Here is a 144,179-nt window from a genome sequence, read left to right as displayed (position 1 = left end):
ACACACACACACACACACACACACACAAACAACACCTACCCCCAGTCTTCCCTGTTGGAGGCCAGTCCTAGTATGGCCCTGGCCTGCCTCTTGGAACAAAAAACAGTCCAAACCCTGGGGGTTTGCTGTCGATCAAAGACTCCTTCATGTTTGTAAACCTTCACACTCTGTCTGGGGTAGAGAGGGTTAGGGGATGGTCTGGAACCTAGAGTTAGTTGCAGTTCCAGGAGAGGGGAGTTTAGGGCCTGCCCCACCCCAGAATTAGGATAGGCCCTGCAAGGCCAAGCTGCTGGACTCCTCACTCCAGTCATCTAAAGGGGGACACTAATTCCAATACCAGCTGGAAATCCACCTGCTGGGGCCTGTTTCCAAGCCAATATTGCTCTTGGAACTGTAGAGGCTTTGACAGAAATGTCACACTGAAAGATGCTGACAATGGAACAAAGTTCAGCAAGAAGTAAGTGTGTGAATTCCTTCTATGGCAGGGAAGAGAAGACTGCTAATATCCCACAAACTCTCCTCTCTGCACTTTATCTTCCTTCACAGAATGGACCTTAAAGTTCCGTTGTTGTATGTTTCACACATTTTTATGTTTTGTTTGCTTCTTTTTGTTTTGTGAGAGACCAGAGTACTACTCTATCACTTATGATGTACTAGTGTCTTTTCCTTGCTTTTAAAACTATCAGGATCAGACCCAGAGTCTCATGCACTCCGCCTCTAAGTCGCCTCACTTACCCTCATTTATCTTATTAGAGTACAAAAGGCCCTGCCACTACTGCATTTTGTTCATTGTAGTTTTGTTATAACATAGATGAAGAAAAATACCAAGTCCCAGTGGGGGCTATTGTTTGTATGGAGTTTTCACAGTGTCCACATGAGCCAACAAAGATGTGCACATTCACTGGTGTGTCTGGCCCAATCACTGTGTGCATGTGTGTGTGTGTGTGTGTGTGTGTGATGGGCCTGTGATGGAAAGGTATTTGTTGGGTGCTGGCTTTGTACCCTGAAGTGTCAAGATAGGGTTTAGCCACTTAGCCACTTGCAACTCTGACTGGAATAAACAATTTGGACAATGAATGAACATATGTACATTATTGCTGAGTTTAAGATCTTTAGAAATTTGCTGATGTTTTGTCATCAGAATATGTCATATGAATCAGATGCATCTTTATCAATTAACATGGTAAAATTTGTTTTCTTATATGTTGTTTTGCTAAGGTCACAGTTCCCAGAAACTATCATCACAGTAAGTGATTTACTCTACTGAAATGGACACTATGAAGGCCTGGATAGTGGCTCAGGGTAGAGAACCTACTTTTTATACTTGAGGCTCTGGGTTCAGTTCTCAGCATTGCATAAGACGGAGTGGAACTATGCAGCCCCCCTTCAATAAAAGGAACACTTGCAATCAAAGGCCTACTGTCTTATTTGACCACTATGATAGCTACAGCATGCAAAGTGTTGATTGGTACATAGGTGCTCTTTAAGTATTCATAATCCTGATTGATATTCCTAATAATAAAATATACCCAATTTCTTAGTTTTGATCCAATTGCTGAGTTCTAGGAGGAATGGGACAGGGAACAATCTGGATTCCTTGTTCTCATGCAGTTTAATTTAGTGGGCAATAAAACAAATATTTATTGATCGAGGGGGTGACTCAGTGGGTAGATCACAAGACTTGCATGCATGGAACTCCCAAGTTTTGAGTCCTAGCTCCATGTATGCCAGAGCAGGTACTCTGATCCTCATTTCAACAGAAGAGAGATAGATGATAGATAGGTAGATAGATAGATAGGTAGATAGATAGATAGATAGATAGATAGATAGGCATATACATACATACATAAGATAGATAACCTAGTGGGGAACAATTTCCAGTGATGGATCACATTGTGAAGAAAACAAGTAGGACAGTTTACAGGGAGTAAGTGACACAGAGTAGAGGAAGACCATGTTTTCTTAGAGTAGGTGGCCATGGAAGTCCTTCAAACTATGTAATGTTTGAGCTGAGACTCGAATGAAGAGAAGGAACCAGTCACTAATATGGGACGGTGAAAGGGGGGTAAGTGAGAGAAAACACAATCAATGCAAAGAACTTAGTGTGTTCAAGGAGCAAAAGGAAGGTCACAAAGAGACTGACACACAATGATTGAGAGAAAAACAGGTGTGATGTGAGGTTGAAAAACTATACAGGCTGGGATCACTGATGGAAGTGCTCAGCACAGAGTTAGAAAAATAGTAACTGGGCCAAAATTATAATTGCATTATTTTACATTGATTGTTATTTGCCTGCTAAAAATGGGGAGTGAAAATAACTGTGTACCATTATCACCATTGTTGATTGTGGACACTATTTTTTTAAAAATATTTACTTATTTATTCCCTTTTTGTTGCCTTTGCTGTTTTATTGTTGTAATTATTATTGTTGTTGTTATTGATGTTGTCCTTGTTGGATAGGACAGAGAGAAATGGAGAGAGGAGTGGAAGACGGGGAGAGAAATAGAGACACCTGTAAACCTGCTTCACCACCTGTGAAATGACTCCCCTACAGGTGGAGAGCTGGGGGCTCGAACTGGGATCCTTAGGCCGATCCTTGCATTTTGCGCCACCTGTGCTTAACCCACTGCACTACTGCCCAACGCCCAAAATAGGTGAATTTTATCAACTTTTGCTTCAGAAATTTTGAAAGGGAAGGCAGCATAATGGTGATACAAATGACTTTCATGCCTGAGGCTCCGAGGTCCCAGGTTCATTCCCTAGCACCACCATAAACCAGATCTGAGCAAAGCCCTGGTTTCTTTCTGCATCTTTCTTTCTGTATCCCTTTCATTAAAATAAATAAATAAATAAATAAATAAATAAATAAAATGCCAAAAAAAAACCTTCGATTTTTAAAAAACAAACAATAAACTTTTGAAAATCTGTTATTAAATGCAAAAAGTCCCAACAGATGCTGACACAGCAACCAAAGGACTGGCCAACCAAGGAAAGAAAGTACCTCTTAGACAAAAAAAGAAGAAGAAGGAGAAGAAGGAGAAGGAGAAGGAGGAGGAGGAGGGGGAGGGGGAGGGGGAGGGGGAGGGGGAGGAGGAGGAGGAGGAGGAGGAGGAGGAGGAGGAGGAGGAGAAGAAGAAGAAGAAGAAGAAGGAGAAGGAGAAGGAGGAGGAGGAGGAGGAGGAGGAGGAGGAGGAGGAGAAGGAGAAGGAGAAGGAGAAGGAGAAGGAGAAGGAGAAGGAGAAGGAGAAGAAGAAGAAGAAGAATGGAAATTATTCCAGGGCAGGGGTAGATAAAATAATGGTTATGTAAACTGACTCTCATGTCTGAGGCTCCAAAGTACCAGGTTCAATCCCCTGTACCACTATAAACCAAAGCTGAGCAGTGCTCTGGTGTTTCTCTGTCTCTCTTTCTCTCTCTCTGCATCTCTCTCAAAAATAAAATTAATATATATACATATTTATAAAGAAAATATTCCAAATACTATGAACAAAAAATATGATTCCAACTCATCAGCACAGACTGAGAGTGAGGAATTCATATTTCTTTTTTTAACTTTATTAGTGATTTAATATTGATTTACAAAATTACAAGATAGCAGGGGTACAGCTCTGTGCTGTTCCCACCACCAGAGTTCTGGATCTCCAATCCCTCTATTGTAAGCTACAGCAGTTCTCCCAAGGTTGCAGATATTGTTTAACTATTATTTCTACAACTATCTATTGATATTTGTATATAATTGCCCATTTTGTTCCTATGATTCCAGCTCCTCTTCCTTTTCAAGTCACACATACACCTATTGCTACTGATAGGAAATTTCCAAAAATGTTAGCCTTACACTATGCTTAAAGTATGTGCTTATACTATGATTGTGATGCATTTGTAAGAAGTCTTCAACACAGAACAGAATAACTGAGAATAAAGGATTAACAATGTGAAGAAAGACAGAGTACATGCCGTAACTGAGACAGTGCAGGTGGTTGTATAAAAGTGAAAGGTTGAAGTAAGTGAAGATAAAAATTTGAGACAAAGTCAGACTGAACTTCTGTAAACTGAACAGTAGATAAGTAGAGCAGAAGGCCAGATCTAACTATATCTATTGTAACCAAGGTTACTGCCATAGTTTGTCTTTAAATGTTTGTCACATCAGCTTCTATAACCCTGGCTGACTTCTACCCTCCTAAAAGGTACCTCCCCCCAACCCCACCTCAGCCCAGTGGTGTACCTTATGATGAAGCTAATCTTTCCCAGACACAGCTATGCAGAAAAGATAAGTAACCATAACAGTAACTAAGGCAACCAGAACCTGATGAGTGGGTACAAGTCCCACCTCTTTAACCTTGCAGCCTCTGCTTCTGTAATGATGCTTTATGCTCTCTAGCCTGCACCTCCTATATAAGCTTGTGCCATCCCTTTATTTGAGGTCAGAGATTCTCAGAGCAATCTGAACTCTTGGCCCACATGTAAATAAACTTCCTGTCTTCCTTTACCCATCTCAGCTCCAGTCTTCTTGATTTACAGAAGAGTTCCTTAACACTGCATCCAAATACCCCTCATTTTTTCCTCTTCTCTCTCCAGGCCCTGATGGAGTTGGAATTCAGAGCCCTCTGGTCATCCTCCTCCTATCATTTCCCCCTAACTGGGAGTATGAACCAATAAGGGAAGATACATTCCCCAATATTCAGTTGGCTAAGGCACCAAACCTCTTTTTCTATAAAAAATTCATATTAGATGCCCTGCTAACCACGGGAAGCAGATTGTTTTTGTTTATTTCACAGGAATCCCGGGAAAACCATCTGGACCCATGCACACTCTGACATCGCCCATTAGATGGCACGACTACAGTGGCACACTCCCCGAAACCCGAGATGTCACCTGACACAATCTGAAGAACCTGATTCACAGACACCAAGGACAGAACTTTCTTACTGCCTGTCTGCCCTTCCTGCTTCTGCTTTGTCTGTCACATTTTGGCGGTTCGAGCTCACTCTCTACAGAAAAGCGGAATTCCAGTGGCTGACCTTCCTCATGCAGTGTTTCATCCCCTGCCATTTCTCCCCCTAGTCGCCTACTTTGGACTGACACTTCTATTGGACTTGCTGGTTTACCCTTTGGACACACTTTACACAATTTTACAGCAGCTTCCTTCCCTTCACGCTGCTGGCTTTTCAAAGACTGACCCTGAGTAGTTCATAGACTTTGCAGACTGTTGCCTTGAGGACTACACAATGCCAAATAGCCCCTCTGCTTGGCGGGTCCTGCCCTTTGAGGCAGGAAATGCCCCCTCACTACGAACCCTTGCCTCCCCCCCAGAGACAGGGAACGTTCCTTTGCACACCAAGCCTTCCCTTGACATTACACTGGCTCTTACTGCTTCTCTACTTGTCCCTTCCTGTTTTGTTATATCATTCAAGTCTATGCCCAAAAGGTTTCTACTCACCCCTACACTACTATTCCTCTGTCACAGATGGAGTCTTTTACAGACATTGATTGACCCATCCTAATGCGATGACTAGATAGAAAGATAGGGAAAGATGTAGAAATATTGTGAGGAGATGGTGGAGCCTGGCAGAGCTTAACCTATGAGATTAGTCACTCCAGGTAAGTTTCTCTCTCTACAGAGGGGTTGAGCACAGGGGGGGACACATAAATCTCACAAGGTTGGCGGCCATGTAAGTCTTCCCTCCCCGACAAAAACATCCTCCATCTTCCCACCTGAGCATGGCATTCCTTAAAAACATTTAAGCCTGCTCCACTCTAAATTTCCTATACTGTAGCCATTAGATATAAGGAAAGGGGGAGATGCTGGGAAATCATGCAGATGCAGTCACATCTGCCATGTTGTCACCTCAGGCTATTGCTAGTTCCTGTGAGAATTGGGACATTCTCCGGAGTGCCTGTTCTGCCATGTTGTGCCCTCAGGGCATTGTCTATTCCCTGCGATAGTCGGAGTGCTTTGATTACTCCTCCCCCTTCCCATTCCCACGAAAGTTATTATCCTACCCTGGAGTGCTGTGGTTACTCCTCCCCCTTCTCATTCTCACGAGAGCTATTCCCATAAAATCCCTTATTCTTCCGCCCCTCACTCTCTTGCCCACTTTTCACCTCAGTGATGGAAGGGTGCGGCGCATAGCAGGAGGCAGCCATTTTGGCTGGCTCCACGTGGCCAGAACCACCCGTCTGACCCAACAATAAAGGATTGTGTTCCCTTTCCAAACCTCCTTTTTCGGTGTCCCACCACCACAGCAAGCAACAAACCAAAATTCTTTTTGGGGTACAGAAGGTGGTGATTCTGGCTTCTGTAATTGCTTCTCCATTGGACATGGGTGTTAACAGGTCAATCCATATCCCCGGCCTGTTTCTATCTTCCCTTAATGGGGTAGGGCTCTGGAAAGGTGAGGCTCCAGGATACATTGGTGAGGTCATCTGCCCAGGGACGTCAGGATGGAATCATATCACCTGAAACTTGGTGTCTGAAATGTGGTAAAATATAAAGCAGGACGAAATAATGAACTACAATCAAAAAGTAGGAATGAAGGAGATGAGAATGGGATCTTTGGGTAGAAACAGTGTGGAAGTTTATTTCAGGTATGTTTCTTTTTTTATTATTATCAATATTTATTGATTGGATAGAGACAGTCAGAAATCAAGAGGGAAGGGAGGGATAGAGAGGGTGAGAGACAGAGAGACACCTGCAGCATTGCTTCACCACTTGTGAAGCTTTCCCCCTGCAGGTGGGGACTGGGGGCTTGATCCCAGGTCCTTGCACATTGTAACATGTGTGCTCAACCAGGTACGCCACCACCTGGCCCAATTCAGGTATGTTCCTAAGGGTCTATGACTATCATAGTTTTTGTTTGAGTTTGATAGCTAACATATAGTTGGACAAAAATATTGTCTGAGAAGATGGTGTCAATTGAAAAAAGGGCTAGAAAGTTGGATTGGGGCAGAGAGTAGTTCCCAATCTTGAAGAAAATCTATGAATAAAACTAAATTTTTGCTTCTTCCACCTGACCCAGGGCCCATATTTATATTTAGCACAAAGCCTGTGCAATTATGAGTCCCTATTGATCTGAGTTCATGGTTCATGGTGATACCTGGGAACATCCTAGGCTGCACTCATCTCAGGACCAGTCTTCCTTGAGTGGCAGGGTAGGATGACTGTTGCTGAGAAGTTATTCTGATGCAGTCTCCGCCCCCAGGTTTTTCTATGCCCCGCTAAATCCTAGAGTGCCCCCTTTCAACCAATCCTGGCTCCACCTCCAGGTTTTTCTATGCCCCGCTAAATCCTAGAGTGCCCCCTTTCAACCAATCCTGGCTCTGCCCCCAGGTTTTTCTATGCCCCGCTAAATCCTAGAGTGCCCCCTTTCAACCAATCCTGGCCCTACACGTCACCCCTGGTTGTCGCCCAATAAAAAGCCCCCTCACCCCTCCCTTCTCTCTCTCTGGGCTCTTGGCTCTCCCTCTCTGAGGTCTCGCTCCCTGCTCTCCCCTCCCCCCGTGGTCGGCCATTGCCGGTTGGCTCCACGTGGTCTGAACCAAACCTCCAACTCCATCCTATAATAAAGATTTGTGTACCCCTTTGCTCTGGACGTCCGCTCTCTTCTCCGCGGTGCAGCCCGACACCAGACCGCCGCAACAACATCTGGCGCCCAACGTGTTCCGTGCCCACACCACGCCTGGCCTGAGGTCTCCGAAACCGCCCAGACACAGGTAAGTGGCATCCGCCCACTTCTGTGGCCCCGCGTTTCCCTCCACCATGGGATTTTTTTCTATTTTATGAGGAGGTGTCCCAGACATTCTATCCTTCTCTCCTGGGACAGGCTTTCGATCTCAGAGACGCTTTAATTTTTGCTACACCATGGGTTCTCATGGCTATATTTACTATTTTCAGGATATGTACAAGGCCTCCTGCCAAAAGGTTAAGTGACCTTGAGGATGAGATACAGAAGTTAAAGGATATTTGCTTAGGACTTAAACACCCTAAGCAATCTGCAGTCAGCCCCAAAACCGCTGCCTCCGGAGACACGTGTTCGGTTTCTCCTGCGGCAGCTTCCGCTTCCACGAACCCTCCCCCCACTGCCCCTGAAGACACGTGTTTGGCCACTCCTTTGACCCCTCCCCCAGCTGTCCCCACAGACACGTGTTCAGTTCCTTCTGCTTCTCTGGCCCCGCCCCCTGCTTCCCCTGAGGCTTCCGGTTCTCTAGCCCCTCCTCCTACTTTCCCGGTTTCAGCTCCGCCTGAGGCTTCTGCGTTTCTGAACCCCGCCCCTGCCCTGCCATTCCGGTTTCAGCTCCGCCTGCAGCTTCCGTTTTCCTGACCCCGCCCCCGGTCCCTGCTGCCGCGGTTTCAGCTCCGCCTGAGGCTTCCTCGTCCCTGACCCCGCCCCTTGCTGATACGTCACCATTAAGGGACCTAGTGGCTGAGATACGAGAGCTAAAGGATATTTTTTCAGCATTTAAGGATTTTAAACCATGTGCAGTCCACCCTGGGAGCTCCGTCCCCGTAGATATGCATTTAGTCTCCCCTGCAGCCACTACAGCAGTTTCTACTGAACTTTCCACTTCTATAGCTCCCTCTCCCGTGCCATCAGACCAAATCCACACATTCCCGGTAAACTTGGCCCCTTCTAAACAAAACCCTCAGCCGTGGCAGCCATATTCCTCTAAGGAACTTGGAACACTCAGACAAGCAGTCAGGGAGGACGGGATGCATTCTCCATGGACCATGTCCGTCTTGAGAAGCTTTTACCAGCATTTAAATACACCACAAGACTGGAAAGAACTGGCTCGTGTTGCACTCCCAGACCCACTCTATCTTCAGTGGCAGGCATGTTTCCGCGATGAGTGCTCTAGGCAATCGCAGGAAAATAGTAACAAACAGGTAGAATGGAATTCTGATGCTTTGTTTGGAGCAGGAGCTTATGAATCTGGAGCTCAGCAGGCAGAAGCCAGGTTTCCAACCGGTTATTTTGAACAGGTACGCATCTGTGCAACACAAGCATGGGAAAGGGTGACCACACCCGATGTAGATCCATCAGCTCCCATTAACTCTTTTCACCAAGGCTCTGATGAGTCATTGGCGAGCTTCATCTCAAGGGTGAAGAGAAGCTTAGAGAGAAAGGTTTATAATCCTGATGTCTGCAAACTACTCCTGCGCTCTATTGTCTGGGAAGGCATGACACCACAATTCCGTCAGGTATGCCTTAATCTTAAACACCTACACCCAGATAATTGGATTCTAGTGACACAGGAACTTACATCAGGCAATTATGGGGCACCCGCTACGACGCAGGCCTATGCAGTTGCCCCACGTAAGCAAAACGGGGCCTGCTTTCAGTGTGGTCGCCAAGGACATTGGCGTAATCAATGTCCTGATAAGTTGCGACCATGCCTCCAGTCAGAGAAACCACGCCTCCAGCCAGAGCAACACCGCTTTCAGTCAGGGAGCCAGAGACCACGTACTGTTTGTCCAAAATGTCGTAAGGGGTTTCATTGGAAGAGAGATTGTTGGTCCCAATTTCATAAAGATGGTTCGCCCCTGAATGGTACAAATTCGGGGCCTGAGATTTTGTGGACCACTCCTGTTTTAGAACAAGGTCACCCTTCTATGACAGTAAAGATTGGCAATATTCCTTTTAAATTTTTGATTGACACGGGGGCAGCAAAGACGATTTTAAGGCAAGATTGGGAACTCATCCCCGGACCCAGTTTACATGGAATAGGAGGGATGACGAGAGCATTTTGCAGACGAGACTCACTTATGTGGGAAGACCCAGAAGGTTCTACCGGACACTTCCGCCCTTTGGTAGCTAATATTAGCACCAACTTACTGGGCAGGGATCTTCTGGAATGTCTTAATGTTAGGATATCCACAGACGCCTCTGCAGAGTGTAAAACTCATTCCCGTGATACCAGGTCTATTCAGCACCCCCAATACTAAATGCCACTGTTCGTAGCCAAACACCCCGCTTAAGCTGGCTTTCTAATGAGCCTGTCTGGGTGGAACAGTGGCCTTTACCTAGGGATAAGCTAAAAATTTTAAAAGAGCTCGTCCGAGAGCAGTTGTCCTTGGGACACATTCGTCATTCTCGAAGCACATGGAATACTCCTGTCTTTGTGATTAAAAAGCGCTCGGGAAAATGGCACCTCCTTCAAGATCTCCGTGCAGTAAATAAAACCATGCAGGTCTGGGGCTCCTCCCAAAGGGGTTTGCCTCTTGCTTCTGCAATCCCCACGGGAATTCCCATCATAGCTATTGATATACAAGATTGTTTTTTCTCTATCCCCTTGCATCCACGAGATTGTAAACGTTTTGCCTTCTCTGTTCCGTCTATTAATAATGCCAGCCCTGCTGATAGATTTGAATGGGTGGTGCTGCCCTAGGGTATGGCCAATAGTCCTACAATTTGTCAGGAGGCTGTTAAATCTGCCCTTGTCCCATATATTCATAAGGGCCTTAATATTTTTCATTATACAGATGATATTTTAATATGGGGAAAATCAGATACAGATCTCTATGCCTTACGTGATTTTCTCATTCCTGCATTAAAGAAAAGCAGCCTTAATGTAGCCCCTGAGAAGATACAGCTAATCCCTCCAATATCCTTCCTAGGTTCAGAGATTTCTCTAACGCAAATTCGTCCCTTAAAACCTAATGTTACCTTCCCTTCTAACCTTACTCTTGCTTCTTTACAAAGTTTTCTAGGAAATTTAAATTGGCTTAGGCAGTATCTCTATCTGCCCACAAGCTGCCTCCAACCACTGTTTGACCTGTTGAAAGGAAACAAACAGCCCTCTTCAAAACGTAAGTTAACTCCTGAGGCCTCCTTGGCACTGGAAAGGGTTAACCAGGCCCTCCAGGACATGCACCTTGTTCGATTCTCCCCCTCCTCTCCGGTAAACATTCTAATCTTCAACTCCACCCCCACAGTAGTAGGGGCACTGTGGCAAGACCATGGGGTTCTCGAATGGCTTCACACGCCAGTAGGAGGAGCTCCAAGACTCCTCACTGAGATAGATGCGTTAGCATTCATGGTTCGCCAAGGGAGAAATAGGCCTGTGCAGGTGTTAGGGAAAGAACCGGATTTAATCATTCTGCCCTTTTCTCTCACAGATACAGAGTGGCTTATACACCATCATTCCTGCTTTGCCATAAGCTTCGTGGGGTTTCCAGGACAAATAGATAACCATTTTCCTTCTAATAAATTGATAGCTTCTTTACCTCTTCTGCCTCTACTAGCACCTAAACTTTTCTCTCGGGATCCCATTCCCTCTGCTCCTACAATCTTTACTGATGGCGGAAAAAGGGGAGCTGCTGCCCTTATATATTACCCAGACAAACAATCTCCTAAACCTCTCTTTACTGAGCTTCCTGATAATTCCCCTCAGTACAAAGAACTTTATGCTGTTTTTCTTGCACTAAAAGCTGTACCAGAATCCTTCAACCTTTTTTCTGACAGTGTGTATACTGTTAACTTACTTCCATGGCTTGCTCGTTCTTATGTGAAAATTGATGACAATCCACTTTCCCCTCTCTTGATTCAAATCACCTCTATGCTCTGTTCTCGAACCCAACCACTGTATATTCAACACCTTCGTTCCCACAGCCCTCTTCCTGGTTCCCTGTCCGAAGGGAATGCCGCAGTTGACCGCCTTGCCTCCACAGGAACTTTCCCAGTCTCTGTCTCTAATCCTGCTAATTTTCACTCTCTAACCCATGTTAATCTTAAAGGCCTTCAAGCTCGATTCCCTGATGTTCCTGTACCACAGTTAAAACATATCCTTGCTACATGCTCTTCTTGTGCAAGTCTCATAAAGACACCTGCTATCCAGACCCTTGGGGTTAACCCCCGAGGTTTAAAAGCTAATGCTATTTGGCAAATTGATGTCACCCACATACCAAACATAGGCAAACAAAAATATGTGTTTGTCTCAATTGATACCTTTTCTAAATTTATGTGGGCTACAGCTCAGACAGGAGAAAGTGCTAAAAAGCTTGTAAGCCATATGCTCTCTTGTTTTGCCGTTATGGGGGTCCCATTATTTTTGAAAACAGACAATACACCTATGTTTACAAACAAACAATTTAAAGATTTTTGTTCCCTCTGGAATATACCACGGGCATTCCCTACAATCCACAGGGACAAGGCATTGTCGAGAGGGCCCATCAAACTCTGAAGGCTCAACTAAATAAAGATAAAGGAGGAACATATCCCCCCAATATCCAGCTAGCAAAAGCCTTAACTACGTTAAATCTCTTTAATATTTACAATAACTCGGCCTTACCCCCTATTATTCTTCACTGGCAAACACCATCTACCCTCCCATCTATTAAGGTCAAATGGAGAGACCCACTCGATAAAGTTTGGAAAGGGCCTGACCCATTATTGACCATGGGAAGGGGTTTTGCATGCATTTTTCCTCAAAAATTCTCTAAACCTGTCTGGGTTCCTGCCCGCCATGTCCGACAATACCCGCAGGATGGCGCTGTTATTCCTGAAGAACAAGAAATACTACAAGAGGACCAGATGCAGGATACATCCCAGGACCTGTAATACGACATGGCAGAACCTGCAAAATCTGGCTCACAGAGACCTCTCTCCTACCCTTTCCCTGTATGTCTTATGTTATAACTGGCCAGTTGTTTTTGTGAGTGAGTGTGTTAAATGACAAAAATTTTTTTTGCATGACCCATCTGCTTGGAGTACTCTAAAAGGTAATTGGCTTTATATAAAAATGCTGGACGCAGGCAAAGTTTCTGGAGACGTCCAGAAACATTCCAAATTTTTTTTCTTTCTCCCTCTTATGAATTTTATATATAGTTTTGGTATATATGTAAGTGTTTAGTCTTAAACTGTGTGACTAATGACAGATTTAAATTTGTTTTTAAATAATGTGTTTTTATAACAAAAGTTCTTTTTCCTCCAGTTTGTTATAACTAAATGTTTATGGGTATGTCTCAAGTTTGGTAACACTAACTTAACGGTCAGAAGTGTAACCCTACAGCTACACTTTTACCAGACAAGGTAAAAATTAATTGTTAAGGTAACTTACTATTTAGGTAAAAGTCTAAATGTTCAACGTGACTATTCATTCCCAAAACTAAACTATGTAAATTTTATATACAGGACACCTTTGAAGGGCCCCCAAAGGTGCCCTGTAAACTATCTTGTGGAAATTAATCCACAACAGATCTGGCATCAATCTGGCACTGTAAACGTTAAAATCATTGTCACGAATATGCATTAACTCTCTAAGCAATTTGAGTCTGTTTAAAATACATATTTTAGCTAAAATTGGTCTCAAGATCCTGCGGTAGAGGCTGCTACAGGAGGTCACATTAGATGACCTTTAAATAAAATCATAAAAAGATTCTAAACCAATTATAATCATCGAGGTATAAACTATAACAAACTATAAACAAAATTGTTACAAGTTCAAATTAACCACTAGAAGCAGATTGTTTGTGTTTCTTTCACAGGAATCCCGGAAAAACCATCTGAACCCCTGCACACCCTGATGTCACTCACTAGATGGCACGACTACCGTGGCACACCCCCCGAAACCCTAGATGTCACTCAACGTGATCTGAAGAACCTGATACACAAACTCCAAGGACAGAACTTTCTTCATGCCTGGTTACCGTTCCTGCTTCTGACCTGCTTGTTACGTGTTGGCAGTTCCAGCTAGCTATCTACAAAAGAGCAACATTCCAGAGGCTGACCTCCCTCATGCAGCGTTGCATCCCCTGCCAATTCTTCCCCTGGCCATCTACTTCGGACTGAGACTTGTATCGGACTTTCTGACATACCCTATATACATTTTACACAATTTTAAAGCAGCTTATTTCCCTTCACGCTGCTGGTTTTTCATAGACTGATCCTGAGTAATTCATAGACTTTACAGACTGTTGCCTTGAGGACTATACAATGCCAAATAGCCCCTCTGTTTGGTGGGTCATGCCTCCCGCCTCCCCCTCATTATGTATCCTTGCCCCTTTCCCCACCCAAACAGGGAATGCTCCTTTACACACCAATCCTTCCCTTCACACCACACTGGCTTTTACTTCTCCCCTACTTGTCCCTTCCTATTTTGTTATATCATTTAGGCTTATGCCCAAAAGGTTTCTGCCCCATGATAGTCTTTTATAGACTTTGTACATCTTATGCAATTACTAGATAGAAAGATAGAAAAGATGTAGAGATATTGTGAAGAGATGGTTGAGCAGGCTGCGCTTAAACCTATGAGATGAGTCTCTCCAGGTAAGTCTCTCTCTCTAAAGAGGGGCTGAGCACAGGAGGACGCATAAATCTCACAAGGTTGGCAGCCATTTAAGCCTTCCCTCCTCCACAGAAAGTCCTACATCTTCCCACCTGAGCATGGAATTCCTCTAAAACATTTAAGCCTGCTCCATTCCATTTTTCTTTACTGTGTCCATTTAGATATAAAGGGATAGGAGGAGATGTTGCTGAGAAGTTATTCTGATGCAGTCTCCGCCCCCAGGTTTTTCTATGCCCCGCTAAATCCTAGAGTGCCCCCTTTCAACCAATCCTGGCTCTGCCCCCAGGTTTTTCTATGCCCCGCTAAATCCTAGAGTGCCCCCTTTCAACCAATCCTGGCCCTACACGTCACCCCTGGTTGTCGCCCAATAAAAAGCCCCCTCACCCCTCCCCTCTCTCTCTCTGGGCTCTCGGCTCTCCCTCTCTGAGGTCTCGCTCCCTGCTCTCCCCTCCCCCCGTGGTCGGCCATTGCCGGTTGGCTCCACGTGGTCTGAACCAAACCTCCCCCCCCATCCTATAATAAAGATTAGTGTATCCCTTTGCTCTGGACGTCTGCTCTCTTCTCCGCGGTGCAGCCCGACACCAGACTGCCGCAACAACAGATGACTCAACCTCCCTTCAGAAAGCGGGGAAGAACCTGACTTCCCTGAGCAGACTACCTCAGCAATGTACCCTGGAACCCCACCTCTCCAGAGCCCTGTCCCTCTAGGCAAAGATAGAAACAGGCTGGGGGTATGGAATGACCCACCAATGTCCATGTCCAGTACATAAGTAATTACAGAAGCCAGACCTTCTTAACTTCTGCACCCCATAATGATCCTGGGTACATACTCCCAGAGTGGTAAAGAACAGGAAAGCCTCCAATGGAGGGGATGGGATACAGAACTCTGGTAGTGGAAATTGTGTGGAATTGTACTCCTCTTATCCTACGGTCTTATCAATCATTATTAAACCAATACGTAAAAAAAAAATAATAAAACAAAAGTGTTAACATTGGAGTAATATTAATAAAAAAAGGGGGGAGTAGTCCTTACCATTGCTACTTTATAGTGAGGGCAAGGTCCTGGAGATGCCAACAAGAGGGTTTAATATGATGTTCCTGATGGAAGTGACCAATGCCAGTCATATTTGTATGGGAATACAAGGATTCCCTAACTAGGGTCCCAGATTTTTTTGGTATTGGCCTAAGAAAAAGACCATTATTAAGTAGGTCAGTCTCTTGTCCTTATCTAGCTTTTGTAGTCCTTTCATTATCTGATGAGTTTAGACTTTCTCCCAGTTGTTAAAGCAATAAGTGCCATTTGTTGTACCCAACCAGAATTAGGTTTATGGGGTCTGTCTTCTTTGGGCCTTTCTGCTAGATTGTAAAGCTAATTTGGTCAAAGTTTGATTGATTAGAGAATTTATGACACCTTCTTTAGGCACTTCCACTAGTATCCCAGGCCTGTGAGGTTTAAATATAATTACAGAGAGCTATTAAGAACTTTTACTTTGAGTTATATAATTGCCCCTTGCTTATAGATGCATGTATACCTGTATCCAGTACCCTACGCCCTAGCCTGTATCTAGTATCTGTAACTTTTTTAGATAATGTGCCATCTGAAGTAGAACTAGGTAGTCAAATGTGTTAGGAAAGATCTCCCCAGATGAGAGGAGCTAGGCAGTTGACACCTCAGGCTTTGTGTCTCTGACAACAATCTGCAGTAAGAATTTAGTAGCAAAATAATGTGGCATGGCAGTAGCATTGATTTAGTTGAGGTCAACAGAGACAGCATGATGATAATGAATCAGAAAGAAATGTCAAGAAATATTGGCATAGCCCTAGAGGTTCCAGTACTAGGAAAATGAGAATCTTAAAGAGAATGGGAAGGGTTCCTTGTAGTCTTAGAAAAAGTCTAAAGTAGCTATAGCTAATTATTATTATAACCAAGTGAATTTTGTGTTTGTTTTTCTATACAAATCCAATGGTTAGATTCTATAGTAATATTCTTTAACTCACTATGTTTTGTGCCCTTAAGGGATTTCTAGTAATCACTATATCTTAGATACTGACAGGGCCAAAAGGTTTTGATCTCTCTGGCCCAAGGTTGTAGGTAACTAAAATATTTGAAAAACTATATATACAAATATATATTTTAGAGCTCTTTGAAGAACTTAAGGCCAGTGTCAGAATTTTATCATCTTATAAATCTGAAATATTAAATACTTAGGCTAAAGCAAATATTTATACTCATAGCTATGGTCTAGGCAGTTAGAGAACTTGATGTATTAAATTTACCCCCTCTATCCCTGACATAGGAACACATATTTCCCTCCTCAAAACTTGTTTGTGAATCCTTTTTAATTTTTTCAGAACCAGGACCTCATGTGCTACTCTCTGGCCATTTTTTCATTCATATAGAGACAAGGATAGAGGAGAGACATCACAGCAGAGTAGCTTCTTCTGGTGCTGTGGCACTTCCACATGGTATCTGAGTCTAAACCTGGACCAAGTATATGACTAGACACATGCTCTACCCAGTGAGCTACCTTTCTAGCCTCTTGACTTTCAACATTTTGTTCTTTGGAAATAAAGTACACATTTTGCTCTCTCCAATCAACTAGGAAAAGCAAAGAAGTTCACCTGAAATTACAACAAGATAAGTGTAGGATCACTTCGGGAACCCACCAAGCAATGGGTGAGTGCAAACCATGTGGTTAATGGACAGAGATGGGCTGGAGGAAAGATTCCTGGGGCTTGAAGCCTGTACTCAGGAGTGGCTGGTACCAGTCCAGCATTTTGCCAGTTGATGCAGGACCTCCAGTCTGAATTTTCCCAACAAAAAGACAGTTGAAGGGAGGAGAAAATCACCTAAAACACCAGTTTACAACTGTGAGTCTCCATTGTCGTTTTCTTCAGAAGCTGAAACAACAGCAGGGAAACCCTATACTGACATTGGGGGCCAGAGAACTGGCTGGGAGACTCAGGATAAAATCTAAACTCCCGTTGGTCCAGAGGTGTGGCTACACAGTAGGAGCCTTTTCACATCATTGTCCTGATAAATTGAAAAGTGGTGAGTAATTGCCTCAGAGTACACCAAATACAAGTAGGATTTTTCAGAAACTCACAAGGCCACAGAGCACTGTTCAGCTGTGGCTGGTGGTGGAGCTGGGGATTGGGCTCAGGACATTGAACCATCAGACATGGGAGTATCTTTGCATAACCATTATGCTATCTATCTTCCACTTTTTTTATTGCTTGGTCATGAGCAAGTTATTAAGCTATATAAAAAAAATCTACCTACAGTTAAAAGCCCTCAGTCTTCCATAGCCTGTAGGGAAGATAAATAACATACAAATCACAAATAACATAAGAAGGTTTAACATCCACTATGCTTCACCTCAAGGACTGAGATAATATTGAAACAACAGTTAAGATTTACAACTGTGAACTCTTAAGTACCTTACATAGATAGAAGGCAATCCAGGCAAATGTGGTCAGTAGATTGAATAGTAGTGAAAGAGGGACTTCATAACAACCAAATAAAATGGTTAAACTGAGAAAAAAAATCACAGAAATAAATCAGGTCAAAAGCCCAGATAAAAATTCCATAAAGGTAGAAGCACATCAGAATGAGAACAATATCCAAACACTAATTAATGCAGTAATTACAGTAGTGAGGAAATCTTTTGAAATTAATCTCATCAGATACAGGGAAACAACAAATGAGACTCTGAAAGAAAACACTAATTATCTCAAGGTAATGAGAAAGTGGAAACCTGAAATGGCGGAGTTAAAAGCACAACTATCTGGACAAGCAAATACAGTATCTGACCAGGGTAACAAAATAGTTGAGCTATAGAAAACAGCTGATAGATAGGCAGGCAGTAGTGCAGCAGGCTAAGCACACATAGTGTGAAGTGCAAGGACTAGCGTAAAGATCCCAGTTTGATCCCCTGGCTCCCCACCTGCAGGGGAGTTGGTTCACAGGCAGTGAAGCAGGTCTGCAGGTGTCTATCTTTCTCTCTTCTAAATTTTATCCCCTCCTCTCTCCACTTATCTCTGTCCTATCTAACAATGACAACATAACAACAACAACAACAACAATAAAAAACAAGGGCAACAAAAGGGAAAATAAATATTTAAACAAAAGAAAACAGCTGAGGAAAGTGAGAACAGAATAACTGATGTTGGGGTCTGCTTGGCCCCAATCTAGGCCCAGCAGACATTCCGTAAGCCTGGCTTGAGTTTCGCTGATGGTCACTAACTTCCTCAGAGTGACACAGCATTTCCTGTAGGCCGTACCTAAATTCACCTCTGCCCTCCAGCTGATGATGTGTAAAGAGCATAGGCCCCACTGACGGTGACGCCACCTCACACCACCTCTAACGTCATCTCACCCTACCTTCCCATCCCTGCCTCTACCCCCTGCCTATAAAAAATAGTCTTTTTCTCAATAAAGCAAGTCACTGCCTTGACAGAACTCCCGACTTGATGTGGTGTCTTTTCTCAAGTCGTCGACACTCTCCCTCCCGCTCAGCCCCAGAAGGGGGGTCCAGCTGGTCCAGATCTCCCCTCTTCATGACTACCTGTCGGAGAACCTCGAAAGACTGGTGCCCCATGTGAGGCAGCTCAATGGAAGAATGCTGACGGGCCAATCGGTCTGCTGGTGAGTGTACCCCCATAAATTATGGGGCAGTCCTCTTCTCTTTCTTTCCCTTCTCACTTTGGCAATGCGTGAAAGAATTGAATTTGTCACGACAACTGACAGGGCTACTCTCTGGTGAGTCTTGAAAGTCTGACTTAGGATATTCCAGTAACAGTGGCTGGTCTGGTCGTTGCCCTGCCTTGACTGAGTGATTGTCTCTGTGTGATTGTGTGTGAGCATGTTGTGAGCCTCATGGCTTTCGTGGCTACAGGGCATGAGTGGGCTCTCTACCTGCATGTCCGTGGGGTCGTTTCAGCTCAGTGGAGATTCTTGGCCATGCCAAGACCAGGTCGGGGATTATACGACTACTCCTAAGCTAAGACCCCTTAAGGTCCCGCGAGGGGCCCGACCAGGCGAGCACAGTTGATTGTCATCCGTCGGATGCCGGTTCTTTTTCACCCCTTTTTTTATTTCTAATCCTATCATGGGTTCCACCTCATCCAGGGGGCAGCCAGATTCCTCCCTTGAATCCTTGCATATTTTACTTAAGATTCGATGCTTGACTCTTTCTGATAATCAAGCCCTTCAGGCCTGGGGGTGCCTACTTAAGTTTGCCCCTTGGCTTCCTGTTGCCAACCTCTTCGACTGGGACACCTGGGACCGAGTAGAACAATTGATCACTCGGGCCCAGGTTGACCAAGGAGAGATTCCGCCTCTTGGGGTACTCCTTACCATCTCAGCTCTAAAAAGCTGCTTTCCACCCAGGCCTCCTTAAGGAAACCAAAGAAAGATGGCCACAAAAGGAGACAGAGATTAAGATTGACCCAAAGATAGATGTACTGGATAAATTGCCCCTACCTTCCTCAGAGCCCCTGTACCCCTCTTTAGACCCCTTTGGTTGTGCTCCCTGGCCCAACATTAAGCCATGTTCCTCCAAGTCCCCGACTCTTGAGTCGCTCACTAACCCTTTCCGCACTCCTGGTCCCTTGCCTTCAGGGCCTCCTCCCTATACGGGAGGGGCCTTCGGCTTAGGAGAAACTCCCCACCTTTACCCTGTCAATCTTAATCCCGGGGGTAACAGACCAGCCACCTGGTATCCCTGGGACCCCAGAGAATTAAAAAGAACAAAAAAAGGCTGTGGCCGTAGATGGACCCAGCTCACCCTGGGCAGATACTATTCTTGAGGGCCTAGCCCACCAGGCCTGCACCACCCAGGATTAGAAAGAATTGGCTATGCATGTACAAACTATTGTATTTACTATTGAATGTAAAGCATTAATTCCCCAATAAAGAAATAAATTATTTAAAAAAAAAAGATAAATTACTTTTAGTTAAATTAATCTTAATAAAATTTGGCCAAAAAAAAAAAGAAAAAAAGAATTGGCTAAAGCCGTCCTGCCTGGGCCCACATTTCTTAAATTTCTGGCATATTTTAATGAAGAATGCTGAGCCCAGGGAGAAAGAAACCAAAACGCCCAACCCCCCATCCCTATCACCGTTGACATGCTCTCTGGCACCTCTGACCAATTTGCCATGGATGCCCAACAGGCAGCTTATTCCCCCCCCCCTTATCAAGATCAAATTAGAGCCATTGGCCTCACAGCCTGGCAAAAGCTTGATGAGGGACCCACTGAATTCCCCATAGCAGACATTAATCAAAAGGCCAGTGAGGACCTCCCCTCCATTATCAATAGGGTCCAGAAGATCTTGCAAAGAAAATTTCCGGCAGGTGAACTTAGGGACCACTTTGTCAGATCATTGGTTTGAGATGGCATAAACGTTGACCCTAAGCTTGCCTGTGCTGGGCTACGCCAGCAGAGTCTTGATCTTTAGATTATTGCCGCCAGAGATGTTGGCTCTTCCTCCCACCAGACTAGGGCCTTGGTGGCCGCCCTTAAAAAAACCCATAAAGAAGACATAGCTGTCCTAGTTAATACCCTCCAACAAACTTTAACTAGCAAAGGGTGCACTTGCTTTGGTTGCAGCAGAGAGGGCCACTTTAATTGAGGGTACCCTGACCAGACAAGAAACGTTTGAGTCCCTGTGATCTTTCTCTCCTCCCTATCCTTCACGCTCCAGAGAAGCTCGTAGAGTGGACACAGAAAAGGAACCTCAGCAGATCAGAACCCTGGCCAGGCTCTGAAAAACTGAGTGTCCTTCCCCTGTTTAATCTTAACGAGTCTGACCTAATTTTTCCTCTCCCACTTTTTGCTAAACTGTCACCTAATTTCTGAGTCAAACAGACATTAAAGTCGACCTAGACATTGTCTTAAAACTGCTATTTCCTACCTAAAGGAAAAAAAAAAAGCTTTTTTCCCTCTACTCTCAAAAATGCGTTAAACCAGTTCTGAGTGAGATCTTATCTGGCTAACAAGCTATTCTTTAAAGAAAAAAAATCAAACAAGACATTCTCTCTAATTTAAAAGTTATTAATCAGAGAACCAACACACACTTTTGATAGTAATTTAATGATTTGTTTCTTTAAAAATCTAAAATGTATCTTAGCCCAGAAAAGAACTCCCAAAGATTTTTCTCCGCACAGCGGTAAACTAAGCCCGCCTATTCCATCCGTGCAGCCAATCACATCATCGAACTCCTGCTCCACAGATTGGCAAAGATTTCAGTCAATCATTCCTCTAGCCACACCTGCCCCTCCTGGGGGTGGGGCGGGGGGGAGTGGCTGTGAGCCAAAAATCCAAAAACTGCTTTTCAAATGGAAAAATTTTCTTTTCACCAAGAATGTCTGTTTTAAGTCTGTGTGCCAACCTTGTTTTCACTAATGTGTGCTAACCCTCCAAAATAAATAGAGTTTGTTTTAAGTTTTAAATAAGATTTAGTTAAGCTAAATGTGATTTTAAAGATCCTGACTTGTAGAGTTGACACACCTTTACCAGACTAAAATATAAGACAGTTTCATCCTTCTGATAGCTAACATCAGCATCAGTTCATTAGTTACATCAGTTCATTAGTTAGAGATTTTCTGAGATCTCTAGGTGTGGTAAGATGCCTCTGCAGTCTCTCTCACTCTTGTAAAAATTCTAAATCTTACCAGCCCCCAATACCAACTGCCACTGTTTGTATCAAATTCCACGCTTAGACAGGCTTTATTATAACCCAGTCTGGGTAGAGCAGTGGCCTTGCCAGGAAAGAAGGGTTAAATATGATCTTCCTGGCCTGATAAAAAATTTTTATTTGACAAATGTGATTCAACAAAATTATTTAGTGTAAAATTGTCATAAAAAATGTAACAGTAAAAAATTTATTTTTAAACATGTAAGCTATGAGGTTTGTCTTAGCCTTTTAAGTTACCTATCCAAATCAAAGTAAAAGATCAATTAAATTGTGTACCCACCCTTGTTCATAGCTGCCCTAAGGGTGTGATAAGCTTTGTGATAAACAAAGATCCTAAAAAACTAAGTTTAAAATTGTTGAAGTGATTAAAAAAAAAAGTAAACATTTTATCATGTCAACACATTAGGTATTGACTTTCTATAACATATTGGTATATTTTAATAAAGAACCTTCTAAAATCATATAAAAAAACTCAAGCCAATTCTAACCATTAAACTTCTAACTTGGTACACCTTATTTTCTCTCTTAAGTAAATAGTACAACCTGCACATGAAGAACGACTGCTCATATGGTAAGATTTAAAACTAAACATTTTTCTTTTTTATTTATGGGTGTGTGATGACTCCTAAAGTCACTCATATCCTAAAATTTTTCTCTCATTTTTCACAAGCGTCTTAAAATTTTGGCGCTTGACCTGCCACAGTGAAAACACTTTACTGGCTCCTACATTGTTTAATTAAGATCCTGCTATTCAGACTTTTAAGACTGATCCCCATGATAGAGGCCAATGCTCTCTGACAGATTGATGCAACTCACCTGCCCATGTTTGGTAAACAAAAATATGTTTTTTGTTTTTTTTTCTTCTTAATTGGTACTTTTTCTAAATTTATGTGGGCTACAGCTCAAACAAGAAAAACTATAACCCTTAAGCTCAATTAAAAAAAAAAAGAAGGGAAATGCACCTCCCAATATTCAGTTGGCTAAAGTGTCAATGAAGTAACTATACTAAACTTTTTTAAATATTTACAAAAATTCGAATTGTCCATTTACTATATCTCATTGACAAAGCCACCCACTTTTCCAGTCATAGAGAAAAAAATTTTTTCTTTTTCTTTTAAACACTGGATATCCATGTTTTGTTTTCCTTTTATTATGGTGGACGCCATTATTGCTCTTGCAAAATCCACAGAGTCCCTGTTGACAAGTCCTTACCATAAAGGACACCATGCCAGTATATACCCAGCTAACCCAACCTACCTTCTCCCCCTGACCAGCTGCACTCTATTTCCACCAGTGGAGGTCCAGGTACTCCCCCTTGGTAATCCAGGGATCTGCCTTCACACGTCTTCCCAACCCAACATTTCCTGCATAGACGTGGGAGTGATCCACCCCTCTTTATGTCATGGCAAGATTACCTTAAATCCAGGTGATGGAGGATGCCCTCCAACAGGAATGGTCTTTACCTGTGGCAATAGACTTGCCCACAGTTTCTTACCAACCAACTGGGCAGGCTGTTGTGCTCTGGCCTTTCTCTTGCCAGACGTTGATATCATCCCTGGGGATGAGCCTCTTCCCATCCCCTCATTTGACCTCATTGGAGGGTGACATAAGAGAGCCATTGTCATGATACCCCTGTTAGTTGGTCTTGGTGTGACAGCTGGGGTGGCCACTGGGACTGCAGGTATTGGGATGGCATCCCATTTTTATAAAAAGCTCTCACTCCAGCTGGTAAACAACATGCAACTTGTCTCCAGTACCATTCTAGACCTCCAGAGACAGCTTGACTCCCTTGCTGAAGTGGTCCTGCAAAATCGTAGGGGATTAGATGTGCTTACAGCAGAAAAGGGAGGCTTTTGTTTGTTCTTACAGGAAAAGTGCTGTTTCTATGCCAACTGGTCTGGGATCGTCCAAGACAAGATAAAGAAGCTTCAAGAAGATCTTGAGAAGAGGAGGAGAGAGTTCCAAGACAACCCCCTGTGGACTGGCCTCCATGGCCTGCTACCCTATTTCCTCCCCTTTCTAGGCCCCCTCCTTCTCCTCCTCTTAACCGTGGGGCCTTGCTTGCTCAATAAAAGTGCACAGTTCATCCAGCAAAGGCTTGAGGAAATACGGCTTCACCAGGTTGAGGTCCACTATCACCGACTCAGGACTCTGGAGCCTGAAGGCTACGAACCCTCCCAGGCACTCCAGTAGACCAATGACGGGTAAGATCTCAGAGAGACTGGGACAACCTAAGACAGGTCATGGAGCCAATATCCAGAAGCCAGCAGAGGCATGATATCCAATGAAGGGTAAGATCACTGGTGTGGAAGACTGTTGTTAAAATTCGGACGGCTCTAGCTGGCCGGGCTAGCTTCACGGCGGGTAACAGAGACGCGGAGAAAACGGCTGGGCAGGGAAGCTGTATTTCTTTATTCAGGAACAACGATTCATAAACTAAGACAAACTAATCACCAAACAGAACTCTGCTGTCTCTTTGCGGCGGCGCAAGCACTCTCTCGAACTCTCGAACTCAGGAACCCTCTGAACTCTGTCACTCTGGAACTCTGGCGGGTTTCCTAGGGGCGGGGCCAAGTGGGCCCGCGAAATTAACAGGACTGATCCAATTCTCTTGGTGGGGGAGAACTAGAACCCAATGTAAAGCATACAACAGAAGACAGGAGCTATGCGACCTGGCATTACAAAAACAGAAGGGGGATATGTTGGGGTCTGCTTGGCCCCGATCTAGGCCCAGCAGACATTCCGTAAGCCTGGCTCGAGTTTCGCTGATGGTCACTAACTTCCTCAGAGTGACACAGCATTTCCTGTAGGCCGTACCTAAATTCACCTCTGCCCTCCAGCTGATGATGCGTAAAGAGCATAGGCCCCACTGACGGTGACGCCACCTCACACCACCTCTAACATCATCTCACCCTACCTTCCCATCCCTGCCTCTACCCCCTGCCTATAAAAAATAGTCTTTTTCTCAATAAAGCGAGTCACTGCCTTGACAGAACTCCCAACTTGATGTGGTGTCTTTTCTCAAGTCGTCGACACTCTCCCTCCCGCTCAGCCCCAGAAGGGGGATCCGGCTGGTCCAGATCTCCCCTCATCGCGACTACCTGTCGGGGAGAACCCTGACAAACTGAGGCAGAAAACAAAATAAACAAGATCAAGGATGAATTGGGAAAACTAAGAAAGAGGTAAGAGAACTAAAAAAGAAATTGAGATACTGAAAACAACAGACATATGGGATGACTTCAATAAAGTAATATTTGCATTATTAACTTACCAGAGGAAGGGGTTGAAAGCATTTTACAGGACATAACAGCTGCGAATTTCCTTACTCTAAACAACATAAAGGACATAAAGATTCAAGAAACCCAGAGAGTCGTGAACAGAATTAACCCAGGCCTAGAGACACATCATATTTAGAATGACACATCATATTTAGAATGACAAGGAGTTAAGGATGAAGAAAGTTTCCTGAAGGCTGTAAGAGAAAAAACATTGAGTCACTTACAGAGTGTTAATCTTAACACATAAGATTAACAGCAGATTTCTCCACACAAACTCTAAAGGACAGAAGAGGATGGCATGATAAATATCAAGCACTCAAAGAGAAAGGCTTTCAATCAAGACTATGGTATACTGCTAGACTGTCATTAAGATTAGATGGAAGCATAAAAACCTTCTCAGACAAGCAGCAGTTGAAGGAACCAACTATCACCAAGCCTGCCCTGCATGAGGTATACATAGGAAAACCTAAAGAATCCAGCAGAAAGCTTTTGAAAATTATCAGGCAATACAGTAAGATGTCAGACTACAAAATTAACATACAAAATTCAGAGTCATTCCTCTATGCAAACACTAAATTAGCAGAAGAAATCCAGAAGTCAAATGTTTTTACTATAGCAACAAAACCAATAAAATATCTAGGAATAAACCTAACAAAAGAAGTGAAAGGCTTGTATAATGAAAATCATGAGTCACTATTCATAGAAATAGAAAAAGACTAAAAGAAGTGGTTATTTCATATTCAATACTACTAATATTAAAAATGGTGAATTCACCTTCTTTATTCACCTTCTTTACCTTATCTTGGTTGGAGCTTGAAGGAATCATGTTGAGACAAGTCAGAAACAGAAGGATGAATATGGGATGATCTCACTCATAGACAAAGGTTGGAAAACAAGAACAGAAGGGAAAACACAAAGCAGAACTTGGACTGGAGTTGGTGTACTGCATCAAAGTAAAAGACTCTGGGTTGAGGGGTGGGGAGGTTCAGGTTCTGAAACATGATAGCAGAGGAGGACCTAGTGGGGTCTGAATTGTTATGTGAAAAACTGGGAAATGTTACATGTATACAAACCACTGTATTTTACTGTTAGCTATAAACCATTAATTCCCCAATAAAGAAATTTAAAAAAAGATATTCCATGTTCATGGATTAGAAGAATTAACATAATCAAAATGAATATACTATACAGGGCCATGTACAAATTTAATGAAATCCCCATCAAGATCCCACCCAATTTTTTAGGAGAATAGAACAAAAACTACAAATGTTTATATGGAACCAGAAAATACCTAGAATTGCCAAACCAATCTTGAGAAGAACATAACTGGAGGCATCAACTCCCAGATCTCAAACTGTAATAAAAACTGCTTGGTACTGGAACATAAATACACACTAACCAGTGGAATAGAATTGAGAGCCCAGAAATAATCCCCTACATCTGTGGATACCTAATCTTTGATAAAGGTGCCTAGACCATTAAATGTGGGAAGGAGTGTCTCTTCAACAAATGGTGTTGGAAAAATTGGCTTGAAACTCAACCACTATATTTCATCAAACTCAAAAGTAAATTCCAAATGGATCAAGGACTTGCATTTTAGACCAGAAACTATCAAATACTGAGAGGAAAATGTTGGGAGGACTCTTTGGTATAAAATTTAAAGGCATCTTCAATGATACAAATCCAATTACAAAGAAGATTAAAACAAAAATAAACCAATGGGACACCAAATTAAAAAGCTTCTGCACAGCAAAGAAACCACCACCCAAAGAGACTCCTCACAGAATGGAAGATGATCTTCATATGACATACATCAGACCAGAGGGAAATTAACAAAACATATGAAGAGCTCAGCAACAACAACTACAAAAAATGACCCCATCCAAAAATAGGGAGAGGATATGAACAGAATATTCACTACAGAAGAGATCCAAAAGGCCAACCAACATATGAAAAAATGCTCCAAGTCATTGATTGTCAGAGAAATGCAAATAAAGACAACAGTGAGATACCACTTCACTCCTGTGAGAATGTCATACATCAGAAAAGGTAGCAGCAACAAATGCTGGAGAGGTTGTGGGGTCAGAGGAACCCTCCTGCACTGTTGGTGGGAATGTAAATTAGTCCAACCCTTGTGGAGAGCATCTGGAGAACTCTCAGAAGGCTAGAAATGGACCTACTCTAAGACCAATAATTCCCCTCCTGGGGATATATCCTAAGGAACCCAATACACCTATCCAAAAAGATTTGTGTGTACCTATGTTCATAGCAGCACAATTTGTAATAGCCAAAACCTGGAAGCAACCCAGGTGTCCAACAACAGATATGTGGCTAAGTAAGTTGTGGTCTGTATACACAATGAAATACTACTCAGCTATTAAAATGGTGATTTCACTTTCTTCAGCTCATCTTAGATGAATCTTGAAGGAATCATGTTAAGGGAGATAAGTCAGAAAGAGAAGAATGAATATGTGATGATCTCACTCTTAGACAGAAGTTGAAAATACTACCATAATGCCAACTTGTCTTCCTTAGGCAGACACCTCACCAATGTGTCCTGGAACCCCACCTCCCCAGAGCTCTGCCTCACTAGGAAAAGGTAGTGACAAGCTGGGAGTGTGGATTGACCTGTCAACGTCCATATTCAGTGGAGAAGCAATTACAGAAGTCAGACCTCCCACTACCTGCAACCCACAGAGATCTTTAGTCCATACTCCCCAGAGGGATAAAACATAGAGAACCCTCCAGTGGAGAGGATGGGATATGGCATGCTGGTGGTGGGAACTGTATGAATTGTACCCTTCTTATCCCACAATCTTGTCAATCATTATTAAATCACTAATAATAAAAAAAGAAGTTGAAAAATAAGAAAACACAAAGCAGAACTTAGACTGGGTTTGATGTATTGCACCAAAGTAAATGATACGGGGGGGGGGGGGGCGGTTTCAGGTCCTGGAACATGATGGCATAGGAGGAACTATAAGGGTTGAATTGTTACATGGAAAACTGAGAAATGTTACACGTGTAGAGACTACTGTATTTTACTGTGGACTGAAAACCACTAATCCACCCAATAAAGAAAAAAAAAATACAATTGAGGGGGCTGGGCAGTGACTTACCTGGTTGAGTGCACACATTACCATGCTGAAGGACCCTGGGGGGAAATTTCACGAGTGATAGAGCAGGTTTTCAGGTGTCTCTCTCTTCCTCTCTATCTCCCCCTTCCCTCTCAATTTCTCTATATATCATAAGTAAACAAATTACACTTGTAATTTGTAAAATACAATGGATATCATTATTCAGGCAATCCAAGAAAACGGGAAAAATTGCTTCAGTTTCCTAACTACAGGTGACTTATCAAACATGGGATAAAATAGAATAGCAATATCAAGAATAATAATCACTCCCAATTGAGCTCTTGGTCTGAGCAAGACGTGTACTACTTAGCACAGGTACTACTTAACAAATGTTCATTATCTCATTTAAACTTCCCAACAGACCTCTAGTCTGGTAGAGACTACTATGATCACCCCACTTTCTGAATGAGTAAACTGAAGCCCAGAGGCCACTGCTTAAGGTCACGCAGTTAGCATGTGGCAGTTAGGATTTGTCACCAGGCAGTACTAGCAAAGCACTTTAATCCTCACATGGCCATTACCTCCTCTGTCCCTGGCGAGTAAATAGTGAGCAGAAAGGTTAAACCAGTTGCTTCAGAGCACAAAGTTGGAGAACCTCCAAGAGGTTTAACTCCAAGGCCACGCTGCCTTAGGGGCCGGGGTCCAGTTCCTTAGTTCTTCAGGCTTAACTTTTCCTAATTTCCCAGCCTTTCACGCAGCTTCTGGGAAGCAGGCACCTCCCTTATTCTTCCCGAGGAGCCTGGAGGGTGGGGGGCGGGTCCCCGAGCAGCTCCTCCTCCAGCCCGCCCCCGGTGTTTAAACCCGCGGGTCAGCGCGCAGTCCCGTGCTGGCCGGTTGTACCCGGCCCGCGGTCCGCACAGATGGCAGCGCTGGCGGCGGTGGCCAAGAAGGTGTGGAGTGTGCGGCGGCTGCTGGTGCTGCTGCTCACACCACTCGTGCTGCTGCCTGTGGTCTTCTCCCTCCCACCAAAGGTAACTGCCCTCTTTGCCTGTGTGAACATTGTGCATCCTGCAGGCAGGATGAGCTATCCCAAGGACCCTCTCCTCCCCAGCTTCAGAGAAGGAGGGAGATCCTTGAAGCCCCAGTCTAGACGGATTTCAGTAGACTGCCTTTGAACTTCTTACTTTCTCTTTCCCTTGGTTGCTGAGAACACCCTGGGCATGGGCCATACCACCCTGAACCCCCCCCTCTTGTCAGAGAACACCCCGGCCTCCTCCCTCTCCCAGCTGGCCCTTGGAACCTGAGTACCAGCTAGCTTTCTGGGTATTCTCACTTTTACAGGAATGATTTCTCATTTTTTAATGTGAGCCTGCCACGTATTTGGCGTTCTGTTGTGCAAAAGTGTGTCTTCTCTTGATCATCACAATAAGACGGGTACGTAATAAATGCCAAGCTGTGTAACCTGGAGCAAGTTACTTAGCCTTCTGAACTTCAGGTTCTACATATGAAGACATGGAGAATATGATTGTGATTGTGCCAACCTAAAGTGTTGTGCATATTAAGTAAATCATGTACAAGTGAGCCTAGTGCACAGCAAGAACCTAGTGATGTACTAGTGATGTACTGGCCGGTCTTCTTCCTTGCTTTCTTCTTCCTAGCTTTCCTTGCATGACAGAGACAAGCTTTAATGAATGCTTACTAGATGGATGGTGTGGTGCTAAACTTTGCCTTATAGGTGTTGTCTAATTTGATCCATTCATTGCCTCTCTGGAAGGACTGACTGCTCATTACACTTCCTAGAGACAGCAGATTGAAGCTCAGAGATATGAATGACTTATTCCGCAAACACATGGCAAGCAGTGGAATAGAGACTCAGTCCCTGGCTTGTCAGAATCGAGAATCTGAGCTATTTCTAGACTCTCAAAGTAATCCCTAGGAGATCAAAGGCTGAAGACTGAGGTCAGGAGGCACATGACAAAAGTCAACAGTAATAGGGGTTGAAAAAAATGGTACCAACAGGTCCCTGCTGGATCCCTCACCAGGGCCCAGCCCATCTAGGCCATCATGAGAGGCAACACATAGGACAAGGATTCTACCACCAGGACACTGTCTTACCACCCCGCAATGAGATATTCAATGTTCATGAAAATAAAAGCAAAGAGAGTGCACACTATAGTATTGTAAGACCAAGCAGAAGCCAGGAGAGCTGGGAGAGGTGTTCAAAGAGGAACCTGGAGGAAAAGTCCCTCATAGGTGGTTCCAAGGAGACCCAGGCTAACAAGCAAGCAAAATGCTTTTTTTGTTTTTCAGTGGTTAACAGTGATTTACAAAATTACAAGATAACAAGAGTATAACTCCATACCATTCCCACTACCAGTGTCCTGTATCCCCATTCCCTCCATTGGAAGTTATAGCAGTTCTCCTAAGGTTGCAGATACGGGTTAACTATTATTTCTACACCTATCTGTCTATATTTGTATATATTTGCCCATTTGTTTCCATGGTCCCATCTTCTCTTCCTTTCTAAGTCACACATACACCTATTCAAATGTCCCACCCTTTTTCCTCTCTCCAGGTCCTGATGTAGTTGGAGTTCAGCGCCCTCTGGTCATTTCCCCCTATTACTTCTCCCCCACTAGGAGTATGGACTAAAATCCTTTTTGGGGTGCAGAAGGCAGGAGTTCTGGACAAGCAAAATTATTTAGGGTGGAATTACTCAGACTACCAGACTTTCTTGACATGGATGAGAAAAATAATAAATGCTGGAATAAGGAATGGGTCATTTTAAAATAACCCAGACCTGTTTAGGGCCACTTGCTGACCTTAAGGTTCAATCTTGCTGACCTTATGGATCATTCTCCTTTCTTTTTTGAGTTCACCTTATTTTTCTTTTTCTGAGAACTGATGTGAGGAGTCGAGCAAGGGAACTGCCTCTCTTTGTGAAGATGGATGGGTGTGCAAATGACCAAGTGGAGCTTTAGTGAAGAAGCACCCATGGTTTCTCTGCTCAGCAGGAGGTTCTGTCCACTTCTTTGTTCTGCTTTTTAGTGAGATATTTGAATATGTGGGCAGAATTAAGTGCTATGAGACCTGAAGGACATACAGACATTCATCCCTCAGTGATATTTCAGGCAGTGATAACCCATATATGTGACATCTTAGGTCACCAGTGCTTAAAGTGATATATCTATCATCTATCTATTGTATTTGGATGATTTTTTATTCAGCCAGAGCACAACTCAGCTCTAGTTTATGGTGGTGTTGAGGAGTGAACCTAGAACCTCAGAGCCTCAAGTACAAAACTGTATAATCTTTATGCTATCTCCCTGATTTGAAGTAGCATTCTGGCAACATTTCATTTCATCTCTAAAGCCTAACTTCTAGAAGGTATAAGATGGGTCAGAGGTCAAACTTGATAACTTCTGTTTAGCTCATAATAGACCCTCAACAAAATATCGTAGTATTTATGTGTTCATTTATTTATTTTTTAAAAGGTCTATTTGCTAACACAAGAGAGAAGGAGAGAGAGCTCACATCATTCTGGCACGTCATGCTAGGGATCTAACTCAGGACCTCTTGCTTTTAAATCCAACACTCTAGCCACTGCACCACTTCCCAGATAGCAAGAACAGCTAATATTTATTGCTTATAAAAAAGTTCTGGTTCCCTCACGCATGCTGATCCAGTCACACTGATCTGTTTACTGTTCTTTGAATTTCGTAGCTTGCCGACCCCCCAGGTATGCACTTGCAGTACCTTCTATCTGCATGGCCAGTCCCCCAGCCATCTGCAGTGCTGGTCCCTTCATTTTACGCATCCTAATTCAAGATTAACCTCCAGTGAGGCCATTCTTGAACTTTCTTTCTTTCTTTCTCTTTTTTTTTTTTCCTCCAGAGGGAAATTGAGAGGGGAGGGAATAGATGTGAGAAGTGAGAATAGAGAAGGAGAATAGATGTGAAGCGACTTCACTGTAGGTGGGGAGTCGGGGACTCAAACCAGGATCCTTGCACAGGTCCTTACTCTTTGTACTATGTGTGCTCAACCCGATGCATCACCTCCCGGTCCCCCTGAACACTCTTCCTAAACTTGAAAGTGAAAAATCCTTTCTATTCTCTTCCCTACCATATCTTTCACTGTGGTCTTTACCACTCACAAGCACATGAGCAAAGAAAGGTAAGCAGAATCAGGATAGTTTGACTTCATCAGGATCTGGGGCATAAAGGCTCTCTCCCTGATCACCTGGCCCTCTCTCTGGGATGAATGGGGCAGGTGAGTGGTTGCCTGGTTTATAAAAGCTCACTAACAGAGGTAGGTATGTGGCTCTGAACTGGTTGGTTTACATTTGAAAACAATATTGCTAGTCTTGAGAGGGGCTAATCCTTTTGGGTCCGCCAGGCTCCAAGATGTTAGAGAATCAAATATGGACACTAGAAGCCATGTTGCTTCTAGTTGTGATCTCCCATACTCTCCTCTTCGGTAAATATGCCCCAGGCTTATAGGCTTTTTGCTGTTACTCTTCAAACCTCCAAAGCTTGCTGCTACCTCAGGGCCTTTGCACTTGTTTCTTCTGCCTAGAGTTCTCTCGCCCAGATCTCCCCCAGCTGGTGCCTCCTAGTAAATCAGGTTTTAGTGCCAGTGACACTCCTCTGAGGAGCCCTCCTTGATTATTTCTTTGTATGAACATTCTCTCTCTTCACTCCACAAAATACTCTCTACAACAGCTCCTGGTTTTATTTCCTTCACAGCATACCTTCTGATCTGAAATTACCGTTGAGTGTTCAGTCTCTCCCTCCTCAGGTAGCCTGTACGTGACACATGGGCAGGGCCTAGGATAGTCTTATTCTTGTAGCATACCCAGTGCCTGGCACAGTGTCCAACACATAACAGGTGATCACTGAAGAAGCTTTGGATGAATGACTTGATTTGAACCCAGATATCTCTGAATACTTGTGCTTCCTGAAAGCCCAGACTGCCACTAATGTATGTAAGTTTTGAGGTGCAATCAATGTTGCTAGTCCTTTTGCTTTGCAGCTGGAAAGATGGGGACCCAAAATGGGCACAGAGGATGTTTCCAGCCTCTCCCATCCACGTGGCCCCAGAGCCCTACTTAGTGCCCCTACATCCTCTCTCCACCAGTCTGACCTGTTGCCCCACATAGACCCCTCAGCCCTAGAACCATTCCTCTGAGGCCCAGCCAACTTTCCACTTTCCTGGAGCTCCTGCCAGGTGTGTAAACAGGCCTGAGTGATTCCTGGTGATATGGTGAGGGGGGTGTTGGGGGGGGCGAGATTGTATTTCCTGGCCTCACTCTGCAGGACAGTGCCCTGTGGACTGAGGAGCAGGACTTTCTGACACCCCCAGACCTCAAAGACACAAAGTCAGCACCTTAACTAGATCAGATCTGACCAGGGCCAGCCATAAGCCACAAACTTGCACCTGAGCTGCTCTTCGCAGCTGAGATGTGCCAGGGTGGAGACATTTAAGACTACACCCAACACCACCAAGTAGGCTGCTTTCCTTCCCTGAGCTTCCATTTACTTCTTTGCAAAGCTGGTGTTATAAAGCCTGCCAAGTGGGAAGACTTGACTGCCTTTTCTTTTTTGAGAAATTTCAATTCAATTTAAATTAAAAATGTATTTCCTAGCACTGGCCACTTAAATTATCTAAAAGCAATGGCATATTGATAGTGAGGAGCTCATATTTTGGTTGCTAGTACTTTTTATTGCTTTACTGGGGAATGGTTGATACATGTATACAATTTCTTTATTTTTATTCTTAAATATATGTTTTATTAGTGGTTTAATGGTGGTTTAAGATTATAAAATAATATGGATATAATTATTTATATTTTTTATAATCTTTATTTATAAAAAGGAAACACTGACAAAAACCATAGGATAAGGGGGGTACAACTCCACACAATTCCCACCACCAGAACTCTGTATCCCATCCCCTCCCCTGATAGCTTTCCTATTCTTTATCCCTCTGGGAGTATGGACCCAAGGTCATTATGGGGTGCAGAAGGTGGAAGGTCTGGCTTCTGTAATTGCTTCCCCACTGAACATGAGCGTTGACAGGTCAATCCATACTCCCAACCTGTCTCTCTCTTTCCCTGGTGGGGTGGGGCTCTGGGGAGCAGGGCTCCAGGACACACTGGTGGGGATGTCTACCCAGGGAAGTCCAGTTGGTATCATGGTAGCATCTGGAACCTGGTCCTTACGTACTTCCTATTACACTTCCCTCAGTCACTCCAAAGCTAACCTTATCAAAATAAGGACTACAAAAGCTGAATAAGGGCAAGAGAATGGCATACTTTAACAATGAATCTTTAGTCACTATCAGGCCACCCCATCAGCTGGGACCCTAGTTGGGGAGTCCTGAGATTCCCAAACAGACATGATGAGCCTAGATCTTGAATAGATCCCTCTCTCCATTGTTATTGGTCATTTCTATCAGGAACAAAACAATAAACCCCTCTGTGGGCCCCCATAGGACCTTCCCCTCAACTTGGATCAACAACAACAAAGAATGTTCCATCCTCCAAAGGGAGGCTGGACAACATACTCTCTCTTCCACCTGAAGAAGATGGGTCCTGAAATTGGGGCAGCTTGGAACATTCCTACTCGTGACCACAGAATGTGAGCTCGAAACTACAAGGATGCAAAGGTCACATAGGCTCCTAAGCTGAATATGGGCCCCAGATCACATCAAATCTATGAGGTTTACAGTCAACAATATTTATACACCTTCCCGTATTTGGAAGCTATTCTCTTCCCTGATCCAGCTTCTGGTCCTTTTTCAAGCCATGACATCATCTCTCCAGACAAAATCTTGGGTCTACCTGCATATCAGATTTCAGGCTCAGAAAAAAAACAAAAACACTAATATAGTCATGGGCCCTTTGGAATATAACTGAAATAGGCCTACTAACTATCTACAAAACAGAGACCCCCAAGTCTTCATCTGCACTATTTCAGCCTTTAGGTTCGTGATTGGTCAATAATTTGTTTGGCTTCATATGTATACAATTTCTTACCTCTCCATGACAGGTTTCTGCAAACCACTCTCTCCCCCAACTTAGGTCCTTTCCCACCATCATGCACCAAGACCTCAAATACCCACCAACCCTTTCCCTACACTGTTTCCCGAGAGTCTTTTGCTTTTGTGCAGTAACCACCCCGTCCAAAGTTTACTTTGTGTTTTCTCTTCCTATGAGTGAGAAATGTAGTAGGTGCTCATTAAGGAAATCCTGTTGTTGCTGCATTCTGTAGAGAGTGGTGTCAGGCTCTGTTTGCTGGTCGATGAGATTCCCATGGGAGAGGCAGCTAATGGAATGAACTTGTGCTAGAAAGCTGGCCCAGTCCACAGAACAGAACAATGACCCCTAACCAGACAAAGGCAGCAGCCTTTGCCTCATCTCCCAGCCCTCTTGGCTAGTCCCTTCTGCTCTACTCTCTTGTGGGGGGCTCCTCCCTAGTCTGAGTTAAGAGTTTTCATTTCAGCTATACTAATCTCTTCAATGGAAAAGTGCTATTCTCTCAGATGCTGGAGGAAGTGAATTCAGGATTTTTTTTCCACCAGGGTTATTGCTTGTGCTTGGTGCCAACACTATGAATCCATTGCTCCTGGTGGCCATTTTTTCCATTTCTCTTCTTATTTGATAGGACAGAGAGGAGGAGAAGATAGAGAGGGGGGAGAGAAAGACAGACACCTGCAGACCATCTTCACCATGTGAAGTAACCTCCCTGCAGGTGGAAAGTCAGGGCCTTAAATCTGGATCCTTGCACATTGTAATATATGCATTCAACCAGGTACACCACCACAGAGCCCCTTCTCTGTCTATCTTGTCCTTGTGTGGGTCCTTGTACTTTGTACTATGTGCGCTTAACCCAATGCACCACCACTTAGCCCCCCAAGTTCATGTTTGTTAAGGTCCTGGACCACAGTTTATTCCTGCCTTCTCCTCTGTCCCCAAGAGGGCCTCCTAAAAGCCAGAGCCAATACTTTCCTCTCTGGTGCTTAGTAAGTGTCAAGCATGGTTCAAAGCACTCGAGATATGCTTGCTCCATTATCACTCTGCAAAGCTGACACTATATTATCAACATTCACAGATAAGGAAACTGAGGCACAAAGTGGTGACTTTCCCACTTTCTTAAGTCTTAGAAGTAGCAGAAGTGGGATTCAAGCCCTGGCATTCCATCTCCACAGTCTCTGCTTTTAGCCACTCTGTATGATGCTGGGATTTATTTTAGAGACAGGAAGGTTGAGACTCAGAGCAGTGAAGCCTCATAACTATTAAATAAGTTTAGTCTACCTTGTAGAAAGCTCGTACTCCCTCATAATTCAGTGGGGGTAAAGGGAGAAGGGAGTGGTTGTGCCTATTAGGGAGGCTTCCCAGAAGAGAGCTATGCCATTATAGTGCTAGATGTCTCTCCTATGCCTTGGGGATTTCTCTGAAGACAGCTGAAGATAGGTTACATGAGTGGAAAAGTGTGGTGCATAGGAGCTTGTGTTGGGCTGCTTGGGTACAAATCCTGATTTTCTAACTAGCTGTGTGTACTTGAGTCACTTACTCAAACACCTCAGTTTCCTCATCTGTAAATGGGTAGGAGAACAACTGGTGATAAAAGGGCTAAAAAAATGTTTGTTACCATGACCCCGGAGGCAGTGCAATTTTTTGAGTGCCCAAATGGTATGCATGAGGTCCCAGATGTGATTCCCAGCACCAGATATGCCACAGTAGGCTCTGCTTCTTTCTCTCTCTTGTACAAATAAATAATTAAATAAATATTTTAAAAAACTCTTGGTGACTGGGCAGTGGCACACCTGATAGAGCACACACATTATAGTGTACAATGATTGAGGTTCAAACCCCTGATTCCCACCTGTAAGAGGAAGCTTCATGAGCAGTGAAGCAGTGCTGTAGGTATTTCTATCTATCTATCTATCTCTTTCTTTCTTTCTTATTTATTGATTTGGTAGAGACAGCTGAAACTGAGAGGAAGGAAGAAAGAGAGAGGCAGAGAGATACCTGCAGCCCTGCTTCACCACTTATGAAGCTTTCCCCCTGCAGGTAGGGACCTGGGGCTTGATATGGATCCTTGTGAGTTGTAACATATGCACTCAACCAGGTATGCCACCACCCAGCCCCCTCTCTATCTATCTCCATCTTCCCCTCTCATCTCAGTTTCCGTATCTTTCCAAGAAGTAAATAAACAAATTGGTGGTAGCACACCAGGATAATCTCATATAGTGTGAAACTCAAGGATCCCGGTTCAAGCCCCTGGGTCTCCACCTGCAGGAGGATCACTTCGCAAGGGGTAAAGCAGGTCTGCAGGTGTCTGTCTTTCTGTACCCTTCTCTATCTTCCCCTTCTCTCTCAATTTCTCTCTGTCCTATCCAACAACAACAATAACAATAACAGCAACAACAATGGGGGGAAAATATGGCTGCCAGAAGAGAGCAGGCACCCAGCCCCAGCAATAACACTGGAGGCAAAAGTAAATAAATAAATAAATACAAATAAATACATTTTAATAACTACTTTTTAAAAATTTTATTTTATTTATTCCCTTTTGTTGCCCTTGTTGTTTTATTGTTGTAGTTATTATTGTTGTCGTTGTTGGATAGGACAGAGAGAAATGGAGAGAGGAGGGGAAGACAGAGAGGGGGAGAGAAAGATAGACACCTGCAGACCTGCTTCACCACCTGTGAAGCGACTCCCCTGCAGGTGGGGAGCCGGGGTTCGAACCGGGATCCTTATGCCGGTCCTTGTGCTTTGTGCCACCTGCGCTTAACCCACTGCGCTACAGCCCGACTCCCTAAATAAATACATTTTAAACAACTGTTGATTACCTTCATGGAATAAGCACCAACTATGTTCTGAGCACTGGGAAGTACTTTAAACCAACGGGTCTCAAGAATTTTGCTCCACAGGAGATATGTGGCAATATCTGGAGACAGTTTTGATTGTCACAACTCATGGAGGCACTCCTGACACCTCATGACTAGAAGCCAGGGACAAATATCCCACAATGCACCTGACAGCCCCCAGGACAAAAACTAGGCTCCCAGTGTCAGAAGGTCAACATCCCCTCCTTGAAAGAAATCTGTTTCCAACATCCACCACAAGCCCACAGACAGATACAAGCAAGTCCCATTTTCAGTGATGGAATCAGAGGTCCCCAGAGGAAGCATTTGCCGGTGGGTACATAGCTAGCTGTATGAGGCCTTGCAGGATGGAGAACACTTAGAAATGGAGAGTATTCTAGAAAGGACACACCACCCCTGGGCCCTGCACCTGCCCAGAGACCAGCTCTTGCTCCACTGGGTGAGACTGACCATCCTCTATGCCCTCTGGGCCCTAAGAAGGGGGCAGGGGCATGCCTTCTCAGTTGAGAGCAACAAGAGAAACCCTGTTCCCTGTCACCCACAGCATGATTGTCCACTTGCTTTTACTTGCTGCAGAGCACCTTTCATGACCAACTGTGTCTACGGCCATACCACCCTGAACATGCCCGATCTCATCTGATCTCAGAAGCACGACCAACTGCTTCTCTACTCAGCTGACTCCAAGGCCTAGGGGTGAAGGAGAATAGGGTGAAGGAAAATTCCCCCTGTTTCTCTTAACCATTTCTTGCCCTCACTAGTGTCTCCTCTGAATTTCTTTGGAAGGGACTGAAACTTACCCTGCCTGACCAGGACATTTGGCAGCAGGGTCTAAAAACAGAAGTGTGTGTAGTTTACTGGGAAGGAGTCCTAAGGACATGGTCTCCTGCGATGATGCTGGGGACTGGGATCATGGGATATTTAGGCCTGGGACAACTTGGCAGAGGCCTGGTATGGTGCCCTGCCTGTAGTCCTGCCTGTCATCAGGAGTACGGGGAAACTGAGGCCTGTGCTGACAGAGCCTCCTCACGACCTTGTTTTTCTTATTCTGCCCACAATCACTGGACTGCTGTGTCCCTCTGAATAAGTTTCTAAAGAGGAAGTAACAACATTGTGATAATATAAACTCTAGCACCAGGCTTTTGGATTCTATTCTTACACTCTCACTTTCTGGCTGTGTGATTTTGGGCAGGTTGCTTAGTTTCTCTGTGCCTTCTTTTCCTTCTCTGTAAATTAAGGTGCCTGCTAGGGCATTGTGATGATTACTTCTTATACCTAAAATACTGAAGGCTATGCCTGGAATTTAAGAGGTATCAAGTAGTTGTTCACTGATATGTTATTGGCTGTGATAGTATTTCTATTTACATTACAAGTGAGTGGTGGATCCTGGAGTCTGGGATGGCTTTCTGCTTATTCCTGAGCCCTCTTAATCCCCACCTTTACTTACTACATGGGTTCTTGAGTTTTCTAAGCCTCTATCTCCTCCTCCATAAATTGGAATAAAGCTCATTTCCTAGGGGTTGCTGGGAACCTTAAATGAGGAAGTGCTTATTCAGAGAAATGCCTCAGGGTAAATTTCCTTGCCATTGTTGCTTTGGCCTGAAGCCTGGAGCCCCAGAAGTCTTAGAAGTGAGTGACTCTAGCTCACCTAGACAGTGCACTTGCTCTGTCATGTGCATGGCACAGGTTCCAGCCCAGGTCCCACCACATCTGAGCAAGCTTGGTGTTATAGTGTCTTTCCATTTCTCTTTCCTTTTCTGTCTCTTTCTCTGTTGATCTGAAAAAGTTAGCACAGAGTGGTGAAGCACAGTGACAACAACAAAAGGAAGTGAGGGTCATTGTCCAGAGGGGCTTACAGTGTGGCTGAGGAGCTAGTCCAGCAGACACAGGTCACATCATGAGTAGACTTCTTTTTCTGGATGATGTGTTTTGTCCTCCTCTGATCAGGTCCAGTGTCGCTCCCCTCTCCCCCACTGCCCCCAACTTGTCTGACTTATGAATGATTAGTGAGGTCTTGGCAGCTGTGGTGTGTGATTCACCCCATGAACACTTTTAATGAGGGACTGTGAGAACTTGAACTTGTTACCACATCTGCTAATGAGTTCAAGAGTCTAACACACTTCACTTCAGAGGAAGGATGGGGAAAGGGAAGGGAGAAGGATGGGAGAAAGGAAGTTTCTGCAGGCTCCTCGGAACAAGTCACCCTCAATGCTCTCTCTTCTTTCCCCCACTAAGTCTTGAACCCCAAGGGAGATAGGTGGTCCCTAACTTCTTTCTCAAACCACTTTCATATCTAGCAGAGGCTAGGAAGGAATCCTGCTTGGAGGTCAGAGTCTAGACTTCTGGGGCTACCCTGGGCTTGTTTCTGGCTGAATACTTCCTATCTCAGCTTCCCATTCTGGAGAGTGGGCACATGAAAATCAGCTCTTCTTTTTTATTGTTATTTATTTATTTGATAGGAGAGAAACAGATTGAGAGGGGAGATAGAGAAAGATGATAGATGATAGATAGATAGATAGATAGATAGATAGATAGATAGATAGATGATAGAGTTCTGCAACCCTGTTTCACCACTTATAAAGCTTCCCCCTGCAGGTTTGGACCAAGAGCTTGAATCTGGGTCCTTGCTCATTGTAATGTGTGCACTCAACTGGGTGTGCCACCATCCAGCCCCTAAAATCAGCCCCTCTTACCTTCAAGACTGAACAAATCCAGAGAGGATAAGAAAGAGCCTATATAAAGTTCTTTTCTGTTGAGTAACTATCTTCTCATTTTCTTGACTACAACATACTAGAGTGAGGAACAAAAGCTAGGAAAAGTGTAGAGATCTTAGTTAGCCAAGAAACCACACATAGTACATGCTCAGTAATTACTGGTGGGTTTTAAAAAAAATTATCTTTATTTAGTTATTGGATAGAGACAGAAATCAAGAGGAAGGGGTGATAGAGAGGGAGGAAAGGAGAGAGAGCGAAAAAGAGAGAGAGAGAAAAAAAAGACAGAGAGAAAGAGCAATGTCAACATTGCTTCACCACTCACAAAGTTTTCCCCCGACAGGTGGAGACCAGGGGCTCAAACCTGGGTCCTTGTGCACTGCAAAATGTGCGCTCAACCAGGTGTGCCACCACCTGGCCCCAGTAATTACTGGGTTTTGTCGCCAGTGTTATCCTCATCACTGAGTCTGGGACTGGATACCTGGACCCAAGACCACCACAGTGGTAATCAAGGCTTACTAAAAAAAGATGGCAGAATCACAAAACCTATTTACTTCAATTCCTCATTTCTAAATAGGGTTCTGTGAGGAACAGGTGAGCAAATGTACATCCTTACTTGGGAGTCTGGCCACAGTAAACCATGAATAAGTGGCAACTTTATTATTCTCACCTGCTGGTTGCCAGTGAGGCAGTGCTACAAACTTTGTTTGATCCATCTCAGAATGGTGTAACATGCATCTTAATTTAGAGACAAGGACATAGAACTCAACTTGTAAATAACAGAGTTGGATTTACACCCAGGACTGAGGCTCTTGGTAGCCTTGTCACCCTAAGCCTTATTGTTTCCTTCTTTCAAGGAGTAGCTTGGTGTTCTGGGACCTGTTAACCTTGGCACAGAAGGCTTTTCTCAGGTTTTCTGCTGTCCTGCTGGGCTGAGACCTTTTCCTGGGCCTGCTGTGTATATCCAAACTCCTATCCCTTTAGAATCTGTATCTGGGTGCCATTTAGAGCCATTGCCTCCCTCCTGTGTGCCTCATGTAGCACCAAGATGAAGGTTCTTTTTTTTGCCTCCAGGGTTATTGCTTGGGCTCAGGCTCAGTGCCTGCACCACGAATTCACGGCTCCTAGAGGCCATTTTTTCCCATTTTGTTGCCCTTGTTATTGTTGCCATTGATGTTGTTGTTAGATAGGACAGAAAGAAATGGAGAGAGGAGGGGAGATAGAGAAGGAGAGAGAAAGACAGACACCTGCAGACCTGCTTCACCACTTGTGAAGTGACTCCCCTGCAAGTTGGGAGCCTGGGGTTCAAACCGGGATCCCCATGCAGTCCCCGTGCTTGGTGCCATGTGCGCGCTTAACCCGCTATGCTACCGCCCAACCCCCAAGGTGAAAGTTCTAATGTAGATAAAACAAGAAATGTATTCAAAGAGAACCCATGGTGGGTCATGTTTATGTAAATAACTTTCTCTGCATGCCCCCAACCTATTTCTTATGTTATTTATTAATCTCAACAATAGCTCATGAGGTTGAAATTCTTTATATTTAAGATTTATTGATTATGAGAGACAGAACTAGAGAGGTTAGAGAGAGCACCAGAACATTGCTCAACTCTGGCATAAGGTGGTGCCTGCGCTTGAATCTGTAGCCTCTAGTATCTGTTCTCCCTGACCCTCAGGTTGAAATTCTTATTATCATTGTCATCACATTCATTTTGCAGATGAAGAAACTGAGGCACAAAATTAAGTTACTTATTCTAAGAAGTGGTCCAAGCAGGATTTGAACCCAGACACAAAGCCAAGTTTATAAGCTCCTCTGCTTCTAGGCATCAGGCCCAGATTTCAGTTCCCGTCTCCAGTTCCTTGATTATAGCTTTTTCCCATTGGTCTCCCAAGCTTCTGCTTCTTGGAGACTGGTCATGGTCCCAGCACAAAATATGGTGACTCTGATGCTGTCATCCCTCTGGTGTTTACAATCACACAATCAATCAAACAGACTCTAAGTGGAGACAGGACCCAAGGTCACTCCAGCCAGTAGGGAATGGCGATGACAAGGCCTCTTAAGCCCTGAGTTTGGAGGTTTGGAGCCCTACACGAGGCCTGTCCCAGGCTAGATGTAGGATGGTAAGGACATTCTGCTTCGTGCTTAATGTCTGGCTTTGCACTTGCTGGGATTCAAAGTTCAGGGCCTCCCACAACCTCCTTCTCTGGAATGGCCTCTGGTGGACAGCAGGAGGGGACCTCTTTAGGCAGCAGTCCCCATCATGCTCTCCAGGAGCTGGCCAGCCCAGTTATCTGTCTGGCACAGAGCCTTCATTGCCTGCTGAGAGCCTTGTCATAGCTCCGTGCCCTGGCAGAACCACCTACTGTAGCCCAGCAGGGAGATGGGGGTGGTGGTGGATATGGCTTCACATAGCTCCTGCCTGGCCTGGGACAACATTGTCTTTCTCTCTTTCTCTTTCCTTTCCTGAACAAAGTGGGCAAGCTAGGAGAAGCAATGGAGGCAAAGTTACTTTGTATCTGCCTGGTAATCATTGCCCAGCTCAAAAATTAACCTTCTGACATGGCATTTTCTTCTTTCTCCCCACTTTTGCCAGCGTGTTCTGCCTGCAGACTTTAATCCCTGTGGTAATGCATTGGCTAAACTGAGAAGCTGGGATTTCTGTGCCTGGGGATTATGAAATTTCTTGTAAGAAATGTCTGTGTGGGGATATCATGACTAGGGTGGTCAGGGATTGTGTGGACCCCCTCTCCTTATTCTGGCTCCTCCCAGAACCAGGGCTGGGTAAATCAAGTGAGCAGATTTTAACCATCATTTTTCTGTCAGCTCATCCACTACCTGGCTCTAGTCTTGCTCCTGGCCCCTGCTGCCTGGCAAAAGCTGCTCAGGACACAGTGGTCTTCCAGTGAAATAAGTTAAGCAAAACCCTGTCTCCAACTTGTTCTGTGACTTCAGGCAAGACATCTTCTTTCTTGGGCAGTTTATTTTCTTCATTAATACTTAGGGGTCAGCCTGGACCAGGATTTCTCATCCATCAACACTCCTGGGAAGAGATATAACTTTTCATGTAGGAGATTGTCCTGGGCAGCATGGAATGTTTAGCAATATCCATCTCTCCCACACACGATACAAATAGCACACTTCCTCCAACCCTCCAATCACAACAATCAAAAAATGACTCCAGGTGAATGTCTGTTAGGGGACAAATGACCACCTCCTGCACACCATTGGATTAAATAATCTTTGTGACCCATATACTTCAAGATTTATTATAATGGAATACAACAACTGTTCTATAATCTATTAATCCCCCCCAATAACAAGACTTTAAAAAGGTATTGACACTTGCACTATTTTTTTAAGCATTTATTTATTTATTCCCTTTTGTTGCCCTTGTTGTTTTTTTATTGTTGTAGTTATTGTTGTTATTTATGTCGTTGTTGGATAGGAAAGAGATAAATGGAAAGAGGAAGGGAAGACAGACAGGGGGAGAGAAAGACACCTCCAGATCTACTTCACCACTTGTGAAGTGTCTCCCCTGCAGGTGGGGAGCTGGGGGCTCGAACTGGGATCCTTACTCCAGTCCTTCAGCTTTGCGCTCTGTGTGCTTAACCCACTGTGCTACCACCCAATTCCTAACACTTGCACTATTAAGAATAAAGTAGTATTGACATATAATCATTAATAACAGCAATAGCTGTCACTTAACTCTCCGATACATTCTGAGAAATGTATCCTTAGGTAAGATTATCATTGTGCATACACCACAGAGTATAATTCCAACAACCTAGGTGATAGCCTACTGCACAGCCAGACTGCATGTTACAACTTATTTTATTGGTGATTAATACTGGTGTACAGAATTAAAAGATTACAGGGTATAGTTCCACAATGCACCTACCACCAAAGTTCTGCACCCCTACCCTCCCAACAATAACCACCATTGTTCTCACAGAGTCTTACAGGCAGTTCTTTTTCTTTCAAGTTTATATGTTTCAATTCTCTAGATTCTACATGAGTGAAACCATCCATTAGTTGTCTTTCACCTCTTTACTTATTTCAAAAGCATAATCACCTCTAGCTTCATCCATTTTGTCCCAAATGACACATTTTTTAAATATTTATTTATTTATTTATTCCCTTTTGTTGTCCTGATTGTCTTCTTGTTGTAATTATTATTATTGTCGTCATTGTTGGATAGGACAGAGAGAAATGGAGAGAGGAGGGGAAGACAGAGAGGGGGAGAGAAAGATAGACACCTGCAGACCTGCTTTACTGCCTGTGAAGCGACTCCCCTGCAGGTGGGGAGCCGAGGGCTCGAACCAGGATCCTTATGTCAGTCCTTGGGCTTTGCGCCATGTGCGCTTAACCCGCTGCACTACCGCCTGACTCCCGACACATATTTTTTTATTGCAGAGTAGTATTCCATGGAGTCTATAGTCCATAAAGCCTTTTTTTCAGTCATCTATTAATAGGTATTTAGGCTGCTTCTATTCTTTGGATATTACGAACAATTCAGCTATGAATTATAGGGGTGCATATGTCCCTTCAAATTAGTGTTTTCATATCTTATGGATATATGCCTAAAAGTGCTAGAGCTGGATCATAAGGTAGTTCCATCTTTATTTAGTTACGTGTTCTCCATACAGTTTTCCCAAAGGGGCTGCACCAGTTTGCTTTCCCACCAACAATGTAACAGAGTCTCTTTTTCTCCATAACCTTGCCAATAGCTGGGACATTGGAGACTCAGGTAAGAGAGTCTCTTTGCATAACCATTATGCTGTCTACCCACCACCCCCAATATCTATCATTTCCTGTTTTTCTTATGATGTCTTTAGTAAATGGATATTGCATCTTCTCAAATGTCTTTTCAGTGTCAGTTGATATGACCACAAGATTTTTATCTTTGTTTATTGATATGATAGATTATGTTGATTGATTTGTGAATGCTGAATCATCCCTGCTTCCCAAAGATGAACCCAGTTGGTCTTAGTGGATTATTCTCTTACTATGTTGTTAGATTTATTTTGTCAAGATTTTGTTGAAGATCTTTGCATCAGTGCTTATCAGGGATAAGGGATATCTATACTTTTCTTTGTTTACTAGAATCCTTTCCTGATTTAAGAATCAGAATTATGTTAGCACCCATGGTCAGCAGGGCAGCAATTACAGAAGCCAGACCTTCCACCTTCTGCAACCCACAATGACCTTGGGTCCATACTCCCAGAGAGTTAAAGAATAGGAAAGTTATCAGGGGAGGAAATGTGTGTGGAGCTCTGGTGGTGGGAATTGTGTGGAGTTGTACACCTCTTATCCTATGGTTTTGTCAATGTTTCCTTTTTATAAATAAATAAAAAAAGAAAAAAAAAAGAAGTGATTGCCTCCTCAATTTTCTGGAAGAGTTTGAGGAGAATCAGTATTAGTTCTTTGGAAGTCATACAGAACTCTTTAGTAAAGCCATCTGTACCTAAACTTTATCCTTTTAAAAAAATTAATTTATTTTTATTAGTGATTTACTATTGATTTACAATTTAAAAAAATTTATTTATTTATTCCCTTTCGTTGCCCTTGTTTTATTGTTGTAGTTATTATTGTTGTTGTTATTGATGTCATTGTTGTTGAATAGACAGAAATGGAGAGAGGAGAGGAAGACAGAGGGGGGCAAGAAAGATAGACACCTGCAGACCTGCTTCATCACTTGTGAAGCGACTCCCCTGCAGATGGGGAGCCAGAGGCTCGAACCGGGATCCTTACACCATTCCTTGTGCTTTGCACCACCTGTGCTTGATCTGCTGCACTACCGCCCAACTCCCTGATTTACAAATTTTTTGTTCCCCTCCAGGGTTATTGCTGGGTTCAGTGCCTGCACCATGAATCCACCACTCCTGGAGGCCATTTTTTTCCCCCTTTTGTTGCCCTTGTTGTTGTAGCCTCGTTGTGGTTATTATTATTGCCATTGTTGATGTTGTTCGTTGTTGGATAGGACAGAGAGAAATGGAGAGAGGAGGGGAAGACAAAGGGGGGAGAGAAAGATAGACACCTGCAGACCTGCTTCACCGCCTGTGAAGCGACTCCCCTGCAGGTGGGGAGCCGGGGGCTCGAACTGGGATCCTTACGCCAGTCCTTGCTCTTTGCGCCACATGCGCTTAACCCACTGCACCACCGCCTGACCCCCGATTTACAAATTTTTAAGATAATAAGTGTATAATTCCATACACTTGCTACCACCAGAGTTCTGTGTCCCATCCCCTCCATTGGAAACTGTAGTAGTTCTCCCAAGGTCACCAATATGGGCTGATTCTATAACTGTCTATATCTATGTATATATAGATTCCCCACCCCCCATTTTTTTTCAGTGGTCCTGCCTTCACTTCCTTTCTAAGTCACCTGTACACTTATTACTACTACTTTCAGGTGTCTCCTTTTTCCCTCTTCTCTCTCAGATAGAAGAAACAATGCTTGACTTCTTCTGGTGTTTTCCAGATTCACCCTTTCAATGATGGTTTAAAAGCAAGAATCCTGGAGACAAATGCTTTGGGTCCTGATGGAATGGAGGTGTGGAACCTCTGGTTTATTTCCTCTGTTGTTTACCCCTCTGGGAGCATGAACCAAAATTCTTTTTGGGGTGATGAAGGTAGAAGGTCTGTCTTCTGTAATTGCTTCTCTGCTAGACATGGGTGTTGGCAGGTTGATTCATATCCCCAGCCTGTTTCTAACTTTCCTTAGTAAAGTAGGGCTCTGTAGAAGTGAGGTTAAGGGAAGCATTGGGGAGATGGCCCAGGGAAGTCAGGATGGAATTATACTAGCATCTGGCACTTGGTAGCTGAAAGGCAGTAAGATGACTTGCAGGACAAAATGTTTAATAAACAGGAACTATAAAGTAGGAATAGAGCAGATGAAAGGAACATTAGAGTGGGAGGAATCTAGGAAGTCTATTTTAGGTATGTTCCTAGGAGCCCATGTCTTAGTAGTCTTTGCTTGAGTTTGATAGCTAACATGTGGTAGAATAGAAATATTGTCTGGGAAGATGATGTCTGAGCTAAGAGTGGAATTAGGAAGCTGGATTAGGGCAGAGAGTTGCTCACAAACTTGAAGAAAATGTATAAATGCAATGAACTTTTTTTTACCACTTCGACCTAACCTGGGACTCATATGTCTTTCTATTTAGCACTCTGCCTGTATAATCTCCAAGTCCCTCTCTATCTCTTCCCCCTCTCACCAGAGCACTGCTTAGCTCTGACTTATGGTGGTATCGGGGGTTGAACTTGGGACTTTAGAGCCTCAGTTATAAGAGTCTCTTTTTGTAACCATTGTGCTAGCTACATCCCCACCCCCATTCCTCTCTGTTTCTGTCTCTATAAAAGATAAATAAATAAAAAATAAAAATTCAAAATGCTCTCACATAAATTTACTTGATTACAAGATTGTTGTTCCCAGTGTACAGATGAACAAATGCAGGTACAGAGGATTTGAGACCATCCTCAAGAATTCAGTAGTGGGCTAGGAGCTAACATGCACACCTCATCATGTACAAGGCCCTACGTTTGGGCTCTAACACCACATGGGAGCACCATAAATGATACTGGGGGAACTCCATGGATGTTGTAGTGGTGCTGAGGTGTCTCTCTTTTTTCTCTTCCTCTTTCCCACTTTATACTTTCTCTCTGTTTTTCTAAATAAAAGTAATGAAAAAATTGGAAGACTATTCTCCAGTTTCACAGTATCATGCTGTGGACTTTGAGTTCATCCATGGTTGTGGCATTAACAGAAGAGAGAAAAAAAAACTCAGCAGCAATACCACAGTCTTTAGGCTACCTAACTCACAGACCTGAATTCTCCTCTCTCTCTTTTTTTCTTTCTTTCTTTCTTTCTTTCTTTCTTTCTTTCTTTCTTTCTTTCTTTTTTTAATTTATAAAAAGGAAACACTGACAGAAACCATAGGATAAGAGGGGTGCAACTCCACACAATTCCCACCATCAGAACTCTGTATCCCAACCCCTCCCTTGAAAGCTTTCCTATTCTTTATTCCTCTGGGAGTATGGACCCAGGGTCATTATGGGTTGCAGAAGGTGGAAGGTCTGGCTTCTGTAATTGCTTCCCCGCTGAACATGGGCATTGACAGGTTGATCCATACTCCCAGCCTGTCTCTCTCTTTCCCTAGTCAGGCAGGGCTCTGGGGCATCATGTTAGCATCTGTAACCTGCTGGCCTATCCAGAGAGTCCCAGGTTGTCAGCTGCTTCTTTTTTGGAGCTCATGCCAGCTGTTGTTTCTAAGTTGCCATCTTGGCTCTGCCCCCCCCATTCTTTTTTATTAGTGATTTAATATTGGTTTACAGAATTGCGTGATAACAGGGGTATAATTCCATGCCATTCTCACCACCAGAGTTCTGGACCCTAATCTCTCCATTGTAAGCTACAGCAATTCTTCCAAGGTTGCAGATATAGGTCAACTATTATTTCTACAACTGTCAAGTCTATATTTGCATATATTTGGCCTTTTATTTCCAGACCTGAATTCTCTAAAGCATCTCTGTCCAGCAGAGCTCTGCACTGATGGAGATATTCTATCTCTGCTTTGTCTAGAATGGTGGCTAGTCATCTCATGTGGCAATAGAGCACTGGACCTGTGACTGAGAAGCTGGAGCTCTATATTTCCTTTATTCTTAATGATGATCCTAAAGTAGATGCATGTGACTTGAAGCTAACCTGCTTCAGAGGTTTCTGTTACAAAGGGGAGAGGCTAGGGTACTGAGAGGCACTTCGCCTGGAATATCAACCCTGCCTATCCTGGCCACCTCAGCCAGAGTCCTGCTCCTGAAGTGGAACCTCAGGGCAGAAATAAAGTGGCAGTGAAGCCAAGTGCTGAAACTGAGATGACCCAGAAGGTGAACCTGTGAGATCAGATACCTCCCCAGATCATGTGTATGTTTTTTTTTATTAGTGATTTAATATTAATTTACAGAATTATGAGATAACTGGGGTATAATTCCACACTGCTCCCACCACAAGAGTTCTATGTCCCCATTCCCTCCCTTGGAAACTGTAGTAGTTCTCCTGAGGTCTCAAATATGGGTTGACTATTATTTCTATAACTATATTTTCATGTATTTTCCCACTTATTTCTATGGTCCTGCCTTCTCTTCCTTTCTAAGTCACACCTATATCTGTAACTTACTTTCAAATTTCCTTCCATTTTTTTTTTCCTCTTCTGTCTCTGGGTCCTGATGGAGTTGAAGTTCAGAGTCCTCTGGTAATCTTCCCCTAATATTTCTCCTCCTCTGGGATTATGGACCATAATTATTTATGAAGTGCAGAAGGTGGGAGTTCTGCTTTCTGTAATTGCTTCTTTGCAGGACATAGATGTTGGCAGATAGATCCGTATCCCCAGCCTGTTTCTATCTTTCCTTGGTGGTGTAAAACTTTGGAAAGGTGTGGTTCCAGGGCACATTTGGTAAGGTCTTCTACTTAGGGAGATCAGGATGAAATCATAGTAGATCTGCAACTTGGTGGCTGGAAGGCATTAAGATATAAGTCAGGACAAAATGTTAAATAAATAGGAACCAAAACGTAGGAATAAAGAAAATGAGAATAGGGATATTATGGTGGAGAAAAACTGAGAAGTCTATTTTAGGTTCCTGGGGGCCTGTGATTAGTAATTTTTACTTGAGCTTGATAGCTAACATGCAGGTGACCTACAAATATTGTCTGGAAAGATGGTATCAGAATTCAGAGTAAAACTAAGAAGCTGAGTAGCTCCCAAACTTGAAGAAAATATATAAATACAACTAATTGTTTACCCCATCGATCTGAACAAGGAGCCATATATATATTCATATTTAGCACAGGAGCCTATATAACTTCCAAGTCCCTGTCTAAGCTCACGGTTCAAGGTCACAGCTGGGAACATTATAGGCTGCACTCATTTCAGGACCACAGTAGGATGACCCAGCCTCCCTTCAGAGAGTGCTCCCCTGATCTTTGAACTCCCAAAGTTAAAATTCAAAGAAATAGGGCTTTGGGATCACATGACACTGTCCTTGTATTCTAATTGACCCTTGAGGGACCCAGAGGAGCCTAATTTTATGAAGCAGACTGAACTGCCGTGGAGCCAAATGGTAGGTCTCCAGATTCAGAAACAAGCCCCCAGGCAGAGGTGGGACAGTTGTGCTGGGATAAAATCTGGGGTTTACCTAGAACCCACTTCTTGACCCACTATGAGATCTGCTCTTCAGTTTTGTGTAATCCTGAAGGATCACTCCTCTTTTCCAGAACTTATTGTCTATAACCTGCAAATGAAAATTTTTGAGTGGAGAAGGGAATTTAAGTTTAGTGTCCTAAGGTTGGTAAATAACTCACCTGGGAAGGTGCCTGTTTTGCCATGCAAAAGGTTTTCACTTGGCCTCCACTGCACTGGGGAGTGGTAGGGAGGACAAATGATGAATTATATGCTGAATCACAATATATTGAACAGACCAATATTAAATGTAAAAGTCACTAAGAAGGAGTTTTCTGGGAGAGTGGGGTGAGGAACTATCTACTGGGCCTCTTTTGGCTTCTTCCCTCTCACCTGCTTTGGCAACACCAAAGGCCCCTTGACTAAAGAATCTAATGGAATACCGTTGAACTGTCACCAGCCCTTTAGTGTAGCCTCTGAAGACTGAAACAAGAGAGCAAGTATGTGTCAGAGTGTTTCTAGAACATCAGATTGGAGCTCCCCAGGTAGCTGAGGTCCCTCACTAGGTCTGTTTTAGTAACAGACCTATCCCAGGTTCTTGGAGCTAATGGGTGTCATGAATGAGTTTAAGGAAGCAGAGAGACAGACCTATCCCAGGTACTCTACAGCAAATAAAGATCTGGGAAAGTGGCATACAACACAATAAATAGCACCTTGTTTACAAAGCTCCTGGAATTCCCACGTCTGCCAGGGAAATTTCAGGACCACATGTAAGGCCAATTTATCTAAAAGTACAAACCACAACAAAGCATATTTGGCCAACTGGGCATTCTTGGGGCTGGGAACTTGTGAGTCTGCAGAGGGATTAAAATATTAACTGGAGGTAAAAATGACTTTTCCTGTAGACACAGAGTTTCTGCATGATAAAGTCAAGTTTGGCACAGAAGCTTGAATCTTGGCTTCTAATACAGCAGAGGCATGAGCAGAGTCACTGTGACCATGTACTTATATACTTCATCATATAACCAGTTGCCACCTGGATTAGTCAATGCTGTCTAGAGAAACTGAACCAAGAGAAGGTATACAAATACAGAGAAGAGAGAGAGAGAAAGAGAGAGAGAGAGAACAAGATTAGCTTATATAGTTATGAGGTTAAGACATTCCGTGACCTGCCACTTGCAGATGAAGAACCAAGAAATTTGGTGGTATATTTCAGTCTGAACCTGAAAAATATTAATATCAAGAGGCTAGAAGTGTAGGTGCCAGTTTGAGTCTGAAAGTCCATGGATCATGAGAAACAATATCAAAAGGCAGAAGATGAACATCTCTGACCAAACAGCAGCATCTGCCTTACCTCCAGCTTTTTGTTCTACCTAAACCTTAATCAAACGAGGCTATGCTATTCACCCTCAAGGTCAAGAAAGATCTTTACTCAGTCTATGATGTTAAAGTCTCCCAGAGGCACACCTAGAAATGTTTACCAGCTATTTGTAAAGATGACATACATTTTTTTTTTCTGGGACATAGAGTTGAAAGTTAACATAATCTAAGATTTCTCAACCCCACATAGGTAGAGATCTGCTGTGCAGAACTGAAACAGTAATGAGAACTCACAGTCAATTTTGTCTTTAAAGTGTGTAATCAATAACCTGGGTTCTTGGAATATTCACTTCAACTTGAGTCTATTGTATCCACAATTATTGTTTGCAGCTAAAAGGACAATTCATTGTGTTAACTCTGGACTTCTGTTTAATTTTTACCTTCAAAAGGATATATCTTAAGTCAATAGGAAAATAAGGTCTTCCCCTAACTTTTAGAATTGTGGTAAAATTCATAGGACTTACAATTCATCATCTTAACCATTTTAAAATGTGGTATTAAATGCACATTAACATTGTATAACCATTACTACTACTCATCTCTGTAGCTCTTCATCCTAAATTGAAACTCCATATTCATAAACACTGACTCCCCATTCTTCCCTTCTCAAGCCCCTGGAAATAACTTTCTACTTTCTGTCTCTGGGTTTGACTCCTCTATTTCATATAAGTGGGACTATACAGTATTTATCTTTCTGAGACTGAAGTTTACATACCATCCTGTCCTCAAGGTTCATCCCCTATGTAGCACTGTTAAAATTCTCTTCTTTTTCAAGGCTGAATGACATCCAACTGTACATATATACCACATTTTGCTTATCTATTCATTTACCAGAGGGCACTTGGACTCTCCTCCCATACTATTGTGAATAAAACTGCTATAAAGATGTGATACAAATACTTCTTTGAGGGGGGGTGGTGGTGGCACATCTGGTTGAGTGTACATGTTACAGTGCACAAGGGCCCAGCTTCAAGCTGCAGGGGAGAAACTTTGAAAGTGGTGAAGTAATGCTCTAGGTGTCTCTCTGTCTCTTTTTATCTCTGTGTCCCCCTTCTGACTGTCTCTATCCAATAAATAAAGATAATTTTAAAAAAAATATCTCTTTGAGACCTTGTTTTGATTCCTTTGATACCCAGAAGTGGAATTACTGGATCATATGATAGTTCTATTTTAATATTACTTATTTATTTATTTATTTATTTATTTATTTATTGAATAGAGACAGAGAAATTGAGAGGTAAGGGGGAGATACAGAGGAAGAGAGAGAGAGACCTGCAACCTGCAGCACTGCTTTACCATTCATGAAGCTCCCTGCCTCCTGCAGATGGGTGTTCTGGGCCTGAACCTGGGTCCTTGTGCTCTCAACCAAAGGTACCATCACCTGGCCCCATTTCTATTTAATTTTTTTTTTTGAGGAACCAGCTTTATATTTTGTATAGGGTCAGTACCAATTTACATTCTCTCAAATAGTGTACAGGGTTCAGGTTTATTACTTTACTTTTAAAGGTTTATTTTATTTATTACATATGAGTCACTTTGTGAGAGAGGGAGAGAGAGTGGGAGAGAGAGAGAGAGAGAGAGAAGCCACAGAAACACTCTAGTATATGTGGTGCCAGTGATTAAACAGAGGGACCTCAGGCATATAAGTCCAGTGCTTCTCTCTCTCCTCCTCCTCTCTGTCTCTCTTTCTCTATCCCTCTCCCTCTCCCTCTCCCTGTTCGCTCTGGGGACCAAGTGCCTTTCCTTGCTTAATCTTTGTCTTGATAGCAACCTTGCATCTCAGCTTCTTCATCCATAACATTGTACATATTTCAGTGGGATTCTTGTGACATGTAAATTCCAGTAACTATCATTCATTATTAATACTCTCTGTAGTGTGTACTCTTGTGTTAGAGATTGTGCTGTGCACAGATGTGGCAGTTGCTAGTGGTTCTCCCTCCACATTTCATTGACATTCATCATTTTGAACTTATGACATTCTGCGTGAGTATTTGCTCTGGTTGCCCATGCGTCAGGTAAGGGAGTTAGTACTCTTAGAAACAGCCTTTAACTAGTGGCAACTTAACAGTTGACAGTCTTGTTTTCTGACCTCCTAAGAGGAAAAACCTGAGGCTGAAACAGATTTTTTAATTAGTGATTTAATAATGATTAACAAGTTCATAAGATAACAGGGGTACAATTCCACACAGTTCCCACCACCAGAGTTCTGTGTCCCATCCCCTCCATTGGAAGCTTCCCTATTCTTTATCCCTCTCTGGGAGTATGGACCAAAATTCTTTTATATATATATATATATTTTTTATTTTATTATTTATTTATTTATTCCCTTTTGTTGCCCTTGTTGTTTTATTGTTGTAGTTATTATTGATGTCATTGTTGTTGGATAGGACAGAGAGAAATGGAGAGAGGAGGGGAAGACAGAGAGGGGGAGAGAAAGACAGACACCTGCAGACCTGCTTCACCACCTGTGAAGGGACCTGCCTGCAGGTGGGGAGCCGGGGGCTCAAACTGGGATCCTGACGCCGGTCCTTGAGCTTAGCGCCACCTGCGCTTAACCCGTTGTGCTACAGCCTGACTCCCACCAAAATTCTTTATAGGGTACAGAAGGTGGAAGGTTTGGCTTCTGTAATTGTGTCTCTGCTGAACATGTATGCTTGCAGGCCAAGCCTGTTTCTATCTTTCTCTAGTTGGGTAGAGCTCTAGACCAATGAGGTCATCTGCCAGGGGAGGTCAGGATGGCGTCATGTTAGCATCAGCAACTTGGTGGCTGAAATGTGGTAAGACATAAATAAAATTGTTCAATAAACAGAAACCTTATAAGTTAATAGGAGTATAGATTAACGTTATTCATACTGCCAAAGATCGGTGTCCCTACATCCACCCTACCCCATACAGTGGAACTGAAAATCTACCCTTCCCCTCCACCCCCAGAGTCTTTCACTTTGGTGTAATACTCCAAACCCAGCCCAAATTCTGCTCTGTATCATGAGCCACATGGAACATACCTAAAATAAACTTCCTAGCTTCTTCCCACATGAAGTCCCTAGTTTCTTTTGTTCTATTCCTACCTTTCCATTCTTGTTTATTGAACAAGTTGCTTTATATCTTAACATTTTTCAGTCACCAAGTTGCAGACACTACCATGATTCTATCCTGAATTCCCTAGGCAGATGACATCACCAGTGTGTCCTGTAACTAAACCTGTCCAGAACCCTACCCGACTAGAGAAAGACAGAAACAGGCTGGGGGTATGGATTGGCCTGCTAACATACATGTTCAGAGGAGAAGCAATTACAGAAGCCAGACTTTCCACCTTCTGCACCCTATAAAGAATTTTAGTCCATACTTCCAGAGAAGGATAAATAGGGAAGCTTCCAATGATAGGGAAAGGACATAGAACTCTGGTGGTGGGAAATGTGTGGAATTATATCCCTGTTATCTTACAATCTTGTTAATTATTATTAAAGCACTAACAAAAATGTAAAAAAATTAATAATAAACAAGAATCCAAAGGTAGGAATAGAGCAGATGAAACTAGGGGGTCTTTGTGTGAGAAGAAGCTTAGAAGTCTGTTTTAGGTATGTTCCAAGGGACCCATGACTTTAGTGATTTTTGCCTGAGCCCAACAATTAACATTCAGGTGGACTAAAAATATTGTCTGGAAAGATGGTGTCAGAGTTGAGAAGAGGACTAGAAAGTACTATTTTTTTTTAGTTATTATTATTTGTTTTGCATTATCTTTATTGGACAGAAACAGCCAGAAATCAAGAGGGAAGGGAGTGATAAGGAGAGAGATGGAGAGATACCTGCTTCACCATTTGTAAAGCTTTCCCCCTGCAGGTAGGGACCAGGGACTCAAACCTGGGTCTTTGAGCACTGTAACATGTACGCTCAACCAGGTACACCACTACCCAGCTCCTAGGAAGGACTCTTAACCCCATCAATTTGACCTAGGGCCCATAAATACTCATATTTAGCACAAGAACCTGTGTAATCTCTGAGTCTCTGTCAGACATAGCTCGCATTCCATGGTCACAGCTAGGAACATTCTAGGTTGTACTCATTTCAGGACATAGTAGGTTGACCCAGCCTCCTTTGAGTGGCATAGGAGGTTGACCCAGCCTCCCTTCAGAGAGTGGGGGTAGTTCCTACCATTGATGTTTTACAGTGAAGGCAAGGTCCTAGAGAGGCCAACAAGAGGGTTTATGATGATGTTTCTGATGAAGTGGCCAGTGATGGTGGAGAGAGGGATCTATTAGAGGTCTAGGCCCATCATATCTTTGTGGGAACACAAGGATTCCCTGACTAGAGCCCCAGAGTCTTTTACTTTGGTGCAATACTCCAAACCCAGTCCAAATATTGTGTTGTGTTTCCCTTTCTGTTTTTTCTCAATTTCTTTTAATGAGTAGTATCAGCTCATATTCATCTTTCTCTTTCCAGCTTATCTCACTTAAGATAATTCCCGGAAACTCCATCCAAGATGGGGTGAAGAAGGTCGATTCATTATTCTTAATAGCTAAGTAGTATTCCAGTGTGTGTGTGTGTGTGTGTGTGTGTGTGTGTGTGTGTGTGTGTCACAATTTTCTCAGCTATTGTTGGACACCTGAATTGCTTCCAAGTTTTGGCTATTACAAATTATTATTCTATGAACATAGGTATATACATCTTTTTGGATAGGTGTATTTGACCCCTTAGGATATATCTCTAGGAGAGTAATTGATGGTTAATAAGGAAGGTCTGTTTCTAGCCTTGTGAGGGTGCTCTGGACTGCTTTCTACAGGGATTAGATTTACATTCCCACCAGCAGTACAGAAGGGTTTGTTTTGTATCCACAACCTCTCTAGCAATTGTTGCTGTCATTTCTGATGTATGACATTCTTACAGGAGTGAAGTGATATCCCATTGTCATCTTTATTTGCATTTCTCTGATAATCAATGACTTGGAGCTTTTTTTTCATATTTCTATTGGCCTTCTGTGTCTCCTGAAGCAAAATTTATACCATTCCCCATCAAATCCTTCAAATGCACATAGTAGTGATACCTTCTCACTAACACTCTGTGTTGCTTTCCTTCTCATTTTCACTTCCAAAACTGCTCTATTAGAACTTTCCTGAATCTTCTATACACTATTTTCACTGTCATGATCATCTCTGGGTTTACTTTTAAGGTGTAGAGATTTCATTTAATCTTCAAATCAGCCTTTTAAAGTAGACAGGTATTCACAGTTGAATAAAAACAGGCTCAGATAGGTGATGGCACTTACTCAATAAAGCCTTGTACACTAACTCTTCCCATCACCTCCCCAAGAAACATACCTTGGACTCGTTCTTCCTTGGCCACCCAAGCTATGCTGAGCCTCCTGAGCCCACATCTCCCCCCACTGCAGGAAGGCCATTGCCTCTTCGTTGTCCTGCTCATGGCGGTGTACTGGTGCACGGAGGCCCTACCCCTCTCCGTGACGGCTCTACTACCCATCATCCTTTTCCCTTTATTGGGTGTCATGCCCTCCAAGAAGGTCTGCCCACAGTACTTCCTGGACACCAACTTCCTCTTCCTCAGTGGTCTGATCATGGCCTGTGGCATCGAAGAGTGGAACCTTCACCGTAGAATCGCCCTCAGAATTCTGATACTCACTGGGGTCCAGCCAGCCAGGTAAGGCCAGGTAACAGGTTTATCCAACAGGTAGGGAGGCAGAGGGACCATATTTCTTGAAGCCCAAACTCATTTTCCCTAGTCTGGTCACTCAGGCAGACAAACTCACGCTTCAACTTTCACTTACTTCTTTTATTTCTCAGTGTCTAGTGAGTCACCTTAGTGTGCCAGACAGAGTGTTAGACCTTCCTTCTTGGGAAGGTCTCCAAAGTGTGTAGGAGTCACCTGGGAAATTGGTTTAAATACTGATCCACCAGAATTACCTGCAGGTAGCTTTCTCTTCCTTTCTTTCTTCTTTCTTTCTTTCCTTTCCCATTTGGAAAACCTTAAGGAGCCTTTCCTAGAATAATGTATTTAAGTGTACAAAGCATATTGGATTGAAAACAATAGCCACATTACAGTGAAATTCAACTATATAGTTTTAAAAACACACATCTATAGGATAGTACCATAAGACAGTATTAAACAATTTAGTGGTGGCACTACTACCTGTTATTTGGAGGGAGTCTTAATGTCAGTGATATTCCAAGGTCTACAGCTTTTATGCAGTTGTACAGAAATATCTGTGATCTTAGTTGGCAATTAAGTCTAGGTGCCTTTAATACTGCTGAGTTATGTGGTCTGTGTTGATCACTAATAGAATCACTAAAATTCTTGATTCCTATTAGATGTTAGTAACGTTAAGATGCCACCCTTTCCATCCTGAATTATGTCCATGAACCACCTAATTGTGAATCTCTTTATAGAGTTCTGAGTAGAAAATGACATGTTCAGATCTGTTTTTTTAAAAAAATTCCTCTAAACAACAAGGGCAACAAAAAGAGGAAAAATAGCCTCCAGGAGCAGTGGATTCATAGTATAGGCACTGAGCCCCAGCGATAAGCCTGAAGGCAAAAAAAAAAAAAAAAAATTCCTCTAAGCTGCTGAAGAGAGAAAGAGGATGAAGCTGGGTATAGTCTCACTAGGTGACAGTGTGAACAGGGTGGAAACAGTAGAGGTGAATGGAATGATAAATAAGTTTGAGAACTGTTTTTCTGATGGGGAGGGGTGGTGGGGAGGAAGAAGGAAGTCCTGGGTAACTCCTGGGTTTCTAGCAGGTCCTCAGTGCCATACCTTCATCTAGAGTCAAAAAGTGTACCCTTATAGAGAAATGGTCTTGTTGTAGGAAGTCTGTCTGTAGAATTGATTCTGATGCAAAGTGGAATTTGATACCCAAGGGCCACATGTGATACTTCCTCTTCCACAGGAGAGGAAGTAGTTGGCTTCCAACTGCAGAAGGTCACATTTGACCTTGTTAAGTAGATAGGGCTTCTGTCAAACATACTATGAATGTAGAACAATGATATAGGTTCAGAAATAGGTTTTTGGGAGTCTGGCGGTAGCACAGTGGGTTAAGCACATGTGGCACAAAGTGCAAGACTGGCATAAGGATCCGGGTTCAAGCCCCGGCTCCCCACCTACAGGGGTGTCACTTCACAAGCGGTGAAGCAGGTCTGCAGGTGTCTATCTTTCTCTCCCCTTCTCTATCCTTCCCTCCTTTCTACATTTCTCTCCATCTTATCCGACAATGACGACATCAACAACAATAACTACAACAGTAAAACAACAAGGGCAACAAAAGGGAATAAATAAATAAATATTTTTAAAAAGAAATAAATGCAGAATGAGTGGTCTAGAAGAAATATAAATCATTGGTAAAGAGAAAGAGTATTCACTAAGTGGTGAGGGTTATCAAAATGATTTATTCTCTTTAAAAATACCTATTTAGATCTTACTTTATACCATTCATCTTTTGCTTTCTTTCTTTCTTTCTTTTCCCATTTGGAAAACCTTAAGCATCCTTTCAGATGAATTGAGAGTTCAGTAATAAGGAAAAAGACCATAACACTGGAATTCCTGTTGGTGGGTGGAGACAAGCAGTGTCGGACAGGCTACAGATCAGGGTATGCTTGGGCACTTTCAGTGAAGGTCCGTAGAGCCAGAAACAAATGCCCAACAGAAGTGATAAGGAGATGAAGGGGGAGACTTGGAAAGCCATTTGGGTTGAGGTGGTTGAGAGTTTTTTATTCTGCAGTGGGAGCTACTAAAGATTTGGGAAGAAGGAAGAGACAATTTCAAAGTTGGGGTATATTTGAAACTGTTTTATGTTGGGTACCTATGATCAGCTAATTTAAACACAATGTATCTGTTGCCTTAGATCTAAAATAACTATGGTCCTCACATAGTCTCTAGATTTTCCTTTTTGGGCCTGAATTTCCAACTGTAAATAGTGACCTGGATTCCTTAGGGGTGGCAAACTGGGACCAGAAGCCCTCTGAGGCCTGGTTCTAGATCTGCTTCTCACTATCTCTGTTCTCAGGCTCATTCTGGGCATGATGCTGACAACTGCCTTCCTGTCCATGTGGCTGAGCAACACTGCCACCACCGCCATGATGCTTCCCATTGCCAGTGCCATCCTGAAGAGTCTCTTTGGTCAGAAGGAGGAATGGAAGGACCCCAGCAGAGAGAGTGGAGAGAACTCAGGTGAGGTTGGGCAGGGATGCCCAAGGGGAGTAGTAGAAGGCAAAGGGAAAAAATGCATTTATTGAACACCCATGGCATGCCAAGTTTTTTAAAAATATTTTTTCATATTTCCCTATTTATTATTTTTTATAATTTTTATTAGTGATTTAATAATGGTTGGCAACATTGTGGTATAAGAGGGTTACAATTCCATGCAATTCCCACCACCAGAGTTCCATATCTCCTTTATTGAAAGTTTCCCTATTTTTTAAGCCCTCTGGGATCATGGACCAAAGCTCTTTATGGGCTGCAGAAGGTGGAAAGTCAGACTTCTGTAATTGCTTCTCTGCTGGACATGGGTGTTGACAGGTCGATCCATACATCTAGTCTCTTTCTATCTTTCCCTAGTGGAGTAGGGCTCTGAGGAGGTGGGGTTCCAGGGTACATTGGTGAGGTTGTCTGCCCGGGAAAGTCAGGTTGGTGTCATGGTAGCATCTGCAACTTTGTGAGTGAAAAGCATTAAGACATATCAAGGGTTTTAATAGTAATGATAACTGAAAGCTAAGTCAGACTATGGAATCTTTCTCTTAATTGCATTTACTATCTATTGTATAGTAAGCATTGAGTTATGGGCCCTACATACAATGCTTCTTTCACCTATCAAAATAGCCTGGTGATATGGATTCTATAATTAAAATTTGCTTAAAAATATTGGAAGAGATGCGCAAAATCACCAGTACCCAGAGAAATGCAAATTAAAATAACCTTGAGAATTACTCCAATGAGATCAGAAGAAATAATCAAGATAAATAATGTCCAGTGTTGGCAGGAATAAGGGACCGTTGAAGTTCTGGTGCATTGCTAGAGTATGGCCTGAACAGCCTTCTGAAGTGCATCTTGCAAATATTTAATTCAATTCATTGTGTATATACCTGTGACCTGGCAATTTTGCTCCTGTATGTAAATGCCAAAGGAATTCTAACACCAGTCTATAAGGGAACACTTGATCAGCAGTGAATCAAGGACGCAAAGGGTGATAGTTTTACACCATTATGCCTTGTGCTGCTTTTAATATATATATGAGCTCGTGCTGCATAGTTGTGATTGGAGATATAGAATGCCACAGAATCATGTAAATTAAAAATATATAAATGATCAGACATTCTTAAGAATCTAAACAAACAACATGTTACATATTAAACATCAGAATAGTTGCTGTGGAAAGGATGGGAGGAGGAAATGGAGATCAAAGGGACTAGATAAATCAATAAGAAAAACAAGAGAGATCTTGTGCAAGAAATAGATGCCCTGTGCTAAGAGACTTAATTGATTCAGGCCTCTAAAATCCTGTTCTGAACAAAACAAAGCACATGGAGCTGCTGTATTTTCATATAGTTAAATTCATGTTCAAATTTCTATTACACAAATGTGTGTGTGTGTGTGTGTGTGTGTGTGTGTGTGTGTGTGTGTATGTGTATGCACGTGCACGCAAGTATATCATTAAATCTTGGAGGAGCTCTTTTTAAAGATAATCTTTATTTATTTATTTATTTATTGGATAGACAAGCAGAAATTGAAAGGGGAGGGTGAGATAGAGAGAGACAGAGAGACACCTGCTGCACTACTTCACCACTTGCAAAGCTTTCCCCTGCAGGTAGAAATTGGAGGCTGGTCCTTGTGCACAGTAACATGTGCTCAGCCACCTGGCCACCACCTGGACCCTTTGGAGGAGGTCTTTGTACTCCTCTTCTTTTTATTGGGGGGGAGATGTTAATGGTTTACATCACAGCTATCTATACATGGGCACAATTTCCCACCTGTGCATGACAGATGTCAGCAAAATTCTCTCACCTCCAGTCTAGGACCTCAACCCCCCACATCGTCCCCTTCTAGTCCTTCCCCAGGATCTCTTGCTTTGATGTTGCACATCACTCTCAGTTCAAGATTCATCTTGTGTTCTTCCTTTCTGACCTTGTTTCCCTAGCCCCACCTACATGTGAAGTCATCCAGTATACATCCCTCTCTTCCTGACTCTTCCAACCCAACAGTTTTTCTTCAGGTTCCATCCTAGGTAAGGCAGAGATAGAGATTTTAGAATTTCTGGTCTAATATGTATTTCCATGATAGTTTGCCTTGGTTCACCAGAATTGGGTATATCTCTGCACATTTTGCTATCCCTTTTCCTTTTTCTTTTTCTTTATTTTTTAATTTTAAACTATCTTTATTTATTTATTTATTTATTTATTTTTAGGTAGAGACAGCCAGGAATTGAGAGGGTAGAGGGGGAAGGAGAAAGAGAGACATCTGTAGCACTGCTTCACCACTCACAAAGCTTTCCCCCTGTAGGTGGGGACCTGAGGCTCAAACCCAGGTCCTTGTGCATTGTAACATGTGCACTCAACCAGGTGAGCCACCACCTGGCCCCTCAGTACGTTTTTCTATGTATTTTCTTTCTTCTTTTCATGTAGGACTCATTTCAGTAATTCCTGCAAGGCAGGATCATTCTTAGTGAATTCCTTCAGTTTCTATATGTTTAGGAAGATGTTAGTTTCTCCTTTACATTTGAAGGATAACTTGGTAAAAAAATAGCATTAGTGGTTGATAAATTTTATCTTTTAATACTATGAATGTTATTCCACTCCCTTCTTGCCTTTCTTGTGATGAGAAATCTGATAACCAGATGGTTCTACTTCTCTATGTAAGTTTCCTCTTTTACTCAGCATCTTGCAAATATTTTCTTTTCCTTTTGTTTGCTTTTGGATAGATTAACTGTGATGTATTGTGGGGTGGGCCATTTTGGATCTAGGAACTTAAGTGTTCATTCAGCTGCCCAGATGTGGGAAATTTTCTGCTATGATTTCTTTGAATATGTTCCCTGCTCCTTCTCTTCAACTTCATGTATCCAAATAAATTACACATTCATTTTTCTGATGGGGTCTGCTGTCTCACACAGAACTGCTTCATTTTTCATGAACCTTTCTGACAGTGTTGCTTTCAGAGAGTGTGGTTGTTTTATCATCTAACCCTGATATTCTTTCCTCAAGCTGATTTATTCTACTTATCAGGCTTTATCTCCATCCAAACTGTTCTTCATATTATCTAGCTTTGGTCAGAATTTTCTCTATGTATCTTGTAGTTCTTTGGTGAAATGTCTGAGATCCTGAATCTGTATGTTATGCTTACAGTCTTGAATTGCCTTTATATTAAGCTTTCTAAATTCAAACCGTGACATTTTTTCCAAATCCTTGTGAGTTTGAGCAGTTGAATATTTCCCCATGTTTTCGTGAAGCATGGTTTCTGCAAAATAAAGCTTTAAATGAGTGCATATATGGGTGGAGATGGCTAGTTTATTCCCAGAATCAACTCTCTTCCTATATTTTTTAGTAAGGGAATGTTCACAGGGGGATGTGAGTAAGTAGAGAAAACACTGAATTTCCCAGCTTCCCTTGCAGTTAGATGTGGTTATGTGATTATATTTGACCAATGGGAGAGGTGTAGGAACTATGTAAAATTTCTATGTTCTGCCTTTCCTGCTCTCAGCTTCTGCTAACCAAAATCTGCATCTGGAAGTGAGAGAAGAAGATTCTACACTCCCAAGGAGTGAAGCTGTATGATGGGGGATGCATGGCAAACCTGCCCCCAGTAGCTTTCTAATGTGAAACCTGAATTTTGTGTGCTAATGATGTTTTTTTTTCTTGATTTAATAATGATTGACAAGATTGTAGGATAAGAAAGTTACAATTCCACACAATTCCCACCACCAGAGTTCCATATCCCCTCTTCTTCACTGGAAGCTTTCCTATTCTTTTTCTTTCTGGGAGTATGGACCCAGTATTATTATAGGATGCAAAAGGTGGAAGGTCTGGTTTCTGTAGTTGCTTCTCCACTGAACATAAGCATTGACAGGTTGATTAATACTCCCAGCCTGTTTCTGTCTTTCCCCAGTGGGGCAGGGCTCTGGAGAGGTGGAGGTCCAGGGTACATTGGTGAGGTCATCTGCCCAGGGAAGTCAGGTTAGCATCATGGTAGCATCTATACCTTGGTGACTGGAAAGCATTAAGATATAAAGCAGAACAAATAGTTTAATAATCAGGAACCTAAAGGTTAAAATGTAGCAGATAAAATTTGTGGTCTCCATTTTGGTACAAGATAGTAGGTTTGTCTATTTTGGGTATATTCCAAGGGACCCATAACTTTATTAGTTTTTTTGCCCAAGCCTGACAGCTAACATGCAGGTGTTGTCTGGAGAGATAGTGTCAGAGTTGGGAAGAGGACTAGCAAGCTGGATCAGAGTTGGGTGGTAGCGCAGTGGGTTAAGCACACATGGTGCGAAGTGCAAGGACCTGCATAAGGATCCTGGTTTGAGCCCCTGGCTCCCCACCTGCAGGGTAGTCACTTTGCAGGTGGTGAAGCAGGTCTGCAGGTGTCTATCTTTCTCTCTCCCCTCTGTCTTCCCCTCATCTCTCCATTTTTCTCTGCCCTATCCAACAATGATGACATCAATAACAACAATAATAACTACAACAACAATAAAAACAACAAGGGCAACAAAAGGGAAAATAAATAAATATTTTAAAAACTTTTTTAAAAAAGAAAGAAAGCTGGATCAGGACAGAGAGTATCTCCCAAATATGGGAAAAGTATATAATATAAATAAACCCCATAGATCTGATCTGGAACCCAAATGCACATCCTCACTTAGCATCATTAACAGGTTCTTGGAAACTGAAGCTTTAAGCAGAGCTATATACAGCAGAACCAGATCCTCAGTTAACATTTATTTCTTTCAAGGTTAAGTGGGGTTCTTTTGTTTTCTCCATCAACTTTATAGCAAAACGAAGTTCAGCAAAGTGACATCATCCAGGGACCTTCTGTATAATGATGACTTAAATTTTGATCCATGTGTCACCTAAATTAATCTTATGTAGAATGATATGCATATTTTCCCTTTATGCAATAAGATCTGGCTTATTTTATTTCTGTTCTATCCCTGAAAACTAGAAATATCTGTAAACACTCCACAGATGAAATTCAGGGAAATAAAGTGATGTATTCAGTGTTGATTGCAAGGTAAAAGCCAGTCTTTTTGATTATGCTGTAGTATATCAGAGGTTAGGAGACCCTGGGAGGCTGGGATAGATACCTACTAGAGCAGGCGGTGGGATCAGAGAACAGGAGTTGGTTAATGATCAACCCCAAAGCCTACAACAAGGATAATTCCAATGCAGAGAGAGATGTATCCTTCCACCCAGTTTCTGAGCTTTGTCTACGAGACTAGGAGGTGAATATAGGAGCAGACACTCAATGGGCCAGGACTGGGGAAAAGGAGACTGCTAGGTAATTTCAGTCCAAGTGGAAACATATAGTAACATTAACTAGGAAACTTGAGCTCTTATCATCTGAAGACCCACTATATACCAAGCACTGGGCTAAATATATCCATCCATCCTTCCTTCCTTCCTTCATTCCTTCCTTCCTTCCTCCCTCCCTCCCTCCCTCCCTCCCTCCCTCCCTCCCTCCTTCTCTCTCTCTTTCTTCCTTTCTCCCTTCCTTCCTTCCTTTCTGCTTCTCTCTCTCTCTTTTTTTTTTTTTTTTGCCACCCAGGGTTATTGCTGGTACTTGTTGATACTTGCACACAAAGACTCCTCTGTTCCTTCCTGGTGGCCACCCCCCCCCCCCCCAACTTTCTAATAGAGACAGAGAAATACAGAGATTTAAATCAGGTCCTTGTGCACTCTCCTCGGAGAGTCACCACCCAGCCTCAGGTTCATTGCATCATTATGACAGTACTATGAAGTGGATGACCCCCATTTTATAGATGAGCGACTAAGGTTCAGAGAGGCAGACTGACTGACTTGCCAAGAATAACAAGGTGAGTCAGTTGCTTTTTTCTGTCTGAACCTGAGCCGGCAACCAGACCCTACAACTTGATACATATAAAATCTATGCTCAGGGGAGTCTGGCGGTGGCACAGCAGGTTAAGCGCACGTGGTGAAAAGCTCAAGGACCAGTGTAAAGAGCCCGGTTCGAGCCCCCGGCTCCCCACCTGCAGGGGAGTTGCTTCACAAGCGGTGAAGCACGTCTACAGGTGTCTGTCTTTCTCTCCCCCTCTCTGTCTTCCCCTCCTCTCTCCATTTCTCTCTGTCCTATCCAACAACAACGACATCAATAACCACAACAATGTTAAACAACAAGGGCAACAAAAGGAAAAAAAAATCTATGATCAGCAGAAGGGACTTAAAAGGGGTCTAGGCTCTTATCCCACAATCTTGTTAATCATTATTAAATCCCTAATAAAATGGGGGGTCTAGGGACTAACTTCCTTATGGTGGAAAAATATGGTATTTTGCTGGTGGGTGAGGTATGCTGTCACATATTTGGGGGGAGATATGAAATTGTGCCCTCAATAAATTTTGTTAATCTGTGACTTTAGTTAAACTGCATGTGCCAGAGGGTGACTGAACCCTGGGCTGGGTGGGCCTTGCTGGACAAGATCCCAAATCTCCTCAGCCTTGAAGGGCAGCCCTTCTGCTTTTCCTAAGTTCCTTTACTCACCTCTTTATGCATCCCTGATAGAAGGACTGAGTGGTCGTGTGAGTGATAGCTGATTTTACTACACATGTGTGTTCACAAGAGCCTTTCCACTACACCTTGAGAGTGACCATTGCCGTGCCAATCAGAGAAGGAAATGGAGATTGACAGCAGTTAAACATTTGCCCCATAATTCTTAATTAGTATAAGTTCTCTCATGAGTTTTGGGGTGGTTTTTTATTTGTTTGTTTTTGTGATTTAACCTTGTCTTATAAAATTATAAGATTTCAGGGGTATAATTTCACACCCATATGTAGTGTGTGTAAAACACTTCACTTATTATTAGAAAAAAATTAAAACCATCTTGAGATACCACTGAAAACCTTTGAGAATGGCTTACATCAACAAAATAGGAAATGACAAGTATTGACAAGGGCTGAAGAAAACAAAACTCTGGTTCACTGTTGATGGGAATGCAAACTAGTGCGGTCCCTATAGAGAACAGTCTAGAGAGTCTTCATACAAATAAAATAAAAATACCTTATGATCCAAAAATACTACTATTAGTTATATATCCAAAGATCACAGAAACATTAATTTGAAAGAACATAAGCACATCTACATTCATAGTGGCTGTATATTCATAGCCAAAATATGAAAGCCAACTTCCCTGACTTTTGAATTCAAATTCTTTCCATTCCTATATCTCCTCTGGAAATGTCCCTGATTCCATCCTTCAAACAGTAGTCTTTCAGGCTGGAATGGGCATTGCCCTCCTCCTTACTCTTCATTATTGAGGGCAGGGGTCTCCATTCAATGCTCTTTTCTGACCTATACATTGAGGATATATAATGTTTTATGAGAAATGAGAGCTCTGTACATAGGTTGTAACTAATATGTTGTATAACTGTTGAACAAAAATCATTCAATTTTCAGTAATTGGGATGTGCAGGGAATAAGATTCTACACTTTGATGCACATTGAAGTTTCCTATAAATCTTAGGGGTTTGTGCTTAACCTTTTTCATTGTTGTGAACAGCCTATACTGGTGTAGTCTCAGTATACCAGTGGGAACATAATAGGTGTTTAATAAATGTTTAGAGCTGACAAATACAGTAATGAAAAGATTAGTTATTTACCTGTTCTAACCCTTAGTTTCCTCATACATGAGAATACTAACACTCGCCATGTAGTTTGTTATAGGAGCTCAATGAGTGTAATGAAGTAAACCTACCTAATGTGGGGCTGTCTGACATTTCCTGGGATATTCTTTACCTAATCTATCTCTCCAGCTATCTAAGTATCAATATATCTGGTTTTTTGCAGTGTCAGGGCCTTGCACACACACAGTTTCACTGCTCTCAGGTCAACATAATCAGAGGATATACATACATATATATATATATATATATATATATATATAGAGAGAGAGAGAGAGAGAGAGAGAGAGAGAGAGAGAGAGAGAGCTTTCCCCAGTGCCATGGCATTCCAAGGCTTGAACCAGGGTTTCGTGCATAGCAATATATATACCAGATGATCTATCTCTCTGCTCCTCTTAGCCCCTTTTCTCCACTTAATTTAATACAGGAACTCTTTCCTGAGTTCTTCTGTGAGCTGAATTTCAAGAAAATTTCAGTCATATTTGAGAGGCTGGACTAGAGTTGTCAGTTCCAGGTCAGACCTGCTGAGTCAACCAGGTCCCTTTGCAGGTGGAGTGAGATTCAACTGGTTAGGTGTTAGCTATTTTCAGGATAAGCCTGCCTCTGCCACCAGCCCATTAGGTTATCTTGTTCCAAACTGTAGCCCATCCCTCTAGGCCTATTTCCTAGGGTGTGAAGAGATGGTAATAGCCTTAGTTTAGCTCTCCCAGGCTGTTATGAGGCTGGTTTAAGATGATAAATATGAAAGGTCTCAGTTTCCCCACTTGATAGAGGCTCAAGGATTGATGGTGTTTGAGTAAGACCTTATGTAAGCACTAAGCTTCAAGCCACCCAATGATTTCTGCATCCCAGGAAGTCAGAGCCTTTGGAAACTTTGTCCCAATGGCCCATTTTCATGTGGTCACTTGGGTCACTGTAGTCAGAAGCTACACAGGGGGACCTTGGGTAAATGGTTGAGGGCACTCAGCACCTGAAAATTTCTGCTGTTTTTTCAACTTCATATAATTTTTATTTATTACTATTATTATTAACTTTAGTTACTTATTAGAGACAGCCACAAATCAAGAGGAAAGGGGGTGATAGAGAGGGAGAGAGACCGAGAAACACCTGCAACACTGCTTCATCATTCTCAAAAGCTTTCCCCCTACAGGTGAGGTCTGGGGCTTGAGCCTAAGTCCTTGCACATTTTAATCTGTTTGCTCAACCAGGGGCACCACCACCTGGCTCCTCATATCATTTTTCAACTTCTTATCCTTTACCTTTATCAACGTCATCATCATTGAAGAAAATGATCCTAGGTAGCAACTTTTGTCCCATTACTGATCTGCATGTAGATTCCATCCTACTTTTATATGCTCTTGATTATTACTGTTTACAGCTGTGTGCATGCAGATATCTTCCTCTGTCTTATGTATAGTGCAATAATAGGCTTTCCAGCTTAAATGTTTGCTGGATAGCAGGAGCTAGCTAGGGACCATGACAAACTGACTGGCATACTCTGCCTTCAAAGGCTGATGCTTCAGTTTCCCCATCAGTGACTCCAGACAAGTCTTTTTAGCTTTGGGTGCACCTCCCCAAAAAAACCTGAAAAGCTTTTCAAGAATACTGAAGCCCTGGCTCCAACTCCAGAATTATTAAACTATAACCTTTAAGGTAGAACTTGGAGCACACCTAGAAAATTCTATTATGCCCCCAGAACTTGTAGAGCATGTATGTTTGAGATGCTGTGAGCTCTCTGGCGACATATGGTATAACGTGTGACAGGCAGAAAGGGTGCAGCACGAGTTACAGATGAGCAAGGGCAGGGGAGTTCACTGGCTTATAGTCTAACTACCCCCTTGGGAGTGACTTTGTTAATAGTGTCCTATTAACAGCCTTTGCTTCCTGCTTCAGTGCCCTGGCCAGCAGCTTCATCCCTACGTGTGGGTATGTGTTTCCATCTTGGGAGCTCTCAGGCCATGCTCCTGGGGCCCAGGATGACCTGGGTGGACTTTCATCCTTCAGATTCTTGCTCGGTTTAGCAAGGTCAGACTCAGGTACAGCAAAAATGACAGTCAGCCAGCAACAGGCTCCCTATCCTTCAGGGAAAGAGCAGGTCTCAGTGGATAAGGGGAAGACCTTCCCCAAGCTTCCAGGGGCACAGAGGCTGGATCCAAATTATTCCTCCCAGTCCTTATAGCCTAAGATCCGAGAAATACAGTTGTAGTTCAATATATTGAGTGAGTCTTTATCGTTGCAGCTGCCGGAGAGAGATTGCCAATGATCTTGATTATCTTAGGATCCTTTCACAGGAATTGGACTTTGGTTGGGATTTTGTGATGGAGGAGGGTTTAAGAAAGCAATCCCCTGCATAATATAACCCACTTCCTGCCATTTCCACTTCTGCAACCCCTGCACCTCACTTTCTTTCTTTTTTAATTTTTTATTTAAGAAAGGATTAATGAACAAAAACATAAGGTAGGAGGGGTACAACTCCACACAATTCCCACCGCCCAATCTCCATAACCCACCCCCTCCCCTGATAGCTTTCCCATTCTCTATCCCTCTGGGAGCATGGACCCAGGGTCATTGAGGGTTGCAGAAGGTAGAAGGTCTGGCTTCTGTAATTGCTTCCCCGCTGAACATGGGCGTTGACTGGTCGGTCCATACTCCCAGTCTGCCTCTCTCTTTCCCTAGTAGGGTGTGTCTCTGGGGAAGCGGAGCTCCAGGACATATTGGTGGGGTCTTCAATCCAGGGAAGCCTGGCCAGCATCCTGGTGGCATCTGGAACCTGGTGATTGAAAAGAGAGTTAACATACGAAGCCAAACAAATTGTTGAGCAATCATGGATCCAAAGCTTGGAATAGTGGAGAGGAAGTGTTAGGGAGGTACTCACTGCAAACTCTAGTGTACTTCTGCTTTCAGGTATATATTTTGCAGTAGTTTATGGATACGTGTGCACATAAGCTCTCTCTCACAGAAACTGGTGTATATCTAGGTTATGGGACTTTGTTAGAAAGTGAACCACCTGAGATGAAATTAGAGTGTACTATAAAAGGAAAGGTCTCACCCGAGTAATGAAGCTGAAGGGTTGTCATTCCACACGTGAAGTCTCTGGACACAGTCTGAGGTGAAGCATGTTGAGGTGGCAATCGTTGCGTTGGTTAGGTTGTGATCGGCGGATGCAATATTATTTGGTATGGATTGGGAGACGCATACGGGAAAGTGGGCCCTATCCAAGGGTTCCAGGACTGGGGGAAGTAGGGGCTCTATAGTGGAGATGTGAGGTTCCTGCTGTCTTAGGGTTCAAAAAGACAATCGATAGTTAATGTTATCATCACATTATTTGGTAATTGGGTTAACTTTGAAAAGTCCTTTTGTTAGGGTTTGCTGTACAGTATCCAGTATCTTGTGCTGTGCTATTGGATGCTTCTAATCTACTTGGTCTAGACTTTTGAAAGAGTCCACATATCAAATACACAGTCTATATAGTAAAAAGATTCAGTTTGTGTTTTGAGAAACTTTGAGACATACAACTGATTTCCCCCCTCTCATATTAATTAACTACTGATTTATATGTCTACATTTTTCTAGGAGTGTACATAAACACCATTCCCACCACCAAAAGACTGTGACCCATCCCTCCCACCCACTCCCACCCCCCACTGGTCCAGGAAGCTGCATGTCTACCCCTCACCACAGGGTTTTTACTTTGGTGCCCTACTGCACCTCACTTTCTGTTAGTCATCTCCTCTCATGAGCACCCCACCCCCAGCCCTACCGATCTCTCTTCTGCTTTCCAACACACCAATCACATTCCCACCAAAAGGCCTTTGCACCAGCTCTTCATTGCCTCAGAAGTCTGCATGGTTCACCCCTTACCTTCTCCAGGTCTCTGTTCAATGTTTACTTTTCAGTTAGACTTATCGTGATCATCCTTTAAAAGTTAAGCTCCACCTCAGACTGCCTGTCATTTTCTCCATGTTGCTTATTATATGTTTATGATATGTCTCTTCCCCAGTAGATGGGGAATTCTACAAGGACAAGGATTTTCACCTGTCTTGTCACTCAGTGACATTACTGATGAGCTGATTGGCTAGGTTTCAACAATGAGCTATGGCTATTAACCCTGAGTTCCAAGTTGCACCAAGCTCTTGTCTCAGAATGAGACACATCCGCAACATAATCACTCTTAGTGTCTTTATGACTACCAGCCTAGTCCAGCCACCACCATTTTATCTTTAAAAATTCAGTAGATTTTGAATTGGCCTTCCATTTTGCACCCCTATAGTTTCCTCTGAGGCCAAGTAATGGTTATAATCTTCTTGGGCTCTAAATTTGGTGAGGTTCACCATCATTGATTTGACTTCTGACTTCTCTTGTTGTTTTGCTCATCATTTCAATCTCTGTGATTTTAATCTTTGTTCACTTATTACCTGTTTCTCTTCTACTGGAAAAGGTATCTCTGCTGTATTGTTCACTGTGCACCTATGCTAATGGTGAATAGAACATAGTGCTTGCTCAGTAAATACTTTTGGGTGAATGAATGGGCAATGAGGGTCACTCACCACATTGCTGATCCATTACCATTCATAGCAAGACTTTCCCAAATACCTATGTGGCTGTGATTGTGAAGGTGAGTCTAGGTTTCATATGGATCACTAAGCAACATTGCAACTCTGCCTACCAACCGAGTGTCATCTCTAAGCAGGGATGAGTGGCACAAGAGGATGAACTTTTAAGTGCCTCTTTTTCTTGATTCAATTAATAGCAAGGATGAGAAGCATGCAGAATCCAGTAGACTGACTCTACAAGGATAGGAGCACTCCTGTTCCACTCATGTTCCATGTCCTTTTTCCTCCTAGTTGCTATGGGAAGAAATACCCTGCACACTGTGTCCACAGAGATGCAGTTCCTTGCCAACACTGACAGGTGAGTTCCTTGTGAAAACCCCTTGTATAAGCTCATTATACAAGGTGATAATGAACAGGAAATCAATGCTATTAACACTCCTCTCCCATTCTGAGAATCTCTTCTAATGGCCATATGCCCAGCTTTTCCACTATTCATTCTTTGAGCTTAGAATTCATCATCTTTTAAAATGTACAAATATGGAAAGATCAGAAGATGTTTGAAGTATTTTTCATTCTTTAATAATAATTAATTTGTTACACAGAAGTAATTATTCATGGGGGCTGGAAGGTGGTACACCCACTTAAGCATAAGGATCCCAGATTCGAGCCCCAGGCTCCCCTCTTGTAAGGGGATGCTTCACGCGAGGTGAAACAGGGCTGCAGTTGTCTTTCTTTCTCCCTCTCCAACTCTCCCTCATCTCTCAGTTTCTCTGTCCTATCCAATAAAAAAAGGAAGAAAGAAAGTAAAAGAGAGAGAGGAGAAAGAAAGAAGGAAAGAAAGAGAAAGAGAGAAAAGAAAGAGGAAGAAAGGAAGAAAAGAAAGAAAAATGGCCACCAGGAGCAGTAGATTCAAAATGCAGGCACTAAGCCCCAGCAATAACCCTGGAGGCAAAAAAAAAAAAAAGTAATTCTTCATATCATTCACTAATAATCGTTTTATAACTATGCAAGTTTAAAAAAATGTTCTTAAATGAAAAAGATGTACTCAGCATCTCATGCCCAAAGATAGATCAAGACAGTTGAATAAAGAGTCACATTTCTTTGTATCTCTCTATATACATAAATGCACTTTTTACCAGAACTGGGTCTTTTCACATGTACTGTTTCACTACCTCTGGCTGGTATTTTCATGCAGATAAAGAGACAGAAAAGGAGAGATACTGCAACAGTGAGACTTCCCCTTCTGGTGTGGCTACTCTTATGTGGTGTAAGAGCAACAGCCTGGGCTGTGAGCATGGAAGGTCCTCCCTGGCTTGCTATCTTTCTGGTCCATAAATTCATTTTTAATTGAAAAATTCATAATGACACCTTATTAGTGGCGTGGAGTGCACATCTTTTTACCTCATTACATTTCTGTCAGCATCATTCTTCTCATTCTTAAATTTCATTTCCAAAACACTGTAATTGTACCAGAAAAACTGATCAGAAAATTCAAATAAAGAATAAAAGAGAAAAAATTCTACCCCCAAGAAAAGAAATAAAACAACTAATATGTATGCCATTTTAAACTTATCATAACATTCCATTAATAAAATATGTAGATATGTTTAAAATTGAAAAAAATCTAGGTACTTTGACACTTTAGAGATTTTATTCATCTTAAACCATCTAAATTATTATTATCACTATTTCTCATTATTATTACCAGAACTCTGCTCATTTATGGCTTTTGATGATGCCAAGGATTGAACCTGGGACCTCACAGGCTCAGGCATGAAAATCAGTTTACTTAATCACTATGCTATCTCCTGGCCTCTAAATAATTTTTAATAACTGCATTGGGACTCTATTCAGATAATAGATTATTTATATTTAGCTAGTCATACCTTTATGATGAAAATTTAGTCTGTTTTCAATTTAAAGGATATTTACTATCATGGTGAAATCTGAAGCACCTGCCAAGTTCTTTGGGCTAAATCCTTAGAATGCAACACCTGAACGGAAGGGCTGCACAATTTTAGTGAGGGGGGGGGGCATTGATGACTATGCCAAGTTCACTTCTAGAAAGACCACTTACCTCTCCCAACCCCAACAGGGAATTTCCCCATGAAACCATAGGTTCTTAATGTGCTCTGATTGGCTTTTATTTGGGTTTGTTTAAAGCAAAGACTACCCTGAGGAGGTGGAAGCACCGCTGGACCTTCCAGCTGACTCTGAGGAGGAGGAATATCGCAGGAACATCTGGAAGGGCTTTCTTATCTCTATCCCCTACTCAGCTAGCATCGGAGGCACTGCCACCCTTACCGGCACAGGTCCCAACCTTATCCTTCTAGGTCAGCTCAAGAGGTAAAAGCAAGTGTTCCCCACCTGGCTCTGGAGTTTCTGCTCCTTCCGCTCCCCTTTGTCTCTTTCATTCAGTATCCAGGAAATGTGTATTGAGTGCCTGCTATGGATCAAGGTCTAGAAGCCCACTGATGCATAACACCCAGCCAAGTCTCTGCCCCAAGGGACTTCCATTCTGGTGGAGGGTTGAGAAATAGATGAAATAGCAAGTGCGTAGATAGTATGCCATTGTGGCAAGTCATGAAGTAAAATAGGATAAAGTGGTAGAAATGACAGAAGTGGATACTATTGGATATACTCTGGTCAGAGATGTGTGACCGCTCTCAAAGTGAGGTTGAGTGGAGACCTAGAAGTAAGGGAGAGGGCTCTGTCAACTCAGAAGGGCAGAACATTCCAGACAGAGAGAAAAGCCTATGCAAAGGTGGGGACAGTCGTAGGGAGCAACATAGAGGCAAGTGAAGCTGGAGGGGTAAGATATTGGGAAAAGATAAGGAATGAAGTGGTCAGACTATAGCACCCACTAGCAGGACCAAGACTTCTTTCCGGTGAGATGGGAAGTCACTGTGGAGCTGGGAGTAAAACATTGACATGAGGTGATTTCTGCTTTAAAAACTATCCCCTGGTTGAGAGTATAAGTGAAGACATGTCTGGTGTGATGGCATAGGAACTTTAGTGGTAATTGCAGTCAGTGTGTTGTATACACACATACACATATATGTGAAACTATATTCCTAAAATCTTATACTATTGTAAACAAATGTTAAAACAATCAAAAGAGAGAAGCAGAACCAAAATGGAATAAAGAAAAAAGGGGAGGAAGGAAGGAAGGAAGGAAGGAAGGAAGGAAGGAAGGAAGGAAGGGAGGGAGGGAGGGAGGAAGGAAGGAAGGAAAGAAGGAAGGAAGGAAGGAAGGAAAAAAGGAAGGAACAACTAACCTAAACCAGAAGCATGGTTTAGTGACTGATACCTCATGAAAAGCTTTACAGTCATGCACCCAAGTCAGCAATGGAGAGAGCTAGTCTTGCTAATGTCTCCTTGTCACAGAAGTGCTTCAAAAGGAGGATAGGAGAGCACTTGTCAGGATGCGAGAATAAAAATGAACACTTCTGGACCAGGTGGTGGCATAACCTGGTTAAGAGCACACATTATAGTGCTTAAGTACCCAGGTTCAAGCCTCAGATCTCCACCTGCAGGGGGAAAAGCTTCATGAATGGTGAAATAGGTCTACAGGTGTCTCTCTTGTCTCTTTCCTTCTCTGTCTCCTTCTCCCTTCTCAATTTCTCTCTATCTCTATCCAATAATAAATAAATAAATAAATAAAATTTAAAAAACTTTAAAAAAAAAAACAAGTGTTTCTCCAGTGGCATGACTCATAGATTCCATTATTCCAAGCTTCTTATAAGATTTTTTCAGATTCCAGTATTTTAAGATTCTCTTTATAAGATTTTCAGATTACAGAAGTCTGAGAGGTGGGATGTCTAAGATTCTTATGTTCCTTTAATCTGCATGAATGCAAATAGAAGCAGTTGGCAAACAGACAAGTATGTGATTTTCAAATGTTCCCAAAGGTGGACCAATTTCTCACCTGGTGTACAACCAAAGAGTGGAGGAAGTGTTAGGATGACAGAAAGGAGACTGACCATTTTGGCTTTTCTTTTATGAAAATGGATTTGGTATATATAAATCAATCATAGGCTACTTGGGAGTAGCCAGTTATTTTCATAAGAATTTTTAAGTCAACCTCATAGTAGATTTTTTTTGTAGTCTCTAGGGTTTGACCATTTGGGCTGACTTTTTCAAACAGACAAAGTGGGAAGGACACCACTGCATTGACAGGAGGGCTGGGCTTGAACCTGGGTTATATACACAGCAAAGCATGCTAGAATCATTAGAGGTGGTGAATAAAATATACCTGGGTCTTAGTCACAAAGATGCTGTTTCAGAAGACAAGAGGCTATAGTTCAGACATCAGTATTTTTACCAATCCAGTAAATATCACTGCAGCGATGATGCCTTTTATTCTCATTCATTTTTGTTCTTTAACTAAGATCTATATGGGGGATAGGTGGTGGTGCACCTGGTTGAGCACACATATTAAAATGTGTAAGGACCCAGGTTTGAGCCTCCAGTCCCCACCTGAAGGGGGAAAGCTTTGCAAGTGGTGAAGCAGTGCTGCAGGTATCTCTCTGTCTCTCTCCCTCTCTATCTCTCCCTTCCCCCTCAATTTATGACTGTCTCTATCCTACCAATAAAGATAATAAAAAATATAAAGATTTTTTAAAGATCTATATGGTTCTGGATATCCACTAAAAAACCAGAAGCCAAAATGAACCTGCTTTAGATGTGGGGAGAGTTTGGGCTTGGCCCTTCAGTAGAAGTAAGTCTGAGTAGAGAGGTAGTGTACAAGGAGGAGAAGGTGGTAGGCTGTTTGGTATTAGGCCTAGGAGTATGATATGGCCAGAAAGAGGTGACTCTGGGACCTCCAGAGCAGGTATTGAGTTGAGGGATATAAAGAAGGAAGACACAGTTCAGGCTGCCTGCCTAATGTGATGTGAGCATTACTTGTTTCAATTTGAAAAGACATTAGAAAAAAAAAAAAGATGGGAGCTTAAGGATTTTTAGTAAATTGCATGCAAACTTAATTGCACAAACTTGGAACTCCTGGTCTGGAAGAAGGAGATAAAAAGAATGCCAAGAAACATGAGGTTCTCTTTTGTTTGTTTGTTTTTACTAGTGATTTAATAATGATCGACAAGATTGTGGGATAAGAGGGGTACAATTCCATACAATTCTCTCCACCAGAGTTCTGTATCCCATCCCCTCCATTGGAAGATTCCCTATTGTTTTTCGCTCTGGGAATATGGACCAAAGATCTTTATGGGGTGCAGAAGGTGGAAGATCTGGCTTTTGTAACTGCTTCTCTGCTGGACTTGGGCATTGACAAGTCAATTCATATCCCCAGCCTGTTTCTATCTTTCCCTAGTGGAGTAGGACTCTAGGGAGGTGGGGTTCCAGTGAGGTTGGTGAGGTTGTCTGCCCAGGGAAGTCAGGTTGGCATCATGGTAGCATCTACAACTTGGTGGCTGAAAAGCATTAAGATATAAAGCAATACACACACACATACATACACACATATTTATATGCTTTATATATACTTATATATTTATATACATTTATATCTTTACATATATATACATATATATCATTTATATCTAATACATTTATAAGATATAAAGTTTTTTAATAATCAGTAACCTAAATGTAAGAATATAGCAGGTAAGCTTTGGGGTCTTTATGTTATAAAAAGCTAGGAAGTCTATTTTAGGTATATTCCAAGGGGCCCATGACTTTACTAATTTTTGCCTGAACCTGACAGCTAACATGCATGTAAGCTGAAAGTATTGTCAGGGAAGATGGTGTCAGAGTTGAGGATAGGACTAGAAAACTAAATCAGAGCAGAGAGTATCTCCCAAATATGGGAAGAGTATATAAATACCATTAACTGTAAACCCCATTGATCTGGTCTAGAGCCCATGTCTATTCATATTTAGTACAGGAGCCTGTATAACCTCTGGATTCCTGTCAATCTGAGCTCACAATTCATGGTCATAGCTAGGAGCATTCTAGGCTGCACTCTTTCAGGACCAGTCTTCATCGAGTCAGAGTATGTTGACCCAGCCTCCCTTCAGAGAGTGTAGCAGTTTCTACTATAAGTCAGACCTTCAGAGACAGACAGGGGAAGGATTTTTCTGGGAGTTTCTTTTGGCTTTTGCAAAATAAAATAAAAATGTTTTTATTAAAGCATTCTGGTTATATATGAAATAGACTCATACAAAGCATTCAGAAAATATAGCTCAGTATGTAGAACAAGGCTCTGAGTTTAACCCTCTCCTTCTCAACCCTTCCCCCAATCTGAAATAAACTACAACTGATCTGGGAGTGGTACAATAGTACATGCAGAGACTTTGGCACTGTGTGTGTGTGTGGGGGGGGGGGGGGAGGGAATAGGAGGGAGAGAGAGTTAGAAGAAAAATGAGGGAAGGAAGGAAAGGAAAGGAGAGAAAGAGAAAAAAGTTTTTATTTGAAATACTTCTCAATTCCACTTTCAATATTCTAGCATGTAACTAGTTTTTTCTATGATATGTATTACATATGCACTTAGTGAAGTTATACTGTTTACAGCCCAATTTTATCATAAACTTTAAGGAAAAGATATTTTTAATATTTTTTTATTTTGTTGAATTTATATTGAGAGAAATTGAGAGGGGGAAGGGGAAATAGAGAGGCAGAGATAAAGAGACACTTGCAGGACTGTTTCATCTTTTGTGTAACATTCTCCTGCAGGTAGGGACTGGGGACTTGATCTAAGGTCCTTATGCACTGTGACATATGTGCTCAACTAAGTTTGACACCAGCCAGCCCCCAAGAAAATATTTTAATGACTACAACTTAGTCCATTTGGGGTGTCATACCTTGTTATTCATTCCCATTTAGAATATTTTCACTCATATCATTATTGCTATTAAAATACTGTAGTTACACCTTTGTTATTTTATATTAAATTATTTTATTCTTCACCTTCCTCTTTTCCCCAGCTTCTTCCCCAAATGTGAAATGATAAATTTTGGATCCTGGTTCATATTTGCCTTCCCTCTCATGCTGCTGTACTTGTTATTGGCCTGGCTCTGGATCTCCTTCCTGTATGGAGGAATAAATCTGAGGTACCACTGATGTTGGTCTGGCGATATGGTGGGAATGAGAATGGAAATAGGATGGGGAGAGGAGGAGCAGCATAAAGGAGCCTGAATTTTGAGTTTCACCAAACTGGGCTGGGTTCCCTGCTTTCTTCTCAATAGGGAATGAAAACTCTCTCTAAGTCTCAATTTCTTCTTGCATAAACTGAAGGTCAGCACTATAATTTGAGAATATGTTCTCAGGAGGTGACTGTAGTAATCCTCACCTCTACAAATATAAGGACCACAGATGGTGTGTGACCTGCCTCTAGGGCCAGGTCCTCAGTCGTAGCCTTCAGAGATGCTTACTAGTAATCAATGTAAATCAAATACACCAGAGGAGAGAGAAATGAGGTGTTTCCCATTTTATGAGGCCTTGATAGAGAAGATGATTTGGGATGGGTAAGAACAAGGTATTAAATCTTAAAATTTATAACCCTTGCTTATTTTGGAGGCTGGAGGAACTTTTAACACCTCCCCAGAATTTCCAAAGCAGTTTTTTTAAGAAGCAAAGAGCCAAGTCACAGGCTTGTGACTTGTGAAAAGCCATTTCTAGGCTTTTGAGAGTTCTCCAGACTGCTCTCCACAGGCATTGGACCAATTTACATTCCTATCAGCAGTGAAAGAGGACTCCTTTACCTGTGCAACCTTTCCTATATTTGTTGTCCTTTCTGATGTATGACACCTCACAGGAGTGAAGTGATATCTCATTATTGTCTTTATTTGTATTTCTCTAATAATATGTGACTTTGAACAATTTGTAATAGCCCAAACTTGATACTAACCTTGATTTCCAACAGCAGATGAGTGGCTAAGAAAGTTGTAATATATATATATCAGGATACTGGTCATCTATTAAGTCAGCTACTAAGAATGATGAAGTCTCCTTCATAATCTCATTGTGGATGGAGCTTGAACCCAGGTCCTCATATATGGGGAGCATGCATCCTATCACTGAGCTACATCCTGACCCCTAGATTCACATTTTTTAAGAATACTATTCAGGCCATAAAGGTAGGGAGAACAAAAGGAAAGACCATTCACCAGACCATTGAGTCTCCAGAGCAGAGGTGATGTGGCCTGGCCAGATGGATGGTAGGGAGGCATTAGTTATCCTTGCATACAGCTACACTTAACCTCCCACTTTCTCTTTCAGAGGCTGGAGGAAGAAGAAATCTAAGACCAGATTGGATGCAGAAAGTAGGGCTCAAGCCATGATTCAGGAAGAATTCCAGAACCTAGGCCCCATCAAGTGCGTGGTGTGGGGTTCCTTTGGGTGGGGAGAGAGCTGGGACTCAGAATCACAGGAGAACTACCTATGTACTGGCCTGACCCAATGGGACCCTGAGGGGTTGAGTCCCACTTTAAGGCCAATGGCCTTGGAGCTTGGAGATGGAGGCAGAGAGGTTCTTCACATAATCTGCCTCCTGCCCTGGTACTGAAGAAGATCCCCTGAGGACAAAAAGACCCATCAGGATACACAGCAAGTATTGTCACCTTCCTAGAGAATGCAAGCATTTCCTCCTGGTACATGGGGTACCCAGTGTTTGTTCCAGCCTTGGGCATTCTGTCTACCCCTCTCTCCATGTCTATAGTCTTTTCTCCTACTTTTTTGTGTGTCCATCTCTGTTTCTGGGTTTCACTCTGTTTTTCCGACTCTACTTTGCTTTTTCATTTCTTTTACTTAATTGTTCAAAGGACCAGAGGAATTTAGGTAAGAATATTATGGGGCAAAGAGTGCTTGCTGCTGAGGAAGGAGGGGGAGGGGAATGTGAAAGATGCAGGACAGGAGTCACTTTCACACTAAAGCAGCCATCTCCTCACTCTGGGGGCTCCTTGGCTTGTGAATTGCTTCTCTCAGCATCTCAGAGATCAGCCCCAGTCATCCAGGACCACCTGTTCGAGGTCACCTCACCCTACTGGATCCCACTGGAACCCACAGTCACCATGGTGCCTGCCTATCTGTGCCACAGGTTTGCTGAACAAGCCATTTTCATCCTTTTCTGCATTTTCGCCATTCTGCTCTTATTCCGGGACCCGAAGTTCATCCCTGGCTGGGCCAGCTTCTTCACCCCAGGGTGAGACTCTGGGGAATGGTGGGATGGAACCCAACAGGGAAAGTTCTGAAATGAGCCTTCTGGACTGGAGAGGATTTGCAGCTGGGGAGGCATGGGCTGTGTGGGCCTCTAATCCTCAGCAATTGTAAACAACTTCTCTTTTTATGTCCCCAAAGAATTTAGGTTTGACTGATGAAACATTTGGTTTTTCAAATATTAAGACCTATTTTGGGACCAGACTATTCTGGGTTCAGTCCCAGCTATTCCACTTACAAACTGTGTGACCCAAAGCAAATTGTTATTCAGTTGATCAATACATTGAAAACCTATATGCATTGTGAGAGATACTGAGGACAAAGATAAAAACAAGGAATTAAACAGATTACTGAAAACTACAGTAAGCAAAATGGGGGGGAGAGTAATAGAGTTATATTATACAGGAATGGAGTGGGGGACATTAATTTTGTATAGCTCAGGAAAGAACGAAAGGTTAGTAGGTAAAACCTGGAGTCACACTAGGAACGTCTTCTGAAAGCCTGAGATAAGAACCAGCTTAGCATGTTTGAAGAACTGAAAGAAAACCAAGGTTTGATGGCCAAGTAGGAAAGATGTGGTTGGAAGGGCCAAATCACAGAGACCTTGTTATGCATGTTAAATATGTATACCTCTTAGAAAAAATATTTAATTTATTAATGAGAGAGAACATCACTGACACATGTGATGCCAGGAATCAAACTTGTGACCTTATACTTGAGAATCCAGCACTTTATCCACTGACCCACCTCCCAGGCCACTTGTGATCCTTTTAATGAGATCCATGTGTAACTACTTACTGGGACACTCTGTGCCTCAGATTCTTTATGTATAAAATGGTATTGCAATACACTTGTCTCACAGGATTGTTATAAGATTAAATGGGTTCTACCTGTTTCTACCTGTCAAGCAGTTGCAATGACACATGGAAGTAATTAAAAATAGGAGATACAACATCATGTAGATGACCCCATAATTTAGGACAGAGGTCAGGAAAGACTTGGCAAAATTTGTCCCACCACTATTTTTTTTTAGTGACTTTTACATGCGTAAGTGATGAGAAGAAAAATCTAAAGACAAATATTATTTTGTGGAAAGAAAAAAAATCACATGAAATTCAAATTTTGATATCTACTAATAAAGTTTTATCTAAACACAGTCTGACCTATTCATTCACATATTGTCTTTGACTGTTTTTTCACTATAATATCGACACTATAGATCAACACTGAGTGTCAGTAGAGACCCATCTGGCTTGAAAAATCAAAAATACATACTATGTGACCCTTTACAGAAGTGATCTACTGGTTCTGGCATAGTGACAATGTTTTACTGACTTGACTATAAGTGGGCACCATGGAGTAGTCAAAATATATTTCAAAGATAGAAATGATAAAACTTTCTATAGGCTGGATCTGGAACTGTGAGAGAGAGAAATGACTGCATAGGTGGCAAGTTGTAAAAGAATATTCTTTCAGGAGATGGAGGGGTTGATTAATGATTCCATTTTGAACTTGAACTAGACTTCTCAAATCTATTATTTTCTTCTTTAGTACACTTAGATGAGCAGAAGGGTCAGGTTGCAGGTATAAACCTCAGAGTCATCATATAAATTTGAGGTTTAAACCCATTAGAGTTGATGGACTTAGCCAGCAGTAACCCTGGTGGCAAAATGAACAAACATTAAAAAATAATTGATGCTAGGAGCCAGGTGGTGGCACATCTGTTGTTTGAGAGCACATGTTACAGTGTGTAAGAATCCAGGTTCGAGCTCCTAGTACCCACCTACAGGGAGAAACTTGACAAGTGGTGCAGGTGTCTCTCTGTCTCTCTCCCTCTCACCTCTTTCCCTCTGAATTTCTGGCTGTCTCTATCCAATAAATAAATAAATATTATAAGAAAATAATTGATGGACTCAGGAAAAGTATAGAGAGACTGTGGAAGACTCCAAGGAACCCCAATTCTTAGAAGCCAAGTTGAAGAGGAGTGAGAAAGAAAGTCAATGAAGAAGGTGGAAAGCCTAGAGCAATGGACTTTCAAAAGGCCAAGAGATGGGAGTATTTTCAGAGTGAGGAGGCAACTGTGTCAAATTCTGCTGTGAGAGCATGATTAGATTCGGGGGATATACCTGCTGGATTTGGTGAAATCCAAAAATTTCTGTCAGCAACAACCAGGAGAGAGAATCAAACAAGTAATTCATATATCTTTTTCTAGTCGCACTTAAAAGACAAAAAAAAAAAAAAAAAGGTTAAGTTGGGAGCCAGGTGGTAGCACAGTAAGTTAAACACACGTGGTGCAAATCGCAAGGGCCCCGGTTCAAGTCCCCGGCTCCCCACCTGCAGTGGGGTTCCTTCACAAGCAGTGAAGTAGGTCTGCAGGTGTCTATCTTTCTTTCCCCCTCTGTCTTTCCCTTCTCTCCATTTCTCTCTGTCCTATCCAACAAATGACATCAATAACAACAATAATAACTACAACAATAAAACAAGGCCAACAAGAGGGAATAAATAAATAAAATGTTAAAAAAAAGTAAAAAAAAATTTTTTTTAAAGGTTAAATTGTGGTCCAGGAAGTGGTGCAGTGACTAAAGCATTGGACTCTCAAGCATGAGGTCCTGAGTTCAATCCCTGGCAGCACATGTACCTGAGTGATGTCTGGTTCTTTCTCCTGTCTTTCTCATGAATAAATAAAATCTTTTAAATTAAAAAAAGGTTAAATTAATTTTAGTGACATATTTTACTTAATACAAATAGTACTTAGTCATGTAATTCATATTAACATATTAAGTTGTTACTGAGGTATGACACATCCTTTTTTTCCATACTAAAGCTGCACAATCTGCTATGTATTTTGTACTTGCAGCACATCTTCCTTTGGTCTGACTAGATGTCAGTTGTTCATTAGTTGCATGTGGTCTGTGGCTACTATATTGGGTAGAACAGATGTCTATATATTCCAGCCTAAGACCCTCATACCCTCTACCTTAATCCTTTAAATAATACAGCTATGAACACAGTGATGTATATATCCTTTCAAATTAGGGTGTGTGTGTGTGTCCGTCCATGTCCTAGGAGTAATATTATTGGATCATGGGGCCAGGTGGCGGGCTGGGCAGTGTGTGTGTGTGTGTGTGTGTGTGTGTGTGTGTGTGTGTGTGTGTGTGTGTGTGTGTTTCGTAGGAGTAATATTACTGGATCATGAGGGCCAAGAGGGGGGCTGGGCAGTGTGTGTGTCCTTTGAATGTATGCCTAGGAGTAATATTACTGGATCATGGGGGCCACAAGGCAGCACAGTAAGTTAAGCTCACGTGGTGAGTCTTAGGCAATCTTCTTCTTCTTCTTCTTCTTCTTCTTCTTCTTCTTCTTCTTCTTCTTCTTCTTCTCTTCTCCTTCTCCTTCTCCTTCTCCTTCTCCTTCTCCTTCTCCTTCTTCTTCTTCTTCTCCTTCTCCTTCTTCTTCTCCTTTTTCTTTTCTTCTTCTTCTTCTCCTTCTTCTCCTTCATCCTCTTCTTCCCCTTCTTTTTCTTCTTCTTCTCCTTCTTAACAGTCTTTTTGTTGCTAAAATTCAGACCTGGCAGTGGTATGTCTCAGGTGGCAAACTCCCAGACCAGCACTAGCCATTCCTGAGTAAAGTCTTTTAGTCCCAGTAATCTCTCATCTCAAGCCCCTTTCTGTCCATGAGCCACACATGTTTGTACTCACCTGTGTCTTGGTGAATTCTGGTTGCAAACTGTTGGACCTTCAGGTGATTATCTATTGTTGTTTTTCATAGTTGAGGGAGAGAGCAAAATGTAGCTGCTTCTACTCCATAATTACACCTCTGGAAGTCATCAGTATCTTTTTGTATTATATTCAAAACTGCAAATAAAACCTGATACAAATTTTTTTGCACCTGGAAGCAACCCAGGTGTCCAACAACAGATGAGTGGCTGAGCAAGTTGTAATTTATATTCACAATGGAATACTACTCAGCTATTAAAAATGGTGAGTTCACCTTCACCCCATCTTGGATGGAGCTTGAAGGAACCATGTTAAGTCATAAACAAAAGGATGAATATGAAATGATCTCACTATGACAGAAGTTGAAAAACAAGATCAGAAGAGAAAACAAAAGTAGAACCAGAACTAGAGTTGCGTATTGCACCAAAGTAAAAGACTCTGGGGTGGGTGGGGGTGAGAATACAGGTCCAAAAAGGATGACAGAGGACCTAGTGGGGGTTGTATTGTTATATGGAAAACTGGGAAATGTTATGCATGTACAAACTATTGTATTTACTATCGAATATAAAACATTAATTCCCCAATAAAGAAATTTAAAATATATATGTAAATATTAAGGAGGCCAGGAGGTAGTGCAGCAGGTTAAGTGCACATAGTATGAAGAGCAAGCACCAGTGCAAGGATCCCAGTTTGAGTCCCCGGCTCCCCACCTGCAGGGGGGTAGCTTCAGAAGCAGTGAAGCAGGTCTGCAGGTGTCTACCTTTCTCTCCCCCTCTCTGTCTTCCCCTCCTCTCTCAGTTTCCCTCTGTCCTATCCAACAACAACAACAGTAATAACAAGAATAACAATAATAACAAGGGCAACAAAAATGGCCTCCAGGAGCAGTGTATTCATAGTGTAGGCACCAAGCCTCAGCGATAACCCTGGAGGCAATAAATAAATTAATTAAAGTTTAAAAAGAAAATAAATATGTAAATATTATTATGTATACATTGTTATGCACAACGCACTTAAGTGTGCTCCTATGAAAAGTCTTACTTTGTTTTTACTCTTACTGAGAATGAGCACCCTATAAATAATCTGTACAGAAGTTCAACTATCTCCTAAGATAAATTCCTAAAGGTGTCATTACTGCATTCAGGACATTTGACATGTAAATTTTGGACTTGTTGCCAGCTGCTCTCCAGAAGGCTATGTCAGTTGTTTTTTTACCCACTATAGCATATGTCTCCTAATACCCTCACCCTTTTTCAACTTTGCCTGTCCATTAGCAGATGAATGTTGTTCCTTTAGTGTTTTTATTTCCCTAATTATAGTGACATTACCATCTTTTCTATTTTCTTGGCTGCTTGAATATTCTCAAATATGTGGTCAGAAAAGGACTTTTGTTGGTAATTGGCCGTGCTTCATTGTACTCAGAGTTAAAAATATCTGGAATATGGGTTCATTTCCTCTACAGACCATGACCTAGCTGAATGTTGTATGTTTTTTGCTTTCTCAGCTGTGGATTCCTCTTTAAAATATCAGGCACCTGCTCCCAAAGACTATTGTAAGACTTCTGTGAGCTTAATGCCTCCACAGGATACTGAAAGACGATAGTAAAGTTTTGAGGGACTAAGAGGCTGCTTGGATATGGGCTACATCTCTGTGTAGTAAGTTTGCCATCCTAAGAGAAAGGCAAACAGCAGCTGACCAAAGCTTTTAAAGAGTTCTAATTTTGGACATTCATTGGGGTCCTTCTTCCTCAAAGCTTGAATTGAGAGGATAAGCCTTTGGCTCTCTCAGCATCTAGTGCCCTAGGGAGCTGCAGGTGAGATTCTTTTGCAACTATGGCTAATTGCATCCATGCTGAGTGTCCTGCAGGGTGAATTCAACTGCTGCCAACAATACCCGCTTCACAGTAGGCCTAATTCGCTTTGACAAATCCCTTTAAAAATTTGTTTCATTATCTTTATTTATTATTGGATAGAGACAGCCAGAATTTGAGAGGCGGTGGGGAGACAGAGAGAGGCATCTGCAGACCTGCTTTACCACTCATGAAGCTTTACTTCTGCAGGTGGGAACCTTGAACCCAGGTCCTTGCACATTGTAACATGTGCGACAAACAAGTGCACCACCACCCAGTCCCCTTCCACAAATCCTCATTTTCAAACCTGCCAATTTGGAGCTGGCTGAGATGCCCAGGATTACATGCTTTGGGACCTTGTCATTATAGGTTTCTTTCTGATGCTGTTGCTGGAGTGGCCATTGTCACCATCTTGTTCTTCTTCCCATCAAAAAGGCCCTCTCTCAAGTGGTGGTTTGACTTTCAAGGTAAGATGGTCAGGGCTGGGGTCTCATCCTGGTGGGTTCAGCATGGACTGGAACTAAAGGCAACCCCCCCCCCCAACTTGTGGTCCTGCCAGTCCTCCCTCCCCTATATGAACATCTACCTTATCTGAGTACTCAGGGCTGCCCACAGTGGCACTCAGGGGCACAGATTAGCAATTCACAGTCCATGAGGCAGGCCCAGCTATCTGTCTGTTTTTATACAGCCTGTGGGCTAAGATTAGCCTTCACAGGAGTTGGGCAGTAGCACAGCGGTTTAAGTGCAGGTGGTGCAAAGTGCAAGGACCGGCATAAGGATCCTGGTTCCAGATCCCGATTGAGACCCCAGCTCCCTACCTGCAGGTGGGTTGCTTCACAAGCGATGAAGCAGGTCTATGGGTGTCTCTTTCTCTCCCCCTTTCTGTCTTTCCCTCCTCTCTCCATTTCTCTCTGTCCTATCCAACAACGACATCAATAACAACAAAAATAACTACAACAATAAAAAACAACAAGGGCAACAAAAGCGAATACATAAATATTAGCCTTCACATATTTCAGTGGTTGAAAAGATTCTAAAGATTTCTTATGATATTTGAGCATGACGTGAAATTTAAGTTTCAGTGTCCATAAATAAATTATTTACTGTCTTCAGTAAACCTTTTGTTTTCATTAGTTCTGCAAGCACTACACAATAGTTTTAATATTATCTCTTGGCCCACTAATTCTCAAGTATTTACTTTCTAGTCCTTTAGCAAAAAAGAAAAAAAATGCTACCCTAAGACTAAAGCTGCCACCTACTTTGGCCCATCTTTTCCTGGGATGGTGGGACAAGCCCTGAGTCAGGACTCAAGAACAAAGCCCCTATCTCTTTGTAATGTTGGGTGAGGGGGAAGAATATTGCCCAAATGGCACTAGTTTTAGAGAAGCAAAAGTTTGGGTGGGAAAAGTATAGTGTAGGGGTTGTTAGGGAAAATAATTCACAGAGACACATAGCTACTGTAGGTCAATTGGACCTGGAGGAGGCTGGAAGAGTTCCAAGGAATAGAGGACCAAAAAACTCAAAGTTTCTGTGGTAGTATGAGAGTCGGTTACTCTCTCCAACTCTTCTTCTGTCACACTTCCACCTGATTTTCATCCACTCTGTCATTCTTTGATGTCTTCATAGTTTTCACTGCTTCTTAGCTTTCGCGTATATAGCTTCTGCCTCATGACAATTCCTATTGCTTCACAATTCCTGTTCCTTTACAAAACCCTCTCCCATCCAGTGCTCATTTTCTTATAGTGTCTCCCCCCTCAGTTTCTGTCTCTGAAAGTTACTAGTCTCACACACTTTCTGCTTCTTCGTAGCTTCTACTCTTTTAAAACTTGCTTCCCTTTCATGTCTGAATACTCCCTCCAAGTCTCTGCCTCCTGCTAGTCTTTGATTCTTTATACTTTCACTTTCTTCTTAGTATCTATTGCCTTATACTATTGCTTCTTCCTTGTAGTGTGAAATTTGGATCTCAAGAGTTCCAAAGTTCTACCTGTAAGTGAAAGGTTTCATTCTAGGACACCGACCAATTGCATATAATTACAATGCGCTTTTATTAGGGGAGAATCCACATTACAACACGAGCATGCAATTCAATTAGCAGTAAAGAGTAGAGAGAGGGCTATGAACTAAAACTAATGTTCTGAGAAAGGTTAACTGACAGACAGCAGTAACGGTCCAGAGAGTTGGTTCCTTTGTAGTTGTCCATTTGTAGGAAGGGAAGCAACTCTTCTAAGTGAGGGTGCACTCCAGCCCGTGCTAAAGAAAGCTGTAGGACCACAGGTGGAGTCCAGAAATTGTCTCAGAGTTGACCCAATCCAAGACCCAGACTTATACCAAGTTTCAGAGGTGTGTTATCAGAACCACTCAGTAATTTTATGTTATGTGAGAACTCTCATACAGCTAGGTCTTTACCTATTCTTGTTTTCACATATCAACTCATATTTATAAGTCATTCTCTATATTGCCCCACCTTTGAATCAATGAGGTGCCACTCCATCTCAGTGTTCCCTTCATTTTCATCAGCCAGGGTCACTACAATGTCAGTGTACATAACTTTTGAACCATCAGGATTATTACAGTGTCATACATGTAATACTTCTAGTGTCTACTCACTCATAATTGCTGTTTCCTCATAAAACTTCAGTCCAATCCTACCCTCCTACATTATTACATATCCTCTCTGTGTGTCTATTCTTTCACCTTTACTTACTTCCTTCTCATCACCTAATTGTCCCTACTTCCCACTGATTTTTCTGAGAATGACTTTAACTGGCCTGGCTTGTCTTTATCCAAGCTGCCTTGTAGTCTCAGGGATTCCTGGCCAGCTTGCAGAGTGACCGTGCTTTGTCAGGTGTCCAACTATGGCATCCCTTAGACACTTTTCACCTTTGGTTCTAGTAGTTCTTTCCAGGGGAAGTGGGATGGGTAGAGGATCTGGGGCCTCGCACATGTGTAATTTCACTGCTTATGGCAGACTTTTTTTTTTTTTCATTGACATAGAAAGAGCTAGCGGAAAGATACCGTAATCCTGGAGCTTCCTGCAATGTCATGGCACTCCCATGTGAGAGATGCATAGGAAATTGGCAAACCAAGACTCAGGAGGATAGATGTGACTCAATTCCCACTGTTAGTTACCCTACAGGAAAGCAGAACTCGTTTTTACCATACTTACTGATTTTTTTTTTTCCAAGCAAAGCAAAAAGTCTAGAATTTTGTGAACTTTCCCTAATGTTAAACATTGGTAACTAATTCAAAGTGAAAATCAAATTCTCTGTGGGCCAGCAGCAATAGTGTTAGAACACATATGTTGGTTGAGTTTGGTCCATGGAGTGAAGTGTAAAGGTCAACTGAGGGTTCTTTAGACTGGAAATCCAGAGCTGCCTTATGTGTGTGGGGAGAGGCTGAGGAGCACTGCCCATCCTTAAGTCACCAGTCTTGATGAGTTAATACTTCTGAATACTCAGCATTACACAGCCCTGGAGAGTGATCAAATAGCATCCATACAAAGGAAGTGGCTTGATCAAGGTAAAGCCATTAATTAAAAAAAAGAAACAACATAGAACCCATGCCGATAGGGCTATCTTATTTTTCATGTACTGTCTTCCACTCTTGCTTGAACTTGACTTTGATTTGCATTCCTCTTCCATTATGATCATCAAGTATTGACACTATACCTAGTAAATGCCAGGCACAAGTTTTATCTAGGGCTGGGTGGTGGTGCACCTGGTTGAGTGCACATGTTGCAATGTGCAAGGACCTGGGTTCAAGCCCTTGGTCCCCACCTTCAAGGGGAAAGCTTTGCGAGAGTGGTGAAGCAGTATTGAGGTGTCTCTCTTCTCCTTCCTTTCTCTTTCTCTTTCCCTTTTCTACCACCTCTTCCCTTTCAATTTCTGGCTGTCTCTATCCAATCAATAAATACAGAAACTGAAAAGATAATAATAATATTTTATCACCTGAAGGCAGAAAGTTGATCCCCTTGACATCTCCAACTATTTTTTTTTCTGGTTTTGGCCTTAAAAATATGCTACATTTGACCCAAGAATCAGCTTTGGACTATATGCCAACTGGTAGAGGGATTTTATTTAGTTTCATTATCTTTATTTCATGATTGTAAGTTTTGTTTCAGATAGCCACTATGTAAAAATCTGGGGAAAGTTAAAAAGAAGAAGACTGAGCATTAATTCATATTAATTAGTGTTGTTATTTATACCAATGGTTGCCTGAGCTGGAGCTGTCTATGAATGGGCATGGCCTGGTCTCTTTGACAGCCACCTGCAGTGAGAAGTCTCAGTTCAGAAGTATTTACTTTGCAGTAGGCCTTGGGTTAAGTATGTTACATACATCATTTGACAAGTATTTATGGAGTGAATACCAGGTGTCAGGCAGTCACTTTAGACTCTTTGGACATAGCTATGAATACAACAAAAGTGCCCCTGCTGCTCCCTAATTGCCTCACCAGTGCTCATAGGACACTCCTGTGCTCTTATTGTACCCAGTGTCAGCTGAGGAAATGGGGGCTTAGAGCAAAAAGGTTCACACACACTCAGTGAGCCAAGATGGAGTAGAAATGAATGAGGGTCTGTTTCTAAGATTCCAGTGCAGAGATGGGGCTAGGTGTGCCCCATTCCTTCAGAAACAGAGCTACAAGGAGACTCTCCTAAACCTGTCAGTCTGTTTTTCCTTTGCCTCCAGGGCTTCACCTGAGGATTTTTTTTTTTTCATTTTAATGAGAAAGAAAGAGACATACAGATGTTTCTTCTTTTCATGGTGGTCCCATGTGGTGTCCTGAGGCTTAAACCCGGGTCCTTGTGCATGATAAACTGTGCACTCCACCAGCTATCTCCCAGCCCCCCTGTTAGTCTGCTTTTTTTTCTTTGACTGCTTCCTTGAGACTGTTGGCAGCCTAGTTGTCAATGAGATCCTCTACAACTGACTTAACTGCTTTCTAACCTTTTCCACAGAAAGCTTGCTAAGATCCTGTGATATTCACTGCTACTACTGCTCCTTTTTAATTGTTAAGGAATAGAAACTGTCAGAACTAAAAGTCATGACTTCTCAGAGACCTTCTTTTCCAACTTCCTGCATTCTTACCCTTCCTTCCCCATTTTCAGTACACACTCTGGTAGAAAGAGCCCTTTCTCTTGTAAATGAGGGTGAGCAGCATTTTCCCAGCAGCTGCAGCAAGATTCAAATTAGCCCAGTGTATTGAGAGCTGGTTCAGGAAATTGCAAGCTGTGGGGACTATGAAAATTATTTTCATTCTGAGTTGTATAAATACCCCCTAGATCTTTTCTCCTAAACTCAGATTATGGCTTCCTGGAGACACGTTCCCAAATCCCCCCCCACCCACCCACCCAAGAATGTCTCCACAAAGATGGGACTGCAGAGAGCAGTGGCCTCATCAGGCTGAGTGTTCTCTCTCTGTCCAGATCCCAACAAGGCATCAGAGCCCTTGCTGACATGGAAGAAAGCCCAGGACTCAGTGCCCTGGAACATTGTCCTTCTCCTGGGAGGAGGCTTCGCCATGGCCAAAGGTTGTGAGGTAAGAGTGAGCAGATGGCCTTCAGGCCCAGGAGGTATGCATAGGTCCCTATCTAAGTGCAGATTCAGAGTCCCAAGGAGCAGAACACAGAGCCCCTGAGCCCCACCAGACTCTGCATTTTGCAGGTTGGGAGTATCACTGTGCAATAGCTCAGTGACTGGTACTGCAGGGAAAAAGGGTTAGCTTTGGTCTGGACCCTTAGGAGCTTTATGATAGACGTGAGACGACTACTACTAGTAGTAGTAGTAGTAATAATAATAATAGTGAATAGAGCTTAAAATTGCCCATCTTCATTTATCTGCCCACCATCAATAAAAGTCCCTGACACTTGTATGGGGAAAGAATGGTTTATTAAATTGTACAGTAAGGGGGAAAGGAGGGTCTCACCTTTCAAATCATAACCCCTTACTTCCTTTTCACTGGTTTTAAATCTTTGGGTTTGAACATACTGTGCTGTGTAGCAGGGCTGTCCAGTCAGGTGCAAGGTCACATGGTGAGAGCAGGTACTGGGCTATGTGTCTTGGGGGGTGAGGTCTAGTTGAGCCTGTAGGCAGCTGGGGGTGGGTGGGTGAGTGGGTGGGGTTTAGGGTGGGGGGGATACATGCTCTGTGGCAAGACTGAAAGTCTAGGTGCTTGTTTTCTAGATGTGCAAGTGGGGCATCCAAGTGCAGCTAAGTGTCTCTTGGATCTTCTCCTAAGAACATTTAACCCTTTTCTCTTTGGCACAACAATAAGATGCAGTGGTACTGTGAGCAAAAATGGAGCACTAGCAGATTGTGCTTCCTCTTACGGTTGCCCTGTCAATGTATTTTACACATAATAAATCATTTAGACCTCCTAGAAAACCTGTGAGACCAGTACCATTATTAGCCCAATTCTGTAGGTTGGGAAACAGGCATAGAAAGGTACAGTGGCACACCCAAGGTCACACCAGCTAAGTGTTCAGGATTAGGATCTGGGTAGTTCAGCTCCAGAGCCTATTCTCTTGGCCATTATGATACAAATAGGAGATAGTGTCAATATGAATTAAAGAGTTTTATTAATATTATTCTACAGGTCCTTGTGAGCTCAAAGGCAGAACTGGGATTAGTGTGACGGGGCAAAATTTCAGGACTGTCAGCAAAGTGCAGGGTTGACCATCCCTGTGCTATAGAGGACTCACAGCCTTCTTGTCCACCACACATCATTACGTGTCACCTCATTGGAGCCTTGTGCAGACCCTAGATGATAGGTCATATATTTTTAAATATTTGTTTATTTTATAAATGTGAGAGAGAAAGAGAAGGGGTGGGTGGTGGTACAGCCAGATGAGTGCACATATCACCATACACAAAGACTGAGATTCAAACCCTTGGTCCACACCTGCAGGAGAGACGTTTCCTGAGTGGTGAAGCAGGGCTGCAAGTGTCTCTTTTTCTCTCTCCTCTATCTTCCTTCTCCTTTCAATTTCTCTCTGCCCTATCAAATAAAAGAAATATTAAAAGCAAAAAAATGGCCTCCAGAAACTGTAGATTGATCATGCAGGCACCAAGCCCCAGGAATTGGTGGAGAGAGAGAGAGAGAGGGAGAGAGAGAAGGAGGAGGAGGAGGAAATTAAGAAGATGAGGAGAAGGGAGAAGGAAAAGAGAGAGGGAGGGGAAAGAGGAAGGACACCCAAGCACCACTCTGACATATGCAATGCTGGGGACTGAATTACAAAAGCCCTCATGCCTCCAAGTCCATTACTCTGAGTCTTGTAAAAGTAAGCATCTCTCTTATGATGATACTATTGTAATCTACAATGGAACTGGGGTACAAAGGCCATTTATCTAATTTCAGAGTCCAGACTCTGAATAGTGCATTCACACACTCCAAGTACAGACGCTCTTAGAAGCATTTTGCAAAACTGTAGTCTGTTTATCTTCACAGACACCCTGAAGTAGGTGTTATTGCTGTCCCTGTTTCAAAGAGGAGGAAGCAGGCAACGTGAGGATAAATAACTTCCCCACATTTGTGTACCCAAGAGATGGAGGAACTAGGGTTTGAACCCTCAGCTCCTGGCACTGGGTACCACCTCACCCCTAAATCTCCCCATGAAAACCAAGACATTAAAATCCACAACAAATCTGAAAGTATAATAGTAGAAACCTGAAATTTTCAATTTGTTTCTTTTTTAAAAAATTCTATTTTAATTTTTGGTATTATAGTATATGACATGTACTCAGGTATATACTGGTCAGAACCTGAAGTTTGGGACCTGAATACCTAAATTCAAATCCCAGCTTTACCACTTTGGACAAAACCAGTGTAGGCGCCTGTGTTCTTTTTTTTTTTTTTAATTTTTTTGTGATGAGGTAATGAAATTCTTAATTGAAATCACAATCATCTTTCTTTTTAAAATTCTTTTATATATTTTTTAAATTTTTATATTACAGAATTACATGTTGACAGGGATTTGAATCCACACCATTCCCACCACCAGAGTTCTGAATCTTCACTCTTCCCACTGCAATCCACCACAGTTCCCCTAAAGTTTTAGACATGGGCCAGCTATCTTCTCTACAACTATCTGTCCACATTTACACATAGTTGCCCCTTCTTTTTCTGATTTAATCCTCTCTTTCCCTCTAAGCCATTCATGACATCATAACTACCTACATATGTCCTTCTCCTTTTCCTTCTCTTTTTCTGGGTGCTGATGGAGCTGGAGTGCAAAGTCTTCTTATCTTCATCCTGTCACTTTTCCTCTGCTGGGATATGGATCAAGGTTGTTTATGGGGAGCAGAAGGTAGGAGTTCTGGCTTCTGTAGCTGCATCTCCGCTGCTTCTTCTTCTAGCGTTTGCCCTTCTTCGTAGCCAGTCAACAGCGTCAGGTTGAGCCTGATGTAAAGTTTCGAGACCTCCTTTGAATCTGGAGAGGTGGCAGTCGTTGACTATGTGGGTCATAGTCTGTCTGGAGCCGCAGGGGCAGTTCAGGTCGTCTCTGGCTCCCCAGCGATGATCATGGGCATCGACAGGTCGATCTATACCCCCAGCCTGTTTCTATCTTTCCCTAGTGGACCAGAGCTCTGGAGATGCCAGGGTCCAGGACACATTGGTGAGATCATCTGCCCAGAGAAGTTGGGGTGGAGTCATGGTAGCATCTGCAGCCTGATGTCTGGAAGGTGGCATGACCTAAGTTGAGACAAGATGGTTAATGAACAGGAACCAAAAAGTAGGATCAGATCAGATGAGATTAGGGATTTTAGGGTAGAAGAAAGCTAGAGGAACCATTTTAGGCATGTTCCTGGGGGCATACAACTACAGTAGTTTTGCTTGAGTCGGTAGTTAGCCTGAGGTTGTGTTAGAATATTGTCTGAGAGAATGGTGTCAGAGTGGAGAAAAGGGCTAGAAAATTGGCTATGGGAAGGGAGTAGCTCCCATTTTTATATAAAAAAAAATTTGTGGCTAAAATTAACTATTTATCTCCATCCACCTGCTCCAGGACCCACATGTAAATGCATTTTATATTTAGTAAGCACCTGTGTTCTCATAGGTGAGTTGAGGACTGAAGTTCCTGTCCTAAGGGAGGTTGAAAGGAGTTACAGAAGATAATAACCGGTGTGATACAGAGCAAATTACAAGTGCTGGCTGCAGTCCTGCACATTCCCTCTTCTCTGAGTCCTCCTGCCATGGCAATTGCTTCCAGGAAGCCAACTCTGAGAGGTTAGTGGGGAGGGAAGCTAGCTGGTACCCCTGAGCCCTGTAGGAAGGGTAGAGGGAGAGGAAAGCCTCTCTCTACCCCACAGGGAACATGGAGCTACAGTAGTCCCTGACAGATGTCCATATTGAGGCTAGGTGTCTTTATACTCCAGCCTTTATCATCAGTCTGTGGATATGAATGGGTGTGACCTTGGGTGAGTTGAATTCTGAGGGTTTGAGAAAACTCCCTCAGGGAAGAGCCAGGGAAGGGCATTCAGGTGGTCCATTCATCTTCTCTATACAGCTGCCACATATATGAACCGTATTTTCTATTTACCTCATCACATGTATGATGATACAGACTTCAAAATGTACAAGAGGATAGGAGATCATAAAAACTGGTTTTGTGGGGGCTGGCCAGTAGCGCACCAGGTTAAGTGCGCATAACACTAAGCTGCAAGGACCGGCATAAGGATCCTGGTACTAGCCCCTGGCTCCCCACCTGCAGGGGGGTCGCTCCACAGCAGTGAAGCAGGTCTGCAGGTGTCTGTCTTTCTCTCCTCCTCTCTCTCTTCCCCTCCTCTCTCCATTTCTCTCTGTCCTATCCAACAATTACAACAACAACAAAATGGAGGAAATAGCCTTCAGAAGCAGTGGATTCATAGTGCAGGTTCAGAACTCCAGTGATAAACCCTGGAGGCAAAAACAAAACAACAACAACAAAAAAAAAAAAACCTGGTTTGTTTCCATGTTAGAAAAATCAAGGAGCAGGAACAGAAAAGGTTAATAACTGGTTTTCTAGGCAGCCCAGCTTAGAGATAGCAGAATTAGGATTTTAGCTCATGTTTGTCTGAATCTTCTTACTGCTACCTATTACCAGAGATATATCAGGCAAGGATCCCAGGAAGAAGTGACATTATCCAGATCTTGAGGAAGCCATACAAAGTAGTGATAGACAGCATGAGGTATGAAATCAGTCTATTCACCTTGTAAGCTGTATTCCTGTTTTCTCATCTGTAAAATGGGATAACAGCTGTGTCAGATTAATGATATTTTAGGTTTGTTAATTCTTAAATGGCTGGATGCATGTGGAAAACTTAGAATATAGTCAGACATCCTTATGGTTGGTTCTTATAACTGATGTGGGTGAGGTGACAGATCAGAATTGAGGCTGACATGGAGGCTCTCATGTTTATCATGAGAAACTCGATGGAAATAGTGGCATTTACAACTTGAGGAGCAGAGTCTGATCCTAGGGCAGGGTATAGAGCAAATGACCCTCCACCCCAGTGGCTTCTTGGAACTCAGTGGTGGGAAAAGCCCAGTCCCTCAGCAGGGCCTGAGCATGTTGAGAGGCCAGTCTGGCTCCTGGCCCAGGCCTGGGCATTAAGGCAAAACTTCTGCTCAACAAGGGCTTTATGTGACTGCTCTCCCTTCCCCCTATTCCAGTCTCCACCCTTCCCTCCCTGGGCAGAGCAGCCTGTGTTAAGAGAGACTAGAAGGCTTATGGCACACCCTGCTTTCAGCCACTTCCCAGTGTCCTCCCATGTCCAAAAGGTAACTCTGAGAAAGCCCTTGCATCTGCTTTCTCTCGGACTGAGATCTCTGAGTCCCCATCCTGCAGATTTCAGTTCCTTATGGAGTTGACCTGGCCAAGACATCAAAAGTATACTTTCCTTATAGCCAGTCTCCTACCTAGCACCATGCTTGTTTCCTCTCTTTTTAAATTGTTTTTTAATTGTTATCTTTAATTATTTATTGGATAGAGACAGCCAGAAATTGAGAGGGAAGGGGCTGATAGAGAGGGAGACAGAGAGACACCTGCAATACTGCTTCACCACTTACGAAGCTTTCCCCCAGCAGATGGGTCCTGGGGGCTCAAACCTGGGTCCTTGCTCATGGTAACATGTGCACTCAACCAGGTGAACCACCACCTGGGCCAGCTTATTTCCTCTTTACCTTATCTATCCCCTAGTCACTTCTTTATTTAGTGTGTGTCTCTTACTAGATTGCATGCAAGTAAAGAGGCAAAGACAGGAGCCAGGTTCAATCTGTTCCAAACATCTAGATGAATCCTCATATGTAAAATGCTTACCAGATATTTATTGTACATTACTTAAAAGATGGACTTTTTGGAGGGTTTATGGCATGAGACTATCCAGCATGCAGAAAGATATCTCAGTGATAAAGCATGGGACTTGCATGTCTAAGGCCCCAGAGGCCTCAGTTTCAAGCCTTGATTGGTGCCCTGGTATCTTTCTCATATAAATAAACAGATAAATCTAAAAATTTATATAAAATAAAAATAAGGGCTTGGTGAAATAGCTCACATAAATAGTGTGCTATTTTGCCAACCCTAGATTCAAGCCTGGCCCCAACTATATTGAAGGAAGCTATGGTACTGTGATCTCTATTTATTTATTTATTTTCCCTTTTGCTGCCCTTGTTGTTTTATTATTTGACGTTGTTATTAATGATGCCATTGTTGGATAGGAAAGAGAAATGAAGAGAGGAGGGGAAGAAAGAGAGGGGAAGCGATAGATAGACATCTACAGACCTGCTTCACCACCTGGAAGCGACTCCTTTGCAGGTGGGGAGCCAGGGCTGGAACCAGGATCCTTACTCTGGTCCTTGTGCTTTGTACCACATGTACTTAACCTGCTGTGCTACCGCCCAACTCCCTGGTACTATGGTCTCTTTTACTGTCTCTGCCTCTGTCTCTATATTTTAAAAATTGGGCTACCCATGACTTCTCTAAAAATAATTTTAAAAAATAGAAGAGAATCACTCTTCTTTATTTTAAAAATCCAAAAGAAACTGCCTAGGACCAATATATAACTCATCTGGACAGTGTGCTGCTTTGCATGCAGCCCAGGCTCGAGTCTGGTCCCTGACACACTGGAAGAAGCCTTGGTGCTGTAGAATCTTTCCTTTTCCCTCATCATATCTCTGTATCTGTCTCAATCTTTTTATCTGAAAAAGTCAGCCTGGAGTGGTGAAGTCCCAGTAGTGATAACAAAATAAAAAATAAAATACCAAAAAGGGGGCAGAAGTGTTCCAGATAGTAAAACCAATGGCACCTCATTACTACTACTACTACTTATTATTATTATTATTATCATTATGGTATCTCATGAGTAAAAAGCTGGCACTACTCTGGCACCTTTTCCTCTATCTCATTTAATTTCTAGCTATCTTCAAACATATTGTGGTTACAGAATAATGGCACAAACCCTGCAGGCAAGTAGAAATGTGTGTGTTATCCCCAATTACTTCTGGAGATCAGTTATTGTCATTATTATTTAAAAAAAAACTTAAGAGCTAAATTCTGAATTCAAAATTCCATTCCTAGAGCCCGTTATTTTAATAACTTGGCCAAATCACAAACTTTTTTGTGCCTCAATTTTTCTAGTCAACAAAACCGAAAAGCGGGGGTTATGAAAATTAAATAAGTTAATATTAGAAAAATACTTAGAAAATTTTACAGCATAGATTACTATATTAATTGCTTATTAAATTAAATGGTTAATAATAAGTCATATATATGTATATATATATATATATATATATGCAGGAACTAATTTTATATGTACTTATTTAATCTGACCACCACTCTCTGAAGAAAGAGATCACAGAAAAGAAATGTTTATTAATTTGCCTAAGGTCACAGCCTATGAACAGTGCTTTGATTTGAGCATTCACTCATGTGTAAGAAGCCTTATCATCTTTCTGTCCTTTAAACAAACTCACTAGCTCTCCCTATATTATAATTATTATACAGAGTTGGGCATATCTAGTTAAGCCTGTGGTTTTATGAGACCCATAAGAGATTTTCAAATGTTTTCTATTGAAATTTCAGCCTTAAACATTTAATAGCACATTAAAAATACTTTTTCCTTTTCCAAAGCTTTCCTACTCTAGGTTGACTTGTCAGGGTGGGGGATGGGGAGAGGGCTCCTGTGGTCTCCAATGCCAAAGTAGCCCTATGTGGTATAAGGGACCTCAAACCTGGGTCATATGCATGGCAAAGCAGGTACCCTCCCAGGTGAGCTATCTCACTGGCCTTCAAAATATTCCATAGTTCCCTCCGTGTAATATGTTCCCTCCGTGTAATATATTCCATAGTTCCCTCCGTGTAAAACCCATGGAACTCATTTGAAATGGGAAAGGTTGGGGGCCTGGCGGTAGCACAGTGGGTTAAGCACACATAGCATGAAATGAGAAAGGATGGAGAACCTCAGTTTCCCGCCCACCTGCATCCTGCATTGTGGTTCCTGGCACTCTTTGGAGTCTACAAGGAACATAGTTTGACAGCTACAACTGTGGTATTGAGTGAATTCTGAGTATTCTGACATCTTGTGACTTGATGTTACTAATGGCAGCTGGCATTTATCAGGCTTTTACTTTTCTTTAATTTGTCATCATCAGGGCTTCACTGCTCAGACAGAGAGACATGGAAAGACACAGAAACTCTCCAATGTGGTAGGCGCCATGCTTTACCCCAAGCCACACACATGATAACTTTTCTTTCTTTCTTTTTATTATTTATTTATTTATTGTATTACCACCAGGGTTATTGCTGAAGTTTGGTGGCAACACTACAAATCCACAACATCCAATAATGATCCCCCCTTTTTTTCTTTCTATTTTTAATTTGATAGAGAAATTGAGAGGAGGGGGCCAGGCGGTGGCACGCCTGTTAAGCGCTCCCATTACCATGCACAAGGAACCAGGTTCAAGCCCCTGGTCCCCACCTGCAAGGGGGAAGCTCCACAAATGGTGAAGCAGAGCTGCAGGTGCCTGTCTCTCTGTCTCTCTTCCTTTCTAACTCCCCCTTCCTTCTCAATCTCTGTCTCTGCCCAATAATTTTAAAAAATAATTTTTTTAAAAAAGAGGAAAATTGAGAGGAGAGGGGGAGATTAAAAAAGGAGAGAGAGAGAGAGAGAGAGACACCCGCAGACCTCCTTCACTGTTAGTGAAGCTTCCCCTATGCAGATGGGGAGCAAGGTTTCAAACCCAGGTCTTTGTGCATGATAATATGTGTGTTTACCCAAGTGTACCACCACCTGGTCTCTGGGCTCTTTCTTTTCTAAGTACTTTGTAGACTAGCTCCTTTTCTCCCAACAGTAACTCCTTGAAACTAAGACTACTGTACACCTGGTTTACAGAAAAGGAAATTGAGGTACAGAAAGATTAAGCCACTTGCCCAGGATAACACAGCCAAAGAAGGATTAAGGTGGGGGGCAAACAGTCTGAGTCCAGGGTCCTTTCCCCTCACCCTCTGACCTTTTCTGCTACTGGTCCTGAGTCCGTGGAAGACCCTGGAACTGTGTGTTTCCAAGGGAATAAAAATCCTGGTTCCTAAGTGGGTAGGAAAGGGCAGATGAAGCCCTTAGAGTTTCCAAGAATACTCAAGCAGCTGGGGGTTTTCCTCTCTCTTGAAGTGCCAGGCCTCTCTCCCACTGTAGAAGATCAGCCAAGGCCTTGAATGACTGTTTGGATATTGGCTGGAAGCCTGTCCCCCGGTTGCTGGGCTGTCAGGAAGCTCTTGGCATCTCATCTGCCCAAGTCATTAATATTCCCTTTCACCAGCTCTCATCTATTTAATTGCAGACACTGCTGTTGGTCTCCTTGTGAGAGCTGCAGTCTCTAGGAAGAGCCTGTAATTTTTTTTGTTTGTTTGTTTGTTTATTACCTTACAACAGGATTCACTGAACCAGGAGAGGGAATAGGGGTCTCAATTTTATAATGTGTCATCATTTATTGTCTTTCTTTTTTTATAAATGATAAAATGACATCCTTTAAAATGCTTTATTATTATTTAAAGATTCATTTATTTATTTTTTTATAGAGACAGAGAGAAATTAAGAGGGAAAGGAAAGGAGAGAGAGAGAGAGACCCGCAGCACTACATCACCACTCATTAAACTTCTTTGCTGCAGGTGAGAATTAGGGATTTGAACTGGGTCTTGTGTTTGCTAATATGTGCACTCAACCAAATGTGTAACTACCTAGCCCCTAATTATTTTTTTTAATGAAAGAGAGATAAAAACAGAAAGGCAGAAAGAGAGAGAGAGACTAAAGCACTACTCAGCTGTGGCTTATGGTAGTGCCAGGAACTGAACCTGGGGCCTTAGAGCCTCAGGCATAAGTCTTTTGGATAACCATTACACTACCTCCCCATGCACCATCATTCCTGTGATGTCAAAGATGCAACTATTTAAATATCATCTTAATTCTGCAAGGTTTCTTATAGGGAAAAGTATTCTTAAGCATTGCCCATTTGCTCCCAGAAGGCAACTTTTTAGTCAAATGGTAGAGTCAGGAATTGGGCAGTGGCACACCTAGTTAAGCACACATATTATTATGTGCAAAAAAGCCAGGTTCAGGTCCCCTCTCCCCAACTGCAAAAGGGAAACTTTAGGAGTGGTGAAGCAAGTATTGCAGGTGTCTCTCTTTCTCAGTCTATCTTTCCCTCCCTTCTCAATTTCTCTGTTTCTAGCAAACAAAACTAAATAAATAAAAGGGGGGAATGGCTGCAATGAGCTATAGATTTGTCCTATAGGCAACAAGCTCCAGCAATAATCCTGGTGGCAGTATTTTTTTAATTAAAAAAATGGGGGAGCTGGTTGGTAGCACACCAGATTAAGCGCATGTGGCGCAAAGCACAAGGACTGGCTTAAGAATCCCACTTGGAGTCACTGGCTCCCCACCTACAGGGGAGTCCCTTCACAGGCAGTGAAACAGGTCTGCAGGTGTCTATCTTTCTCTCCCCCTCTCTGTCTTCCCCTCCTCTCTTGATTTCACTCTGTCCTATTCAACAACAAAAGCAATAACAACAATAATAGTAACAACAACAACAATAAACAACAAGGGCAACAAAAGGAAAAAATGACCTTCAGAAGCAGTAGATTTGTAGTGCAGGTACCGAGTGCCAGCAATAACCCTGGAGGCAAAAAAAAAAAAAATGGTAGAGTCACATTCACTACTTATGTAAAGACAGAGGCTATATTTTAGAGCCTATTGGTAGATTTTAATTCCATATAAACAGTGGATTGTTTATTAAACTTTAAAAAGGTATAAAGTTCAGGCAGAAGTTGAAAAACAAGATCAGAAACGAAAACACAAGTAGAACCTGAAATGTAATTGGCATATCGCACCAAAGTAAAAGACTCTGGGGTGGGTGGGTGGGGAGAATACAGGTCCATAAAGGATGATAAATGACATAGTGGGGGTTGTATTGTTAAATGTGAAACTGGAGAATGTTATGCATGTACAAACTATTGTATTTACTGTTGAATGTAAAACTTTAATTCCCCAATTAAAAAATAGTAATAATAATAATAATAAAGGTATAAAGTTTTACTAGTAAACTAAAGTGTTTTTGGTACCTCAGGACACTGGCTTTGGTAAACATTTACATGACTGTAAATGTTGAAGGACTAACCCAGCTCTGCCCTTTAACAATTCCTATGACATTAGTGCCTTTTTTTGTTAAGAAAAAGACCTACAGGGAGAAACATGCTAACTTTATTTCAGTATTGCTGCATGCCACCACTAGAGGTAGCTCTGAGCTCACTCTGACACCTTTACCTTTAGTGCTTCTGGATCATTTGATGGTGTGTTGGATTCTGAGATTAAGAAGATTCACCTAGGGAGTCAGGTGGTAGCGCAGCAGGTTAAGCGCAGGTGGTGCAAAACACAAGGACAGGCGTTAAGGATCCTGGTTCGAGCCCCCGGCTCTCCACCTGCAGGGGAATGACTTCACAAGCGGTGAAGCAGGTCTGCAGGTGTCTATCTTTCTCTCCCCTTCTCTGTCTTCCCCTCTTCTCTCCATTTCTCTCTGTCCTATCTAAGAACAACGACATCAATAACAACAACAATAATAACTACAACAATAAAACAACAATGGCAACAAAAATAAATAAATATATTTTTTTTTTTTAAAAAAAAGAAGATTCGCCTGATAGTGAGAGGGGAGAGAGATACCCATGTTTTATTTTTGTAAATAGAGTGCTTCCCAGAGAAGTCGGTGGGGAAAGTACAAAGCTAATTCTGCAGTATTGATGGCAAATGGAGTCATGAGCCAGAAGAGATATGCTCTGTTCTGCAGGGCTGTGGGCATTGCTCTTCATCCAGAGGTGTAGGTACAAGCTAATCTTTCACTAAGTGAAAGGGGGACTTTGCAGCACATTAACTCATGGAAGGCATGCCCTGCAGTTGAAAGGCATTTCTGTTACAATTTCTCAGGGTCTTGGGCAAATCAGAGACTTTTACCAGACTCAGTTTCCTCCTCTTTAACACAGGAAGAAAGGTTTAGCTTATAGAGGTTCTGCATGCAGATGCCTGGAACCTGTGGAAATCTCAATAATATTGGTTTTTATGACAGTGAAAAAGAATACAATTTTAATAATGTTACTATTTATATTATCATTGTAACAATCACCCTTATTTTTTATTATAAATATCTCTATTGGTCATGTTACACTTGCTATATGTTTGACACATGTTTAATATTATATGTGATATATATCTCACATATATGATGCTTATCAATATATTTTTACCTAAATTACAGAACTAATCATGAATATTTTGCATAAATAGTTGTGATAATATTTTTTGTGGTTAATCATTGCCACTGGTAAATGGGAAGAGTTAGCCTGGAGTGTCCAAGTCACTTCTCCCACCTATGCCAGAATTTAAGGTACTGGAATTAAATCAATTATTTGGAGAACCAAACAGGTTATATGAGGATCCAGAAATTTGACCCATAATCAAGCTGGACATTTTGAATGTGGAATAGGGAGAAGTTCAAGAATCAAAGAAGCTGACTAGAGTCTGATCTTGACTGTGTGACCTTGGGTTGGCCCCTTAACCTCTCTGAACCTCGGTGTCCCTGTCTGTGAAAGGGTAGAGTTGATCATTGATCCTAATCTTCTCTCCTGGGCACAGTACTCAGGCATGGCAGCAGAGGTGGGTTGGATGTAAAGAGTTATCTCTCACCTTCTTCTTTCCACAGGAGTCAGGGTTGTCCACATGGATGGGAGGACACCTTCATCCCCTGAAGAACATGTCACCTGAACTGACTGTGCTGCTCATTACTGTGTTTATCGCTTTCTTCACGGAGTTTGCAAGCAATACTGCCACTACCACCATCTTCTTGCCCGTCCTGGCAGAGCTGGTGAGGGTCCTTAAGGGTAGGGTGGGAGGGGTCAGAGTGAACATCCCCCAAACACAAGTTCAGAGGTTTCCCCCGTGGCCAGGTGCCCCACTAGCAGCCATTGCTCTCTTCCGAAATGCAGGAAAGTATCAGAAACACAGTTCTAATATATATATTATATATATATATATAATATATATATTGTTCTTTTCTTCCAAGAAATACATAAACAGAGCATTTTCCTTTTTTTTAAGGATCTTCTTTTTTATTATCTTTATTTATTGGATAGAGACAGCCAGAAATTGAGAGGATAGGGGGAGACAGAGAGGGAGAGAGACAGAAAGACACCTGCAACGCTGCTTCACCACTCGCAAAGCTTTCCCCCTGCAGGTGGGGACTGGGGGCTTGAACCTGGGTCCTTGCACATCGTAACATGTGCACCCAACCTTCAGTACACCTCCACCAAGCCTCTAAACAGAGCATTTTTAAGAGACACAAATTCACTCCCTTAGAGAGTTTTCTAGGAAAATGTTAAATTAGATTAAGAAGTAGGAAATCACAAACAAGCACAGGAGACATTCTAATGTTTGGCAAAGCTCTCACTCCCACTAAAGCAGGTTTCTCAGAATTATTGATATTTTGGGTCAGATAATTATTTGTGGAACAGATTATCATGGGAATCATGGAATGTTTAGCAGCAGCCCAGGAGCAGCCTAAATGTGGCAGTCCAAACTGTGCTCAATGTTGACATATATCCCCTGGGGATCCAAATCACTCCCAGTTGGAAGTCACTTCTCTAAAGGTCACCATACCCATATGGTTGGCTCAGGAGAAAGCTAACAAACCTTCAAGGAACACATAGCTCCCAAATTATCTGAAGTATTCCAGAGCACAGAAGGATAGATATAGCCATTCAATCTGCGTATGCAGTTACCAAGACCCTGACCCCAAAACCTAACAAGGAGAGGAAAGGTAGAGAAAGTCCTCATTCAATCACACATATAAGCAAGAATAAAAACAGTAAAATGAACTCGGAATCCCGAGTTCATGCATGTATGGCTAGAATAACATGTCATGGTCAAGTGGAGTTTATATGAGAAATTTCAAAACTGAGTAACATTAGAACTGTTACTGAATACCAAGACTTGGTGCTCACTGCTTGGTAGTCAGCAGTCAAGAGATGAATATGGTTGAGAGAGAAACATTTATTTTCACATACTAGCTCCCCAAGAAGATGGAAGATTCACATCTCCAAAAATCTTCTTCCTAAAAGTCTGAGGTTTTTCACTGAAGGAAGCCTCTGCCTCTCTACATCTATCTTTAAATTTAAAAAAAAAAAAAAAAAAAAAAGCATGTCAGATATGGGCAAATTGCCCTCCAAACTGGATGCTCCATTTTTTTTTTTTTAATTTAAGAAAGGATTAACAAAACCATAGGGTAGGAGGGGTACAACTCCACACAATTCCCACCACCCAATCTCCATATCCCACCCCCTCCCCTCATAGCTTTCCCACTCTCTATCCCTCTGGGAGCATGGACCCAGGGTCATTGTGGGTTGTAGAAGGTGGAAGGTCTGGCTTCTGTAATTGCTTCCCCGCTGAACACTGGTGTTGACTGGGTCGGTCCATACTCCCAGTCTGCCTCTCTCTTTCCCTAGTAGGGTGGGTCTCTGGGGAAGCGGTGGATGCTCCGTTTTATACTCCCACTGACAGCATGGAGTGGGGATCCCCAAACTCTTCCTAAGTGTGGTTGGATTTAATCCTATCCTTTCCCAGAATCTGTGAGACCTGGCAGTTGAGAGAGATTTGGGGGGGGGGGGGGTGTAGATATGCTAGAAAGTACTAGGGGGAGAGGAGACAGCACATAACTGGCCAGCTCTACAGGGGCAGACGTTGTTTATCATTGAAATGTTTTACACATAAAGAGTAACTTTAGTGCCTTTTGAGGAAATGTCAAGGAACAGTGAGTGCACTAGATCCATCTTCCCAGTCCCTCCTCATGGATGAACCTGCAGTAGCCACAGAATGTCACTAACCCTGGATATGTTCTCTCCCTGACTCCTGTTCTCTTCTCATCTCTCTCTCACACTCTTATTCCAATCTGGTTGTAGTTTCTCTCTGCCACTGACCTTGGTCTCTCCCACCACCTCCTAGGCCATCAGCCTGAGAGTGAACCCTCTGTATTTGATGATTCCTGGTGCAGTCAGCAGCTCCTATGCCTTTATGCTCCCTGTCTCGACACCCCCCAACTCAATTGCCTTCGCCTCTGGACACTTGCTGGTAAAAGATATGGTGAGTCTGGGTATTTCCTGTCCAATTAGAGAGGTAAGGGGACCAGTAAGGGGACCCCATTGGTGGGCATAGCTGCTAAATTCCCTCACACCACAGTCATTGCCCAATTTCTGAATAGGCCATTCCTTGTGGGCAGAAAAGATAAACACTAACACGCTGGGATAACTCTTTTAAATATTTATTTTATTTTACTGAGAGAAAAATACAGAAAGAATGACACACAGTGTGAGTGTGTGTGTGTGTGTGTGTGTGTGTTTGTGTGTGTGTGAGAGAGAGAGACAGAGAGGGAGACCAGAACACTTTCCATTCTAAGTATGACATGTCTTGGTGTCTTTAGGTCTGGGTTAATTCTGTTTGGGACCCTCTGGGCTTCTTGAATCTTTATGTCTTTGGTGTTGTCTAGACTAGAGAAATTTTCAGCTATTATGGCCTGGAAAATGCTTTCTTCCTCTCCTTCTCTTTCTTCCTCTGGTAAGCCAATAATGCGTATATTGTTTCTTTTGAAGTCATCCCATAGGACTCTGTTGTTGTTTTCAGCATCTCTTAATCTCTTTTTGAGATCTCTTACTTCTTTTTTAGTTGTCTCTAATTCATCCTCAATCTTGCTAATTCTGTCTTCAGCCTCATAGATTCTATTCTCTCTGCCCTCTACTGCTTTCTGGAGTTCATCTATTTTGTTGCCCTGCTCTGATACTGTTTTAGGTTGTTCAGCTAGTTGCTTTCTTAGCTCAGCGATTTCAGCTTTCAGCTCTCTAATAACCATGAGATTATTAGAATTTTCTTCCATATTCTCATTTGTTGTTCCTGCATTTCTGATTACAATTTTTTCAAATTCTTTTGTTATTATTTCCTTAGCTAATGTTTGGATGTTGAACTCGTTGTTTTGTGCTTCACCCTCTGGAGGACTTTTAGCTGGACTCTTGTCCTGGTTCGAGTCTCCAATATTTTTTCTTGTTGTTTTAACCATTTTATATATTATGTTATGAGTTCCCTTTATCAGTACTTTTCAAATTATTGATCACTTTTGCCTGGATTGACTTGTGTCTAAGTAATTTAATTAAAGGTTTTACCGTGGTGGAAGTTAACAGTTTTTTCAATCCCTGAGTTGGAGCTCAGTGGTGTAAAAGCCTCTTTTTTTTTCTCTTTTCTTCCCTGTAGGCTATGGGAGCCTGAGGGCTTTTAAACTATCAATAGGCTTCTTAGCTTAATCACTGACTCCTGACCAAGAGATAAAGCAGGGTGTGGCAGAGATAATCCAGTGGTTATGCAAAGAGACTTTCACAGCCCCTCAGCTATGCCACCAAGGTATAAGTCTTCTCCTGAGTTTCCCGGTTAGATCTCTGTCCCCTGGTGTCCCTCCCTGTTTCTGCTCCAGATTCTGAGGGTAGTAGCAATGGAGACTCAGAGTTGCACTTGGTGAGTCTCTGGGGAGTCCTTTCCTCCCTTCAGCTGTCCCCTTGTTGGTGGAGCAGACTGGAGGTGGTGTTTCCACTGATAAACTGTTGAACTGTTAGCAGTCACTTAATCTCTCCTTAGGCCCCTCTCTCCTCTCTGTCACCAGCCATGCGTGTTTGTACTCACGGGTGATTTACTGGGTTCCTGTGGTCATTCTAGTCCTGTCTTGTTTCGGTCCGGGTGGTCTCCTTTGGTATTCCTAGTTGATCCGGGAGAGGAGAGGAGAGGAGAGGAGAGGAGAGGAGAGGAGAGGAGAGGAGAGGAGAGGAGAGGAGAGGAGAGGAGAGGAGAGGAGAGGAGAGGAGAGGAGACAAAGCGATCTGCTGCTCGTAGCTCTGCCTCCGGAAGTGGAATCCGACAGTGTGCTTCTTTGTCATGTGTATAACCCATGTTTGAGCCCCACCCCCACTGCATTGAAGGAAGCTTCAGTATCCTGTTTTCTCTTCCTCCCTCCTTTCCTCCTTCCCTCCCTTCTTTCCTCCCTCCCTCTCTGTCTAGAAAAAAAAGAAAAAAAAAGGAAGTAAGGGTGGAAGGAGAAGGGAAAGGAAAGAAGGAGGGAGGGAAGGGGAAGGGAAGAAAGAGGGAGAGAGAAAGAAAGAGAAAAAGGGAGAGAGGAAGGAAGATATAAAATGCTATGACTGGGGGTCCAGCTGTAGTGCAATGGTTTAAGCGCACATGGTGCAAAGCGCAAGGACAGGCATAAGGATCCCAGTTTGAGCCCCCAGCTCCCCAGCTGCAGGGGGGGTCACTTCACAAGCGTTGAAGCAGGTCTGCAGGTATCTGTCTTTCTCGCCCCCTCTCTGTCTTCCCCTCCTCTCTCCACTTCTCTCTGTCCTATCCAACAACAATGACATCAATTACAACAATAATAATACTAACACAACAAGGTTAAACAACAAGGGCAACAAAAGGGGAAAAAATAGCCTCCAGGAGAAGTGGATTCATGGTGCAGGCACCGAGTCCCAGCAGTAACCCTGGAGGCAAAATATATATATATTAAAATGCTATAGCCTTGGGTGAGCCTGTTTCTCTAAACTTCATTTTCTTTCTAGAAAATGGATATAAGAATGGCACTTAGAGGGTTGCTTTTATAACTTTGACTGATATAATCCTATGACAACTGTTAGGCACAATCCCTCACATGTAGCAACAATTCCGTGGGTGTATGAACTATAGTTCTTCTTTGAGGGACATCCTAGAGTAGTATAAATATACAAGGATCTCTGTGTCCCAACTCCATCACATCCTGGTGATGAGCTTGTGGGTGAATGACTTCCCAGCTCAGAACTGGGATCTCCCATGTTTATGATGGACCTCCAGCTCACTCCTTCCCCTTTCTGGGTTTCATTTCAGGTCCGGACAGGCTTCGTAATGAACTTGATGGGTGTCCTGCTCCTCAGCTTGGCTTTAAATACCTGGGCACAGACCATCTTCCAATTGAGCACCTTCCCAGACTGGGCCAACATTCACTCAGCCAATGTCACAGCACTGACATCCATCATTGCCAATGATACATTTTGGACCCTCTGAGTTCTCCCTAGGGGGTACTCTTTACTGTCATCTCCGAGGACCCTCCAGAGTAATCCAATCATTCTTGTCTATAATCCAATATGAAGCAAGCAAGAGTGACCTCCAATGGTCCACTTGGGTTCACGTGCTAATTATTTAGGACCTTTCCCCCTTCTCTCTTATGCATTCCAGGGTCCAGATGTCTCCCAGCACTGCAGCCTGAGAGACAAACTCCTTTATCTCTAAGTTGTTCTATGGTTAGGATGCAAGAGTGTCCAATAAAGCAACAATAAACAAGTGTAGAATGGTGTGTACCTTGAGCAGTTGATATGGGAGGCCACCCACTACTAGGGCCACAGTCAGGATCCTGGACTGACTTACTGCACCTTGCCTTTAGGGACCACTTTTCTTGAAAAGGCTTGAGGGGAGCAATGTCCTATTTCAGTTATTCCAACCACTCACAACCCATGTGTGCTCTACTGAGTTCTCATTAACCCTGGTAATACCCAGCATTTAGAGTTAGTTACAGTCCCTGGAGATAGAGGCAGGTGGCTTTCTAGGACATAGATTCTATGCAGAGGTCCCTTGCTTTCCTGGGCTCCTGAGCACACCAAGGGGATTCTGGAAGCCCCAGCTGACATCTCCACCCAAAGCTTTTAGCATTTTTGTTGTTGTTGTTGTTCAATCCAGTTCAGATAAGCCATCTTTCTGGAGCCAGGCTAAGATTGAGACCTGACCTCTCACAGATGACCGGTGATCCTCTCCAGCCAGGCTTTTTTTCACAGGCAGCCCCCCAGGAGTCTCTGAAATTGCCTGATGTTTCTTGATCCAAAGGCTTTAGTTCCTTTTCTTCACCCGCACCTCCACACCAATGAGAGAAGTGTGTTTGATTAGCAGAGCCACACTCTTCAGAGGTGAGGAAAATGTCAAAAGATAAACCAGGAGCTTGAAAAAAAAAAAGTGAGAGCAAAGTGTCTCAGGCTGGCAAAGTATCTCAAAGATGTAACCCCATACTGAGACAGTGGCTGGCAGAGCATGCAGCCTCCCCCTCCCCAGTGAACAGCACAGAATGGGGCCCAAGAGGCACCCAAAACAGCCTGGTTCGCACAGCCTGGTGTTAACTTGGCAGCAAAGAGGCAACAGATACCAGTGGACAATGCCTCTACTCCCTGCCCGAGCCTCTAGGACTAGGAAATCATCAATAGGATTTAGACTATTTTAGGTTTAGCACCCGGTGGCAGGTGCTCCCCTGGGAGCAGAGAAAAAGGAGACCACAGACACATGCACATGCACACGTGGTAAAGATGAAGCCCCACCTCCATTTCATGTGAATACTTCAGTATGTGGTCATTGTTAATGGCCCTTCAGGTTTGGGGGAATAGAGTACTCTGTTGTGTGGTAGAGGATGGGAGAAGTTCATTCACATAAAAACCCATAGGACTTACAGTCAAGTGATTCATGGTTTCAAATAATGGTTGAAAATGCTTTCAAATAAAGAATATTCATCAACACTACATCTGAAAAATATTTGCCTTTCTGGAAATAAATGACCATCTAAGCCACAAATTTCTGACAGCCAGCAGGTGAACAAATAAGATGAGTCTGGATTATGATAAGACTGACCATTGTGACAAACTGGCTTCTTTACTGGAGATCAAGGAAGTCTTCTCTGAGGAGGTGGCTCTGAACCAAGACTGAATCAATCACATGCTCATATGGTATGTGGAAGGAAGGAGTGACAGGGGTGGCATAGAATCAATGGTGATGAATCAAGGGCTACCTGGACTATAATATACAAGGACTACCTGGAAATCAGAAAGGAAAATATCTAGTTTTTATAAATAAATATTTTATTTAATTATTGGATAGAGACTGAAAGAAATTGAGAAGAATGGGGAAAGAGAGGGAAAGAAAGAGATACCTGCAGCCCTGCCTCACCATTCATGAAGCTCCTCCCCTGCAGGTGGGGACCAGAGCACTGTAACTTGTGTGTTCAACCAGGTGAGCCACCCCCTAGCCCTGAAAGGACAACATCTATACAATAGCACCTTTTTCAGTACCTTGTGGCCTTACACACCAAACCAACATGCAGGACTTTAAAATACAGCTCAGGGCTGGAATGTCTATGATTGTATGGCCTCTCCAGGAGTCTCACCTGAAACTCTTTCCATAACAGTGCGTTTCTATGAAGGCAAAAGTGAAGGACACAAGGATCTTTGAGACCTTGCTCAAAGCAAGTCACTGGATTCATCTGGATTTAGGGGAGGGAAAAAGATTCTGCTCCTTGCAAGAAGAGGATGGTTAATCACCATTTCTGAAAACCTTCTATCATGTTCCCCAAGAGATAACCAAGCAGAATGTAGCTATGGCACTCTGAAAGGGGAGTTCTGCATGGACAACTGCTTTATACTCAAATCCACATGTAATCAGGCAAATCTAAGTGGAAACGAGATTCAATGCTACACCCATCAAACTGGCAAGAACTAGAAGAGGGGCCTATGATGGGGAAGTGAGAGGAAACAGAAAGCCATGTGTTCTGCTAGTAATGCTATGAACTGGCACCATTAGTCTGGTATGCAAGTTGGCAGTAATTTGAAGAATTTATTATCTGCATTTTCAAGACCTATTTATTCCTATTCCTGGACCTATGTTCCAGTAAAATGGTCCCATGGGTGCCCAGATAGTCACTGTTGGAGAATTTTTTTAAATATTTATTTCATTTATTTATTCCCTTTTGTTGCCCTTGTTGTTTTATTGTTGTAGTTATTATTGTGGCAAACGCTAGAAGAAGAAGAAGTTATTATTGTTGTCATCGTCGTTGGATAAGACAGAGAGAAATGGAGAAAGGAAGGGAAGACAGAGAGGGGGAGAGAAAGACAGACACCTGCAGATCTGCTTCACCTCATGTGAAGGGACTTCCCTGCAGGTGGGGATCCAGGGCTCCAACCGGGATCCTTGCACTTTGCGCCACTTTCGCTTAACTCGCTGCACTACAGCCCGACTCCTTGGAGAATATTTTTGTCTCTTGTTTAAGGTACCAAAAGGGCTGGAAGCTTTCTGGGTGATCATCACAGGGTGGGTGGGTGGTATTCAAACAAAATATGGAGGATGCACAGTGGCATTTGCACACAGAAGTAATGAATGACATATAAAAATGAGATAGATGGGAGTCGGGCAAAGCACAGCGGGTTAAGCGCACGTCGCGCGAAGCTCAAGGACCAGCATAAGTATCCTGATTAGAGCCCCTGGCTCCTCACCTGTAGGGAAGTCGCTTCACAGGCAGTGAAGCAGGTCTGCGGTATCTATCTTTCTCTCTCCCTCTCTGTCTTCCCCTCCTCTCTCCATTTCTTTCTGTCCTATCTAACAACGACAACAACAACAATAATAACTACAGCAACAACAACCAAAAAAAACCAAAACAAATAATAACAAAGGCAACAAAGGGGAAAATAAATAAATATAATTTTTTTAAAAAATGAGATATACCCATATATCCAAACATTGAGCATAAATATTTAGAGTCATGTTGGCAGAGGTACAGAAGCTGGGATGGTAAGTAGGGGGGTGGGGTTTGAAATAAAAGTAACTCTTGGCTCCAACCTAGTGTGGTGTGCTACTTCAAGGTGGCTCTTTGTAGTTCTGGACCCTGGTTTCCTTGCCAAAGAGATGAGAATGAATTTTCTTGAAAGTAAATAGTAGTAGGCACATACACTGGCTCATCTGAAAAGAGTAAGTGTGATGATCAAAATAGTGTGCACCTGTCCAATTCAATAGCTGCTTATTATGTGTAGCTATTGAATACTTGAAATGTGGCTGGTATAAAACACACAGCAGATCTTCAGTAAATGGATGTAAAATATCCCATTAGTGTTTTTTGTTGATTTATTAATGATTGACAAGATTGTAGGATAAGAGGGATACAATTCCCACAACCAGAGTTCTGTATCCCATTCCCTCCATTAGAAACATTCCTATTCTTTATCCCTCTGGGATTACAGACCCAGGATCATAGGGTGCAGAAGATAGGAGGTCTGGCTTTTGTAGTTGCTTCTCCACTGGATATGAGCATTGACAGGTTGATCCATACTCCCAGCCTGTTTCTGTCTTTCCCTAGTGAGATAGGGCTTTGGCGAGGTGGGGTTCCAGGACACATTGGTGAGGTTACCTGCCCAGGGAAGTTAGGTTGGTGTCACAGTAGCATCTACAACTTGGTGGCTGAATAGCATTAAGATATAAAGCAGAATAATTTGTTTAATTATCAGGAACCTAAAGATAAGAATATAGCAAATGAGATTTGGGTTCTCTGTTTTGGGAAAAGTTAGGAAATCTATTTTAGTTATATTCCAAGGGGCCCATGACTTTACTAATTTTTGCCTGAGCCTGACAACTAACATGCAGATGGGCTAAAGGTATTGTCTGGGAAGATGGCGTCAGAGCTGGAAATAGGACTAGAAAGCAAGATCAAAGCAGATAGTAGCTCCCAAATATGGGGAAACTATATAAGTACCTTTAACTGTAAACCTCACTGATCTGGCCTTAGACCTATATCTAGCCATATTCAGCACAGGAGCGTGTGTAACCTCTGCATCCCTGTCAGTCTGAGCTTGCAATCCATGGTCATAGCTAGGAACATTCTAGGCTGCACTCATTTTAGGACCAGTCTTCCTTGAGTGGCAGAGTATGTTGACCCCGCCTCCCTCTGGAGAGTGGGGCAGTTTCTGCTATTGTTGTTCCACACTGAGGGCAAAGTCATGTAGAGGCCCACAAAAGCCATTAGTGACTTCTTTTTTTTTAAATATTTATTATTTATTCCCTTTTGTTGCCCTTGTTGTTTTTTATTGTTGTAGTTATTATTGTTGTTGTTATAAATGTTGTCATTGTTGGATAGGACAGAGAGAAATGGAGAGAGAAGGGGAAGACAGAGAGGGGGAGAGATAGATACCTTCAGACCTGCTTCACCACTTGTGAATCAACCCCTCCCCCCCCCGCAGGGGCTTGAACTGGGATCCTTACGCCAGTCCTTGAGCTTTGTGCCACATGCGCTTAACCCGCTGCACTACCAACAGATTCCCCCATTAGTGATTTCTTACATTTATTACATGTTAAAAGAATATTTTGGACACATGAAGGTGAATAAAATATTTTATTAAAATTTTATACAGATATGTATGTACATAGGTGGTTCATATTCTATTCCTATTGGATAGTACTGTGCATTTGGTAAGATGTTAATTCTAGATTATCAAAACAACTGGGTGACAGCAACATTCTATACCCACAGACTGTAAAATTCAATGACTTTAGTATTCTATGGACTTCTAATTCTGATTTGGGACCTCAAGGCTTACCACTTCCTCTTCCTGCTCTGTCATAGGGCTCTGAATCCTCTACCCAGAAATTCCCCCTCAATATAGCTGATTCTATTTTTGGTGATGAAGAAACCCCTTCCAGATATTATAGTCTCTTGGAAAGAAGCCAGCCTTATATATGCAGAAGTTACTACGTACATGTACTGAGAAAAACCAAGAAATACCTCCTGTCCCATTTCTCTCCATGCTCCCACCCTCCCAAATCTTACATATTCAACAAGGTCTTTTAGGAAATGACCAGCATGGTTGTTCACCAATAAGCTTCCTGGTATCAGTGAAGAAACTAGGCAAAATGTCTCTGACTGACACAATACCCTGAAGTTGCACTGTGAAGTGATGGAATTCAGTCCAAGGAGCTGACCCCGTGAGTATCAGAGGAACCCAATCAAGCAGCTTGAACAGACTAGGGCTTATGCTAGATCAGATCAGAAACATTTATCTATTATTTATATACATAAATTATCCCATGTAATCCCCAAACAACTGTAAGTGGGTACTATTATTTTCCCCATTATAGCAAAGTACACACAGGTTCAGAGAGGGACAGTACCTTACCCAAGGAGACACAGCATAGTGACACAGGAAAGTGACAAATTAGAAGGAAAAGCTGGCATTTCAGTACAGACCTGCTATCCCCAGCCCAGGCTCCCTGTAGTTTAAAGGAGTAGTTAGCCTGTTTCTTGTAACAGTCCTATGGAGACCTCGTGCAGAGGTTGTAGATTGGTGGCCTTCAAATTTACTTCGGTCCACAGATTGGCCTGCCCAGGATTTCCTTCCCTCTCACTTTCCCTTTCTTCCTTCCTCTATTCTGGCTTTAAAATGTATGTGCTGTGTGGTAAGATACCCGGTTAAGCACATGTGTTAACATGTTTTAAGGACCCAGGTTTAAGACCCTGGTCCCCACCTGCAGTGGGTATGCTTCACAAGTGGTGAAGCAGTGCTGTAGGTGTTTCTTTCTCCCTCTCTATTCCCCTTCCCTCTCAATTTCTCTCTGGCCTGTCAAATAAAATAAACATTTCTTTAATATGGAGACTTATATGTAACAATAGAAAAGGCTAACACTTGAGGGGAAGTTGAAGACTATGGAAACGTTGGGCCACATTTTACTAGAGCCTTCATTCACCCTCTGCTGTAACAGAGTAGAAAATTCTCTGAACCCTGGTAGTGGGAACAGTGTGGAATTATACCCCTATTATCTTATAAATAAAGATTAAATCAATAATAAAAATAAAGTAAAAGAAATTAAAAAGTAGGGGGCCAGGCGGTAGCGCAACCAGTTAAGTACACATGGCGTGAAGCGCTAGGATAGGCATAAGGATCCCAGTTTGAGCCCCCAACTCCTCACCTGCAAGGGGCGTCACTTCACAAGCAGTGAAGAAGGTCTGCTGGTATTCCTCCTGTTTGTCTTCCCCTTCTCTCTCGATTTCTCTCTGTCCTATTCAACAAAGACGGCAACAATAATAATAATGACAACAATGATAAATAGCAAGGGCAACAGAAGGGAAAGGATAGCCTCTAGGAGCAGTAGATTTGTAGTGTAGGCACCAAACCCCAGCGATAACCCTGAAGGCAAAATAAATAGATAAATAAATAAATAAATAAATAAATAAATAAATGTAAAGAAAATTCTCTATTTGGTAGTGTCTACTGTTTCTGCCTCACTTTCTTTGCTCCTTTCCTTAGCCAGCTGGTCCCTGTGGGGACGAATGTGTCCTGCTCCTAATCAACTTTGTGTGCCCAGTTATTTGCCAACTTGGCAGCTGGCCTGGCTCCTTGTTAGAGGAGAAAAAGATGTTAGACCTTCTGAGGCCACAGGTGTCTCACTTAATTGAATGATAGTATGAATGTCACCTCCACAAGAGGTCCTCATTTTCAGTCCTTAGCAAGTGAGCCAGGCAATATAACCATATAAGGGAAAGTGATGGGAATCTGCAAAATTGATGACTGGGTGTGCCCTTGTCATTCACTCATCCATTAAGGTTGCAACTGGAGGCTTAGGAGAGGCTTCCTGGAGAAGGCAGTCCTGCTTGCAGTGACAAGGCAAAACTTGTGATTTCCAAGTAGGGATTTGCATAAGAACAGCATAGAAGTGGGGGGGGGGGTCATGTGGTAGCACAGCCTGTTAAGCACACATGACATGAAGTACAAGAACCAGCATAAGGATCCCAGTTTGAGCCCCTGGCTCCCCACCTGTGGTGGGGGTGGAGGGGTCGCTTCACAAGCGGTGAAGAAAGTTTGCAGATGTCTAATTTTCTCACCCCCCTCTCTGTCTTCCCCATCCTCTCGCGATTTCTCTCTGTCCTATCCAACAACAACAACAGCAATGGCAACAATAATGACAACAAAATGGGGAAAATGGCCTCCAGGAGCAGTGGACTTGTAGTGCAGGCACAGAGTCCCAACAGTAACCCTGGAGGCAAAAAAAAAAAAAAAAAAAAACCTAGAAGTATACCTGCAGGGAGATGACTGCCACAGACAGTGCACACAGGGAATTCACTTTCACAGAGTGCCCACGGGGTGCAGTGCCAGCATCTCAAAGTCATCCAGAGTCCTGTGAATTCTTCCCTCCACTCCAGTGGACCACCATAGCTAAGCAATAGAATCAAGAACAGGGATTTTGGGTATAAACCATGGCTCTGTTTTTTGCTAGATGATCACTTGGTTAAAGGACTTAGCCCTCTGGGTCTCAATTTTCTGAAATAAAGAATGAAAAAATAGTAGGAGTCCCTACCATACAGGGTCATTGGAAATTAGAATTCAGTGAATTTAAATAAAAGCTGTTTATAACCATGTCTGATAAATTGCAAGTTCTACACCTAAGTTAATTGTGAAAATATAACTCCTTTTATTTTATTTTCTGCAGTAATATCAAGTGAACTCAGTGTCATATGCGTATGTCATGTTATTGAGCAATCTCCCAGGCCCAACTTTTTTATTTATTAATTCAGAAAAATAATAAGGAAAACAGAGCATGGAGAAACACCAAAATACCAATCCACTATCAATTGAGCTCCTCTAGTGCCATGCATAGTGTCCCCATGAGGTGTGGAGCCCCAAACTCACAGCCTACGCATAAGGTGCACGCTCTACCAAGTAAGATATCTCCAAGACCCCAACTGCTCTTTTTGTGAAAGGAGAAAACTGAAACAGAGATGAGTCATCTGCCCCCAAATCATAAAGCTAGAAAACAGAGCTGTAACTTGAAGCCAGGTCTACACTGGGTTAATGACAAGAAAGGAGAAGGAAAAGAAGCTCGGAGTCCATCCCCATTGGAAAAGCCTTAAGACAGAAGTCCAGTTGTCTTCTGTGGGTTCCCTCTGCTTCATAGCCCCTAAGAATTATGGATCATGCTCTTCTAGGAGTGCACAAGTTTAGAAGAGATGGCAGAAGCGGGGAGACTATTAGAAATCTAGTCCTAGAATTTCCACTAACGAGCTGTCTGACTTCTCTGGCCTACAGTTTTCTCCCCTGTAAAATGGGATTAACTAGGGGCTGCGCGATGACACCCCTGGTAAAGTGTACACGCTGCGCGATGACACCCCTGGTAAAGTGTACACATTACTATGCACAAGGATCAGGATTTAAACCCACAGACCCCACCTGTAGGCAGGAAGCTTCAAGAACAGTGAAACAGTGTTACAGGTTTCTCTTTTTCTCTCCCTTTCTATCTTCCTCTTCCCTTTTAATGGCTCAGTCTTAATTAGAGCTGCTTGGAAAAGACTCTTTCCTCCCACACCTTCAACCCACTGGCCAGAAGAGAATGAGGAAGCTTGCCTAACCTTCTAGGAGGTGGGCCCAGGCAAAGTGTAAATAATGGGCAGAAAAGCAGAAGCAGTGGAATTTCCTAAGTCCTAGAGGATACATTCTCTCCACCACGCCCCACTCCACACCAACAAATACCCACTTCCCCACTACCTGCCATCACTGCCTGGAACCACTGAGCATCAGGAGGCATGAGAAAGCTCCAGGGGGCAGTTGAGAATGCTCTGAGGACCTGGTAGGTCTGGGGACCTTGGGTGATGGGAGTCACAGGTAAGAAGATAGTCAGGTATGAGGGAGGTGAGGCTTCATCTCAAGCTCAGCTATCCTTTCTGTGTGATCTTAGATAAATCTTCATCTATTTTGGGCCTCAGTTCCTGCATATGTAAAATAAACTAATAACGTTGCCTGCAAGACTGTTAAAGAATTGAATGAGAAAAATTAATGCATGGAACTCAGAGTAAGCGGGAGTCGGGCGGTAGTGCAGCGGGTTAAGCACAGGTGGTGCAAAGCACAATGACCAGATTAAGGATCCTGGTTTGAGCCCAAGGCTCCCCACTTGCAGGGGAGTCTCTTCACAAGCGGTGAAGCAGGTCTGCAGGTGTCTTTCTCTCCCCCTTTCTGTCCCCCTCTCCCCCTTTCTCTCCCCCTCTCTGTCTTCCCCTATTCTCTCCATTTCTCTCTGTCCTATCCAGCAATAACAACAATAATAATAACTACAACAATAAAACAAAGAGCAACAAAAGGGAATAAATAAAATAAATATTAAAAAAAGAAAAAGCTATTAAAAAAAAAAACCTCAGAGTAAGCATTCAAAATATACTAGCTAGTCACCTTGTTCTTTACAGCTTTGTACTCAAAAAGACTCAGAACCTGCTTTCCACTCAAATTGTATGTTTTTTTAAATTTTAACAGTTATCATGTACCAAATACTAATTACATATTAGAAAGGAGGATAGTCCCTAATTCAGGGACTAGGAAGGGGGCACACATTGTGAATCTATTCTCTATCTAAGAACCACTATTTGTCCTTTCAGCCCCAGTTCTAAAATTTGTTTTATTTATTTATTCATTTATTGACTAGAAACAGAAACTGAGATGAAAGGGACAGACATAGAGACACCTGCAGCACTGCTTCACCACCTACGAAACTTTCCCACGGCAGGTGGGGACGGAGGACTTGAACAGGGGTTCTTGTACAGAGTAACGTGCTCTTCAGTGCGCCACCACACAGCCCTCAGCCCCAGTTTTAATTTCACCCCTTCTGATGCTCCAGGTGAAGTTAAGTTATTCTCTCTCTAGGTCATCCCAGTTACAGATCCAGGAATACCATCCTGAGAGATATTTACCTACAGTAGAAATAAGCTATAGTGAGCTATTGATATCTTTCCAATTAGGCTGTGTATGAACCATGACTTAATTCATCTTGATAATAAGAGAGATAACATAGAACTTAAACAGAGGAATATTTATATAATCAAGATTATCACTATACTATGTAAAGTTCTCTACATGTATTATTTTGGCATTGGGGCCATATAACAAAGGTTTCATATAAATAAAATTCATTTTGTTTTAATAAAATTTAATCTCTGGGCCAGGCAGTGACACACCTGGAAGAGCACATATTTTAGCATGAAAAGGACCCCCAGTTCAAGCTCTGGTCCCCACCTTGCATGAGGGAAGATACAAAAGAGATGAAGTAGTTCTCTTTCCATCCCTCTCTTTCTGCCCCTTCCTTATCAATTTCTCTATCTATATCAAAAAGAAGAGAAAGAGGGAGAGAGAAAAAGAGAGGAAAGGAGGGAAGGAGGGAGTAAGGGAAAAAAGGAGGAAGGAAGGGAGAAAGAATGGAAGGTAGGAAGAAAGGAGAAAGAGAAAAAGAAATGCCAGGAGCAGTGAATTCATTGTGCAGGCACCGAGCCTGAACAATAACACTGGTGGTGGTAATAGTAATGGGTGTAGGTGTGACTTTGAAAGGAAGAGAAAACAGGACTGTAGAAAAAAAAAAATGGGGCAGGAACTGGGCGGTAGGGCAGCAGGTTAAGCGCATGTGGCCCAAGGGCAGGCCTAAGGATCCCAGTTCGAGCCCCTGGCTCCCCACCTGCAAGGGGTCACTTTACAGGCGGTGAGGCAGGTCTGCAAGTGTCTATCTTTCTCTCCTCCTCTCTGTCTTCCCCTCCTCTCTCCACTTCTCTCTGTCCTATCCAACAACAACAACAGCTATAACAACAATAACAACTACAACAAGTGCAACAAGGGCAACAAAATGGAAAAAATAGCCTCCAGGAGCAGTGGATTCATAGTGCTGGCACCAAGCCCCAGCAATAACCCTGGAGGCAAAAAAGGGAGGGGAGACTAAATATACATAAATGTAGATAGATAGTTATAGGAATAATGTCAACCCATATCTGTGATATTGGGAGAACTAATGAATTTCTAATGAAGGGAATAAAGAATTATACCTTGTCATCTCATAATTTTATAAATCTATATTAAATTAATAACAAAATATTTAAAAAGCAGCACTGAAAAAAATTATCTTGCCCTGATTTAGGATTAGGAAAAAAAGATGAGTAATAGTCACCCCACCACATTCCCCACCCAATATAGTTATAGCATCATATAACCACACGGCTTGGTCATACTGAAAATAATCCATGATTCTAACCTCAGGTGACCACTTCTTTGCTTTCCAGCATATATGTCCTTTCCCTGGTTAATTTCCTCCCATTTTCCTAGACAGTTATTTTATACCTTCTTCTTCATCTCTCCAACAACCTCACGATCAGAATGACTTCCTGCTATCCTAAACCAGCAGTAGCAATCACACTATGGTCAATTCATATTTATGAAAGCCTCACTGTCTGCAGACACTGTGCTAGGCTGTTAGGAGTCAAAAGAGACGAAATCCCTGCACAGGTGGAGTAGATGCCCCACTCACAACTAACAATTGGCACAACACCTATCTTTCAGACACAAAATAGCCATGCAAGTTATTTATTTATTTATTTTGTCATTATTGGGGCTTCACATTCTGTGTTGACTGTTTCAGATTTGGGAATGGAGGGAGACACTACAGCACTGAAGCTTTCTTCAATGTGCTGGGGATTGGACTGGGCTGGAACCTGAGTTATGTTCATGGCAAAACAGGTGCACTATCCAGGTGAGCCATTTTGCCAACCCAAAATATGAATCTTATTGTATCCTTTTATAAGGGGAAAAAACTTGAAACACAGAGAGGTTGGTCACACTGATGGTAAATGGAAAATCAGGAATTTGAACCCATGCAATAAAAGCCAAGCCTTTAACTACTGCTCTATATAGTATTTATCAGATGACACTAATATCTAAGTACCCATGCCTGGCCTGTCCACTTGCCATCATCTATACCCATTTCCTCTATCTCCCCATCTGCTCCTAAGGATGAAAGTCTCCGGTTCCTTTTTAAGATAAATACTACTATTCCTGCTCTCACCTCACCTCTTATCACTCACTGAAGGGTAGAAGCACAGGAAGCCTCCTCTCCATCAGTGCCCACTTTGTGTTTTGGGGCTGGGTTATTCTGACCTGACTGAGGAAAGTGCCCATCCTATAGCTGAAAGGGTGGAGTTTGTTGCCAATGGAAAGGTTTGTAGGGTAGTGGTGTTGACCAGACTACCATTTTCCCATCCTCCTGATAGAGTTTTCCTTATGTATAGGTGGACATTCTGGCATGTGGAGTTTTGCAAGGTCCTTGCCCCTCTGCAGACTGCTTGGATTGCCTTCTCCCAGCCTGTCCCAGCCAGCTGTGGACAGCTGCTTACTCAACTCCTCTTGTGTGGCTCCCTGGCTATCATCATCACAGGTGTGGCCCACCACTGGCTGGTGTCCTCGCTGCATTACCCTCTGGGGTCCTCGGTTCTGGTGGCAACTGCTTGTGGCCTCCTGGCCTTTCTGGGTCTGGGCATGGTGCCCCCAGTACGCTGCCTGTTTGCAATCAGTGTACCCACTCTGTGCACAGAGCAGGGCCACCGTCTGCTCCTGTCTTACAGCACTGCCACTCTGGCTGTGGCCATGGTGCCCAATGTCCTGGCTAATATGGGTGCTGTTGGCCAGGTGCTGAAGTGTATTACTGAGGGCTCCCTGGAGAGTCTGCTCAACACCACCCACCAGCTGCACACAGCAGCCAGGGCTCTGCGCCCAACTGGTTATACAGGCAGCCAGGGCCTGACACTCCAGGCCCAGGGCAATGGTTCTGCCTTCCAGCTTCACATGTTCCAGGCCACCCAGCAGGTTATAGAGGATTTCTCTGGTCTGGAGTCACTGGCAAGAGCAGCAGTGCTGGGCACCCAGAGGTTGGTCACAGTACTGTTTGTGCTGGGCCTCCTGGGCGACTCAGCCTGGTATCTCTACCGCTACCTGACTGACCTTCAGTTTGATAATATCTATGCTACACGACAGCTGGCGCAGCAACTGGCAGAGGCCAGGTCTACACACCTGGTGGCTTCCCCACCAGCCTGGCTGCTCTGGGCCACTCGACCGAGGCTGTCCCGCAGGGAGTTGCTGAGCTGTCTGCTAAAGCTGGGGATGCCCTTTCTACTCCTGATGGCCACACTTATGACAGTGGCCACAGACCACATGACCTTTCTCCTGGCACAAGCAGCCGTGGAGTGGGCTCAGAAGCTGCCTGCTGTGCCCATCACACTCATGATCAAGTACGATGTAAGTGCAATGGTGGGAAGGTAGGCGAAGCATTATTTCCTTGAGGGAAAGGGGAAGGCTCATTAAATCCATGATTCATAACTGAATTTTATTTGCCTCTCAGTAATATCCCTTGAATAAGCTTTGGGACCTTGGGAGCACCTCAGATGAACTCATTTCAAGCCTACAGCAGCGTCTTACAGTGGATTCTCTTTTCATCCCCTATTGCAGATGAGGCTACTCATAACCAGATATGGCAAAAATCAGTCTGAATGGGGGCAGGGCGGTAGCACAGCAGGTTAAGTGCACATAGCGTGAAGCACAAGGACCAGTGTAAAGATCTCGGTTCGAGCCCCCAGCTCCCCACTTGCAGGGTGGGCTTCACAAGCAGTGAAGCAGGTCTGCAAATGTCTAACTTTCACTCTGCTTCTCTGTCTTCCCCTCTTCTCTCAATTTCTGTCTGTCCTACCCAACAACAATGACAACAGCAATAACAACAATAATAATAACAACAACAAGGGCAACAAAAGGGGGAAAATAGCCTCCAGGAGCAGTGGATTCATAGTGCAGGCACCGAGCCCCAGCAATAACCCTGGTGACAAAAAAAAAAATCACTCTGAATAAGGGGCAATGTTGCCTAGTTTTACTATCTTCACTTGTACACACTGAATCAATCCTCCTTACTCTACAATATTACTACAAGTCATGAAATGTGGTTGTCTCTAAGAGTACCTAGTATGCACCATACCACACAGGAGATATTTGGTAAACACCAGCTATTAATAATAGCTTGTTTCTGTGCATATTAGTGTGGAGGTGGTTTTAGGAATGATCTTGATCAGGATTCCACCAACTACAACCCAGACACCAAATCCTGCCAGCTTTCTGTTTTTATAAAGTAAGTTTTGTTGGGGTATACCCAAGTCATTTGTTTTATCTATTTCTGTGACTGCTCTACAAAGACAACTTGAAAAATAAATAAATAAAACTGAATAAGGGGTCAGTGGACTAGCTCGCCTGATAGGGCACCTGCCTTGCCACACAGGCTTACACCCCAGGTTCAAGAGCCAGGCACAACACATAGAAACCTTATAGTAGCAGGGGAGATTCAGTACTGATATCTCTCCAGAGTGTGTGTGTTAGTGTGTGTGTTACATATGTATTTGAAAAACATTGATTCAGAGTGTGAAGTTGTGAGGCCAAAGTAAGTAAAAAATAAACAAACATACTGATATAGAGTAGACTAGAAATTAATTACAGAATATTATAGGTGATACAGGCATATATTATTTTATGAGTCTTCCTCAGGCACAATGTATTCTAAGTTTGGGAGGTGCAGTAAAATGTAGTTCTTACTATTAATGCCTGTTAAGCTATACTTTCTATTTCTTTAGTGCTGAAAAATAAGCCCAGAGTCTCATGCATGCACAAACTGTTGAGCAGCCTTCCAGGTCTCTCTCTCTCTTTTTCCATTTTTTATTTAGACAGAGGACAAACACTACTCCACCATTCGTAGCACCACAGCATCATCCAGCAGGAGCTTATGCTCAAACTCAGGGTCTCAGACTTGGTGGGGTGCATGCTCTACCAGATGAGCTCTCTCTTGATGGTCCTTCTTTTTATCTACAATTTTAATGGCATAGATATGAAATGATTCACTTACTATTTAACATGGATTTATTTTATCATCTCTTGTGTGTAGCTGAAAAGAAAAGCTTGGAAGCAATTTTGTGAATTTCTCCTTAAACGTCCTCTTCAACCCAATTCTTGGTTTGTGTATGGATTTTCCTATGCCTTTGAAAGCAGAAGAAGATATGCCACTACCCTCTAACATTTTCTTTCAAGTTGCCTGTTCCACAAGTTGTAACATTAACACTTTCTGAGCCACTCAGAAAGCACAAATTGACTGTGACTGCTTAAAACAGTTGCAAGTCAAACTAATTTTCATATACATAATACTTCTCTCACAAATATTAAAACATGAAGAGAAATGAACCTCAGAACTGATGGAGTAAGACAGTTTCATAGCCACCGTGATCCTATAAAAATTAGTATCCTTGCCTTATTAAACTTTTATTTCTTCTTGTTTCTTTTTTATATTTGTTTATTCAATAAGAAAGATGGGAATTTGGAAGGGGAGATAGAGAGAGATAAAGAAGATACCTGCAGCACTGCTTTCTTATAGCGTTTGCCCGGCTAGGAAGGATCGTCAGTTTCCCCAATGAATGGGTACTCACGGGATGCACCACGGGAAGGTCGATCCAATGCATCCCACTGCACTGCTTAACCACTCATGAAGCTCCCCCCCCTGCAGGTGGGGACTGAGGGTTTGAATCCAGGGTTTTAACATGTGCACTCAACCAGGTGTGCCACTGCCCAGCCCCTTATCCTTGCCCTTTTACCAGTGAAGATACTGAGATTCCAAGAGATTAAGGAATTTATTCAAATTCATCCAACCTGATAGCAACAAGACCATAACTGGGTAGGGGTGGGGGACATTCTGATTTTTGTGGGCTCTAGGTGTAACTACTTCATGGATTCCTTTCTTCACAAACAATATTAATTACAGCATTGCTACAAAGACAGATATAATAATTCTATATAGTGAAACACCTTCAACTTAAAAGTCTTTTAGGGGGTTCTGATTTTATTTCATTTGTTTATTCCTTTTTTTTTTTTTTTTTTATTAGAGCACTACTCAGCTCTGGTTTTTAGTGCTGAGGGTGTGGAATTAGACTTGGAGTTTTGGAGCCTCAGGCGTGAAAGTCCTTTTTGCATAACCATTATGCTATATCTCTTACTCCCTTTGGGGAGTAGTGGGAAGAAGTGGGGATATGAGAAAGTGGAAGTGGAGTGTTCCAATTTTAAAAGAAAATAAATCGGGAGTCGGGCTGTAGCGCAGTGGGTTAAACGCAGGTGGCGCAAAGCACAAGGACCGGCATAAGGATCCCGGTTCGAACCCCGGCTCCCCACCTGCAGGGGAGTTGCTTCACAGGCGGTGAAGCAGGTCTGCAGGTGTCTATCTTTCTCTCCCCCCTTCTGTCTTCCCCTCCTCTCTCCATTTCTCTCTGTCCTATCCAACAACAACAACAACAATAATAACTACAACAATAAAACAACAAGGGCAACAAAAGGGAATAAATAAATAAAATAAATATTTAAAAAAATTTAAAAAAAAGAAAAGAAACCATTTTATATGCCCCCAGTGCTGTCACTGGTAAAGAATTAGACCCCTAAAAGAGACAAAATTTAGTCCAAGTCAATCTCATTCCAGTACTGAATAGTTGACCTCTGACTCCCTACTTCCCTAGACCCCAATCTTCCTTGATGGATACTGTAGTATCTAGACATACCCTAATCTGTGTGTTTATGAGCAGGATACTGGGGCACACCATAGCTGATGCTGACCCCTGAGTCAGCCATATGAGTGAATACAGGCTCCCCATGTGCTGTATGAGGCTCAGCCTCATAGAACTGTACTTATTTGAAGAAGAAAAAAAAAATTCAAGTATTCACAAAATGCTCAGCAAAGAGTAAAAAACCCTTTCAGACTTCTGGTCTTGAATGTCCTTTGCTGATAAGGGCAAATAAACTTGACCCCATGAAGCCCAGCACCCTACCCCCAACCCCAGGTGGTAGTAGGCAGACATTAACTGAATAGCTATTGACCTCTTTCTCCCTTTTGAAGGCTGCATACACTGTCCTGGGCTTCATCCCATTCCTCTTCAACCAGCCACCTCCAGAGAGCCCTGTTCTCTCAATAAACAAGTCCTTCCAGTGGGAGCTCAGCTTCATTTCCCCACACTGCCCACTGCTACCTACCCAGCAACCCAACTTGGCTGCCCCACTTGCTGCAGGGTTCCTGCAGCTCCTGGCTTGTTTAACTGTCCTTCTGGAAACCTATGCCCGACGCCTGCGGCACGCCATTGCTGCTTCCTTCTTCAAAGATCAGGAGGCAAGGAGGGTCCAACACCTCCGTGCTCGGCTCCAGAGAAGATATGACAGGTACCATGCTGTTGGTAACTCCCATCCTGCTCTGAACACTCAGGCCTTCCAGGAGGCACCCAACATGGACAGACAGCCCAACTGCACGCTGAACACTGAAGAACAGAAAGCAACAGATGTTGGAGAGGTTGTGGGGACAAAGGAGCCCTTCTGTACTGCTGGTGGAAATGCCAATTGGTCCAACCCCTGTGGAGAGCAGTCTGGAGAACTCTCAGAAGGCTAGAAGTGGACCTACCCTATGACCCTGCAACTCCTCTCCTGGGGATATATCCTAAGGAACCCAACACACCCATCCAAAAAGATCTGTGTACACATATGTTCTAACAGCACTATTTGTAATAGCCAAAACCTGGAAGCAACAATAGATGAGTGGCCAAGCAAGTTGTGGTATATATACATAATTGAATACTACTAAGCTATTAAAAATGGTGATTTCACCTTCTTAACCCCATCTTGGATGGAGCTTAAAGGAATCATGTTAAATGAGATAAGTCAGAAACAAAAGGATGAACATGGGATGATCTCACTCATAGATAGGATCAAAAGGGAAAACACTAAGCAGAACTTGGACTGGAGTTGGTGTATTGCACCAAAATAAAAGACTGGATTGGGGTGTGTGTGTGTGGGGGGGCGGTTTCAGGCCCTGGATCATGATGGCAGAGGAGGACCCAGTTGGGATTTAATTGTTATGTGGAAAACTGGGAAATGTTACACATGTACAAACTATTGTATTTTACTGTTGTCTGTAAACCATTAATCACCCAATAAAGAAATTTAAAAAAAGAAAAGAAAAAAAGAAGAAAGCAGTAGGGCATAGGGAAGAGGGAGTTTTAGAGTCACACACCCCTGAGTCATATACTTGACTCTTCTGTTGCCTTCCTGTGTGATCTTGGGTAGATGGCTTCACCTAGCTGAGTCACAATTTCAACATGTGCACAATGAGTGCATATGTACATTGACAGGGCTTACCTTCCCCTACAGGAATGTGATTTGGATGGAATGGGCATTTATTGCCTTCATAAACACAAGAGGGGTTGTGAAAAGGCTCAGGAAAGGAAGTGCTGAGACTGGCCATCATTTGTATCAGCTGCCTTAGGTAGGGGGTGGAAACTTTACATCATGAGTAGGTCCAGATGCTCCTGGAACTTATCTATATAGCTCCCTTCCCCAAAAAAATAAATCCTCTGACTTTATTCATACTAACCTAATGTTAACGATTTTCTAAATAAATGTATTTATTACATCTTTTGGTTCAAAATCTTTAAAGGGTCTCCCACCTAGGAGCAGCCTGGTTTAGCAAAAATATAGAACATCTAGATGAATTGTGAGTGTCAGATGAACAATGAATACCAATTTAGGGCAAGCTTATACAAGACATACTTTTTTTTAACAATAGGGTTTTTTATTTTTTATCATTATTTATTTTCCCTTTTGTTGCCCTTGTTGTTTTGTTGTTGTAGTTATTGTTGTTGTTGATGTTGTCATTGTTGGATAGGACAGAGAGAAATGGAGAGAGGAGGGGAAGAAAGACAGAGGGAGAGAAAGACAGACACCTGCAGACCTGCTTCACCGCCTGTGAAGCGACTTCCCCTGCAGGTGGGGAGCCGGGGGCTTGAACGCTGGACCTTGCGTTTTGCTCCACATGTGCTTAACCCGCTGCACTACTGCCCGACTCCCTACAAGACATACTTTTGAAAAAATTGTCATCAGGGTGATTTTGAGGTTCAGTATCTGCACAATAAATCTACTCCTAGTGTTCAGTGTCCCCTTTCTTTTTTTGTTTGATAGGAAAGAAAGAAACTGGGAGTGCAAGATTGAGAGGGAGATAACAAAACACCTGCAGTTCTGTTTCAGCTTGCCCCCCACCCCTACCCTCACTCCACCCCTGCCACAGGTGGGGACTGGAAGCCTAAATATGGTCCTTGTACATGGTAACTTGTAGACTCAACTGGTTAACTTGTATGTTATTAGGCATCTCTATCCCCTGAAAAGTTGTAGTAAAATTCTAAGTCCTCTTCCTATAAGCTTGTTATATATACCACCACCTGTCATTCTTTGCCCCTTTCCTACCATCTCTCTTCCACAGGAGTCTGGCCTCTGTAATGTAACCCTCTGGACTCCTTGCTCTTCCAGTTCCATCTGGGCTCAGCCAATGGGGAATGCTGGCAGGGGAGTGACAGGGGAGAGAGGTCTTTATAGTGATCCCTAAAGCCCCTGGCTAAATTTATCAGTGGCCACATGCCTTTACCACAACCACAGCTTCTGTTTGGCAGGATAATTTCTCTCCTGTGTTTGCAGTTCCCCTAGTTTCTGAGAGTAAAAGTTTCCATGATAATCAGACAGACTCTAGGAGTCTTCTCTTCCCCTTAAGGAAGTCTCCCCTCTGTGTTTTCATTACATTCTCTGTAATTATCCTTTGAGACTACAATCTCTTTCCTGCCAAAACCCAAAATAAGCTAGCTTGGGTCACAAAGTCATGACACAACCCCTGACTTCCTTCCTATGCCCTGGCTGCAGGGGCTTAAGTTCCTTAAAGACAAGAGACTAATTTGTACCTTGGTACAATGCCTTTGTAGTTCCCACTTCCTGGAAAACTCTTCCAGTTTCTACTTGGCTTGGCTTTTTGGGGCCATTCAGGCATTAGCTCAAATGTCCCCTCCTCAGAAAAGCCTCCCTAGTCAATCTACATATGATTGACTCAATCCACCTAGCTTTACTCTATCACAGGAGTTGGCAGACTACATACCATGAGCCAAATTTGGCCTGTCACCTGTGCTGCACCCAATAGTTCAAGTTTTGTCTCTGGATGCTTTGGCTCTGATGTTATATTTGAATAGCCCAGGCAGAGATTATATGGCCCATAATATCTGAACTATTTTCTATTCACTCCTTTAATTAAAATGTTTACCCACCTAAGCAAAAATACATCATGACTTTTCTTTTTTGCCTCCAGGGTTATATCACTGGGGCACAGTGCTGGCACTATGAATCCACTGCTCCTGTCACCCATTCCTCCCTCCCTTTTTAAAGATAGTATATGCCTGAGAGAAATTGAGAGAAGAAAGAAAGAAAGAGAGGGAGGGAGAGGGGATCGGGCAGTGTCACACCAGGTTAAACACAGGTAGTACAAAGCACAAGCACCAGCGCAAGGATCTGGGTTCAAGTCCTGGCTCCCCACCTGCAGGTGAGGGTTACCTCACAAGTAGTAAAGCAGGTCTGTCAGTGTCTATCTTTCTCTCTCAATTTCTTTCTGTCCTATCTGGGAATATATATATATATATATATATAGTCTTCCAGGAGCAGTGGATTCTTAGTGCAGGTACTAAGCCCAGTGATAACACTGGATGCAAGAGAGAGGGAGAGAGAGAGATAGAAACCTGCAGGTGGAGAGCAAGGGCTCGAACCTGGATTCTTGCATGGTTCTTGCGCTTATTACTATGTGCACTTAACCTGGTGTGCCACTGCCTGGTTCCATTGTGACTTTTTATTTTTCTTTACAGTCCACTATATTCCCTCTACAAATACCCTTAGCAATATTTCCTTATTCTCATTTGTTGTTCCTGCATTTCTGATTACAATTTTTTCAAATTCTTTACTCACTCCTGTTATTATTTCCTTAGCTAATGTTTGGATGTTGAACTCGTTGTTTTGTGCTTCACCCTCTGGAGGACTTTTAGCTGGACTCTTGTCCTGGTTCGAGTCTCCAATATTTTTTCTTGTTGTTTTAACCATTTTATATATTATGTTATGAGTTCCCTTTATCAGTACTTTTCAAATTATTGATCACTATTGCCTGGATTGACTTGTGTCTAAGTAATTTAATTAAAGGGTTTACCGTGGTGGAAGTTAACAGTTTTTTTTTCAATCCCTGAGTTGGAGCTCAGTGGTGTAAAAGCCTCTTTTTTTTCTTCCCTGTAGGCTATGGATGCCTGAGGGCTTTTAAACTATCAATAGGCTTCTTAGCTTAATCACTGACTCCTAACCAAGAGATAAAGCAGGGTGTGGCAGAGATAATCCAGTGGTTATGCAAAGAGACTTTCACAGCCCCTCAGCTATGCCACCGAGGTATAGGTCTTCTCCTGAGTTTCCTGGTTAGATCTCTGTCCCCTGGTGTCCCTCCCTGTTTCTGCTCCAGATTCTGAGGGTAGTAGCAATGGAGACTCAGAGTTGCACTTGGTGAGTCTCTGGGGAGTCCTTTCCTCCCTTCAGCTGTCCCCTTGTTGTGGAGCAGACTGGAGGTGGTATCTCCACTGATAAACTGCTGAATGTTAGCAGTCACTTAATCTCTCCTTAGGCCCCTGTCTCCTCTCTGTCACCAGCCACGCGTGTTTGTACTCACGGGTGATTTACTGGGTTCCTGTGGTCATTCTAGTCCTGTCTTGTTTCGGTCCGGGTGGTCTCCGTTGGTATTCCTAGTTGATCCGGGAGAGGAGAGGAGAGGAGAGGAGAGAAAGCGATCTGCTGCTAGTAGCTCCGCCTCCGGAAGTCGAATCCAGCAATATTTCCTATTACCTTTATATATTTAGTCGTCTTTTTGCTTGCTTACTGGACGGTGTGTTTCATATAATCTGCACACCAATGTAAGCTCCAGGCTATTTATCTGGTCCTCCTTGGTATTTCTCTGCCCAAAACAGTATCTGGCACTAAGTGCTTGGTAAAAATTGATTGGCCTGAATCTGGTAGCAGAATTGCACTTGTTCTGGTCTTGGTTCTTTGCTGAAGCCCAGATTTGGGGGGGGGGGGACTGCAGAGGACATTGTCAGGCACTGGATGCAATTTGTCATGAGGGCAAATTTGTAGTTAAGAGGATCCAGTGGTGGCGCACCTATTTAGGTGCACATTACAATGTCCAAGGACCTGGCTTCAAGGCCCCAGTCCCCACCTGCAGAGGGAAAGCTTCACAAGTGGTGAAACAGTGCTGCAGGTGTCTATCTCTCTCCCTCTCTATCTCTGTCCTCCTCTCAATTTCTGTCTGTCTCTATCCAATAAATAAAAATAATTTAAAAAACTTTTAAAGGAAAGCTGCAAAGCATTAAGAAATACATCCAAGGGGGGGGGGACTGAGCAGTAGCACAGTGGGTTCAGCTCACATGGCATGAAGCACAAGGACCGACAAACAATCCCAGTTCGAGTCCCCAACTCCAAACCTAAGGGGGGGGGTTGCTTCACAAGCGGTAAAGCAGGTCTGTATGTGTTTATCTTTCTCTCCCCCTCTCTGTCTTCCCCTCCTCTCTCAGTTTCTCTCTGTCCTATCCAACAACAATGACAATAATAATAATGATAGACAATAAGAGCAACAAAAGGGGAAAATTAGCCTCCAGGAGCAGTGAATTCATAGTGCAGGCACCGAGCCCCAGCGATAACCCTGGAGGCAGTAAATAAGTAAATAAATACATCCAAATCTAATGTTTCATCTTAAACAATCACTTGGGGAAAGTAACATTATGCCCCAGGCAGAACATCAGCACTGTGCCTCCCATAGGCAGCTCCTTCCTGAGGCTTGTGAGGTCCCAGAATAATGCCCCCCACCACTGTCCATTCCCTAACCTTAGAAGCTGTGAGCATGCTACCCTTCATGGCAAAGAAAGTTTTGCAAGTGTGAAAAAGTTAAGGATTTGAAGGAAGGAAAACTACTCTGCCTTGTCTGGCTGAACCCAACACAATTACAAGGGTCCTCATAAGAAGGAGGCAAGAGATTCTAAGTCAGACATTATGTCAGGACAGATGCAGAGGCAGGGTGATATCACTGTGTGGGAGGGGCTACCAGGAGCCAAGGAATGGAGGCAGCCCCTCCTGAGTCAGCTGAGTAGGAAAAGGTGGGCTTTGGAGATTCCTGCTTAGCCTTCTCTGCTAAACTGTGTTCGCCTCTAATTCTTGCCAGAGTGGGTACAGTCAACTAAATTCTCTGTATAGTTATTCTAAAAACTTTTGTTGTCACAAAACCTATGAAACTTAGGAATGATCTAATTTTAAAAGAACTAATGTGAACTGAACTGCATATCCATCCAGTCAGAGCTTCATTATAATAAATAACAAAATATATAATACCTGATATCATATATCATATACTTTATTACATTAAATTTATTATATAAATTTACATATACTACAGTAAATGATAATAAAACCAAGCAAAGCTAGGAGGTATTGATGGTGGGATGTCAGGCACTTCAAAATGAACCCTTAATGATTAAATAATGATTGACAAGATTGTAGGATAAGATGGGTACAATTCCACACAATTCCCACCACCAGACTTCCAGATCTCATCCCCTCCATTGGAAGAGTCCTAGTCTTTTTCCCTCTGGGAGTATAGACCAAAGATTTGTATGGGGTGCAGGGGGCTGGAAGTCTGGCTTCTGTAATTTCTTCTCCACTGGATATGGGTGCTGACAGATCCATCCATACTCCTAGCCTGTTTCTATCTTTCCCAACTGGGGTAGAGCCCTGGGAAGGTGGTGTTCCAGGACACACTGGTGAGATGCTCTGCCCAAGGAAGTCAGGTTGGCATCATGGTAGCATCTGCAACTTGATGGCTGGAAAGCATTAAGATATAAAGCAGACCCCCAAACCTATGGGCATCTAATCTTTGATAAGGGAGCTCAAAGTATTAAATGGAGGAAGGAGGTTCTCTTCAATAAATGGTGCTGGGAAAAATGGGTCGAAATATGCAGAAGAATGAAACTGAACCACCTTATCTCACCAGAAACAAAAATAAACTCCAAATGGATCAAGGACATGGATGTTAGAGCAGAAACTATCAAATATTTAGAGCAAAACATTGGTGGAACACTTTGGACATCTTTGATGATGCAAACCCAATTGCAAGGAAGACTAAAGCAGAAACAAATCAATGGAACTACATCAAATTGAAAAGCTTCTGCATAGGCAATATCAGACAAACAAGGAGACCCCTCACAGAATGGGAGAATATCTTCAAATGCCATACATCAGACAAGAGACTAATCACCAAAATATACAAAGAACTCAGCTAACTTAGCAACAAAAAAACAGATGACCCCATCCAAAAATGGGCAGAGGATATGAACAGAACATTCACTACAGAAGAGATCCAAAAGGCTAACAAATACATGAAAAATTGTTCCAGGTCGCTGATTGCCAGAGAAATGCAACTAAAGGCAACATTGAGATACCACCTCACCCCTATGAGAATGGCATACATCAAAAAGGACATCAGCAACAAATGCTGGAGAGGCTGTGGGGAGAAAGGAACCCTTCTGCACTGCTGGTGGGAATGTAAATTTGTCCAGCCTCTCTAGAGAGCAGTCTGGAGAACTCTCACAAGGCTAGACATGGACCTTCCATATGACCCAGTAATTCCTCTCCTGGGGATATACCCCAACGACTCCATAACAACACCCAACCAAAAAGATATTTGTACATCTATGTTCATAGCAGCACAATTCATAATAGCTAAAACCTGGAAGCAAACCAGGTGCCCAACAACAGATGAGTGGCTGAGAAAGCTGTGGTATATATACACAATGGAATACTATGCAGCTATTAAGAACAATGAACCCACCTTCTCTGAACCATCTTGGACAGAGCTAGAAGGAATTATGTTAAGTGAGCTAAGTCAGAAAGATAAAGATGAGTATGGGATGATCCCACTCATCAACAGAAATTGAGAAAGAAGAACAGAAAGGGAAACTAAAAGCAGGATGTGACTAAATCTGGAGTAGGGCACCAAAGTAAAAACTCTGGGGTGAGGGTGGATATTCGGCTTCCCAGGGGGGCAGGAAGAGGTGGGGGGTGGGGGAGTGGGATGGGACACAGTCTTTTGGTGGTGGGAATAGTGTTTATGTACACTCCTATTAATCTGTAGTCATATAAATCACTATTTAATATGAGAGGGGAAAATTGATTGTATGTCTCAAACATTTTAAAGCACAGACTGAGTCTTTTTAATACATAGGCTGAGTCTTTGATGTGTTGACTCTCTCAAAAGCCTAGACCAGGGAGAACAGAAGCAACCCGTGGCACAGCTATATACAAATAATGTCAAAGGAGACATAAATTATGGTGATGTTGGGTATAATACAGCAAATCCTAACAAAGGGATTTTTCAAAGTTAACCCAATTACCAAACAATGTGATTATAACAATAACTATCTATTGTCTTCTTAACCCTAAGACAGCAGGAACCTCACATTTTCACTATAGAGCCTATATTTCCCCCAATCCTGGAATCTTAGAGTGAGGCACACTTTCCTACATGCTTCTCTTAATTCATACCAAATAATACTGCATCCACCGATCCCAACCTAATCAATGCAACGAGTACCACTTCAGCATGCTTCACTTCAGACTGTGTCCAGAGACTTCAGGTGTGGAATGACAACCCTTCAGCTTCATTACTCCAGTGAAAGCTTTCCTTTCATAGTATTCTCTAATTCCATTCCAGGAGGTTCACGTCCTAACAAAGTCCCAAAACCTAGATATAGACTAGGTTCCATGAGATAGAGCATATGTTCACACGTATCCATAAACTAGGGCAAAATATATGCCTGAAAGCAAAAGTACACAATAATCTGCAGTGAGTGCCCCCCAACACTTCATCTGCACTATTCCAGCCTTTAGGTCCATGATTGTTCAACAATTTGTTTGGCTTTGTATGTTAACTCTCTTTTCAGCCCCTAGGTTCTAGATGCCAGCATGATGCTGACTAGACTGGCCTGGACAGATGACCCCACCAATGTGTCCTGGAGCTCTGCTTCCCCAGAGTCCCAGCCTACTAGGGAAAGAGAGAGGCAGACTGGGAGTATGGATCGACCAGCCAACGCCCATGTTCAGCAGGGAAGCAATTACAGAAGCCAGACCTTCAATCTTCTGCATCCCACAGTGACCTTGGGTGCATACTCCCAGAGGGATAAAGAATAGAAAAGTTATCAATGGAGGGGATGGGATACGGAGATCTGGTGGTGGGAATTGTGTGGAGTTGTACTCCTCTTAACCTATGGTTTTGTTAACGTCTCCTTTTTTAAAATAAATTAAAAAAATTTTAAAGATATAAAGCAGAAAAATTTATTTAATGATCAAGAACCTAAAGGTAAGAATATAACATGTGAGATTTGGGGTTTTTATGTTGGAAGAAGTTAGAAAGTCTATTTTAGGTATATTCCAAGGGGCCCATGACTTTACTAATTTTTGCCTGAGCCTGACAGCTAACATGCAATTGGACTAAAAGTATTGTCTGGGAAGATGGTATCGGAGTTGAGGATAGGACTAGAAAGCTGAATAAGGCCAGAGAGTAACTCCCAAATATGGGGAAAGTATATAAGTTCCTTTAACTGTAAACCTCATCCATCTGACCTAGGGCTCATGTCTATTCATATTCAGCACAGGAACCTGTGTAACCTCTGCATCCCTGGTCAGTCTGAACCTGTATTCCATGGTCATAGCTAGGAACATTTTAGGCTGCACTCATTTTAAGACCAGTCTTCCTTGAGTGGCAGAGTGTGTTGACCCAGCCTCCCGTTGGAGAGTGTAGCAGTTTTCTACCATTGTTGTTCTACATTGAGGGCAAGGTCCTAGAGAGATCCACAAAAGGGCTCCCAAGGCTGTTTCTGATGGAAATGACCAGTGATGGTGGAGAGAGGGATCCACTAGAGGTCTAGGCCTATCATATCTATGTGGGAATCCTAGAATTCCCTGACTAGAGCCCTGGATGATGGAGTGACCTGGTTGTAACCAAAAGGGCTATCATCAAAGTATTGAGAGTATTTGCTGGTGGGGGTCACTGTCTAAGATACAGATATTTGGAGAACATCACCCCCACCTAGAGTTTTCTTAAGGAACTTCAATAAAACTAATATCACCTTCCCTTTTGATCTATGTTGCTGCCAAAATGTTTATTTGAATGCTAGACTTCAATGGGGGCCCTGCTGACAGGGCTTCCTGTAGGCTAATATGTCCAGGCTAAGGACACACCGGGGGACCTTCCACCCTGGGCTTCCAAACTGTCCTTCATCAAAGCTGAAGCCCCAAAAGTTTCTCTAGATGGTTGGCTGGGCTTACAAAAGGACAGAGGACACAAACACTACAACCCACCTCTTCCACACCCAAACTTTTGAGCTTCAGGATATTTTTAGGCCATGAGTTGAGAGTTGAGCCATGCACTGGCCACTCCCCACCCAGTTCTCAAAGGTATGGCTAAAGGACAGTAACATCACTGGCCTCCAGTGACACCCAACTCCCCTCTAGGCTCCCTTGTTGTTTGTTTGTTTGTTTAGGAGGTGAATGAGCCACACATTTTTTTAAATTGAACAAGTAATACATGAACCCTTCTCCTTCTAAAAATTATAACACTACAGACAATACCAGCCAGTGTTTGATGAGGGCTCATGTTGTGCTGGGGTGTGCAAGTAAATGCTTAGCAACTGGTTCTAAATATGGAGGAAGGAGGAGGAGGAGGAGGAAGAGATGAAGAAGAGGAAGAAGAGGAGGAGATAAAGAAGAGGAAGAAGAAGAACAAGAACAAGAAGAAGAAGAGGAGGAGGAGGAGGAGAATGAAGCAATTCCTCAATTGTACTGTTGATTGATGTCTGTGGTGTAAATACTCCCCCTATATGATTTCATGCTATCCCCATGGTGTTACTAAAAGTGGAGCTGGGAATAGGAGTCCCCATGACCTGCTCTCTTGAGCAGGGTGGGTTGTTTCAGAACGCTATCACATGTACCCTAAATTCTAAAAAAAAACCACATTATTCACACCATTTTAATATATGTGCCATTTAATATATGCATAAATATATGCACTGTGTGGTATTATTGATATTAATATCTTTCTTTTAAGGTGAATAAAATGAAATTCAGAGGGGTTAGTTAGACATTTTACCCAAAGTCCCACAAATAACAAACTACACAACCAAGATTTAAATTCAGCTAGCCCTAGCATAATGACTGTGCAAAAAGACTTTTTCATGATTGAAGCTCCAAAGTGCCATGTTCATCCCCCGTACTACATAAGCTAGAGCTGAGCAGTATTCTAGTTTCTTTCTTCCTTGCTTTCTTTCTTCTTCTTTCCTTCCTTCCTTCCTTCCTTCCTTTCTTTCTTTCTTTCTTTCCCCCATTTGCCTCTATCTCTCTCACTAAAATAAAACAAAATGTATTTAAATAAGTAAATACAGCTAACCTGACTCAAATAGTTTACAAATATTTTGTATATATATATATATATATATATATAATTTATTTATTTCAATGAGAGAGAGAAGAAGGGGAAGCAGAGATACAGAAAACAAGAGAGGCCATAGCACTGCTCTGAGCCTCAAGCATGAAAGTCTTTTACATAACAATTATGCTGTTTCCTTAGGCCATAAAGTCCCGTAAGTATAATTACCTTCCCACATAAGGGTCAAGTTTCCTGTGACAATCACTCTCAAATTTGCTTGCTTTCTAACTCCTACAAACATAATCACTATCAGTTGGGTAGTACCACTTCTCTATACACGTATGCTTATGTAATTAGAATAGAAATACATGTTATGCACTGAGTTTTTAGGTGATATAATTCTTTATATATAATTCTGCAGCTTTATTTATTTATCTTTTTGTTGGGAGGGGTTAATGGTTTATGGTGCTTTCATTGACACATGGGTATAATTTCATTATGCTCCAGGACCCCAAAGTTCTCTTTTGCCACTCCCTCTCCACCCTTCTCCAGAGTCTCTTGCCCTGATGTAACTAACACATCATACTCAGTCCACATTTCACTTTGTGTTCTCCCTCTCTGTCCCTACTTATTAAGTCCCACTTATAAGTGAGATCATTCATTATTTGTCCGCTTTTTGGTTTATCTCACTTAACAATATACCTTCAAGTTCCATCCAAGGTGACACAAAGGAGATGACTTCATCATTTTTAACAACTGAGTACTATTCTATTGTGTATTCCATATATATTGATATTAATATATATATTACAGGGTTTTTTAGCCACAAATTTGTCATTGGACATCTGGGTTACTTTCAAGTTTTGGCTATTACAAATTATGCTGCTATGAACATAAGTATATATAGATCTCTTCTGATAAAGCAAGGGAGATAGCATAATGGTTATGCAAAGAGATTCACATACCTAAGGCTCCAAAGTTCCAAGGTCAATCCCTCACATCATCATAAACCAGAGCTGGGCAGAAAGAAAGAAAAAAAAGAAAGGATGGATGGATGGAAGGAAGGAAGGAAGGAAGGAAGGACTGACTTTGAATAGATGTTCTTAATTCCTTTGGGGAAAATCCCCGGGAGAGAAATCCACAGTGTAATTTTTCTTTTCATTCAGCAATAAGTCTTTACCCCATCAGTCTTTTAAATTGCTGGGTGGCATTAATATGCCACCTGCTGTCCTGTAGTTTCATTTGATGCCTTTTTACTACTGCAGCCAAAGCTGCAATGGGCATCTTTACTCAGGCATAATTATGCACATTAGGGCTTGACTAAACCTTATGCAGAACTTCCTAAATTACATGAGCTACATATAAGGTTTTAGTTTTTAGGTGCATATTATCTGGCAATCAGACATTCAAGATTATACCTAATGGCTCCTACCTCCTGGGATACCGCCTGGTAACCCCCCTACCCTCCCTATGTGCCCCCCCCCAACAGACAGGACCTGAATTTGTTTCTAACTAAAAAGAATATGGTAAAGGTAATATTGTTTCTGTGAAACTTGCATAACTTTGTAACTTCCATGTTGCTACCAGACTGTTTCTGTTCCTTCTTCTCAGCTTAAAGCAAGTTGCCACATTGGACAGGCCCACATAGAAGAAATTGAAAATGAGCTCTGGTGGCAATAATTGGCAACTGAAGTCCTCACTTCACAGGCTCCAGTTATATCAACAGCTTTCTTTCTTTCTTTCTTCCTTCCTCCCTTCCTCCCTTCCTTCCTTTCTTTCTTTTCCTTTTTTTAAATTAGTGATTTAATAATGCTCAATAAGATTGTAGGATAAGAGGGGTACAGTCCCACACAATTCCCATCACCAGAGTTCCTCATCCCATCCCCGCCACTGGAAGCTTTGCTATTCTTTATCCCTCTGAGAGTATGGACCAAGGATAATTATGGGGTGCAGAAGGTGGGAGTTCTGGCTTCTGCAGTTGCTGATCTGCTGGACCCGGGCATTGGTAGGTTGATCCATAGCCCCAGCCTGTTTCTATGTTTCCCCTATTGGGTAGAGCTATAGGGAGGTGGAGTTCCAGGACTCATTGGTGAGGTTTCTGCCCAGGGAAATCAAGCTGATGTCATGATAACATCTGCACAACTTGGTGCTAAAAAGTACTATGATATAAAGAAGAACATTGTTTAATAATCAGGAACCTAAAGGTAAGAAGATAGAAAATGAGATTTGAGGGTCTTCATGTTGGAAGAAGCTAGGAAGTCTACTGGGTTTACAGTTAATGGTACCTTGAAGCAGAGGACCCAGCTAAGCCATACTCAAGATTCCTGATCCATTGAAACAAGTGAGAAAAGAAATGAATGCATTGATGGTCCTTCAGTACCTGCCATATGCCTCACATCAGGAACCCGGGTAGGTGAGGAGGAGGTCAGCAGTGAGCAAGGCAAGTCAGTTCCCTGCCTCATGGACAACTATCTTCCCTGTATCTTCCCTTTGTGCTTATAAGGAGCAAACTGGAATTAGTGCCCGAGATGTAGGGCATAGGAAATTTTTATACTTTATTTTAACTTATTGTTAAAATAGTTACATTAAATGTGCTACCAGTGTTACACATTCAAATTTATAACAAGGTATTAGCTATCATATTTAGGCTTTGGGAAAGATCAGTTCTTGGACAGCATTTGCATTCAAAAATATGTTGGCCTGGCAAAATATCTCACCCAGATAATGTGCTACTTCACCATGTGAGTGACCCAGGTTATAATCCAACCTCCACTGAATTGAAGGAAGCATTGGTGCTATAGTATTTTGCACTCACTCTTCCTGCTTCTCAGTCTCTATATAAATATAAAATTAAATTAACAAAGAAATGAACACATTGTTTAGAACCACTACTTTTGCAGTAACTCATTATATTACAATATTGCTGGGAGTCTCCAGACATCAAGTGTCAAAGAGAAAGAGCAGTTTATTGGAGGATCATTCTAGAAAGTATTAATGGCAGATCACTGCTGTGGGTAACCGAGGCTCTCTCTTTTGGGGACTTGGGGAATATGGCAAACAACCCATGCCACAGTTACTCCCCTTGTAGGAGGAAAAGTCTGAGTAGCTCTTGCAGTTCTCAGCTGTTGCAAATTAAGAACTGTCCCTGGAGCAGTAGTGCTATGTCAATTCTAGTTGGCCCTCTGCTTGGGCTCAGAGAAATGCCTTCATGTACAATCAATGACAGATGCTCAGAGTGAAACACCAGCAGCCTGTATGGGAAGTGAAAGTGTTAAGTGTGTCAGGGGTTGTAAATAGAGTTCAGACAACATCTTGCCTACCAAATATAGTGGAAATTGATCAAGTTTTTATGTATTCCTGAACCTTTTTCTTTCAAAGGGTTAACAAATTTTTTTCTCACGAGTTAAACATGGGAAGAAATTTCTAGTTCAATCCTTACACAAGCATAGCTTTTATTAGCACTTTTCATTTACTCAATAAATATTTGTTGAGCAACTACTACATGCCAAGCCCTGTGATATGTTCTAATATTTAAATCTTGAAAGGGATGAGAGTCGGGTGGTATCGCAGCAGGTTAAGCGCACATGGCATAAAGCACAAGGACCAGCATAAGGATCCTGGTTTGAGCCCCCGGCTCCCCACCAGCAGGGAATTCCCTTCACAAGCTGTGAAGCAGGTCTGCAGGTGTCTGTCTCTCTCTCCCCCTCTCTATCTTCCCTTCCTCTCTCCATTTCTCTCTGTCCTATCCAACAATGACATCAAGAACAACAACAAAAAAGGGGGGGCAACAAAAGGGAAGATAAATAAATGGTTCACGTCCTAACAAAGTCCCAAAACCTAGATATAGACTAGGTTCCATGAGATAGAGCATATGTTCACACGTATCCATAAACTAGGGCAAAATATATGCCTGAAAGCAAAAGTACATAATAGTCTGCAGTGAGTACCCCCCAACACTTCATCGGCACTATTCCAGCCTTTAGGTCCATGATTGTCCAACAATTTGT

The 144,179-nt window shown here is 42.6% G+C and overlaps 2 protein-coding genes across 2 annotated transcripts; both read left to right on the top strand.

Moving 5' to 3' along the window:
* Positions 1–29,211: 29,211 nt before the first annotated feature.
* On the top strand, positions 29,212–111,529 carry SLC13A3 (solute carrier family 13 member 3). Its single transcript, XM_007533041.3, has 13 exons — positions 29,212–29,365; positions 57,871–58,136; positions 60,496–60,659; positions 73,174–73,240; positions 75,046–75,228; positions 79,821–79,946; positions 81,115–81,210; positions 81,932–82,036; positions 87,979–88,076; positions 93,033–93,145; positions 105,827–105,988; positions 108,121–108,258; positions 111,067–111,529. Exons 1-13 carry the CDS (start codon positions 29,255–29,257, stop codon positions 111,241–111,243), a joined length of 1,806 nt encoding a protein of 601 aa, XP_007533103.1. The 5' UTR covers positions 29,212–29,254; the 3' UTR covers positions 111,244–111,529.
* Positions 111,530–120,462: 8,933 nt separating this feature from the next.
* Positions 120,463–130,042, top strand: OCSTAMP (osteoclast stimulatory transmembrane protein). Its single transcript, XM_060190939.1, has 3 exons — positions 120,463–120,588; positions 124,052–125,054; positions 128,722–130,042. The coding sequence occupies exons 1-3, from the start codon at positions 120,545–120,547 to the stop codon at positions 129,259–129,261; spliced, it is 1,587 nt and encodes a 528-aa protein (XP_060046922.1). The 5' UTR covers positions 120,463–120,544; the 3' UTR covers positions 129,262–130,042.
* Positions 130,043–144,179: the final 14,137 nt, after the last annotated feature.

Source organism: Erinaceus europaeus, chromosome 1 (assembly GCF_950295315.1).
Source record: "Erinaceus europaeus chromosome 1, mEriEur2.1, whole genome shotgun sequence".
Classification (NCBI taxonomy): domain Eukaryota; kingdom Metazoa; phylum Chordata; class Mammalia; order Eulipotyphla; family Erinaceidae; genus Erinaceus; species Erinaceus europaeus.
Note: the sequence above shows the minus strand (reverse complement) of the source record. Positions and strands in the feature narration are given on the sequence as shown.

What these genes read in the sequence shown, in the direction of transcription:
- SLC13A3 (XM_007533041.3), top strand. Translation starts at nt 29,255, where the DNA reads ATGGCAGCGCTGGCGGCGGTGGCCAAGAAGGTGTGGAGTGTGCGGCGG. An exon ending in ACTGGGGTCCAGCCAGCCAG is followed by an intron (nt 58,137 to 60,495) that starts GTAAGGCCAGGT and finishes CTCTGTTCTCAG; the next exon opens with GCTCATTCTGGGCATGATGC. An exon ending in ACTTGCTGGTAAAAGATATG is followed by an intron (nt 108,259 to 111,066) that starts GTGAGTCTGGGT and finishes GTTTCATTTCAG; the next exon opens with GTCCGGACAGGCTTCGTAAT.
- OCSTAMP (XM_060190939.1), top strand. Translation starts at nt 120,545, where the DNA reads ATGAGAAAGCTCCAGGGGGCAGTTGAGAATGCTCTGAGGACCTG. An exon ending in GAGAATGCTCTGAGGACCTG is followed by an intron (nt 120,589 to 124,051) that starts GTAGGTCTGGGG and finishes CCTTATGTATAG; the next exon opens with GTGGACATTCTGGCATGTGG. An exon ending in CACTCATGATCAAGTACGAT is followed by an intron (nt 125,055 to 128,721) that starts GTAAGTGCAATG and finishes TCCCTTTTGAAG; the next exon opens with GCTGCATACACTGTCCTGGG.